The sequence below is a fragment of the Pinus tabuliformis genome, chromosome Q (assembly GCF_031772625.1).
Source record: "Pinus tabuliformis cultivar Carrire ecotype Pingquan chromosome Q, CPIR1, whole genome shotgun sequence".
NCBI classification, from domain to species: Eukaryota; Viridiplantae; Streptophyta; class Pinopsida; order Pinales; family Pinaceae; genus Pinus; species Pinus tabuliformis.
The window spans coordinates 904,862,736-905,006,914 of NC_142296.1; the positions used below are offsets into that span (position 1 = coordinate 904,862,736).

Genomic DNA, 144,179 nt, shown 5'->3' on the forward strand with positions numbered 1-144,179 from the left:
GGTAAAATTTTGACATGATCAAGTTTTATCTCCATGAAGTCTTGGACCAGTGCTTGAAGATTCTTGACTTTGGATTATCTTGAATCCTCTAAATTGTTCTAGAATTTGACTTTAATGGCTTATAATAACAGTCATTTGAGCCTTTATTGATTTTGTTTGGATTAAACAAATCACTAAAAGGGGTTGAATCTCCACAGGTGAAGACTATTGGTGAAGAAAATTGGACTAGAAATGGCCTCATTCAATTTGGGGTTGCTATTATCACAAATTTAGAAGTTTCATCACTATGGCTAGAGTTGATGGAAGAATTGTTAATTAGACTTTTATTGTTGTACTTCTAATTTTGAAGAATTTGAGCAAAATTTGGCATGTTTGTTGCTACATTTTTTTTGAAAAGGCTGCAATCCACTGTTAATTCCATTAAACCATATAGTCTTCATCAAAACCAGAATCCATGGTACAATTCTTACCATGCGAATGAGTTTTCCAAAGTCAAGCATGAAAATAAATCATTATATTACCAATCACTAATGACAATCGTTAACCAATGTGAGACAACTCATCGATAATGTAAATGAGTGTCAAGGTACATGAGTGCATTTTGCCAATAGGTACGAATGAATGAGTTTAAATCAAGTCACTTGCAGGATATGATAATCAAGAGACATTTAGTTATTCCCTTGTTTTCAGTAAGGAAATCTGCCATTGATGTATGCAGACTCCAAGGCACTCAAAAGAAACTTTGATCTTGGTCCCAGATAAGGTGTTGAAGTCAATGGGACAATATCTGTTGGAAGGTGGGCCTTAAGGAATCCCACATTAACCAACTCAATCATAGAACCAAAAGTGATTTGAAGAACCATAATAAAATACTAAAACCAACATGAATTTACAAGACTTATTTTGAACTTTGCTTGCTAGTTGCCTGATTTTCAAGCAAATCTCAAGTCCAAATGCACTAGTAAACTGGTTTTCACAGCAAGACCTTTTTTCCGTGTACTATTCTTTCTACTTATTCATTACAATATCCTACCCTACTTGAAGAAAGAAAACCTTTTCTCAAGTGTAGGAATATTTCCAGTGAAGCCATGTGTGTAACAAGATAACAAATATGGTCATGTTCAAGTTGAGAATATATGCCTTGATATATACCAAAACATGAGAAACCAACTACTTTGATTGAGATGATGTCAAGAATTGTTGAAGAAGAGAGTGGCGCTCCAGCGTAATGATTGTCTTGAACCAAATTTCCATATAGTTGTGATGCCCTTGGTTTTCTTATTCATTTGGATCACTCTGTATGTCCTCTTTTTCAATGTCATTTAGATATTTTATTATTGGATGGTTGATCTCTTATATGCATAAAATATTTGATGATAGGCATGCCAAGGACTCCTTGATCTCAGGTTCTAATGTCTGCTCTCCATCAGATGTGATCCATGATTCTTCGGTCTCCTCTAGATCTTCTTTTGAATGTTGTTCATGAAATTTTTTTCCTTGTATTGCTTCCTGGAGTGTTATGCTCCTGATGGTGTTCAGGTTTTGCTCCTCCTAGGATGCATAGATGTTTCCAATGCTACTAGGATTTGAGAGATTTCTTGGAGTAGAAATCTTCTTTAGTCAACAAATTCTCGAACATGCTTGAATTTTTGGTTGATAATCATTGTCTAGCACTTGGATTAGTAGATGGAGGGTTCTTATAACACCTTAAAAATAATTGAATTTTAATCCATTGAAACAAATAAAATGAAATCAATTGCAAAATTACAGAAAACCACACTTTGAACTCTTCATGCTACTGAGACCTAGCTATCACCAAGTTATTTATTGGCACAAATTAGTTCATAAATAAAGAAAATACACTCACATGAAAGGAACAATCAAGGCTTTGGAGAAACCTCCATGTGGTGATGTGCAGGTTCTTACCTCTTACCTTTTCTCATCCACCAAGTTAGGTAATTCAGTTAATTCAATTGTATTAGAATTTTGTTACATTTAATTTATCATTCCAGGTTGGTAAGCTTATGAAGTGTAATGCACAATATATGCTAGGATCTAGCTCCTAATCTAATCTAGTAAAAATTAACATTGAAATTAAACTCTAGTCTATGAAAAATATTTGATGAGTTGGCTATCTCAATACAAACTTGGTTCTAAAACATCATAAATCCTCATAACCATTGATGAGCCCGAAAAATGGATAATTATTTGGGCTCATTCAACCTCCTAATTCGACTTAATCCACCATTCTCATTAGTTTATTGCATGTTTTTTATTATATTTATGCTAATAGAGTGAATTGGGTTAGTCATTATTCCAACAAGTCTAATGTGTGCTTTGTGTAGCCTTTTTGGTGAATTTGGAGACAAAGTCAATGGTTGAAATGAGCACTTGGCAGCCAAATTCGTGGAGAGTATTTTTAAGAAGGTGTTCCCTTCATTTATGGGCCCTTACCTCGAATTCTCCACCATCAGCTCGGAGTTCAAGGGCCACCAAATCAATTAGCATAAGGGCAGCCAAGCAAGTCAAGTAGGACTGCTGTTAACTACAAGTTTTGGGCAGCCGAGTCCCTAAAGTTTAGGAGGACTGTCGGGGTCCTCAATTTGTATAAATAAGAGGGCTTAGGGCCTCATTTCAGTTAGTCATTTTGGGTAGCTAGTGGTTAGTCAATTTGTAGCTAGTAGTTAGTCATTTTATAGTCATTTTGCAGTTCGATTTTTAGGCAATATATTAGCTTTGCTTTCAGCACATTTTCAAGTTTCCCTTGTGGACAATTTTGATGTAACTCTTCTTTTCTTGCTCAATAAAGATGAATCCAGCTTTGCACCAGCTCTAAATCACTCTTAGGAGGCTATAGCTCTTCGGGTTGGGCCCATCTCAAGCGCCCAATACCTCCTTTGATTATCTTTATGTGTTTTTGCTGCATTCTTAGAATAAAATCTGCTATTTAGATCTAAACCTTGTTTTGTTATTTAGTTTGTTTTTTGATGAGTAAAATAGCTTTTCATGCTCAGATTGAGTTGATAGGTTGTTAACAGAAAAAGCTTCAAGAAAAGGGCCAACAAACATCTATGGTTTCACCTCTCCCTTAGTGGGATTGGGAGCTGTGACTAGGATGACTTTGCTGCCCACAAAAACACTGACTTTGCTTTGCCATGCAATCATTAGTGTTTGGTTTTCATTTGCAGAAGTTGGTTACATGTTCAGATCTTTGAATACTTCATTGCATAGTTAATATACATGGTTTCCTTGTAGATAAAGCTGTTGTCCAATCTCGTTGTTGTTAGCCAAATCATATTAAGGGTAGCATAACTAGATCTTTGTTTTCTTGCATGTCCTTGTTGGTTCAGTTGGAAACACAAATTGCAGAGCACCTATACCACTTCTCTATCTGCCCAGACTCCCTCAAACCCATCTTCTCCATCTCCTAACTTGGTTTCTTGCCTCACATTGCCACATTGCCCTCATAACCCTACCTTTTGTGCAGCATTATTCCAGCCTTCTTGGAACAAGTCCAGCCATCTACACCTTCTCCTCAACTCCATCCTCCAAGTCTTGAACTCCCCTACACCCATATTTCACCTCCATACTCATTCCTCCACATTTTTTCCTCCATCCATGCTTCAAAACCCCATTTCTGAACATCCTGTAGAAAAATTACAGAACATCCTGTAGAAATCCTAGAACATCCTGTAGAACCCCTGCAGACTTCCTGTAGAAGCTCACGAATGAGGTTTCTTGATATCCAAACTCTGTGAAACTCTTTGGAAGGGTGTTGGGGACTCCTTAGACCCTCTCTGTACCATCCCAACCTTTTCCAAGCATTTCTCCTCCTTGATCCACCCCTGCACAGTGAAAAGCCAGTTAAAAGCACATGCATGATAATTCTAATAACTTAGTCAAAAATACAAAAAGATGTTTTCTTCAGCTAGAGGCAGTGTAGACACATGTATTTTACCTTCATAGAAGTAATGGCATCTCTTTTCGTAGTTTGCATTCTCTCCTTTGCGTCAGTAAGACTAGCTGGTAGAATTAGGGTTGGCTAGGGTTTGCGTTTCTTTTTGGCTTTTAGTTTCTTTCCGCAAGTAGGTTAGCTTCTTTTGAGTTAGCTTTCATCCTTTAGTAAAAAAGCTTCTTCTAAGAGCTCATAGAAGTTGGCTTAAGCCCCTAGCGGACTTGTGCCAGCTGACCAAGTGACAGCTGCGGCAAGAGCTAGTACTTGTGCATACAGCACCGTCGCTTCCAAGTTTGTTACGAACTACCGGGTTGATAAAATTAAAGAAGGGATTTCCAGGAGTTGTAGCATTATTGCTGCAATACTGGGGCCCACCATCTTTTTGGCACCGTTGCCGGGGAAGCGTCAGAGTATTGGTGATTGCCGCTTTTCTTCTATTTTCTACTACAACCTTCTGCTAAGTATTTTATTTCATTTCCATTATGCAATTTCGTTTCTGCAAAAGTAGATTAGTATTTCCCGCTTTCATAGATTAGCATTTCTCGCTTTCATAGATTAGCATTTCAATTCCGCAATTTCATTTCTGCAAGCGTAGCCTAGCATTTCATTCCTGCAATTTCATTTGAGCAAAATAGATTAGTCTGATTTCATTTCAATTCCACATTTTCATTTCAGCAAGATAGTTAGTTGCAGTTCAATCTATTTTAGTTTTTGCAGGTACAAGTAGAAAAAAGAAAAAACAACCAAAAAGATTTCCTTTCATGCCTTGTAGGAGTAGAGATAATTTAGAAAAATATTTGCACAACACCCCCCACTGCTTCACACAGCCAACCTTCTCTCTTCTTCGATGGTTGTGATTAAGAAGAAGCCCTAGGTGGACATCAAGGCATCTTTAAAGAACCTCTAGGGGAGAAGAAGAAGAAAACATTCCTCTGGAGCGAATGGCTACAAGCAGAAATGTTGGGAGTAGCACCTTGTCCAAAGATGAATTTGAAAATCAGATCAAAGATTTCAAGAGTGATATGAGGCAGTTTCTTGCCATGCAACTGGATACCTTGCGGATCCAAAAGAAGCAAGAAGAAGCCAAGAGGGCTTTGGCCATTTTTTGTCCTAGGTGCACTAGAAAGCATCCTAGGAACGAATGTCCATTGTATTCCATAGAAGTGTGTTTTGTATGTGAAGAATGTCATCCTACAGATCAGTGCCCTTCCTTACCCAGAATCAAAGCTGCATATCAAAGAGCCAAAGGAGCCACTGAATCACTCTATTATATGAACCAAAGGAGGCCACATGAACCTAGATCTTATCAGCAAGAACTGCAAGGGACATCCGAGACCTATTATGACCCCTATCAAGCCACTTTCATGCCTTCTTGGGGTCCCCCTGCCCATCCTTCCTAGTTCACATCTCCTCCTTGTTCCTTCATAGATCCATATTATGCCCAACCAGCTGCTCATTCGTTTCACTCTTATGCTCAGCCACAGCCTCAGTGGAATGCACCTCATCAGGGGTGGAGGCCCCAATACAACTCTCCTCCCACTTCTTTTCCTCCACCACCTGCTCATCCACAACCATCGCCTCCTGCTCCACCAAGGCAACCCCAAATGCCTACCCAACCCCAACCCCATCCACATCCATCTCAAATATACACCCCCACTCAGCTACCCATACCACCATTTCCAAATCCACACATTGGAGTAGCTCAACTCCATTACAATGCTGAGGCACAACATGTCCAAATGACTCCTCTTGAGCTCAACGATCTTCACCATAGCTCAGGAAGAGTGTTGCAAAGCGGAGACTATATTGAAAGCATTGAAGGACCACATCCGGCAAAAGAAGATTCAAAAGAGGAGATCAAAGAACCATGGGCTGCACTTGATGAAGAGAAGAGATCAGAATTAGAGATCGAGAGAGTTCCCTCATGGTTACCATCAAATCCTCCATGTACTCAAGAGAAAGATCAGCAAAAAGAGGAAGATGAGAAGGTCATGATAGAAGGTGACATGAATAATGATCCAGATCAGCAAAAGGACCAAGGATATCAAAGCTATATTGAGACATGGTTCCAGACAGTCACTAAGTTGCAGCAGTACTCTTTTCCTCAGCTATGTTTGATCCCTTCAAAGTCAGATCATTTGGTCTCTGAAATTCGGATACCTGTCAAAGCATGCATTTCGAGCCTTCACATCATTTTGTCTCTAATCTCGATGTGCACATGGCTCCATTGGAAGTATTCTTATACTTGAGAATGATTTTGTTTTTCAAGTAGGGTAGGGTAGAAAAAAAAGAAAAAAGAAAAAAAGAGAAAAAAAAATGAAAATAAGAAGAGAATAAAAATCTAAGGTGAAAACCTCCTCGGAGGCGCCTTAGATTGGCTCATTGATTGAAAACCTCCATGAGGCGGTCAATGGGTTGGGAAAAAAGAGAAAAGAGAATAAGATCTCTGGGTGAAAACCTCCCTTGGAGGTGCCCAGGGCAGGCAATTAGGGTGAAAACCTCCATGAGGCACCCTAGTTGTTTTTCAAAAAAAAAAAGAGAAAAAGAAAAAGAAAAATAAATCTAATTTCCATTGAATAATTTCATGTTGCAGCAATGACATTGCAGGTCAGGAGGATCACTCAAAACAAAGACAAAGGAGTTTTTGTGCCTTCTAGAGGAAGTTCTATATTTCTATAGGAAACATCCTGTAGAACCTTCAAGCGAGCTAGATTCGATTTTGGAAGGGGATCTAAAGCTTGGAATCCATTGGTTATGCCTGCAAGCATCCATGTTCCCATTCCTCACCCTTTTCCATCATCTTTTCCACCTCGTTGTGCTTCTTCATTGTGCTTCTACAAGAAGTTCCTGTAGAAATTGTAGGAAGCTAGAAATTGATTTCAAAAAGGTGGTTTGGCGAAGATGGTAGCTTCCTCAAGGGTTCAGAAGTCCTCCTGCATTCTTCAAACTCCTCCTCCATCATCTCCATACCTGCATCACAGCGCAAGTTCATTTTTCATACCATGCAACAAAATTGCAAAATGCCTTGAAGCAAAAATACCTAGAACAGAATTTGTTTTTGCCTTAACTTGAAAACCATGCATCCATTTGAAAAACCGTTTTACAGAGAATCATACAGGGGTGATGGAAACATGCTTGAGCAGTTTCAGCCAATTCCGGTGCACGGTTTCCAAGAAATTAGCCTCCATCACCATCAGCCATTTTTGAATTTTCTCCATATTCGTGCATCCGTTTCGAAAACTATTTCATGGGGAGATGCATATGGGTGATAGTAACCTACCCAAGCAGTTTCAGCCAATTCCGATGCACGGTTTCCGAGAAATTGATCTCTGAAATCTTCAGCCATTTTCCATTTTTCTCGAAATCTGTGCATCCATTGATCACGATTTTGCTATGGGAGGTGCATCATGATGATAGGAACATGCTCGGAAATTTTCAGATCAATCCGGTTTACCGTTTGGGAGCAATGGTGAAAACAAGTTCTGGTCCGGTGAAAATTCAGCAGCAACAACTTGAAGGTGCAGATTTGAACGTGGAAACAAATGCCTGCAGCTTAGATCTGGTCAGAGGACACCTGCACAAGGAAAAACAACCAAAAATCATCAGCCAAGCCCTCATGCAACCAAAGGATCCAGGCATGCAGCAGCAGAATATGAGCATGCAGCAGCAAAAAGCACTTCACAGCAGCCATTTGACTTCAGGTACGTGACTAAAACCTGTTCCTCTATTGCATGAATCTAATTAAAGAAATGCATGAACGAATGGAATGGTGAAATTAAGCCACGAATATAGCAAGGTTAACTTGACATCCAGTTCTCTAGCGCTCAAGGAAAAATCACGCAGCATACGTGTATGGTCATTCATGAGAAATTTGAAAAACACAGTTAGTGGTAGATCTGTTGAACTCCAGTGCACAGGACGTCAAATAATTAACAGATAGAGGAGAACATACAGTTTATAACATCACTGTAGTTCAAATGAAGACAGCACACGTTTTTGCCACCTCACCACAAATCACGCAGTAATTAAAGGAATGCTCGGCTGAAGACTCACGTTAACTGTTGTTCATTTACACTTGCAAACCTCTTTGGCTGAATCCTCTGCCTCTGAATTCTGTTAAACTGACGTCCTTCGCCAAGTTTTTCGGCTTGTTCAAAATTCTCCCGCATACCAAGATCGTTCAGAGGCGCAGGGGCACTCTACAGGCGTTTCTACAGGAAGCTGCGCTACAGGAGACCCAACATACAATGAAGCTTGGACTGTTCACATCGAGGGTGGAAATTCTCAGTGAGGTAGGCCTGAACAGAACTTTCCCATGCAAATAATTCAAAAGGTGGTGAATTCGATGTGTTGAGGGGGTAGGAAAAATGTGAATGCAAGTCTGTCTATGAATTCAAAAGCCGTTTTCTTATTGCTGCCTAGAATTGTCTTCAGTGCAACATAGCCCATGCTTTGGAGAAGACCAAATATTTAGATTCAGACATATACTGAAAAATATGAAGAAAAATACCATTTCTCTTGCCAGTTTACTGCAGATCTAATTGCAATGAATCATACAGATTTTATTATCACTAGCACATATCAAGAGATTGTTGGGAGCAAGGATACTATTGGCCAGTATGACAGGAACTGCTTTCACCCTTGTTGGTCTTTATCGTGTGGTTCATGGAATTGATGTTTTTGATCCCAAGTTCAACATTGTTTCTCCTGGAGCAGACATGAAGAGTTGTTTCCCTTATACAGGGAAGCAACATCATCTTACTGCTTTACATGGTTCAATTGAAAAACTCTTGTTCAATCCCGAACAGACAGCTGAACACATGTGTATTTTGAATGACCATAAAAAGCCCATTATCTTTTCTATGGCAAGACTCAATAGAGTGAAAAACATGACAGGACTGGTTGAATGGTTTGCAAAGAAAAAAACACTTGAGGGATACTGTCCTCCACATTCTGGGGAGGAAACCATATACACGATTCCCATTCTGATCAGTGCAAGCCAAAACAGAGCGTGAGGAAGCAAGATATTGAGGCAGAGAAGAAAACTAAGGGTAAGGAAGCTAAGGGAAAGAAAACCTAGGGTAAAGCATCACAGTGAAACCATCACAAGGAAAGCAAGAGGAAGAGCAAGAAAGAAAAAGAAGGAAGAAACAGAGTGGAAAAGGAGAAATGGGCCAAATTGCTAAGCCTAAAACTGTGGGAGGAACAATGGCACAAACACCTCGGAAAAAAGATTGCAGACCCAGGCAGAAAAGACTGAAAAAGGCCAAACAAGTAAAGGCACACCCAAGGCAACCACAGCAAAATCAAAAGAGAAGGCACCCTCAGCCAAGCAGGCCAAAACAGTGAAGACTGTTTCTACAGGAAGACAGAAAACAGCCACTACAGGACTTTCTACAGGAAGTTTGGGGAAAGGGCAGCAGAAGGAGAAATTGGCCGAGATTTTAGCTAGGGAGGCAGCACCTATGCTGGCCACCCTAAGCACATCCATCCCCTCCATGAACACTCATTTTTTTCAGGGTTCGGACACAATTTAGTCATGGTTCAACCTTCTACAGGAAGCTACAGGACTTTCTACAGGAAGTTTTGTATTTTTACCAGAAACATCCTGTAGAAGCCTTTGGGCAGGCCAGAATCAATTATGGAGAGGGATTTGAAGCTTGAAGTCTATTGAGGAGGCATGCAACCACTCTTTTCTTCCATCCTCCATTGGTTTCATCTCCTTTCACCACCATTTCCGCCATCAGATTGAATATACTTGCACAATCATACCAAAGTTGAGAATTCTCTAGGAAAAGAAGCACAAGCAGTGAAAAGAAGCAAAGAGAAAAGCATGGTTTCATGACAGAGAAGAGGACATCACTTCAGAAGCTTGGCATAACAAGGAGGCCACCAGGGCCATCAAAGATGAGGAGATAGATTGGTTGCTCAGAGGATGAGCAACACTTTCAGTAGGGGGTGATGATGAGCCCCAAAAATGGATAATTATTTGGGCTCATTCAACCTCCTAATTCGACTTAATCCACCATTCTCATTAGTTTATTGCATGTTTTTTATTATATTTATGCTAATAGAGTGAATTGGGTTAGTCATTATGCCAACAAGTCTAATGTGTGCTTTGTGTAGCCTTTTTGGTGAATTTGGAGACAAAGTCAATGGTTGAAATGAGCACTTGGCAGCCAAATTCGTGGAGAGTATTTTTAGGAAGGTGTTCCCTTCATTTATGGGCCCTTACCTCGAATTCTCCACCATCAGTTCGGAGTTCAAGGGCCACCAAATCAATTAGCACAAGGGCAGCCAAGCAAGTCAAGTAGGACTGCTGTTAACTACAAGTTTTGGGCAGCCGAGTCCCTAAAGTTTAGGAGGACTGTTGGGGTCCTCAATTTGTATAAATAAGAGGGCTTAGGGCCTCATTTCAGTTAGTCATTTTTGGTAGCTAGTGGTTAGTCAATTTGTAGCTAGTAGTTAGTCATTTTATAGTCATTTTGTAGTTCGATTTTTAGGCAATAGATTAGCTTTGCTTTCAACACATTTTCAAGTTTCCCTTGTGGACAGTTTTGATGTAACTCTTCTTTTCTTGCTCAATAAAGATGAATCCAACTTTGCACCAGCTCTAAATCACTCTTAGGAGGCTATAGCTCTTGGGGTTGGGCCCATCTCAAGCGCCCAATACCTCCTTTGATTATCTTTATGTGTTTTTGCTGCATTCTTAGAATAAAATCTGTTATTTAGATCTAAACCTTGTTTTGTTATTTAGTTTGTTTTTTGATGAGTAAAATAGCTTTTCATGATCAGATTTAGTTGATAAGTTGTTAACAGAAAAAGCTTCAAGAAAAGGGCCAACAAACATCTATGGTTTCACCTCTCCCTTAGTGGGATTGGGAGCTGTGACTAGGATGACTTTGCTGCCCACAAAAACACTGACTTTGCTTTGCCATGCAATCATCAGTGTTTGGTTTTCATTTGCAGAAGTTGGTTACATGTTCAGATCTTTGAATGCTTCATTGCATAGTTAATATACATGGTTTCCTTGCAAATAAAGCTGTTGTTCAATCTCGTTGCTGTTAGCCAAATCATATTAAGGGTAGCATAATTAGATCTTTGTTTTCTTGCATGTCCTTGTTGGTTCAGTTGGAAACACAAATTGCAGAGCACCTATACCACTTCTCTATCTGCCCAGACTCCCTCAAACCCATCTTCTCCATCTCCTAACTTGGTTTCTTGCCTCACATTGCCACATTGCCCTCATAACCCTACCTTTTGTGCAGCATTATTCCAGCCTTCTTGGAACAAGTCCAGCCATCTACACCTTCTCCTCAACTCCATCCTCCAAGTCTTGAACTCCCCTACACCCCTATTTCACCTCCATACTCATTCCTCCACCTTTTTTCCTCCATCCATGCTTCAAAACCCCATTTCTGAACATCCTGTAGAAAAATTACAGAACATCCTGTAGAAATCCTAGAACATCCTGTAGAACCCCTGCAGACTTCCTGTAGAAGCTCACGAATGAGGTTTCTTGATAGCCAAACTCTGTGAAACTCTTTGGAAGGGTGTTGGGGACTCCTTAGACCCTCTCTGTACCATCCCAACCTTTTCCAAGCATTTCTCCTCCTTGATCCACCCCTGCACAGTGAAAAGCCAGTTAAAAGCACATGCATGATAATTCTAATAACTTAGTCAAAAATACAAAAAGATGTTTTCTTCAACTAGAGGCATTGTAGACACATGTATTTTACCTTCATAGAAGTAATGGCATCTCTTTTCGTAGTTTTCATTCTCTCCTTTGCGTCAGTAAGACTAGCTGGTAGAATTAGGGTTTGCTAGGGTTTGCGTTTCTTTTTGGCTTTTAGTTTCTTTCCGCAAGTAGGTTAGCTTCTTTTGAGTTAGCTTTCATCCATCAGTTAAAAAGCTTCTTCTAAGAGCTCATAGAAGTTGGCTTAAGCCCCTAGCGGACTTGTGCCAGCTGACCAAGTGACAGCTGCGGCAAGAGCTAGTACTTGTGCATACAGCACCATCGCTTCCAAGTTTGTTACGAACTACCGGGTTGATAAAATTAAAGAAGGGAGTTCCAGGAGTTGTAGCATTATTGCTGCAATACTGGGGCCCACCAACCATGTAGATAATCGTGATAAAAACTCCAACAAGCTATTTTTCAAATATAAATTAGAAATGTATAGTTGAGTTTGTGATTATAAACTTCGATTTCTATTCACTCAGAAGATATATTTGATTAGCCTTGATTGCATTGTTTCACACATGAAAATTGAATTCAAAGCATTTAAGAGGAAATTAAACAATTCAAGTAAAGGTACCATGTGTCCTGGCACAGGGAGCCCTTTCGGGTTAGGTTGCACACACTGGAGGAAACTTAAAACTTTGTGGTTATTAAATCAAATCAAACCATACATAATGCATTCATACACATGAGAAAAAATCGATTCATCAAGACTATATTAAGAGTATAAGGTTCTTCTACATCCAAGCTTACTCCTATCAAAAGAATCATTGTATTTATGAGGATTTTAAAACAATAACAAATTCAAAGTTTTAATGCACCAATTCAAGACAAAGTGACAAACCACAAATAATGTCAATATTTATGATATCAACTACATTTTAATAGATCTTAGATCAAAATATATCCCAATATCTAATGAATTCACCAAAACATAGCTCGTTCCAACATCTTTTCTGACTAGGCATTGTGCGACATATTGGCAAACTATCCATTCACGGAATCTGGGAAAATAGGGTTCAAAGAATCAAGGAAATATTTCATGTCCTTCACATTTTGAGGAAACCATCCACAGGGAGCATAAATGAGCTCATTTTGAAAAAAAAACCATGTTTAATTTTTCAAAATTCATCTTCATTTGCTCAGAAATTGCACCATAAGTTGATTGCCCAAAAAATATTATTAATTTGGATCATTTGTTTTGATCAAATGTTGGAGGCTCACACATGCAACCTGGGTGAGCTTTGAACAACACAAATCCATATTGGGGGTCTTAGAAATAAAACCTATGTGCTCAATTTCCTTCTAGAATTGTGTTAATACCTCGATCATAGAGATGACCACTAAAACCAGCTTCAAGAACAAAGTTGATAAATTGTTATTAGTAAAATAAAAGTATAATCCTAATTAATTTATAAAAAATAAAGGAAATATGTGATAATTAACCTCTTTCGGCATAAGAAATGTATCGTGGTGTTTTTACGGGAAATTATGGTAAATGAAGTGATCAATGAGTGAATGAATTACACGGGTAGTTAAATTATTGATTGTAAAATTGGTAAAACGGTGACAAATCAGTGACCAAACAATAAAACACCTCTCTCTCTCTCTCTCTCTCTCTCTCTCTATATATATATATATATATATAGTATTTTCTCAAAATTTTAAACTAATAAAATAAAAGTTTAATTATATTTTAGTTGGGTGTTAAATTATTTGGAGAGAATATCTTATATCTAAATATATTTAGCAAATTTTTAAAACAAAAAATTATTAATGAGTACTTGTTTTAGTTTAGATATTGGAAATATTCATCCCCATCTACTCTATTACAACAACCATTTCTCTAAAAATTGAGGGAACTTATAACCACAAAGTCAATATATGGTCCAACTTGGTGTTAGCATCTTGTAGATGTAGACATATTCAACTTATCAAAGTCCATATAAAGGAACAATCATCTGCTTTAATACATAAGTGGCTAGTTGTATGTACATGGTTCATTCAACTTCTCGATGAATTCCCCCTATATGTGCAAATTTAAAACAACCTTGTAGTGATTCTAAGAGTTAATTAGTGTAACAAAAGTAGTCGCTCTCTACTAACACCTCTCCCTCAAGATTCACGTCATTTTGATGCATAGATAAAATTTGTGTGCAAGTTTTTGGGCTTAGAACATCACAAGTCCAAAATCAACATATGGCCCACTTGGCACACAAATGTTAATGACTTATTGTATAAGAAACAAACTTCCCCTTCACGGGAAATTAACATGAACGTAACCATTGGCAATTATACCTCTAAAACAATTGGGCATACCTAAGAGTCTTGATGTGACACATACATAGAATCTAAGTCACTTGGTTTGAAATCAAATTCAACCACCTTGATGTTTGACAAAAATTTAATAATGATTTTTTTAAAGTAAAAGTTGGCATTAAATTCGACATATGAAAAAATTTAAAAATTTAAAAATATATGTAGGTTGTAGCTTGTAATAGAGTCCCAAAGTCATAGTTTGCAAAGGCATAGGCATACTCAACATTGTTGGTTAATCTAGCATAGTCAACATGTAGAGGAGGGACATGAGGTGGGTGCTCTGTCGAGAAGAGAATCTAAGTCAACTCGAGGAGGGGCCAAATGGACTATAGTCATTGCTAGCATGTTAGGATTACAATTGTGTGGAGGGAAATGGTGAAACAATTTGAGGCTCAACACATCAAAAGAGATGAAACAACTCGGAAGGAGCCAAAACCATGCGGAATTAACTTAGGGTTATTTTTAATCCCAATAATTTTTTAAGGTCAAATTTCAAAATTGGGCCCAATTTATTCATTTAAAATATGATTCCAAGCCAAATTTGTTTGATTCTATTTGAGATTCAGCAAATTACAAATTTCAAGATTGAAATTCATCGAATGCAGTGATAACATAGAATTAGTGCTTTCACATTGACTTGTAACTTGAAACTAACTAGCCATAGACTTGAACTCCATTGCACATAATCATTTTTCAATTCCTGATCATGAATCTGATACAACACAATCAAATCAAGGGTATGCATACTTAAATAGGTCCAATAACCATATGCCTTTACATGCAACTTCCACTACACCAAACCAACAAGTTAAAAAATGAATGCTCACTTTTATGGATCAACTCAATTATGTCAAATGGAAGTGAATTAATGAACCTCATCTCAAGAAAATTAATGGCTAATTCGATTTATGTGCCCAAACAAGAGGATGCACATTCACATGTCCAATTTAAGTCGAATTCTCATTTTTTATCATAAGGCCAAAATCTTGTAGCATGGACACATTGTAACAAGGTGATCCAAATTGGGTCATTATATTGTTTGTTGTCCATCTCGATGCATTTGGAGTGGGAAAAGTGGAGGAATCAACTCACGAGACCATTTTACTGGTGGGACCTAGTTTGGCAAAACGGGGTCTAAAACCTTTCAGGAGTGTTTTGAGGCATCAAATAACATTTTTGGGGGTAAAACTTTATCGTTTTGGCATGAAACCTTTTAATGTTATTCTACACACAAATATCTTTCCAATGATCAAGAAGCACGTCAATGAGAGTCTATATGCAAAAGACTGAGAAGTTGACCTTCCTGTTTTCACCACCATGGTTCAAGAGGATGCCACATCAGCCTCCATTATTCATGGAAAAAGGGGTTAGCCACATGAATTCGATGTAAAATACTCTATAAGAGTTTATATTGTAACTCTAGTTAAGAGTTGATGTAGTCAAACTTAACCACTAGTAGGTTATCGGGCTATGTTATAATCGAGCCACTAGGAGGAGGAGGCATTCTATTCTTTCAAGTGCATTTGTTCCATAGCTGAGAAAATAGACAAGAGGGATAGGAGGTAGAGCACATAGAGAGGATTTGTGCATTGTAGCAGCCCACGTGCCACAGACCATATTTATTTGCACTTTAAGTGGATCGAAGCAGAAGGAGAAACATGATGCTTCTAAGGAGGGAAAGAAGAAGCAAAAGGGGGGGAAATATAAAAATACGGTAGCCACAACACACCAGTGCAAATATCCTAGCAACCACTGCAATATTGATGGCCATACAATGGAGAAGTGTTGGAAGTTTCATCCAGAGTTGAACCTGAAGAACAAGAAGAAAGATAATAAGAAGAAGAACCTCATGGCCATTGATTCGAGCAACCAAGTTATAAGAAACTCAGACGTGAATGAGAAGATCGTTTGTCCATTAGTGCAAAAGGAGGTGAATCTGAGTAGCCTTCAACAAGAAGAGAAAGAAATGGCCAAACTCTTCCATATAAAGACACATCTCAAGAAGAGAAAGATTGATTCTTTGTTGGACTCATAATCACAAAAAAATCTCAATGCAATAGAGTTGGTCAAGAAGTTGGGGATGGAAGTTTGTGATCATTCAAACCCATATTCATTGGGATGGGTAAATAAGGATGGAGAGTTGAAGGTAAAAAAACAGTGAAACATAGATTTGCTATCAATGTTTATTTTATTGATGAAGTAGATCTAGATGTGGTTCCCCTTGATGTATGTGGAGTCATGTTTGGGAGTCCATACATGTACATGAGAGATGCAATATTCATGAGGAGAGTCAACCAGTATCAGCTCATTAAGGATGGAAAATTGTCCATCATCAACGCGCACAAAGGCAAGTAAAAAATTTCACTGGTAAGTGCCAACCAAGCCAAGAAATTAATAAGTTCCATCAAGAAATATGTTTTATTGTTTTTATGAGAAAGAAAATTTGAAGAAGAGTCAATAAGAGGCAAGGCATCCCTAGAGAGGTGTACTAAGAAACAAAAACAATAATTGGAGGATTTGTTACAGGCATACATGGATGTGTTCCAAGAACCTAAAGGGTTACCACCTAAGAGAGAAGTGGAGCATGGGATCCAGCTATTATGAGACTCCACATTACCAAATGTTGGGTTGTACAAGAAGTTTCTTATAGAAGCAAGTGAGGCGAATAAAAAATTGCAGTAGCTACTAGAACAGGGTGTCATTCGACTAAGTACATCACCATGTGGGCCACCCATCATCATTGTGCCAAAGAAGGATGGGACTTGGCATATGTGTATAGATTACAGGGTGTTGAACAAAATCACACTCAAGAATAGATACCCCCTGCCTAGGATAGATGATCTGCTAGATCAGTTGTAGCAAGAAAAATACTTCACCAAGTTGGACTTGAAGTCTGGCTATCACCAGGTTCACGTCAAAGAAGAAGATACCTGGAAGACTTCCTTCAAAACCAGGAAAGGTTTGTATGAGTGGTTAGTCATGCCATTTGGCATATGTAATGCACCAGCTACGTTTATTAGATTAATGAATGATGTATTGAACCCTTTTATAGATTCATTTGTTATTGTCTATTTGGATGATATATTGTTATATAGTGCTACCTGGGAAGAGAAAATTTCACATTTGACGCAAGTGATGGAAACATTCAAGAAGCACCAGTTGCTGGCAAATCTCAAGAAGTGTGAGTTTGTGTAACAGTATTTGGTGTATCTGGAGTATGTGATCAGTGGAGGAGAGTTGAAGATAGATCTTTCCAAGATGGAGGCCATCATGAAATGGTTGATGCCTATTAATATTTTTGAGGTCAAAAGTTTCATTGGGGTAACACATTACCTGAGGACATTCATAGCCTCCTTTCCAGCTGTAGCAACACCGCTCCATGCCATAACAACAAGTGGCAAGAGTTTCTAGTGGGAAAAAGGTCAGTAGAAGGCTTTCTAGGAGCTAAAGAAGAAGATCAATCAAGCACTAGTTTTAGCATTACCAAACTTGCAACAACCCTTTGAAGTGGAGATAGATGTGAATGGGTATGTTATGGCAGGTGTCTTGATGCAGGGAGGAAGGCTTGTATGCTACCATTCTGAAGTATTTCATGAGGTTGTTCTTAACTACCCTACCTATGACAAGGAGCTCTATGCCATGGTGCAAGTTGTGAAGAAGTGGAAGCAATATCTGATGGGAAAGGAGACAGTAATCCACACAAATCACCAATCGTCACAGTGCTTGCAGGCCCAGAGTAATCTATAGCACACCAGGCATTACAAGTGGATGGGGTTTTTACATCAGTTTCATTTGGTGATCAAATATAAGAAGGGAAACACAAACAAGTTGGCCGACTTGCTTTCGAGGCCACTGACATCAACGATCACAACTTTGAGGACTCTTATGCACATGGATACATTCACACATGATGCATACATAGAGGCATATTCAGAGGACGAGGACTTCAAGGAGGTGTATCAATAGTTGCAAATTCAGATTTATGTGCATGACGACAAAAATACCGTTGACTACCATCTCCAGGATGGGTTACTCTACAGGCTGGATAAGCTATGTATTCCTAAAGGTGAGTGATTCCAATTGATTAGAGAGGTTCACACCTCCAAGGTTGCAGGGCACTTTGGTGTAGGGAAGAACGTGGCTAACTTGCATAGGTATGTGTATTGGTCCAAAATGCAAGAGTAGGTAGATAGGTTCATAAGGGGAAGCATGCTTTGTTGTACCAACAAGCCTAAGAACATGAAACATGGTCTATATCATCCCTTACCTATACCTACTTGTCATTGGGAAAGCATTTCCATGGACTTTGTGGGAGGTTTACCAACAACAAGGAAGGGACATGACTACTTGTTTGTGGTGATTGACTAGTTTAGCAAGATGTGTGTTATGATGCCCTATACAAAGACTATCAACGGGCAAGAAGAAGCAAACTTATTCTTTGGACAGGTTTGGGTTTTTTTGGGATACCAAGGAGCATCATTTCAGAAAAGGATACAAGATTTCTCAATGCATTCCAGACTACATTGTGGGAGAAGATGGACACAAAGTTGAAGAGATCTACAACATTCCATACACAAAAAGATGGGCAAACAAAAGTAGTCAACAAGACTTTGGTGCAGCTTTTAAGAGGATACAACTAGAAGCATCTGAAGACCTGAGATGAAAATATGGTATATATACAACATTCTTACAATAGAGCAGCCCACACTTCTATAGGAAAGTCCCCATTTGAAACTTGTTTTGGATATTTGCCACCTTCACCTTTGGATATTGCATATGGGTAGCAAGGAGGAGTGAGGGGAAATCTTACAAGAGATGCTTTGAGGGATGAAAATTTTATAGAGAAGATCAAATAGATCCATATACAAGTACAAGAAACACTACAAAAGTTGCAAAATAAGTATAAGGCCAGGCATGATCAACACAAAATAGAGAAATCATTCAAGGTGGGAGACAAAATATAGCTATAGTTGAACAAGGAGAGGTTGCAGGGGCCTGGTAAGAAAATAAAGGCTTTGAGGTATGGTTCCTTTGAGATACTAGAAAAGGTGGGTGATAATGCTTATCGACTCAGTTTACCACCATATATGTGCATATACTCAGTTGTGAATGTGGAGAATTTGAAACTCTATGAGCCTTTCATGCTAGACTAGGAACAGGAACAAGTCCTACCTTATGTGGAGGATATGGCGCTAGATGCTCATGTAGAGTTGACAGAAGAAACAGTTTTTTAGGAGAGGTCCAGAACTACAAGATAAGAGAAACATGGCCTTCGAGAGATTAGGTTGAAGGGACAACTTCCAGGCAAAGCTAAATGGTACACTATAGAGAAGGTGGAGGAAAAATTTCCTCACCTCATTCAGTAGAAGATTTTGGGGACCAAAATCCTCCCAAAATGGGGAGGTGTGATCCGAATTGGATAATTAAATTATTTGTCATCCATCTTGATGCATTAAAAGTGGAAAAAGTGGAGTAATCATCTCATGGGACAGTTTTACTGATCGCACCTAGGTTGGCGAAATGGGGTCTAAAACCTTTTGGGAGAATTTTGAGGCATCAAATGACATTTTTTGGGGGTAAAAAATTTCTTCTTTTGTGTTGCATTTATTCAAGTTATTCTACACACAAAGATCTTTCCAATCGCGCAAGAAGTGTGTCAATCAAAGTCCGTATGCAAAAGTTATGTCACTCAAAAGTTGACTTTCATGTTTTCAACACCATGGTTCAAGAGGATGTCGCATTAGTCCCAATTATTCATGGAAAAAGGGGCTAGCCACGTGATCATGATGTAAAAGACTCTAGAAGAGTCTATATTGTAACTTTAGTTAAGAGTTGATGTAGTCAAACTTAACAATTAGTAGACTATCAGGTTGTGTTATAATTGAGCCAGTAGGAGGAAGAGACATTCCATTATTTTGAGTGCATTTGTTCCAAAGACGAGCAAAATAGCCAAGAGGGATAGGAGGTAGAGCACATAAAGAGGATTTGTGCAATATAGCAGCCCACGGGTCGCATGCCATATTTCTTTGTACATACGGCCATATTTCCAGACAGAGAAAAAGAGTAGAGCGACCTCATCTTCCAGCTGGGTTTTCTCCCAAAAGGGTTTTCCAGAGCATATCTTGTGTCTTATGTGTGTGTGAGCTTTTATTTTGCCGTTCTCTATTTTCTACGTAATTTCTATTCGCATGCATGCACTAATTACAGTAAAATATACAGATCTAAAAATTCATTAAAACTGTAATAGTGTAAAATTTCAGAGTTTTAATATAATATTATCATATCTATTGTGACGAACTATCTAGTAAAATACAAATTTACAAATCACAAGAAGTATTTAATTTTCATCTTGGAAACATCATGAAAATTGTATCCATCATTCAACTCAAACACAGTAAGTCATACTTCACTCATATTCAATAAATAAACAATCCTTCTATATCTATCACCAACAACAATCCTAAAACTCAATAAAACCATGGTGATCAACATCAATCCAATCCAAATACTTTTTAAAAAAAAAATCTTATAAACTATCCCATATCTCATGTATTTTAAATCATCGTCATAATGACTTATTAAGTAAATTAACTCAATATTTTAATGAGCTTTTAAAATTTAAATAATCAATATTTTAAGTCCAAATCCAAAATCAAATTTTTATAATAAAAATTCAATTAAAATTATCCACCATCTTACTACATTTAAATATATATACATCATTTCAAATTCTTTTAATTATAAAACAATAATATAAATTAAATAAATAAACCTACATCAATATCTCCCATCAACACTAAAACAATCATATGACCTTAAGCATCAGAATTTCATTATTTAACAAATAACTATCCCAAATTCTTAGAGGCCACATTCCAACATAATCATAATCGCCCATGAAGTGATAGCATCACCAAAGGTAATTTCAATACTTAACTATCCAGAATTGTTACGCAACTCATTGAGTTACCATTGTAATACATGGAGTCATCCCTTAATCGCTATCAGTGATAATCGGTGCGGTACATCACATCATATCAGCAATCCAAGGCTTATAGCAAACACTAATGGATAGGCCATTTGCTCAAGTCCATGGCTTTATAAAGTTTGGTGCACATGCATATTCAAAAAATTAAAATGAATCCAAAACGCGGAGAGGTGACTCATGCTCGTTATTTCCTCCGTTTTAGATGGGCCACGACTAAGTCTCAGTGGGAACCACACTTCACAAAAAGGATCACGTTTGGGTGGAATAATTAATTCTAATGTCTGTGCTGTAATTTAAATTTCGGAATAAATGAAATATTATTATTTAATTTTAGGTTATGGTCAAGTCATACACTGAATTAATGTATGAAATTTTTTGTTTGTGGGACCAAATTGGTGTATGAGACCCTTTTGTTTAGGAGTCCTCTATCGAGGTGAAGGAATTGCCTAGACGGTTAAAAATGGCCGGGAAAAAAATTTCAAAAAATCTTGTAGAAGCAGTGTCGTGTTTTTGATGGTGGAAATGGATTCAGCACCATCAAAAACCTCTAGGACACCTAAAATTTTGAAATTTAACAACGGAGTTGTCTTTAGTGCGACTTTTTGAAGATTCCGGTGGAAAAAATTGATGTTAAATCTTGATTTGTATTATTTAAAATGGTTTTTTAACTGTATATTTGGATTCAACACCCTGGAAAACCCCTGGGACACTTTGATTGTGCAGAAATTAGCTATCAAACTTGCTATTTCAATAAATTGCTGCCGAATTTTAGAAAAATTTGACCGGAAAAACCCACCGGAAAAGCTTCCAAAAAGTCTCTTTAAAGACAACTCCTTTAACAACTATAACTTGGATTTACAAAAATCCTTGTCGGATTTTCCAATTCCTAAGGCTATTGTTTGTGGGACAAGGGACCCACTTCTGCCCAAGGATTTGACTGTGAAGTTTAGGAAGGCATACATATTCTACCCCCCTCTCTGGTTTTGAACTTGCGACCTTTTAGTAGGAAACACATGCTCTTAACCATTACGCCCACTCAAACTGTAACCAATTTAGATTTATCTTAATTTTATATTTATTAAGAGTTGAGATAGATCAAATCTCTTGAGATGCAAATCTCTTTTAAAATAAAAAGATTTTTGATCTCTTTTAGAACCAAGTAAATTCAAAATTAAGATAAATCTAAGGTGGTTATTAAAATAATTATGATTTGTCATAAATATTAAATCTAACTATATAAACATTTATATAAACACTTATTTCATAGTTTTTATTGTGTTGGATGTTCAATTGTAAAATTACTTTTTATTCTAGTCAAAATAACTAATTACAATGTAAGATTAGTCAAACTTATGTTTTGAATTAATTATTTAGTAAATGGTTAGTAGATTTATTCAATTTTTCGTTTTTCCTAATTATTTAAAATTAGTGAAAATTTAGTAACTCTCTTACTTCATTTTATATAGAGTAATATATATATATATATATATATATATATATATATATATATATATATATATATACTTCATTTTATATATAGAGTAAAAATAAATAAAATATATATATATATACACTTCATTGAAAATAAAAAATAATAAATCTAATAATAACAATTAAAAAAAATAATTAAAAATTTCATAATATCAATTAAAAATATTAAATAAATATTTAAAAATTCAGAAAATTTACCAACTTCAACATGCAAAAATTAAACTAACCTTAACATGAAAATATAACTTTAAGTTTACTCCACGCACCCAAAATAAAGGGGTTGAGCCTATGTCACTTACGACCACAGTGCAGACTTTGGTTGAATCTTTGTTAATTACAATTGTACTCCAAACTTCTTTCAAGGTGCCCCTTACAATTTTTTCCTGGAAAAAGGGTTAAATCGTAAGAGTAGATTTATAGGTCATAACAATAAAATTAATAAAAAAAACTGAATTCACTGGACAACATTTAACGGAAAATTTTAATTCAGAGTGTACAACGATTTATATGGAAAATCCTATTCTGGGTAAAATTACGAGGAAAATGATTTAGTATATTCTCATTACAACGATAATGAAAAACATTGCATTTTACTAGTTTTTTTATTATATTGCATTTTACTAGTTTTTCGTTTTTTTTTCACCCTCTACATTTTTACTTACACTCCCTAAAAAATGGATTTCATTACACTACCATGGGCCCAACAGTATTTGACAATATCTAGGTTACGAATACATAGGTGTAGACAACTTTGATTTGGTCTTACACCTAAGACAACATTCCCCTACTCCAAAAGCCCTTAGCCAAGTTGATCTAGCAAAAACATTAGGCTTTCATGAGACCCCAGGGAGAAAAGGAAAACTCATTGGAATTTTATGCCTTTAAATAGGCTACAAAGAATACCATGGGAAAAACCATGGGTTATCAAAACCCAGAGCCCAAAAACCCTTAATCTTTTAATTTTTTTATTTTATTAACTTATTTTTATTTATGTTTTTATTACTATATAATTTGACCGAGTCAAAATGTTGATACGACAAGACATTATAACATAAGTGCTATATATATTAAAAACTATATAGTTGAATAATATCTATTTTATTATATATTGTCAAATCAATAGATATTTTGGTTTTTTTGAAATCTTTATAAAGAGATTTTTTTAGGATAGTAAGTTTGAGTTTTGTAATATGCTAAATCTATTTTTTTCAAAAGTTTTTGAAAAGGCTAAATTTATTTATGCATTTTAAAAATACATTTTAAATAATAAAAAATCATAATCTCACACACTATTATTTTCTCAAATTCTTAAAAAATAAAAAATTTATATATATTGAAATATATAAATATTATGTATATTAAAATTTATATACCTCAATTATGTATATTTTCTCTTTTTATTTTTAGTTTAATGATTTTCTTGGCATTTTTGTGGGCAATTTTAATCTGGTAGAGAATTTTAAAAATTTGAGTCTAAGTTTTTTGATCTGTAAAATTCCAGTGAACTATTTTTTTTTTAAGATGCTAAATCCATTTATATATTTAGAAATATATTTTAAACCCAAAATAATAATAATAATAAATCACAATCTTACTTGAAATTATAAGATATAATTCCATAAAAAAAACCATTCATATATTTGTTTTATACAAATTTTTAACGGGAACCTCGCTCTATGACCTGACACACCATTAAAGATGGTGATTGAAATACTGTAAGATTCAGGATTAAAGATGTCAGCTATCTTCAGATCAACGTAACCGTGCCATTGGTGAAGGGAGATATTATAAGCTCCAGCACTATTGTGATAGTTGTCAGCGTTCACTGAAAAGTTAAAAAATAATGTGCTTTCCAGTTAGGTTTCATCAGGTGCAAAAATCAACAAACAAGTCTCCTTCAAGCGTATGCAACCAAAGTCATGAGACGAGTACAGATTAGGTCCACTTTATTAAGGAGTAGGTTACAAGGAAATTGAGGAAATGGATAAGGAATTTAACTCATATATAAAGAGGGTGCTTCATGGTGTAAATTCATTGAACAATGAAAGAAGAATCAGTCATTCATATAAGAGTATTTAAGGGTTATTTAATCATGTTAAGTTTTGAGGTTGGCATAATAGAAATTTGGGTTGGATTGAAGTGAACTAAGGTTTTGAGGTTGGCATAATAGAAATTTGGGTTGGATTGAAGTGAACTAAGGAGTAGAAATGATTTACAAGAAGTAGGTATGTGGATCTTTCAAGAGTTAGATTATGTAAGCGTCTCGGGTAGTAGGTAGTACATAGTATTATCTAGATTTCTATAATAAAGTTGTAAGCAAAAGGCCATACTCTCTTGTTGTATATATCTAACATTATCCATACTAATAAAGTTAAGGACTCATCTTGGGTGCTACATGTACATTTGTGTTGTAGACTCTTTATGGTGTTGGTTGTTAAACCCTTATAATGCATGTTGCTTAAGTATAATGATTGGTTAAGTATAAAAATATTGTTGTGATGCTTTAAGGCCATGGTTAGATGCGTGCCTTGTGTTGGTTGAACTTGATTGTACATAGTATAACATATTGTTTCATAGGACATAGTTATGTGTAGACCATAAGTGAAGAGGTGTAGTCTAGTTATAGTAAGTGAAGGTTGGCCAAGCCCTTGTAGTAAAGGCAAGGTAGTGCCACACAACCTTAGGTGTTGAAACAAAGTTTTGCAATCCCATGTTTGCAAAGAATATTAGGGTAGAGTGTAGATCCATGATAGATGGCATCAACACATTCTCTTCACCACTTTTTGAAAAAAAGGATAGGTCATAGTGGACAAAAAGACTTCCATAACCCTTCACTATGACTCAAAAGGAAGTAGCAATATTCAATGACAAGTTGGGAAAGTGGACAAGTATAGACTTGAAGACTAACATCATAGAATGAGTGCCTTGGCACAACAAGTAACCAAGGAAATTCATCCACACAAAATGGTGAGTTCTCTTATCTTTTGGGGAACAATGGGCAGCATTGTAAGATTTTTTTTTTTCTTTCTATTTTGTTTGTGACTTGCAAGACTAGTCTTTGGCTAAGAAACCACAACCTAGTGACATCTAAGTTGTTAACATCACTCAGCCCAAGCCACAACAACCCTTAACATGGTTGCATTTTTTATATCCACAAGGTTTGGAACAAAAAACCTTCACAAAAAGAGTGCCTTAATAAATTGACACTATGTTGTCGATTGTTCTACATCTTATGGGTGGAAACATTTTAGGATTGAGGCAACAAATGGAACCAAATTTTGACATGGGGGTAAATTTTTAGATTTTCCAAGAGGGTTGACCCATTTCTCAAATATGATGGGTAACATAGAGAAAAATTAATGGAAGACCAAGATGGAAGCTATGGCCATGATCTTGAACACTAGGTTCAACATATTTATGAGTTATACCAAGAACATGTGACAAATTTAGAGAAAACTAGCACACAAGTTGAAACTTGGGTTCAAATGTTGGAAACTTTAATAGACTAAATAGAGACTTCGTTGGAACTAGAGTTTGCATCATTAGAATGAATGATGCCAACATTGCAATATGGAAGCAACTAGAATTTCCTATGTGCAAAGGTAAGATCATTGTTTGTTTTCTTTGTTACTATAATAATTTTGTTATTAAATATCCTTTGAGGAAGAAGTTGGAATATTTGGGAGAAGCCCAAGTACAACAAATTTTGAAGGTGAAGCCAACACCCTTGCGAGTACTAATGAGCCTCATTATTGAGTAATTATATGGAACTTAATTGCCCTTAATTCACCTCCTAGCTTAGTCAAACCAACTATTCTCACAACTTATTGCATACTTTTGATTATATTTTGCTTATGAGATGAGTTAGAGTTGGATATTTTGCTTTGTGGTCTAATGTGCATGTAATGCAGGAACAAAGGATAAAATCAAGGAAAATGCAGGGATAAAAGATAAAATCAAGGAGCTATGGTAAAAGACCTTGGTAAAAACTTGGAGGGGACAAGGGAGAGGAATTACAGGAGGTAAATCCTCCTCATTTACTGCCCCTCCATTCAAATATCCCTCCATTAGCTGAAAGTACAAACAACCCCCTTCCTAGAAGGGAGCCAAGCAAGTGGAAGTACAAGCAGCCTCCATACTAGAAGGCAGTCGAGCTAGTGAAAGGGAAAGCACGAGTTTATCATTGAGTTGGGAGTTGTGCCTCCCTAATTTTGAAGGAAGTCGTTGGAGACTTCAGATGTATAAATAGAAGGGCTTAGGACCTCAATTTTTTTAGTCAGTTAGCAAGCATTAGAAGTATTCAGACTTTTTACTCTACTTTGTGTCCAAGTGCAAACTTGTAACAGTTTTGATGTAATACAGTGTTATTTTATAATGAAGATGAGTTTTGTTTTGTGCCAGCACTTAGTTAACTCAGAGGGCTGAAGCTCTTGGGTTAGGACCCGACCCTAGCAACCAAAGCTCCTCTTTATTGTATTGTTAAGTAGCATTTCTTGTTTGTTGTTCATCTACTTAAGTAGTTCATTTCCATTACAGAGGTTTATTGTTTAACTGTTCATTTGTTTAAGTAGTTGCAGAGTAGATCATTTATGATTTCATTCAGTCAGTAAGTTGGCAAAGAAAAGATCCACAAGGTTGCTCACAGGTGTCTCGGCCTCACCTCCTCCCTCTGAGACCATGATGTGAGGAAGAAGCCCTGCAGCAACTCCAAAAACATAGGGTTTTGGTTTTCACAGGGAGTTTGTTGTTTAATGCAGTCACTGGGTTCATTACATTGTTACTTTGTTCCTTTTATGATCATCTACTCCTTCGCTCTCTTCCCGTTATTTGATCTCCCTCACATCCCTTTCATTCTCCTTCAGCATGAAAAGCTGAGTGGAAGCTGTTAATCCACATTCAAATAGTTTTTACCGGTAGATCGCCTCACACGGCAAAGCTGACCAATCATCGCCCAAATTCACTTTTAGCAGTTGACTTCGTGCACTTTAAATCCCAACTGTCGATCTACCTCGTCAGATTTGATGGCTATCGCGCACCCGCTCACCAACCAGCTCAGTCAAACTCCACCATTGATCTGTCTCGCTAGATCCAATGGCTATTGCGCCATATCGCGTGGATTTATGTCTGATCGTTATCTGCCCGAGGGCACGCGAAATGGGTGGTTTCCCCATGCTATGTGTCGTTCGGGGAGGCTAATCGCGTGAAAATTGAGAAAACTACTTAAAACTTTGAGGGCATGTGAAATACTGCTTACCGCCCTCTAAACCTATTCCCTCATTTCTGCACATTCCTTTAAGCGCTCCAATCTCCACCGTCAATCTGTCTCCTGATCTGACAGCCATCGCATCACCCGATACCATTTCTGCATGTTTCTTTTGCCCGCGATCTAATCTCCACCGTCCATCTACCGATTAATCCTTTCTATCCATCCCCTGACTCCACCCGCACGATATAACCTCAACTGTCCATCTTCCATTTTCCCCGTTCATTCATCTATTCATTCAACCGCCCACAATAAAATATCCACCGTTCATCCTGTAGTTAACCCTGTTCGCCCATCTACCTACGTACCCTCTTGCGATCTGATCTCAGCCGTTTGTTTTCCTTTCACCTGCCTAATCCAACGGTTCTTAGGCGTTGTTGCTCCCTCACGTCCTCTTTTCACCAATTTGACCTCCGACTGCTTCTTTCGCTTAGACACAGACTTAGCCTAGTTTCCATTGTTTACCCCTTAGTTTAGTTTTGATGCTTTTACTTCTGCAACTTAGATAATTAGCATTAGATTAGTGATTGATCTAGTAATTCTTCTTAGCATAGTTGTTTAATTGGTTAGCTAGGGTCTGGTGCGAGTTTAGCATTACATTATTGATGTCTTCATTTCTACAGTAGAATAGCTCTCCCCTAGAATATGTTTTCTCTCCTTCCATCAAAATCAAGCTTCTTTTGACCCTATAGAAGTCTGGCTTGGAACCCCTGGGGTATCTTACCAGATGAGTAGTGACAACAGGCAGTACCTTCACTTCTACTTGTGTATATAATACAGTCACCTCCAAGTTAGCACGAACCCCGGGTTGATAAGTAAAGCTGGTAGCCCTGGGAGTTGCAACATTCTTGCTGCAATACCTAGGCTCATCACTTTTTGGCATCATTGCCAGGGAGGTGTCAAAGTAGGAGTGATTACTGCTCCTTCTTCTATTTCTAGTCTCTAACTTTCTTTTCTTCTACTTCTAGTCTTCAATTTTCTTCCATTAGTTTATTTTTGCAAAAGTAATCTAGTTTCTTTCTTTCATTTGTCATTTATCTGCTTTCCTTTCCATTCTGCAAGTAGAATTTCAATTCAGCAAGTAGTTTCCTTCTTATTAGTAGTTTTTCATTCAATCAAGCAATTTCATTTTGCAAGTAGTTTCCTTTTTGTCAGTAATCTTTCATTTAGTAATTTCAATTCAACAGGTAGTTTCCTTTTTGTTAGTTGTTTTCATTCAATCAGCAATTTCCTTTCTGCAGAGTACTTTCCATCTTTAAAGAAAAATCTTACAAAAAACCAAAAACATTTCCTTTCATGCCTCATAGGAATAGGGATAATTCAGGAAAATTCTTGTCAAATACCCCCACTGCATCCAACAGTCAACCTTCTTTCTTCTTCACTGGCGGTGAATTGGAAGACCCTTTAGGTGAGCAACCTTCCTATTTAAGGAACCTATAGGGGAAGAAGAAGAGGAAGAACCCATTCCTACTAAACTAATGGCTGAAAACCAAGATGACAGAGGAAATAGAGAGAGAATTGAGAGTTCCTTCCCCATTAGGGAAACCAATGGGGACACTAAAATGAAGAATATAAGCCCCTCTGCTCTACCTCATTTCCATGCCCTGACCACAGAGGACCCTGACACTTTCCTGTTTGATTTTGTTGTTATATGCCGAACCTATGACTATACAGAGGATGAGCAAAAGTTAAAATTATTTCCATCTACCCTCAAGGATGCAACATTGCGCTAGTTCATGGGTTGATCCGGATTTAAACATGAACGCAATAGAATATAGAGATAACCATAAACACAAAGATGCAGTGGAAATAATACTTCATTTCATTACTGTAAAATACTGAAATATGCTTACAACCAGAAATGGAAATAAACCAGCTAGGGCGATGGTAGCTTATCTCTGAGAAGAGATGTGCGGCTACATGCCTCTGAACTGTTCTAAAAACTGTGTTACAATGAGGCTCGAAGGCCTATTTATTGTTGAGAAACAATGGAAAACCCTTCACATCCCAAAACCTAACCCTAGAAGATGAAACGCCAAATTGTGGGCCCCGTTTGGGTAAATTGGTACATCAATTTCCCGGGGTCGTAACTTTGGCATACGATCTCCGTTTGACGCGTACGATAGCTCGTTAGAAAGATCTATCCGAGTACTACCACTTTGGGAGGTAACATCGGTCCATGGACCCATGTTGCCCCAGATTCCCAAAAAAAACGTTGTTTAGGGCCTCAAAACGGCTCCGGAAGTTCAGGACCCGAAAAACTGCTAAAAATAGTAAACTGTGTTGCAATTTAGGAAACTAAAAAGACTGAAAGAGACAGTTGTGGGGGTCCAAATGGGATAGGTGGGTGGCCACCAACATCCACTTGGATCATTCCTCCCCCCTTAGGAAGCAATGGTCCCCATTGCGTTGAGTTCCTCCTTGAGATGAGGAAGCTTTTGCTGTGCTGGGTCTCTGGTGAGTTGTTCTGCAATCTCTGATGTGTCTAGAAATGGAGGAAAGCATGGTCGACAATGGTCCACATTGAACACTCGGTGCAAGCGAGGGAATGGAGGAATGCTATGCTTCAAAGCATTGTTGCCCGTAGCCTTGGTACTCGTGTAAGGACCATGTCGGAGTGGTCTGAGTTTCTGATGGGTTCTGATAAGGCGCTCCCTCTGCAGATGTAACCAAACTTTGTCGCCCACCTGAAACTTGTGTGGTACCCCTGTGGGTGAGGAGAATTTGTTCCTGTGTCTTGTCATGACTGTATCCCTTTGCTGTTGCTGCTGCATGGAGGAACCCTTCGCGGGTGTCATGGATGTAGCAATGATCTTCCCCTTACTTTGGGAGAGAACCAGACAGATGAATTTCCTAGTCTGGGAGATGAGCTTGCTGCCTTTCTTAGCGGTGATCAAAGATGTGGCGGTAGGTGGGGCTACCTCCGGTATCCTGTATAATGAATTGTTCAAAGAAATAATGATAGCACGAGGCCTGGACTCATACACAGCATGTCGCCTCCACAAGTATGGCTGGCCTAATAATACATCACAAACATCCAGAGGTGTAACATCACACAATACCTCGTCTGTGAAGGGCTTGATGCTGTAGGGAAGGCGGCACTGCTGGTGAACTTTGAGATCTCGTCCTTCATGAAGCCACCCGACACTGTACGCCTGTGGGTGTGGTGTAGTCAGTAGGCCCAACCGCTTCACGACCTCTGCTGAAATGAGGTTCTTTTGGCTGCCACTGTCGACAATGAATTGTAGCGGCGAACCCTTCACCCACATCTGTGAGTGGAAAAGACACTCCCCTTCCTCTGGATTTTCGGGCTCATCCTTCTGGATCTTGGCGGTGGAAACAGTGGCACTGGGATCCGCATCAATGATCTGCTTCCCTTTGCCATTTCCCTTGTCAGGTTCTGGCTCAGGGTCAGAACATGCATCTGATTCGGAAGCCTTCAACTCAGCCACCAGCGATTGCTTGGTTCGACACTCACTTGTGTTATGAGTGGGACTCTTGTGGAACTCACACCACTTTCCTGTGTCCTTCTTCGGCTTCGTGGTATTTCTCTTTTCTTGTGGCTTTGAAGGGTTGTCTTGGGTCACCCCGCCTTGGCTTTGTCCTTTGGGCTTCGGATTTGCAGATCCAAAGTCTCGCTTCTTCTGTTTGAACTTTTGCTCGATTTTGACAGCGTATCGGTATGCTGTGCCGAGTGAGGAAATGTTCAAGAACACCATCTCTTCCTAGATGTACTTGTGCAGGCAGCCACGGTATTTGAGTACCAGATGCAGCTCATAATCTTTGATACCCAACTGTGTGCGAAGGGTATGAAAAATGTTTGTGAACTCCGGCACATCTTGGTCTCGTCCCTGCTGCAATGTGGTCCATTTGATGTATTTGTCCTCATAGCTTCCGACAGGGTAGTACTGCTCCTTGATGGCATCCCGGAAGTCATTCCAAGTGGGTGTGGCTGAAAATAGTGAGCCTGTAATTTCATCCTTCTGCTCGCAGTAGGTTTCCCACCAGTCCTTGACGTGGGGGGCTGCTTTGAGAAGAGCGAAAACAATCTTTTCCCGACTTGAAAATTCATGAACAGAAAAATACCCATCTAGTAGATTTAACCATTTATCTATGGCATCTGCGTCTATTTTACCCTCGAGCATGGGGATTTCAAAATTCACTTGTACCTTAAACGGTGTGGCGTTTCCAGAGTCGCTGTTGGAAGCCGATGCGTCGCCTCTGGGTAGCCGCTGAAGGATCTGCGCAAAGCTATCCATCATCGCGTTCCTTTGCCGCTCGAGTGCTTCTTCGAGCAAGATTTTGATAGGATCTCCTGCCCCCTCGTCTTTCTTCTCATCCGCCATGGGAGGCTGTCGAGATTTGCGAGGCTGGTCTTGCAAAGGTTCGACGAGTTCAAGCCCTAACTCCTTATATCCCGACCTCGTTGGGGACATGCAAAGAAAAACAGAGAAAAAGCAAACCGCTCTAATACCACTGATCCGGATTTAAACAGGAACGCAATAAAATACAAAGATAACCATAATCCACTTGGATCATTCCTCCCCCCTTAGGAAGCAATGGTCCCCATTGCGTTGAGTTCCTCCCTGAGATGAGGAAGCTTCTGTTGTGCTGGGTCTCTGGTGAGTTGTTCTGCAATCTCTGATGTGTCCAGAAATGGAGGAAAGCATGGTCGACAATGGTCCACATTGAACACTCGGTGCAAGCGAAGGAATGGAGGAATGCTGTGCTTCAAAGCATTGTTGCCCGTAGCCTTGGTACTGGTGTAAGGACCATGTCGGAGTGGTCTGAGTTTCTGATGGGTTCTGGTAAGGCGCTCCCTCTGCAGATGTAACCAAACTTTGTCGCCCACCTGAAACTTGTGTGGTACCCCTGTGGGTGAGGAGAATTTGTTCCTGTGTCTTGTCATGACTGTATCCCTTTGCTGCTGCTGCTGCATGGAGGAACCCTTCGCGGGTGTCATGGATGTAGCAATGATCTTCCCCTTACTTTGGGAGAGAACCAGACAGATGAATTTCCTAGTCCGGGAGATGAGCTTGCTGCCTTTTTTAGCGGTGATCAAAGATGTGGCGGTAGGTGGGGCTACCTCCGGTATCATGTATAATGAATTATTCAAAGAAATAATGACAGCACGAGGCTTGGACTCATACACAGCATGTCGCCTCCACAAGTATGGCTGGCCTAATAATACATCACAAACATCTAGAGGTGTAACATCACACAATACCTCGTCTGTGAAGGGCTTGATGTTGTAGGGAAGGCATCACTGATGGCGAACTTTGTTATCTCGTCCTTCATGAAGCCACCCGACATTGTACGACTGTGGGTGTGGTGTAGTTAGTAGGCCCAACCGCTTCACGACCTCTGCTGAAATGAGGTTCTTTTGGCTGCCACTGTCGACAATGAATTGTAGTGGTGAACCCTTCACCCACATCTGTGAGTGGAAAAGACGCTCCCCTTCCTCTGGATTTTCGGGCTCATCCTTCTGGATCTTGGCGGTGGCAACAGTGGCGCTGGGTTCCGCATCAATGATCTGCTTCCCTTTGCCATTTCCCTTGTCGGGTTCTGGCTCAGGGTCAGAACATGCATCTGATTCGGAAGCCTTCAACTCAGCCACCAGCGACTGCTTGGTCCGAAACTCACTTGTGTTATGAGTGGGACTCTTGTGGAACTCACACCACTTTCCTGTGTCCTTCTTCGGCTTCGTGGTATTGTTCTTTTCTTGTGGCTTTGACGGGTTGTCTTGGGTCACCCCGCCTTGGCTTTGTCCTTTGGGCTTCGGATTTGCAGATCCAAAGTCTCGCTTCTTCTGTTTGAACTTTTGCTTGATTTTGATAGCGTATCGGTATGCCGTGTCGAGTGAGGAAATGTTCAAGAACACCATCTCTTCCTAGATGTACTTGTGCAGGCAGCCACGGTATTTGAGTACTAGATGCAGCTCAGAATATTTGATACCCAACTGTGTGCGAAGGGTATGAAAAATGTTTGTGAACTCCGGCACATCTTGGTCTCGTCCCTGCCGCAGTGTGGTCCATTTGATGTATTTGTCCTCATAGCTTCCGACAGGGTAGTACTGCTCCTTGATGGCATCCCGGAAGTCATTCCAAGTGGGTGCGGCTGAAAATAGTGAGCCTGTACTTTCATCCTTCTGCTCGCAGTAGGTTTCCCACCAGTCCTTGACGTGGGGGGCTGCTTTGAGAAGAGTGAAAACAATCTTTTCCCGACTTGAAAATTCATGAACAGAAAAATACCCATCTAGCAGATTTAACCATTTATCTATGGCATCTGCGTCTATTTTACCCTCGAAGATGGGGATTTCAAAATTCACTTGTACCTTAAACGGTGTGGCATTTCCAGAGTCGCTGTTGGAAGCCGATGCGTCGCCTCTGGGTAGCCGCTGAAGGATCTGCGCAAAGCTATCCATCATCGCGTTCCTTTGCCACTCGAGCGCTTCTTCGAGCAAGATTTTGATAGGATCTCCTGCCCCTTCGTCTTTCTTCTCAACCGCCATGGGAGGCCGTCGGGATTTGCGAGGCTGGTCTTGCAAAGGTTCGACCAGTTCAAGCCCTAACTCCTTATATCCTGACCTCGTTGTGGACATGCAAAGAAAAACAGAGAAAAAGCAAACCACTATGATACCATTGATCTGGATTTAAACAGGAACGCAATAAAATACAAAGATAACCATAAACACAAAGATGCAGTGGAAATAATAATTCATTTCATTACTGTAAAATACTGAAATATGCTTACAACCAGAAATGGAAATAAACCAGCTAGGGCGATGGTAGTTTATCTCTGAGAAGAGATGTGCGGCTACATGCCTCTGAACTGTTCTCCCAAAAACTGTGTTACAATGAGGTTCGAAGGCCTATTTATTGTTGAGAAACAATGGAAAACCCTTCACATCCCAAAACCTAACCCTAGAAGATGAAACGCCAAATTGTGGGCCTCGTTTGGGTAAATTGGTACATCAATTTCCTGGGGTCGTAACTTTGGCATACGATCTCTGTTTGATGCATACGATAGCTCGTTAGAAAGATCTATCTGAGTACTACCACTTTGGGAGGCAACATCGGTCCATCGGTCCATGGACCTATGTTGTCCCAGATTCCCAAAAAAACGTCGTTTAGGGCCTCAAAACGGCTCTGGAAGTTCAGGACCCGAAAAACTGCTAAAAATAGTAAACTGTGCTGCAATTTAGGAAACTAAAAAGACTGAAAGAGACAGTTGTGGGGGTCCAAATGGGATAGGTGGGTGGCCACCAACATCCACTTGGATCATGGGTTTACCTGGAGATAGCATCATAACTTGGGCTCAGATGAAGCAGGCCTTTAACATCAAATATAGGGACTACTGTAGGTCAAAAGACACTAAAGAAGATATTTTTAGGATGACCATAGGCCAGGAAGAATCCTTAGAAGACTATGAAGAAAGATTTCAGCTCAGTTACAAAAGGGCTAGGTGCACACTTGACCCTGAGTCACTAAAGCTGGTCCTACTTAGAGGAGTAAGGGAGGATATCCTAGATACCTTGCATTTGTTAGCAGGAGGAGATATCTACCAACTACCCTATGAGGATATCAAGCCTGTCTTTAGAAACCATTCTAGGGCAACCAGGAAAAAGGGTAGGAGTAGTCAACCTATGGCCATTACATCATCTTCCAACTCATCCATCAAGGATGAAATTGGAAATATGCTGGAGGACTTCAAAAGTGAGATGTTGCAAACCCTTGCCTTGCAATTGGATTCCATGAATATCAAAAGGAAGAAAGAGGAAGCAGAGAGAGCCTTGGCCATATTTTGTCCTAGATGCACCAGGAGGCATCCTAGGAATGAATGCCCATTGAACTGTATTGAGATTTGCTTAGTCTGTGAAGAAAACCACTCCACAGACAAGTGCCCTTCTTTACCTGGACTCAAATTTGTATATCAAGGAGCTGAAGGGGTCACTAAGCAGCTTTTCTATGTCAACCAAAGGAGACTTCCTGGGCATAGACCATACTAGTAGGGTATGCAAGGATCATCCCATGCATATTACAGACCCAACCAAACCACAAATATACCTTCTTGGGGACCCCCTGCTCAACCTTCCTGATCTACACCCCGTCCTTGGTCCTATGCACCTCAGTATCATTCCCAGCTATCCATCTAGTCATTTCAACCTTACATTCAACCACAACACCAGTGGAATACCCCACCCCAGGGGTGGAGGCCCTAAGTCAACAATGTTCCAACCCTATTGCCTCCACCACCTACCCAACCACAACTCTTGCACTCTGCTCCACCTAGGCAACCCAAAATTCCTGCCCATCCAAATCCAAACCCAAACAATAGGCAGGTTCAACAAGGATACGGTGGAGAGACATCATACCCAGCTTATGCTATAGAAATCTAGGAAACCAACCTAAGATCTGGGAGAATTCTCCTAGATAACCAACCTCCCTCTCCACATAGGGAGGTTGAGGAAGAAAGAGAGGAAATCAACCTTAAAGCAAATCCCTCCTTTCCTGAAAGATTAGCCCAACCACTCCAGCCTACCCCAGAAGAAACTGAACTTATGGGAGAATTGAAAAACCTATGTGTAAAGATCCCCCTTCTCCAGGCAATCAAAGATGTTCCTATTTACAATAAATTGATTAAAGAGAAGTGATTTAAGCATCCAGGAAGAAGAAAAATGGATGCCCCTATCATTAATGTCATTGGGTAGTTATCTTACTTAATGTTGGGGTAGGTAATATGTCCAAAATACTTAGACCCTAGAAGACCTGTAGTTGATGTGCACATCAATGGAACCATTGTCCCACACACGTTGATTGATCTTTGGGTTGCCATTAATGTGATGACCAAAGACACCATGCTCAATCTTAACCTCCAAGGGTCATTAAGGCAGACCACAACAATGCTGCAGCTTGTAGACCGTTCCATAGTCACCCCTGAGGGAATTGTGGAGGATGTGATGGTCTCCATTAATTCCTGGGAGTACCCTGCAGATTTCCTAGTTCTCTAGCCTAAGGAGCAATGGAAGCACATTAGACTAGATGAAGAAACCTAGGAGATGGCATATCAAATAAGAATGCTCTACCCATATTTTTAATGTATAAATGAATGTAAGAGTTGGAAATATCAAGCTCAAAATTTATTTTGTTTTTTATTAATAGAACATCGAGGACGACATTCATTTAAGGGGGTGGGGTTTGCAACTGCTCTTATTTCTGCCCCATGTTTTGTTTACACAATCATGTACTACTAGTGTAAGAGTCACAATTGGCTTGATAATTTGAACTATAAACTCAGAAATAAATGTAAACATTAATTAACTAGCTAAGGAGAAGCCGACATTGAACCATAACTTTGAGGGAAGCAAGAGCTTGCTTGTTTTAAGAACCCAAGAAACTATCTTGGAAGTTACGAATGGATTAAGTTATGAACCAATTAGGATTCCACCACCTAATAGAAGTTATGATACTAGAATGGAGCGATCAGGATGCAGGATAGTGCCCATCTCTCCTTGAATGTAGAGTAGTGGAGTGACTCTTGAGAAAAATAAAAGAAATGCCAAGCGTAAATAGATTGAGAAGGTAGATGGTGAAAGGAGAAAAGTTCAAATTATACTGAGAAACTAAGAGAGATCACATCTTTCCTAAAAAACAAAGGAACACAAAGGAACATATATTACGCACATCAAAGAAGTGTGTAGATTCTTCTTCTAGATTCATATCCCTTGCTACTTCTTAATTGGTCAACTAATTCTCTGTGAAGTATCCAAGAATGGAGCTAATGGCATGGGATCTATGGAGCACGAGAAGAAAGCCAAGGTAGTTGTGGAACAAACTAATGATCCTTGTGCTTTGTAAATATTGGGTGTTAATCCCTATGTTTTATGTTTAAGGCCACTAGACTATGTGTGTTTATGCATGTGTCATAAGTGGGAGGCTTAGTGGATGAATGAATCACTGTGGTGCTTGTTGTATAGTTGATAAACCACTTAGGTAAGGAAATCTAAGTCATTGTGGTGCTTGTTAGAGAGTTGTTAACCACTTAAAGAGTGGACTGCAAACCCATATGGTGCTTTCTATGAAAATATGACTGATAAACCACCTAGACAGTGGATTCAATCTCATGGACTAAGCAATACCCCATTTGGACATTAGATGAAGTCATGTGAATGGACTCAACAGAGTAAGTGAGTTATTGTGGTGCTTACTATCTGAGGATTTTTGATAAACCATATGGACAATGAACTCCATCTCGGAGTGCTTATTTAAACTATTGGTGTGAAGTATATTAAGTAAGCATTCCCCCAAACTATGGATTTGGCTTGTGGTGGTCAACTGTAAGAAAGGTTTTAGTGTATCTAGCCTATGGTTGGGTGGAGAGGTGAAGTCCCTCCTTCAGTTGCATGTTATCTTTAAACACACAGATAAGTGTAAATTACTTTTGCATGTTGTCCTATGGACTATGCAGATTCTTGTTATATTGTAAATGGAGCAAGATCTTGTGTATGTATAAATGTAAAGGAATTCTTGAGTTGTGAGGCTCATTGTTATGATCATGACTAGAATGTTATTTTTTATGTTCATGATCTAATGAATGTTAATAATATGTTGTTTATTATTATTATTAATATGGATGTGAGGAATTGTGTGTTTATGTGCTTTCATTCAATTTCTAAGGATCATGAATGAATCTACGGCTAGACATGTACCTAAGCTAGTTAACATGCTTTAGTCAAGGATTAGGGATTTAGGCTTGGGATCATGACACCCAAAAATTGGTGGTTTAGGCCCACCCCTTTGTTATATTGTGACCCTATAGTTGAGGCTATATTTGGATCCATATTGTGACCCTATAGTTGGATCCATATATGCTCTTAAAAATTTCCAAATTTTCTTAAAATCATCCCAAGGGATGATTTGAATGCTCTTGAAATCTTCAGCATCTGCTCAAAATCACCCTAAGATCAAAAACAACGCAAGAGGAGAGCCCTTGGAAGGGCAGAAATACACTAGTGGGAAGCAAAAAATGCTTGAAAATCGTGAAAAACCAAAAGCGCAGGCTTAAAACAGTCAAAGCACAGTAGCCGTCAGATCTGGCCGATCAACGGTCCAGATCTGATCGGCGGGTCACATCGGCACAGGCAATCGGTGGAAATCGGCGCAGGCCCAAGGGAAACGGTGATTGCGATCGGAAATCACTATCGGAGATAGTATGGAGTGCTTACAAACGGCCCGGGGCAGGAGCGATATGCGATTGCGATCAGATTGCATCGCAATATCGCATTGGCACTGACCAAGGGGCGGGGCCTTTACATATATGTGACAGCGACCCAATAACCAGACCCGACGGGTTATAAATGATATTATATAATATTTCAGGTCCGGGGAATGCCATATTTTAGTGTTTTCGTGTATTTTAGTTGTTATAGAAAAATAAAAAAAGGGAACTTGGCAGCGCTGATAGCGGTACAGCCCAGACCCGAAAGGGTTTCAGAGTTAAAATATATACTGTTTCAGGTCCACCAAAGCCGATTACACGTGTTTTTCAGTCTTTTTCGCAGATTTCCAAATACAAGGAAACACACAGGAGCAGGCTTTTGCGAATTGCGATGGCGACAAGGGCGGACCCAAGAGAAGAATAAACCAGTGTTGAAGACCTTTGAAGTCCGAAAGGACAAAGAAGAAGAGATTTAGCAGTGATGGTTGTGTTTCTGTTTAAAATAGAAATATACATTGTTTTCAACAGAGGTCCACCACAGGGGTAGCGTTGTTCTGTTATAACATAAGCATGCATTGTTAAAGCATTGGAAGGGCCATAGCACACTGCAACCCGAATCAAATAAGATCATGGAGCATCAACAGCACAGACAGCGCAACAGCCACACCAACAAACATGATGGAGCATCTCTGGCACAGGAAAACTCCCGGACAGCGCAACAACCTATCCAAAATATCTAAAGGCGGTTATTCCTCTATCATAAGTGGAAAAACCTCCAAGCCATGCTTGCCTTCAAGGAATCAAATAGTTAAACAAGACAGAGTGATCGATTAAGACCTCTCAAGCCTTAGAAGGCTGAGTATCATTGTATAGGCTATAAATAGTTGAAAGTAAGATGTAATAGGGGTTCAAATTTTGGAGATTATTCCTCTTCTGTTCTTTCAAGATTCTCATCTGTATTCTTTAGTAACACAAGCTTCTTTTGCTGTTATATGTTCAATGTCCATTTCTCTTCTGTTCTATGCTTGCACTCGAACAATTTGTTTAGGTTTTCTTTGTGTTTAAGGCTAGATAACTGTCATCTTATCTCTACTTTGATATATTAGATTTGAAAGCTTCTTTGCTGCCTGTAGCTAGCCATTTATATATGTTATTATATATGCATATGCCAGTACAGTCAGTAAGCTCATTTGCTGCCTGTAGCTAGCCATTCACATATGTTCATGTACGCAATCTGCTGGTATAGTTAGTATTCTCCATCTACCCATTAAATCTACAAACTATTGAGCATTAATGGTCTAAAGACTTGTGTTGTTGGGGGTGTTCATGCATGTCTTGAGTGAGAATAGAGCTAAAATGGTTATTTGACTTGATCCAAATCATCATCCATTCTAGTAGTTCAGAGAACAATAGTGAAGATTATATGTTACTAGGCATCTTTGAACTGCAACCTACGAGAGTTTCCTGGAGTGATAACATAATTGGTGCCGTTGCCAGGGAGAGGAAACTGAAGCTCAAATTCCTTGGGAAACGACATAGATCCAGCTTTGAAGATAGACAAAGTCTGGGCACTCTTTTGGTTGTAATCATCTATCTGGCGACTCTACTAGAGGCCGAACCTTTTGGCGACTCCACTTCATGGTTCTGGCTCAGTTTGTGAGGCATACTTAGAGAAATCCTCAAAAGTCACAAGCTGACCCAGTACCTGACCCTAAAAATATTATCAAAGAAAGAATTTTATTACAAAAAGGAGCATCAGGTTTAGGTAAACCTAAACAATCTCCTATATCTCTTCAGGAAAGGCCTGTAATAGAACAAATACATGTTGAGAGTATAGCTTCTAATACTAGCAGTGAAGAAAAACTCTTAGAGATTCATAAAGCTCCTTATTCTTTAGGTTTTCCTTTTGTTGTATGCTCAAAGGAAACCTCACCTCCTATCCATCATACTCCTTTAGTCCTATCAGTCACTCCTCAACCCTCCATCATTCAGACTGCCAATACTCTTTTAGCCACTACTGCTATGGCAGGTCCACAAGCACCTTACCAAAATGTGGAGAATCATAGTTGCTAGGTATGGACCTCTAATATTGCCCACTCCTTTGAATGTTATGCCTATTAGAGAGTATCAGAAGTATATGCCTAATTTCACTGGGACAGAAGGTGTTTCAGCTGAAGAACATCTTGAGTCATTCTATAGCTATGCTGATAACCCGGACATTAGTGAAGATGATGTCTGGATGAGAGTATTTGTCCAAAGCCTAGACAGAGAGGCTAGAAAATGGTTCAGGGAACTGACCCCAGCATCTATAACACATATTGAGGCCTTAGATGATGCATTCCTAAAGCATTGGGGGGATAAGAAGGATCTCCTTTACTACCACACTGAGTTTGGAAACTTACAGACGGAAAATGGTGAGCTGCTATCTGATTTTAATAAGAGATTTAACCGCATGTACAACAAGATACCAACTGAAGTAAAACCCACCACTACTTCTGCTAGACTCATCTATGCCAGTGCCTTTGATTTTGACTTCTATTTATTGTTGAGGGAGAGGCGATGTGCTTCCTTGGCTGATATGCAAGATGCATCCCTGGACGTAGAATCAAACATTATGGCTGCAAAAAAGCTCAAAGGTAATGCTGATAGAAGGAGATAGAGGGGCGAGCCTTCATCATCTTCAAATCCCAAGATTGATAAAATGGCCAAGATGATAGAGTCATTAGCCTCTGAAGTTTCCAAATTAAAGGTTGAGTAGCATTCTGGGAAGGGAAGAGTTCCTAACACCTTTGCTCCTCCAAATCCAAATCCATATAGAAGACCTAATGAGCAGTTGCAAATTTTGCAAAGAAGCAAAGAGGCCAAGGAAGACCAAAGGGTGAAGGTCCCTTTTCAGAATGCAGTCATGGAAGAAGAGTAGTTGGAAGAAGATGATGAGATCCATTGTATGGAAGACAAAGGCGGTGCCACTTTTTTAACCAAAGTTGCCTATGAGAAGTCGTTATTCAATGACCAGATCAGCCAAGAATGGGATGGTGCAGTTGTTCTACAAACTGTAGATCAACACCAATATAATCTGAGGTCTATGATGAATAATGTCAAAGAAACTCCTGTTCATAAAGCTGTTGTCCCTGCAAAACAACAATCCAATAAGCAGAAGCAACCAGGAGTTGATCCTATCATCCTCAAAGCTCCAGCCATAGAGGTAAGAGGCCTTAACAAGTCCCCTTCTTCTTTCAGTTTTCAATCAGAAATTTAGAAGCCAAGAATACCTATGCCTCTGATTGAACTAGTGAAGAATGAGTCCTTCAAAGCATCCATCCTTGAGGATCTTGAGCCTAAAGCAATCCAAGCCTCCACTGACTATGTAAATCTGCAAGATGACCAACCAACTGTTATTCTCAGCCCAATCATTGAAAATTGTGAAGACAACTCCCCATCATTCTATGTTTCTCTGTCTATTCATGATGAAATCCTTCATAATTGTCTTCTGGACACTGGAGCCAGCCATAATCCAATGCCCAAGGCTGTCATGGATAAGCTCGGTCTTGACATTACCAAGCCTTATCAGTTGGCCTCTATGTAGCTTAAAAAACCAGTTTGCCAGATCACAGAGGAAGAAGGCTCATAGATTTGGGACATGTTCTTTGATGGGGCTTGCTCTAAGGAAGTTGCAGGAATAGGTGAAGTCCTTGTGTCCCCCACACAAGAATGCATTGATTCATCCTTCATATTAACTTTTCAGGTCACAAATGACACAACAGAGTATGAAGTAAACCTTATCATTCAGCAGGTGTACAAAACCTTCCAAGCAAAACATCCAAGGCTGAAAGCATACAGAGATGAGGTGAAATATAGACCATCTTTGCCTGATAATATTGAATGCTGGAAAGTTTTTGAAGTAAAGGATCAAATCAATAGGCTTTTGCAAGTCTTTGATGAATTTGCCAATATGCACATTGACCAAGACAAAGAAACCTTTCATAGAAAGGTAAAAAGGGTCAATTTTCAGTTTAATGGTTGTTTTCTCAAAAGGAATGCATCAAAGGAAGGAGGAGATGTTTTTGATGGCCCATTCAATGGGCTGTTCTTCGAACTTTATTTTAGTTAAGACTTTCAAGCCTTGGTATTGTAAATATGTTGTTTTCGAGTTTTTATTTCATGCTAAATAGACTCCATGCCCAATGCAACACTAGGAGGAAGATTTGATCTTGTTTTACAATAAAGGCATTGATCTGTAGTTCTTGAAACCTCATAGGGAGGATTTCATCCCTAGAAGGAGCCAGTGTTAGCCTCGCTAGCAAAAGGCCCAAAATTGGATCCATATATGCTCTTAAAAATTTCCAAATTTTCTTAAAATCATCCCAAGGGATGATTTAAATGCTCTTGAAATCTTCAGCATCTGCTCAAAATCACCCCAAGGTCAAAAACAGCGCAAGAGGAGAGCCCTTGGAAGGGCGGAAATACACTAGCGAGAAGAAAAAAACGCTTGAAAATCGTGAAAAACCAAAAGCGCAGGCTTAAAACAGTCAAAGCACAGTAGTCGTAAGATCTTGGCGATCAACAGTCCAGATCTGATAGGCAGGTCGCATCGGCATATGCAATCGACGGAAATTGGCGTGGGCCTAAGGGAAACGACGATTGCGATCGGAAATCGCTATCGAAGATAGTATAGAGTGCTTACAAACGGCCCGAGGCAGGAGCGATATGAAATTGCGATCAGATCGCATCGCAATATCGCATCGGCGTTGACCAAGGGGCGGGGCCTTTACATATATGTGACAACGACCTGATAACCGGACCCGACGGGGTTATAAATGATATTATATAATATTTCAGGTCTGGGGAATGCCATATTTTAGTGTTTTGTGTATTTTTGTTGTTATAACGAAATAACAAAAGGGAACTTGGCAGCGCCGATAGCGATACAGCCCGGACCCAAAAGGGTTTCAGAGTTAAAATATATACTGTTTCAGGTCTGCCAAAGTCGATTTCACGTGTTTTTCAGTGTTTTTCGTGGATTTCCAAATACAAGGAAAACACACAGGAGCAGGCTTTTGCGAATTTTGATGGCGACAAGGGCGGACCCAAGAGAAGAATAAACCAGTGTTGAAGACCTTTGAAGTCCGAAAGGACAGCGAAGGCGGGATTTAGCAGTGATGGCAGTGTTTCTGTTTAAAACAAAAGTATACATTGTTTTCAATAGAGGTCCACCTCAGGGGCAGCGTTGTTCTGTTATAACAGAAGCATGCATTGTTAAAGCATTGGAAGGGCCATAGCACACTGCAACCCGAATCAAACAAGATTAGGGAGCATCAACAACACAGACAACGCAATAGCCACACCAACAAACATGATGGAGCATCTCTAGCACAGGAAAACTCTCAGAAAACGCATCAGCCTATCCAAAATATCTGAAGGTGATTATTCCTCTGTCATGAGGGGAAAAACCTCCAAGCCATGCTTTCCTTCAAGGAATCAAACAGTTAAACAAGACAGAGTGATCGATTAAGACCTCTCAAGCCTTAGAAGGTTGAGTATCATTGTAAAGGCTATAAATAGCTGAAAGTAAGATGTAATAGGGGTTCAACTTTTGGAGATTATTCCTCTTCTGTTCCTTCAAGCTTCTCATCTGCATTCTTTTGTAACACAAGCTTATTTTGCTGTTATATGTTCAATGTCCATTTCTCTTCTGTTCTATGCTTGCACTTGAACAATTTGTTCATGTTTTCTTTGTGTTTAAGGCCAGATAACTATCATCTTATCTCTGCTTTGATATATTAGATTTGCAAGCTTCTTTGCTGCCTGTAGCTAGCCATTTATATGTGTTATTATATATGCATCTGCCAGTACAGTCAGTAAGCTCATTTGCTGCCTGTAGCTAGCCATTCACATATGTTCATGTATGCAATCTGCTGGTATAGTCAGTATTCTCCATCTATCCATTAAATCTACAAACTATTGAGCATTAGTGGTCTAAAGCCTTGTGTTGTTGGGGGTGTTCGTGCATGTATTGAGTGAGAATAGAGCTGAAATGGTTATTTGACTTGATCCAAATCATCATCCATTTCAGTAGTTCAGAGAACAATACTGAAGATTATATGTTATCAGGCATCTTCGAGCGAAGTGGAATTTTATAACCCCATCCTCATAACAAGAACTTGGGGGTCGGGTTAAAGCAAATAGGTAACACCTTCCACTGTCCAAAGTAAGATCAAGGGATGGGAGTGTGCAATTACAAACACCAAGCTAACCAAATTGACTTTCGTTCATCCTTAAACAAATTGACAAATAGAAGTGGTCAATATGATAATTGCGCATATGTTTTGCATGTACAACTCCAATCATCCACGTACATGGGTTGAAAACATTCCATATGTTCAACATAGCTATAATAGATCCCTCATAAGCTCTATTATCCATAGTTATTTTAAGGTGTTCTTGAGGTACCATCCATTTTCCCTAATTAACATAGCGCTTCCCATTTAATTTTCACTGGTAGTCCTCTCATGCTCAATCTGAGATCAAATAAAGTGGAAAATTTTGTGGAATGCAACCAACAACTCCAACAATAGGTTCATGATATTTTATAGAAATCAAATGGCAAGTATAAGAAACAACATTAGAAACATCAATTTTAGCGCAAGTTGCAAGTTGGTGATAAGGTGTGGTTGCATTTATAGAAATAATGCCTCACAATCCACCATAGGAAGCTCATATCACTCTAAAATGGGTCTTACACAATCACAAAGGTTTTGGGTGAAAATGATTTTGAATTGAGAATTTTCCTTGTTCTTGGCTTGCACCAATATTTAATTTGGAGCTACTTTGACCATATTTTCCACCTCTAATGGACAATTGGTAGGTAGCCAAGGAATTACAAAATTGAATATTTACTACATTGAACAGGCCAAAATGGATTGGATCATGGGCACCAAGATGAGGGATAACCACCAATAGAATATACATATCTATCGAGTTGTTAAATAAGGATAACGTCTTCACCAAGGAAAGTGGCTCACCAGGAGCTAAACTTAGTAGAATTTTCCCCATTTGATTAGGGAATTTGATGCAATGGAGACCATTTCTTCCTAGTGGGGGAGCACTAATTGGCTAGGTGGATATCCATGGCCACCCACCTCTTCCACTAACCCAATTATCTTCTAGGTGTTTTTCTATGGATTTTTAGGTCCAAAACTTTTGAGACCATTTTGAGGCCCTAAATGATGTTTTTTGGCCATTCAAGGGGTTATCAATTTCCATGGAATACCCTAGCCCCAACCAAAAGTTGTAATACTTGGATAGTTATTTCTAGTAGACTATTGTGCACCTCAAATAATCATTTTATGCAAACGTTTCACCCCTAAGAAGTTGATACCAAATAACCACCTCGGGGCCCACAAAAATTTTGGTGCTTCATTTTCCAGGGTTATGATTTTGGACCTCTAGGTTTCTTTCTTTATGTTGAAAGTTCATTATGTTAGCCTCTTATAATAAATTTTTGTGAATGCATATAGTTTCCATCTCTCTCCCTTTAAAGATAAACAATCGCAAGCTATTTCATTGTGAATGTTATGCTTTATCCCATCATATGCACTATTTAGTTTGGAGTAATGAATACTTATTTCTAGGATGGATGGATTATCGAAATAATATGCTAAGGAGATATGCTAAGGAATAAGCCATATGCTTAGCATCATGGCTTGTAATCCATTTAGAATAGTCATCATGGCTTATTCCTTATGCTAATAATTTTTTTTCTTATAACAAGAAATCCATATGATCTGAACAAGTAGCTAAACATACTCAAGAATTTTTGCTTGAGTATGGGTATAAAAGTTAACACTAACAAAACAAAGGTTATGGTAATCAAATTCAAAAGGATCACTTATGCTAATTTCATGTATGATAGTAACAACTTGGAGTAAGTGGCGTCCTACAAATATCTCAAAATCAATCTTCATCACAAGCTTAACTAGAACTACAACAGTGAGAAAGGATAAATGGAGGGTGGAAATGTTATTATGGACTTAAAAAAAAACATAAATCAATGAATCTTTGACTTTGAGATAAAAATATAATCATTTTTTAGTCACTCATCTCATATTATCTTATATGGTTACGGAGTTTGGGATATGACATCTCTACATAATCGTAAAAAAAATATTTAGAAAATCTAAGTGTTTTATAATTGATAATCTTAAAATTAAAAGAAATATGCTTATCATACCCCCCATTTGAAACATGGCAAAGACCATGTACTTATTGTACAATAACAAGATAAATGACATATAAAACAAAAGGTTTCTTAAGTTTTCTTCAATATTTCATTCAAAACCACAAGTGGGTGGCATAAAGATATCAAGCCCGGGCTAAATCATTGGGATATCAAAGAAAGTTTCACTTTGTAGAATGATGACAATTTGAAAAAATATAATGGAATTTAAGTTCAAAGAGAAGTTGTAGTGCCATAAGGAAATATAAGATAAGAGAACATTAAGATAATACAAGGAAATAATAACCCTAATATAGAAGATTAAACATATTTTCTTTTTTAATTAGAATAAAGAAGAAAATAAATATGCTAAGATAAGCATAAAGTCCCATGAATTTCGTATTGACAACGGGTAAGATAATCCATAATATGTTTTTTTTTGCTTCTAGTTAAGGCTAACCTACGTACCCACGAAGGATTTGAACCAGTGACCTATCACAAGGAGTGCGTTAACAACACACCCATTCACCATCAATCCAAAGCCCTGTGAGCTATAATCCATAATATGTTATTGGTAAAAAGAAAATCACTTTCTCTTAAAATGGTCTATTTACTTTCACATTGGATCTCAATTCAAAATATTTGTTACAAAATCAAATTTCCTAACATTTTAACTTATCAAAACTCATGTGATTTATGAATGTTTTTTATTTTATTTTATTGAGCATAAAAATAAAATTCACCAAATAATTTTTCACCTTTTCCAAAGGTCCATATTGATATAGTTTGGATTTTAATATATGTGTGTGTGTGTGCATGCACAATTTAACTTAGTCATAATATTTTCAAGCAATATATATATTATATATATATATATATATATATATATATATATATATATATAAGCATATATTGAATTTTCTTTTTCATTACATGAATAGATGTGTCTAGTTTGGAATAGGTTTTGAGAAAAAACTTTATTAAATGATAACATTATTTATAAATTATAGATGATTTTTTAATAAAATTATATTAAATTTAAATATATATAAAATACTTTGACTATACAATGAGTTATGATTTTTTGAGCAACTGGTATTGATAAACCATGATATGGTAACAAATCTTATTTACAAGTTAAGAATCTCAATGGTAAAATGTGGGCCAGTCTCTATATTTACAAATCTTATTACAGGATTCTTTAAATGTATATATGTTTGACTTATATATTAATTCTTTTTAAATTAATAGGGTTGGGCTAGTTATAAAAAGAATTAATATATAATTAAACATATATACATTGAAAAAAACATGGAACAACATTCTTAACTATGGATATTTACCCCAACTTTACCATGGAGAATCTTAATATTTAAATTGGCTTTATTACAATACCATGTGTACTAGGTGTGGAGCCTCATAATATTTGGATCACAGTTCTTAAAAGTGCGACAACGCTACCCGTAGAAGAAAAAAAAGAGATGAAAAAATGCCTTATAAAATGTTGTAATTTTGTAGTCAATCTAGACCTTTCATTAGCAAAATATCTGAGGATAGAAATCATGTTAATTTAAGGTTTTTTTCCCTAAAAGGCAACCCTTAGTTTATATGAAGGAAATCATGTTAATTCAAGGTTTTTGCCAAAGGCAACCCTTAGTTTATATGAAGGTATTGTATAATGGTTTTGAATTATTATTTGTGAAAGAAAGAGAGAGGAGATTGTGCTAGAGCTAAGAGGAAATTACAACAGATTTATTGTAGGTTGTATCTCTTCATTTTGCTCAATAATATAAAGGAAGAGCGAGAGGAAATTACAATAGATTTGTTGTGGGTTGTATCTCTTCATTTTGCTAGGACTAGCTGTTTCTCCGTGGATGTAGCCCAAATTGGGTGAGTGTCTCTCTTGTTTTTTATGTGTTTCCACGACATTTTATGTGTTTCATTGCTTTTTTAATTAATTTCTAACAAAGTGGTTAATATTATGGTTTATTAATACCACATGCCAAAAAAACATAACCACTTCAAATTATATTTGTTAATATGACATTTTTTTAATTAATCAATTTAATTAAAAGAGTAAAAGGGACATAACTATTTGGAAATAAATATCAAACTTTTATGTGTATACTATTATGAATATTCCATAATATTCTTTAGAGATAAAATCCCTACCATCCATTAATAATTATTGATAATTAAATTAAAATTCTAAAAGAGTTATAGCTCAATTGGTTGAAGTAGCCATCTTGATCTCTTGAATACCACTCAACTAGTTGACTTGACTACAATGTTGATCTCTTGAATACACTCAATTGGTTGACTCAATAATAACGATAATTCAAAATAAAATGATAATTTACTTAATTAGGGAGATAGGAGTTCCTATTTTGGAATAAGACTTCCACAATTTTAATTTAATTATCACTAATTATTAGGTGGATGGTAGGGATTTAATCCCCAAGAAATATTCTAGAATATTAGTAGTAGCATGCACAAATTAAAGGTTTAGATTTATCTTCACAATAGTTATGTCATTTTTACTCTTTTAATCAAATTCATTAATTCAAAAAAATGTCATATGGACAATTGTTGTGTAAAATGAGTTATGGTTTTTTGGGCATGTGGTATTAATAAGAAATAGTATTGTAGCAAATTTGATATACAAATTAAGAATCTAATAATAAAGTGGAGGCAAATCTTTATAGATAATCTTGTTACATGATTTTTAAAATATATATATGTATAATTTATATATTGATTATTTTTATCATTAATAATAATAATAATAATAATAATAATTATTTATGATTTATTTATTTATTTTAACAATTTGAGATATATGATAAAGTAAGTGTTTTGATAATTATTATGAATTTGTTTATCAACATTTATTTAATTTATATAATTATATTAGTTTTTTTAATATGAAATATATCATAAAATAAGATATAAATTTTCCTAATTGTTTACTCTTTAAAATAATATATATACATATATATGAAATTGTTTATATTAAATGTTAAAGAGGCTATATATCTTCATCGCTAAAATAAATTTTCCATTATTAATATTTCTCAAAGATCATGTGCAAATACTTCATCAACTTTGTAGTTTTTTTTGGTGACCTTGGTAGGACTACATTTTCATCACGTCCAACTTCATTGAGCTACAACAAGCAGACAACTTTATAGTATTTATGGATAGAATGAGAAGAGCCAAAAAAATATACTTTTGGTTATCAAGATTTTTCAAATATCATGAGTAAATTCTATATAAAAAATATTATCATCTTTATATTTTCTATAAAAGACATTTTACATTTTTATTGTATTAAATTATAAAAATAGGTGTTGTTTAAACATGTTATATTTGAAGTTTTTTATTGGAGTCGGACAATTTTTTTAATCAAATTTGATTTTTTGTTGCTTATAATGAGTTTTTGACTATAATATGGATTCAACACGTTGAACAACATGGGGATTCTCAAACTGTGGAGAATTTACAACTCAAACATGTCATTCCAAAAAGTCCTTGTTAAATTTTAAACAAATTAAAAAGGAAAATATGCCAAAAAAACCCTCCAACATAAAACAAATATACTATAACTTAAAAATATATATACACAATAAAATCTTTATTGAATAAACTCTGTTAAATGAAAAAAGTATCAATATAATATAATATTTGAGTTGATCATAACTTTAAAAATAAATTATTATTATTATTATTTGATAAAAAATTATTGATGCACCATTCTATTATAATAGTACAATGAAATATTATTATTTTTTTAATTAATAATAATCATTAAAAAAAATCAATTTTAAGGTTTTTTAAAATTTTAGCAACTTTAAATATATTATAAAATAACTATTTTTATTTTTGATCATGAATGGAAGTCTTAACAGGTTTACCAACATCAATTTAACTTATATTACTACACCTCATTTGATATTAAATTTAAAAATATATTATTATTATTATTATTATTATTATTATTTATTAAATTAAATTTATTATTAGTTGTAAAAGGTTCAAGTGTAACTTATTGGATGCATCGCCTTGGAGTATGCCGTAAAACTGCTTCTGCTTTGCTAAGAGCTCGTCTTCCAATGTCAAGAAACGGATGCTAACATATTCCTAGTTTAGGGGATCATTAGTTCCCTACATTTTGCCTTTGAATGCATCACATTCCAAAATGAAATGTTTTTTCGTGCAAAATGTACACACCTATTCTTCCCAAGCTTCTTTAGGCCTTTTCCATTGTCATGTTTCACACTGAAGTTGATGCGAGTTGGTTTTTAATTGAGCAATAAGAACCTTTGCCCTCCACAAAATACTAGCTCCAATGAACTCTTTTTGTTGTAGATCACATGTAGGGTGAATTCCTCAATGTAGTACTTCTTCTTTCTACCCAACTCTTTTCCCCATAACAGTTTACGAAATTTCTCCATAACAAAATTCTTTAGCTCCTTACTATTTGTGGAACATGCATTGAGGTAAATATTACATTTTTGCATTCATGTGTAGTTTTGTTTCATCCATGTTTTCTCTCTTTCACTCATGCCTTCATCCGAAGTTTTTCTCCATAACAAAATGCTAACTCCTTACCATTTGTGGGACAGGCATTGAGGTAGATATTCCATTTTTGCATCCATGTGTAGTTTTGTTTCATCTATGTTTTCTTTCTTTCACTCATGCCTTCATCCGAAGTTTTTCTCCATAACAAAATTTTTAGCTCCTTACTATTTGTGGGACAGGCATTGAGGTAGATATTCCATTTTTGCATCCATGTGTAGTTTTGTTTCATCTATGTTTTCTTTCTTTCACTCATGCCTTCATCAGAATGATTCCTTTTATAGTGGGTACACTTGATTTCAACAACACTAATGATCAAAATCATGATTCCTTTTACAGGGGATAAACTGGATTTCAACAACAATCAAAATCATCGCTATAGGGTAGTCCATGTTGCACTGCTACCTGATCCAGATAAACCTCAGTTACAAGATATGTAGTGTTTATAATCATCATGTGGTCAATAGGTTGCGCAAGAAGATATTTAGTTTAGGGTAGATTTGGTTCCTCAAAATTGTTTTTAACTCTAGCCAAAACTCCACCTCAGGCTTGACAAGCTAGAATGGTATAAGGATATCTAATTTCGGTTAGACTATTGAGGGGTAAAGGAGGATATATTCTTGAAGAATAAGGATAATATTAAAAATATTATTATTCTAAATTTAAGGATAAGTTGTGAGAGGATAAGGAGTTAGAGGGAAAAATGAACCTAAGGTATTATAAGGAGATGATCGACCCCAAACTTGATAACTAGAATTAATTTTCTATTCTCACCAGTGCTAAGAAGAAAAATGAACATTGCCAAATAAGAACTAATTCTCATGAGATTCAAAACTAAACTAGTTCAATTCCTAAAACACATTGGGACAAAAGAGTATCCCCTTTTCAATACCAAGAGGGTTGAAGATTAAAAGCACCTTCTTTTGTATTGCAAGCTTCTAATTTCAAAATCTTTGCCACACTATCAACCTTCTTAACTTATTAAGTCAACAAAATTATGGTGACCTATGAATGCTTCTCTCCTTTCTTTTTTATCATAAAAATATTAAAAAATTTGAATAATCTCTTGCTTTCTTAAGGTTGGATAAACCATATTGGTCTTAGTGGACTTCAATCATCTTCATCATCATCAATATAGTATGTGACTTGATTGTGGCCTTAAAAATAAATTAATTTTTAACCATCTAAAGGTCTATTGGGAACTAGCAACCTCCCCATATATATGCAACAACCTGCAAGCCACAAATATAAAAAACTCATAGTTCAACCTAGGGTCCAAAGACCATTGGAAATTGGAGTCGGGATCCAAGACTCTAACGAGACGTCTATCCTTCCAAACTTATTGTGACGGGCCATGGTGTACCCCCATGGGATTTGAAACCTGGTGGAGTGGAGTCGTGATCCCAGACTCTAACAAGACATATATCCTTCCAAACTTACTGTGATGGGCCATGGTGTACCCCCATGGGATTTGAAACTTGGTGGAGGGGATAATATCCCAGTGGTCAAATCCAATGACTAAGCAAGAGCCCAAACATTGTGTATTGACCACATGGTCAAATCCAATGACTAAGCAAGAGCCCAAACATTGTGTATTGACCACAAACAAGTGAAAACTCATTGGGATTGCCTACTCCTTTAGCCTAATCAGTGCAGGTTAAGCATGTCATTTGGGGGAATCAAACACGGGTGTTGAGAGAGTTAACCGCTCACCTCAACCACTTGGTTTACCCTTACTTACAACCTTAAAAATAAATTATTATTAATAAAATATTTAGGCTAATGGGACCCTCGGTAGTGGGACGATCATGTGGTTGGTACATTGGGAGGTTATCCCTCTACCTGGTTTCAAATTGCCTATTATGATTAGGCTCAAGGAGTAGGCTCCTCACTCTTATGAAGTTTCAAGTCATAATAAAGTTCAAAGAGTAAGCTCTCCACCTTCCTAAGGTCTTAAGTCATGAATTCCAAATATATATGGAAAATTATAAATGTGTTTTTTTAAGAATAAAATCACTAGAATTTTAAAAATAAGTCATTATTATTATTAAATAAAATTTAATTTTATTATTAGTACTCCTTTGCTTGTGATGTTTGATATGGATGGATTTCAACGATATCAATCAAGCGTAATTATCAAATCGCTGGAGATTTACAAACTCGATGGAGAAATTTTGGGCCTCTCGTAGTTTGGTTGAAAAGTCTTGGAAGAGAGCGTCCACATGCGAGACAAAACTGTGAGAGAAAACTATTCCAGGATTTGATTCACAATCCGTTCATTCTTGTAATACACATTTTTAAGGCTGCTTCACCCCAACATATCAGATGCCAAAGATGAGCACTTCTCTGTTATTCGTTGCTGTGAACGTTGTTTGGTTAGCTGCACTGCTAAGATTGGAAGCCCAATGTGGTCCAAACTCGACAATGGATTTCAGAAGAAATGATTTTCCTCCTGGATTTGTATTTGGCACCGCCTCTGCAGCGTTCCAGGTAAAAGGCATTTTTTTCATCTCTGCGTTGCAATACAATTGTGATTCTGAAGCATTGCTAAATGCTATTTTGTTTTGCAGTACGAGGGAGCAGTAAAAGAAGATGGGCGAGGAGCCAGTGTGTGGGATACATACTCCCATAAATTTGGTACTGATTTTACTTTCAAGGGCAACACATGGTTTTCAATGTAGTCTTGAAGGTCTGAACACCGTTCCTTTTACAGGGCGTATACTGGATTTCAGCGACGCAGACGTTGCAGACGACCAATATCATCGCTACAGGGTAAGGCTCCCTGCGACCTGACCCTGATAAACCTGGGTTACAAGGTATGTATTGTGTATAATCCTGCGGTCAATACTTTGTGCAGGAAGATATGGAGCTTATGGTGGATTTGGGGATGGATGCCTACAGATTTTCCATCTCTTGGTCCCGAATATTCCCCAGTAAGATTATCAATACCCCTCAATCTTTCTCTTTCAGGTCCGTTGGCTGATCATTGTGTTTTTATGTTATAAGCACCCTTAATTGAGAGATGAATGCGTATATATAGATGGAAGTGGAGATATGAACCAAGCAGGGGTCGATCATTACAATAAGTTCATAGACGCGCTCTTGGAAAACGGTATGAGAATCAATTGAAAGTCCTGATATATTAATTAAGATCATTTGTAGATCCAAGTTAACCCCTTGCAAGAAAGTTATAGGAATCGAGCCATATGTGACTCTGTATCACTGGGATCTTCCACAAGCGCTAGAGGATGCCTATAAGGGCTGGCTAAGCTCTAAAATTATGTAAAGATCTTTGCTCATAACTATTACAACTGAAATCAGTTTCCACAATAGATTCATAGCTTTTACCTTGAAATCAGTTTGCACAATAGATTCATAGCTTTTACCTTAGCGGGCGAGGTAATGGATTGAATTAAATATGTTATGTTGGTTGAACTTGGGAGCAGAGAGGACTATGCAAAATTTGCAGAAACCTGCTTCGAGAAATTTGGGGACAGAGTAAAGAACTGGATGACATTTAACGAGCCTCACACGTTCGCTATTCAAGGCTATGACATAGGCCTCTCCGCACCGGCCGGCCGATGCTCTATCCTGCTCCACCTTTTTTGTCCCGCCGGGAATTCCGCCACCGAACCCTATATCGTTGCTCACAATGTGCTTCTTTCTCATGCCAAAACTGTGGACATATACAGGACAAACTATAAGGTATATTGCATATTCATCTACACATTTCTTGTCAATTCCATTTATTTTCTTCAAGGGCATTAGTCAAGGACTGGTTGCCCCTGGTTTTAACACTCCTGTTCGGTGATGAAATCCATTCAATTTTCTATATACATACATGTTTCAAATTCGGAATTAATGACTGTTGCAGGCAAAGCAAGGCGGAAGAATTGGTGTGGCTTTGGATGTGATCTGGTACGAGCCAATGTCAGATTCCCCTGAAGATATTGCAGCTACACAGAGAGCCCAAGATTTCCAGTTGGGATGGTACATGTCATGACATTTAACCTTTATCATCCATCATACAGATCATACATTATATCAATATCTACACTCAACGAACATACAAGACGAGTGATATTCCTCTGTCTGCAGGTTCATGGATCCGCTGGCTTTCGGAGACTATCCGGCGTCGATGAGAGAAAGAGTGGGCAACCGACTGCCGTTATTCTCATCAGAAGAGTCGAATCGCGTGAAAGGGTCGCTGGATTTCGTGGGCATTAACCATTATACCACATATTACGCGAGGAACAACAAGACCGACCTCACCTCAGTTCTTCTGAACGATACGCTCTCGGACTCCGGCGTTGTTACCCTCCGTGAGTTTCGATCATTGAACCTTCCGCTTTCCGTTCTTTTCTGACTTTCTTTCCAAGTTTCGCGTTTTCAAAACTTTACAGTTGTTCGTCATCGTCAAATAAGTCATAACAATATTATTAACAAGTAATAGGTTTTCATGATCAGATTCGTACGACCATTTTTTTTCAAGAAGAAAAAACAACCGCATTTATATTAAATAAGAGTAAGTTGATTAAGTCATAACAATATCATTAACCAGTAATATGATGACTTCAAAATGCTTCTAGCCTGTCCAAGAATTTAATTCATAATCGGCTTATAGCAACAAAAAAAAAATGCCTAAGAGCCATTTTGCTGGGTGACCATATCAGCGTCACATATCAGTATAAGCAAGCTTATCCAGTAGCAATGTCCACCACTCCAATATCTATATATATATATATATTATTTTTCACCCATATCAGTATAAACTTATCAAGTAGCAATGTCCACCATTCCAAAATATATATACATATATTATATTTTAGTCCACTTTAGAAAGAGTGTTTACTAGACCATTCTGCTCACTATATATGTGTGAAAATGAAACTTTTTCAAATTTGTTTTATACATTTGTGAGAATGAAACTTTTTAAATTTTGTTTAACTTTTCAAATTTGTTTTATACCATTTGTGAGATATATGTGTGAGAATGAAACTTTTTCAAATTTGTTTTATACTATTTGTGAGATATCACACGAAACTTTTTCAAATTTGTTTAATTTTTCAAAATTGTGAGATATATGTGTGAGAATGAAACTTTTTCAAATTTGTTTTTATACCTTTTGTGAGTAAAGAGGTTTAAATATAATTGAAAATAATTAATAGAATATAAATGCACAAATGTTCATTATTAAATTTTGACAAATTAATTATCCAACGATAAATATAACAAATATATACGACCCTATAAATTTATGATCATAAACAATTTATTTAATTATTTGATGCATTGTTTAGAGTCATTACTTGCCATTACCTAATTGATGACCGCATTCGAACCCCAAAAGACAATCAATGTCTTTAGACATAACTAGTATGCACAGAATAATACCTCCCAAAAAGCAATAATTTTCAGCTGTGCGTTGGAGCCCCGCCCCTTTTCTAACAAGTGTGATAATAATGTCCAGAGCTTACTACAATGTATGGCTCATTATGACACAAATTCATACTAGATGTCCCATCGAATATAACGGGGTTTAACTTCCATTACTTAAAACATTAAAGAGAACGGGAGGAACACCTTGTCCAAGATTCAATCCCATATCCAAAGCTAGTTCATTTAAGTTAGGAACAATCTTTTCATCTTTTGGTTGCTTAATCATAGTGCAATCCTCAAGTAGAATTTCCTTAGACGAAGTAAGACTAGATACCATTTGAGTTCAATTGAAGAGAAAAAATGTCTTTGTGCAGTTTGTGCATTTGGTCTTGCTAAGGTTCAGTTTGAAACCCACAACCCTCTTCCTTCTTCATTGAAAAGCTACCACAACCAGTGGAAGTTTGCTCAACCACTTGAAAAGCTTGACTTTTACTCTTATTGCTTCCTATGACAAAAGGTCTCCTATTTGTAGTATATCAATGTTTGGATAAAACAATTGAAATACATAATAATACAACAACCAACACACCACTAGTGAGACTGTGATGTAGATTCCTAAAAGGGAGGCCTCGATCCCCGAATAAAGAATCTTTATGAGGATAAGATGTCATGCAAACCAAGAAATTCATACAACTACTAAAGTGTATAGCTATGAAAATACACAAATTATCAGAAAGGAGAATAAAATTAAGATATATGGGGAAAGAAACAACACCTAATGCAATTGAAATGCCAGTGTTCATAATGACTTCCTTTGAGACACTAAATTGTTGAGCATCAGAATCCCTAGTGAAACAAACTTTTTAATTTTAAGTGCTTACTCCCAAGAGCTTGAAATTATGAATGCCTATCTTTGTATGCCTTTTTGACCTAGAGAATGTTTCCCAAAAGCTAAACACAATAAAGGAGAAAGAAACATGTTGCCAAATGTTCTTTCAAAATTTGTATTTAATCTGGGAGATAGGAAATACAAACTATGACATATTGTTAATAGATTTGACAAGGTACTACACCTCCTCGTTGCGTGGAAGATACAAACTAATCGACATATAATTCCCAATTCGTGAGAACCAATCATAAGCCAAAGTCACCTTCCCCCACTCTGCCTACTAATACATGAATGAGATGGGACAAAGGGCCATCACACAATGCCCAAATTTCTTATCCACTGACCTGTGCTTCATTTTCATTTGATGTAAAAAGTCATGAATCCACTAGTTAATCCATACCATATCATCAGTGTACCAAACGAGCATGAAATTGCCTAAAGGGACTAAAGAGTGCAAGTAAGAAATAATGATTGTCGTCATTCCTCCCACCAACATTATATTTCCTTAAGCCACCTTGAACACATGTAATGAATCGATCCCATAAGTAGATAAGATATGGTATGATCATCACTCAGACATCACACTACCATCAATATGGCCTGAACTACACCATTTCCTAGACCCATTGAATGTAAATAAGATTGATAGACCAGGTAATCCAATATAAACAACCTTGTATTTTCCCTTGTGCACGACACCTAACCTAGACTTTATCACTTATCTCTTTCATAATATGAAACTTGGGCCCTTAAGGGAAAATACCTAAATGAATTCGTGATCATTGTTAAGGAACAAGGCACAACAAGAATTGCTAAGTGACCCTTAGTTCACCCATTGTCATATGAAACCCTTTGTTTTCCATTTCATTTGCTACTTGATTGTTTTCCTTGAGCACATGATATACCTTTACCAAGGGAAATATGGATAGAATAACCTTGACTTTTTTGAAATGTTTTTCGGTCTATTGTCGTGAGGGAGGGAATTAGCAATGATATGTTGACTAAGAATCTTAGAGTCATGAACAATATCAATGAGCTAAAATTACATTATTTTTCTATTTGTAATCCTTGAACAAGTGCATATGCTTCTGCTTGATTGTTTGAAAGTGATCCCATAGCCCGAGCATAAGAAAATTCTACATTTCCACCGAGACAAATGATAACCCCTAACTGCACTTATTGCCCCTATTATTTAGTATTTTCTTTAATTAACAATTTTCACATAAAATAATTGTGAGGTCCTTTAAAATCAACGCTCTTCTTCCTTCTTCTATCAACAGGTATCCAAAAAGAAGATAAAAATATTTGTAAAATCGAGTTCAAGAAGTGTATATATGGTGAAGATTTGAGTATGTTGTATTATAAATATTTTATGAATTTTTTAAATAAGATTAAGGGAACTATAATTTTTAACTTGAAGTTTAAAAAATAATTTTGAATTGGTAAAATTTAAAGATATTTAAATGTGCTAAATCTATTTTTCATTAAAAATAACAAGTTTATTTGAATCTAAAATTATAATTTTAGCAAAAACAACATAAAAGAGTTAAAATTCCTCACGATGGGTGTTTGCATGGGGAGCTTGCCTCCATTTTCTAAAATGTGTGCTAGGAATTTAGGAAAGGGTGGCAGAACAACCCCCAAATGGCATTCTACAAGTAATATCGTACAATCAAGTTTGATGGCGAAATTGATTAATCTATGGAAGGTTGTCAATGTGATTGTTTTTGTTGCATGGAAGTCTTGGGAAGGAAGATCCATCCTAAATTCAATTTTTAGGGTTACCTTGAAGATAATCATAGAAGTTGTTGGGCAGTTAATCCACTATTATGACACAGTTTGGTGGGAGACGTTTATAGCTCAATCCATAGATGGAGAGTAGCATGATAATGTTGGGTTGATAGATATTTTTCTTGTAGTTTACAGTATATCATCTATTGTTCCCATTTACCTCTCTACTTTCATGATGATTTGAAATTGATGAGCAGAAGATGAGTACTGCGTGGTTGGATGCTTGGGCCAAAAAAGAGTATGTTGATGACTTTCTAAAGAGATCTATGAATTTACATCTAGAACCATAGAAGGATACTAATAACGCAATTCTTTGTCTCCCCCACAATGAGGATAATGCATGATACTGGAAAATCAATTCTAATTGCTTTCTTTTGCTGATACTTGACATATTGCTGAATATTTAGAGTGTTTCTTCAAGTTGTTGCTTTTATCAATAGAGTACCCATCATTTACAAAGTGGCATTTCTTCATCAACAAGGCACAATATCCTTCACTACCTCTAGCTTGTTGTCCAACTTTGAATCTTACATCATGCTTGAGTAGAAGGATTGTAGATTTGTCTTGTACTATTGTGCTATTACTTTGGAGAAAATTTTGACATGATCAAGTTTTACCTCCATGAAGTCTTGGACCAGTCCTTGAAGATTCTTGACTTTGGAGTATCTTGAATCCTCTCAACTGTTGTAGAATTTGAATTTATTGGCTTATAACAGCAGTCATTTAAGCCTTTCCTGATTTTGTTTGGATTAAACAAATCACTAAAAGGGGTTGAATCTCCACAGGTGAAGACTATTAGTGAAGAAAATTGGACTAGAACTGGCCTCATTCAATTTGGGGTTGTTGTTATCACAAATTTAGAAGTTGCATCACTATGGCTAGAGTTGATGGAAGAATTGTTAATTAGACTTTTATTGTTGTACTTCTAATTTTGAAGAATTTGAGCAAACTTTGGCATGTTGCTACAAAATACTAAATTGTTGCTACAATTTTTTTGAAAAGGTTGCAATCCACTGTTAATTCCATTAAACCATATAGTCTTCATCAAAACTAGAATCTGTGGTACAATTCTTACCATGCTGTTATAGACATTTTTGTGCCTTACAGCTCTAAGCATGAAATGTCCATAAACCAAGGGATCCTAAGTCCCTAAAAGTGTTGTTACGGCCCCTAAAGGAACAAGGTCAACAAATTACAGCTTCTCCCAGAAGTTCTCCACCAGAAACTGCTCATAACTAGTCAAATCAGGATCATTTCAGCTGCTCCACTAGCTAGCTGCTCCACTAGCTAGCTGCGTTGCAAAGCACCCAAATACACTGGCTAGGTGCGTTGCAATGCACCTAAATGCACTACCAGGGTGCGTTGAGCAGGAAATGACAAGTGGCAGAGTCATTCCACGAGGTGGAGAGACAATGGAAGCTTCCAGAATCTTCCCCAATGACACTTGCCTCACTTAATTCGACCAGTGATGAGTAAGAGGCTCTCAGTCTCTAAGTGGAAGCAAGAACTGATAGAGAGAAGCCACTAATCAATTCATGAGCTGACTCATCCTCTTTGCATACATCTATATATGGATCCCTCATCCAAGAGATCCGGAGGCTGGAATTTTGTACATTGCAGAGAATTGTTGTTGGTTTTGAGATAGATATCAGAGTATTGGGTGATTTATGCTTTGTTGGAGGTGAAGAGGGGATTCTATGCTGGGAGGTTGATGCTGGATCAAGAATCATCGGTTGTAACTCCTCTTGGATCTTCTTGTTTTATCAATAAAACTATTTGAGTTTCTCCTACATGCTTGTATATCATTGATGTTGTTTACATTTGTATGTTTAGCTTAAATCTGATCCTAAGCTATTTATGAATATAAATCCATGTCTTTGTGTAGTTTCCTTCTTCTGTGATCTTACAGGAACTTGGTGAAGCTGGGCAAGTAAGGGAGCAGGTAGCTGGAAGCTGTCAAAGAGTAGAGAGATTGGATCAAAGGACTAGCGCAAGACACAGGTTGGTTCATCCTATTCCTCTTCGTTTATAGTTCATAAAGGAGAATACGAAAGTAGTTTTCCCTGTTTGTTTCTGAGGTCACTGTCACACCTCAGTGGGATAGGGTCGTTCTGAATAGACACTTTTCCCGTTAACAAAATGGCGACCATACTGGGGATCGTGTCTAGTTAGTTTGTTTGTGTTTCTCTTGTTGTTTGTTTCATAAACTTAGAAGTAGCGAATCGAACTGCATTTGCCATTAACAAATGCAAAGTAGACATCTGCTACTTCAATCCATTCACTAGATCTGTTTATGATTTGAACAGCTGATTCACAAATGATCTGATTACCCTTTGTGATAGCTCTTAAACCTCTTTTAAATCTACCCTCTGATTGTGCATTACTGATTGCTTTTACTCGGCCAAAAACCATAGATTAAACTGCAAACCGTGACCCAGAACCCGGATAGAATTCTCGTTTCTGCCCCAGCGCAGGTGCTGTGAAGAGTTCCTGCATTTCAGCGCAGTTCCCGAGAGGGCAACCTGTGTTGCAATCCAGTTTCTCTGTGTAGCAGGTGCGTTGATCAGCCTAGCCTTGTGCAGCTGAGGTTCTTTGCTCAATTTTTTTCAGTTTTGTCTCTGATTTTTGCAACCTGTGATCAGTGTGTGTGTCTTTTTAAAAACCCCTTTTCTTTGCCTTAATTTCGCCTCAGTTGTATAAAAGAAATTGTATATGTTTTTGTGTATTTGTTACGTCATTTACAGTTTCCCATTGCAAAAGTAGAATAGTCATATTGTCGTCCTTTGATTTAGATCTGTCGTAAGTGTCGATTTTGATCTTAGGAGAAAGTTTATTTGCTGTTGACAGTTGATTATGCTTTTACTTTTGACTTTGGCTTGAATTTGTGAATTTCTAGTGTCGAAACAAGTGTTTATTTCGAAATCATAAAGTGTCGTAATCGTCTCTACCTTTTGATTTCGAAAAGAAGCTTGTTTGTGTTTTTCACTTGAAAACGAATTCAAATTTGTACAACAACTTTCTTTTTAGGCATCAATATTAAGAAAGTGAAAAACAAATACATGCACATGTGCATTTGCATATTGACAGTCTGTTTGGCTTGATTTAGGAAAAATGCATTTACAGTGTGCTCTTTGCTCTTTGAGAAAAGATTGTGTCTTTCTTTTCCCCTTGTAGCTAGGATTTTCATTGCTGAAAAGAGATAAAAGCTTGCTTATCATCTTTAGATTACATTTTAGGAATTACATCTACATCTCGTGGTGAACCCAAAAGACAAACTTCATAAGAAAGATCAACTTAAAATAAATTCAATGAACTTAACAACGCTTTGTAACTTAACGCACAACATTTAGAGGTCTAGGCTAGAGACGTATTCCGGCATCGTAAAGCCTGGTAACTGTTGTCCTCACTGATGGTTGGGTGATTCCTCCACTTTGAGACGATAAGTGCCAGTACGGACTTGTGCTCCCACGTACCGTCGAGTATATATTGGGAGACCCCTATAGGCATAAAACCTTTATCCATAGGAAGCCGTGTCGGCCGCCCTACTGATCGCAATGCACCGAACACAGCATTTGGGAAGATTGACTGCCGTACCGTAAAAAGTATTCTGCAGTTTTGCGATTGGTTTGGTACTCCCTCTACCTAGACCTCCAGAGCAGTCCCTTTCGTTCCTTTTCAGACTCCTTAACGGAAAAGGTCCATCTGAGCACTTGTCACTTCAGGCTCATTAAAAATCGAAGGAGACTAGAGTCATCTTTTGTTTTTTCTCGACTCTTTAAAACTGAAAAAACAAGTTGTGTCAAAGCGTGTTAAAATTTATTTTAAACGGAATATTCATACCCTTTTCCTACGTTGATCTTTAGGTTGAGAAAATGGAGCCTACCAACCAAGGAATTCCCCTTGGTGGAAATCCTAGTCCCTTCTCCTCTTGGGGAGATGTTGGTGCGCCCCATATGGCCACATTGTCGCTTCCAGGACTGACAATTGGCTTGCCAGTATGGCTCTTCTCAACCAATGTCGTTCAGAACACCACTATTCCTGAACAATCGAATCAGTAATTAGACGAGTCCAGAGTTGCCCACCAGCCTTCTACTTCCTCTAATTCTTCCTCTCCTCCTTCCTCTTCGCTTGATGGAACTGGTAAAGCTAAAAGCCAAATTCCTAAGGAGAAGAAGGGAAAGAAGAAGAAAGAGAAAAAGAAGAAGGAGCCAAAGGCGAATGGGGGAAAACGAGTGTCGTCTAACGAAAATCCACACACAGCACCGACCAGGCCTAAATCGCCATGTGTCATTTGCAAAGGAGACCACTTTCACAGAGATTGTCCTTGCATCCCCCGGATACTAAGGGACTGGTCTCCTCGTTTGCACAATCCGGTGTCATCAACCTCTAGAGATCATGTTGAAAGCACACCGTCAACTAGTGAAAGTGAAGCCCCAGGACGAAAAGGGAAAGTTAGATTTCCTTGTAAACTATGCGAAGGCGACCATGCCCTCCACCGTTGTCCCTTCTTAGACGAGGCTAAAAGAGTTTTGGATGATCATCCGGTTTCACCATTACGACTTCCTCCTGGATATAAAAAACTCTTGCCGAGTCCGTCACTAGTTGAGAACCTAGCTGGCCCGCTCAAGTGGTCGGCTGAAGCGCCTATCATTGAAGATAAACCAACTGAATCCATACCAGACGAAAGTCAAAAGGTCGAGGCGGCAGTTGACCCGGTCTTGCCTTCAGAAGTTTTATCTTCGGATGATACAGTCACTGAAGAGAACAAGGATGACACCGTCCAAATTCTCTTCATCAACACAGACTCCGACGAACATGGGGGTAATCCACCCATTCCTTTACCGCAGGAAGGAAGTTCGTCAGAGCCATACCCGACCGTCTACTCGGTCCCACCTCTAAGCAACCTAGTTGTCTCCTTCGATTGGAATCAACTAGGTAGACCCCGCCTACCAGCAAGTGTACCATTCTGAATTATCGTTCAAATATATAGAATGGTCATGGCTGGTACCATCATAGATGAGGGGGCTTCTGTGAGTATCCTTTCCTCTATTGCTTGGAAAGCGCTTGGTTCGCCATCGCTGTTGCCTGAAATGAGAAATCTGACAGGCTTTGATAAAGGAACCAGTCGACCTTTAGGGATCCTTCCCGATGTGCCCATAACATTGAGAGGGAAGACAGTTCGCATGAACGTCATGGTAGTTCGAGGACCCTTGGATTATAACCTACTCCTTGGACGAGACTATATTTATTGCATGGGAGCCATCATCTCCTCACTCTTTAGAGTAATGTGTTTTCCGCACCAAGGAAGAGTGGTCAAGCTCGTGGACCAGCTTTCATTTCCCGGATCACGCATAGCAAATAGTCATATACCATCCCTAAATGGTCTCTTCACGCAAGAAATGTCTCAATCCCCAGTTCGTCCTCCCGATGAGCGCGAGTAATTCGGAGGGATATGACTGAAACCCAGGGGGCATGCATCTTGGTCTGCTTCGGCAGGAAAACTTCGGGTATAGGGTAGGTTTCCGCGGGAGAATATGACTAGTCTGTACCCCGTCCGTGATTGGAAGAGGGGTTATTCTAGAACAAGATTCTCTTGTCAAAGTTATGTGAGTTGGCGAGCGTCGTCACTCACCCTTGTTTATCTCGGTAGACATCGCCGAAGAAGTGTTTTGTTTGCTGTGTGAACAGAGCAATCTTTGGGTAACCTGTAAGAGGTAGGCCTCTCCTGATAGAACAAATGTTTTGTCTGCAAATTGAGGGGTAACCTTGAAACCATATTTTATACCTGGGGGCATGCAAACCTTTTGGAGTGCAAGCAAAGAGCGATTATTTATCTGTTTTTTAGATTGGTCGTTTCCTAACTTGCATAAAGAAAGGATGTGGGGCAAAAATCTAAAAGTTGCCGTTTTTATATGAGACATTCTTATCATATGACTGGATTAATCGAGCAGTTTTAGCACATAGTTCAAGCTCGTTAAAAAATAAACATAAGATCGAGCAAATGTTTCCACCCGCGTTTAAGCTCGTTAAAAAATGAACTATCCCCCGGTAAATGACCACCGTGAATGAAGCATTTTCAGCCATTAAAGCCTTGGTCGTGTTTTCACCGTCACCTCCACTTTTCCATTGGCCGATCATCCACCTCCATTTGATTGTTTACCCATTTTGAGGAACAACCGCGAAGAGTGATTTCACTAGCCATCCTTGTGACACTGCCGTGATTGGAAAATTCCAAAACTTACCTGGAATCAGCTGCTACCCATTTTATCACTCGTTCCTCAAAAGACGAGTCTTCTTTAAGCTCTTTTCAACTGACTCGTAAAATATGAAACGATTGCCGAGTTTTGGCCTTCCAGCTCGTTAAAGCAACAGGAAGTGCTATCCCTCCTCTAGATTTTAATCTTTTTGGACCTGAGGGATTATTGCACAAAAAGATCGAGCGCTTGTTTTGTTCGGCTCGTTAAAACTATCGAAAATTCATCCCTTTTGTATTATTTTATACTTTTTCGGACTTAAGGGATTAGATAACGAAAAAGGAACTTCGGAGTTACCTTTACGTACCTTTTCAGACTCTCTAAAAATGAAAAGGACCGAGTTATCTTTGTCATTAGACTCGTTAAAAAGATTAATAGCGACAAACTTGTCTTTAGGCGAGAACGAGTTTCACTATCGCTAGGCTCGTTAAAACATAGCGATGGGTTTGCCTGAAGGGAAAATTATAGAATAAGCATATGTTATCCTCCTCAAGCTTGACAAAAATAAAGAGGTACTGGTCAGCAATGACTGGGGAAAAATTGGGAAGAAAACTCAAAGAAACTTTGTTGGTAGCAAGTTGCTCTTGAACATGACACTTCCACTCCGTGCCTGAGTCGGGTTGGGTTGTTTCATTCACCGGTCACATCACCATGGTCACGCCATACCATCCACATTTGGGGTAAATGCTACCAATCCATCACATAAGTGTCGCCGACATGTTCAAGAGAAGTCATCCAGAGAAGTCATCTGTGTCTCATCCACTACCATACATTATACTTCATTCTTTCATGACCGCCACCCTGAACCATATATCATCAGATCGTTTTCACCTCCATCAAAATCATTTGCTCCGTTCTGTGTCATTGATGTGGGATTCATTAAGGCCCTCCTTTGACGGATCGCTTCTTGTCGACATTAGCTCATTATCCAAGAAGTTGATCTAGGAACAACCCCTTCAGTACTTTGAAGCTTGCATGCCTCAATGGCAAGTTTCTCACTTCCGGCGACAGGTATACATCAATGACCTTCAACCGAAAGATTTTGCGTGGTGTTCGACGCCAAGTCCTTTATTCACACCACGTGAATTGTACTGCAGTACCTTGAGGGTCATTATCATTATCGGTGATTCCTCTCGCGCTTGTTAACAATTTACATTATTGACTGGTAATCAAGCGATGTCTTTCCATGTTCGACTTCAAAACATTTCTCACATGGATCGACTTGTACTTCGAGTGAAGATCGGACGAGATTGAAGACCCCGGATCTAGTTTCATCCATCCGGGCTGCGATATATATTCAGGAAAAATAAAGACATTGAAATGTACAACATTGCAGCACAGATAATCATCCTACCAAAAGGATGATGACTCCATCAGAATCATTAGTCTACCATCAGACGATTGTCTGTCCTATGTACATGAAAATGAATTTATAAAGCTGAGCATGGGAATGCCCGCCTCAGTTAGATCATGAAAACAGTATGAAGATAATGTATTGTATTGTATCTTATTACAGGTCTCCTCCCAGCATTGAAAGAACTTCGGATCCTCCTAATAAAGCATTTCACCCGATAAATGGCCTCATACTTTAGGGGGCAACTGTTATAGACATTTTTGTGCCTTACAGCTCTAAGCATGAAATGTCCATAAACCAAGGGATCCTAAGTCCCTAAAAGTGTTGTTCCGGCCCCTAAAGGAACAAGGTCAACAAATTACAGCTTCTCCCAGAAGTTCTCCACCAAAAACTGCTCATAACTAGTCAAATCAGGATCATTTCAGCTGCTCCACTAGCTAGCTGCGTTGCAAAGCACCCAAATACACTGTCTAGGTGCATTGCAACGCACCTAAATGCACTACCAGGGTGCGTTGAGCGGGAAATGACAAGTGGCAGAGTCATTCCACGAGGTGGAGAGACAATGGAAGCTTCCAGAATCTTCCCCAATGACACCTGCCTCACTGAATTCGACTAGTGATGAGTAAGAGGCTCTCAGTCTCTAAGTGGAAGCAAGAACTGATAGAGAGAAGCCACTAATCAATTCATGAGCTGACTCATCCTCTTTGCATACATCTATATATGGATCCCTCATCCAAGAGATCCGGAGGCTGGAATTTTGTACATTGCAGAGAATTGCTGTTGGTTTTGAGATAGATATCAGAGTATTGGGTGATTTATGCTTTGTTGGAGGTGAAGAGGGGATTCTATGCTGGGAGGTTGATGCTGGATCAGGAATCATCGGTTGTAACTCCTCTTGGATCTTCTTGTTTTATCAATAAACCTATTTGAGTTTCTCTTACATGCTTGTATATCATTGATGTTGTTTACATTTGTATGTTTAGCTTAAATCTGATCCTAAGCTATTTATGAATATAAATCCATGTCTTTGTGTAGTTTCCTTCTTCTGTGATCTTACAGGAACTTGGTGAAGCTGGGCAAGTAAGGGAGCAGGTAGCTGGAAGCTGTCAAAGAGTAGAGAGATTGGATCAAAGGACTAGCGCAAGACACAGGTTGGTTCATCCTATTCCTCTTCGTTTATAGTTCATAAAGGAGAATACGAAAGTAGTTTTCCCTGTTTGTTTCTGAGGTCACTGTCACACCTCAGTGGGATAGGGTCGTTCTGAATAGACACTTTTCCCGTTAACACATGTGAATGAGTTTTCCAAAGTCAACCATAAGAAAAAATCATTATATTACCAATCACTAATGACAATCGTTAACCAATGCGAGACAACTCACCGATAATGTAAATGAGTGTCAAGGTACATGAGTGCATCTTGCCAATAGGTACGAATGAATGAGTTTAAATTAAGTCACTTGCAGGATATAATAATCAAGAGACATTTAGTTATTCCCTTGTTTTCAGTAAGGAAATCTGCCATTGATGTATGCAGACTCCAAGGCAGTCAAAAGAACCTTTCATCTTGGTCCTAGATAAGGTGTTAAAGTCAACGGGACAGGATTTGTTGGAAGGTGGGCCTTAAGGAATCCCATATTAATCAAATCGTTCATAGAACCAAAAGTGATTTGAAGAACCATAATAAAATACTAAAACCAACATGAATTTACAAGACTTATTGTGAACTTTGCTTGCTAGTTGCCTGATTTTCAAGCAAAGCTAAAGTCCAATTGCACCAGTAAACTGGTTTTCACAACAAGACTTATTTTTCTGTGTACTATTGTATTTACTTATTCATTACAATATTCTACCCTACTTGAAGAAAGAAAACCTTTTCTCAAGTGTAGAAATATTTCCAGTGAAGCTTCCCTGTGTAACAAGATAACAAATATGGTCATGTTCAAGTTGAGAATATATGCCTTGATATATACCAAAGCATGAGAAATGAACTACTTTTATTGAGATGATGTTAAGAAGAAGGGTAATGATTGTATTGAACCAAAGTTCCATATAATTGTGATGCCCTTGATTTTCTTATTCATTTGGATCACTCTGTATGTCCTCTTTTTCCATGTCATTTAGATCTTCTATTATTGGATGGTTTATCTCTTATATGCATAAAATATTTGATGATAGGCATGTCAAGGACTCCTTGATCTCAGGTTCTAATGTCTGCTCTCCATCAGATGTGATCCATGATTCTTCGGTCTCCTCTAGATCTTCTTTTGAATGTTGTTCATGGAATTTTTGTCCTTCTATTGCTTCCTGGGGTGTTATGCTCCTGATGGTGGTTAGGATTTTCTCCTCCTAGGATGCATAGATATTTCCAATTGCTGCTAGGATTTGAGAGATTTCTTGGAGTAGAAATCTTCTTTAGTCAACGAATTCTTGAACATGCTTGAATTTTTGGTGATAATCCTTGTTTAGCACATGGATTAGTAGATGGAGGGTTCTTATAACACCTTAAAAATAATTGAAATTTAGCCCATTGAAACAAATAATTTGAAATCAATTTCAAAATTACAGAAAACCACACTTTGAACTCCTCATGCTAATGAGACATAGTTATCACCAAGTTATTTGTTGGCACAATTTAGTTCATAAATAAAGAAAACACAGTCGCATGAAAGGAACAATCAAGGATTTGGAGTAACATCCATGTGGTGATATGCAGGATCTTACCTCTCACCATTTCTCATCCACCAAGTTGTGTAATTTAAAGGAAACCTAAATTAGAAACTAAATACTATGTACACTTCTTCGACAACGATGTTAAAAATGTCAGTCAATTTAATTGTACTAGAATTTTGTTACATTTAATTTATCAATCTGGGTTAGTAAGCTTGTGAAGTGTAATGCACAATATATGTTAGGATCTAGCTCCTAATCTAATCTAATAAAAATTGACATTGAAAGTAAATTCTAATCTATGAAAATCATTTGATGAATTAGTTATCTCAATACAATCATGGTTCTAAAACATCATATATCTTCATAACCATGTATACAATCGTGATAAAAACTCCAACAAGCTATTTTTCAAATATAATTAAAAATGTGTAGTTGAGTTTGTGATTATCAACATCGATTTCTATTCACTCAAATGATATATTTGATTAGCCCCCACTGCATTGTTTCACCCATGCAAATTGAATTCAAAGAAATTAAGAGGAATTTAAACCATTCAAGCAAAGGTATCATGTGTCCTTGCACATGGTGCCCTTCCTGGTTAGGTTGCACAAATTGGAGGAAACTCAAAACTTTGTGGTTATTAACTCAAATCAAGCCATACACAATGCACTCATACACATGAGAAAAATTTGATTGATCAAGGCTATATTAAGAGCATAGGGTTCTTCTACATCCAAGCTTATTCCTATCAAACGAATCATAGTATTTATGAGGATTTTAAAACAATAACAAAATCAAAGTTTCAATGCACCAATTCAAGACAAAGTAACAAACTACAAATAATGTCAATCTTTATGAGATCAACTACATTTTAATAGATCTTAGATCAAAATATATCCCAATATCTAATATGAATTTACCAAAACATAGCTTGTTTAAACCTCTTTGCTGACTAGGCATTATACAATACATTAACCAATTGTCCATTTATGAAATTTGAGAAAATAGGGTTCAAAGAATCAACAAAATACTTCATGTCCTTCACATTTTGAGGAAACCATCCACAGGGAGTGTAAATGAGCTCGTTTTGCAAAACAAAACCCATGTTTAATTTTTCAAAATTCGTCTTCATTTACTCAAAAATTGTGCCAGAAGTTGATTTCCCAAAAAATATTGTTAATTTGGATCATTTGTTTTGATCAAATGTTGGAGGCACACACGTGCAACCTGGGTGAGCTTTGAACAACACAAATCCATATTGGGGGTCTTAGAAATAAAACCTATGTGCTCAATTTCCTTCTAGAATTGTGCTAATACCTAGATCACAGAGATGACTACTAAAACCAGCTTCAAGAACAAAGTTGATAAATTGTCATTAGTAAAATCAAAGTATAATCCTAATTAATTTATCAAAAATAAAGGAAATATGTGATAATCAACCACTTTTGTCATTAGAAATGTATCGTGGTGTTTTTACGGGAAATTGTGGTAAATGAAGTGATCAATGAGTGAATGAATGACACAGGGAGTTAAATGGTTGATTGTAAAATGATGGTGAAATGGTGACAAATTAGTGACCCAACAATAAAAACACCTCTCTCTCTCTCTCTCTCTCTCTCTCTCTATATATATATATATATATATATATATATGACTTTCTCAAAATTTTAAACTAATAAAATAAAAGTTTAATTATATTTTAGTTGGGTGTTAAATTATTTGGAGAGAATCTCTTATATCCAAATATCTTTAGAAAATTCTTAAGACGCACAAAATTCTTAATGTGTACTTTTTTTAGTGTTAGGCCAGGCAGTAACTCCATAGGGCAGAAATAATTGACCGTATTATTCCATCAGGTAGGTCCTCATTATATACATGAGGGAGAGACTGTTCAGTTCGTCTTCCGATCACTGTTCATATTTCCTATCTATCTATTTACAATAATTCACCCAATCACAAGGATTAGGTGTCAACATTCCCCCCCTTAATCTGAAGGGATGTTGGTGAGTCCAAGCATCATTCTGAATCGTTCAAGCTTTTCTCTTCCAAGCGCTTTGATGAAGATGTCTGCAATTTGCTCATTTGTGGAACAATGACGGAGATGGATTGTTTTGGCCTCAACATGATGTCGAATTAGATGATATTTAGTATTGATGTGCTTCGTTCGATCATGGAATTTTTGGTTCTTGGCCAACTTTATTGCAGAGGTATTGTCAATCATGAGTGGAGTTGATTGTACTTGTTTTACCTGCAAATCTTCAAGAATTTTCCTGAGCCACTCAATTTCTTTTGTTGCTTCAACTGCTGCCACGTATTCTGCTTCTGCTGTAACTGATTGTTTGCGTGATCTCCAGGAAACAGCTCCTGATCCAAGACTCAACATATCCTGAAGTAGATACCCCAGTTTCTTTGTCTTCATCGAAGTCTGAATTAGAGTATCCAATCAAGCTGAAGTCGCCCACCTGTGTATACTTGATTCCAAAGTTTCGAGTTCCCTTCAAGTACCTTAGAACTTTTTTTGCAGCAGACCAATGTCCCTCACAAGGCTTTTGCATAAACCTGGAGAGGATTCCAACAGCAAACGAAATGTCTGGTTTGGTAGTAGTTAGGTAGTTGAGACTTCCTACAAGCTGTCTATACTTTGTTGCATCCTCAAATTTTTTTCCTTCAATAGATGTGAGCTTTAAGTTTTGTTCCATTGGAGTAGTAATGGGATTGCACTCTGTCATACCAAACCTGTTCAACAGATCTCCAATGTATTTCTTTTGAGAAAGAAATATGGACTTTGGATGTTGGGTTACTTCAATGCCAAGATAGTAATGAACATAGCCCAAATCATGTTAGAAAATTATATATTACGGAGCAATGGAACACATAAAATATTGCAGAAATATAAACACAGAAAATGCACAAAACAAGAGAGACACAGATATACGTGGTTCACCCAGTTTGGGCTACGTCCACCCCGAACAGCCAGTCCTTCCTTTTTATTATCCAGCAAAATGAAGAGATACAACCTACAGCAAATCCGCTGTAATATCCTCTGTTTTCTCTCACAGTCTCAGCTCTCTGTTTCTCGCTCACAGAATACACATCTATCACACAGCCTCAAATACAATGCCCTCATACAAAGAGAGGGGTTGCCTTCTAGGGCAAAAAACTCTAAACTAAACATAAGTTCTACCGTCAGATCATCCGCCTAATGAACGGCCCAGATTGACTAGAAATTACTATACTTTTACAAGGCAATTTTACATTTATTTTTGGCTTCGGGGGGCCCCCGAGCCCCCGCCGGGGGACCGCTAGCCTCCGGACCCCCGCAGGGGGGACAAGTCCCCCCCGCACCCCCCGCGTGGAGGGGTGTACAAAACTTCTTGGGGTATACATCCGACTGAAACAAAGACCTCTGAACAATCATGCTCCACACACAACAAATCAGTCATTTCAAAACTCTTCCCCAATTCCTTCTTTATGGATGCAATGTAGGTTTCATTGTTCCTTGTCATCAAAAGATCATCTACATACACCACAAGATATACAACTATTTTTCCAACTTTCTTGACAAATAAAGTTGCATCATCAAGATCAAAATGTTTGAAATTGAGTTTCAGAAGATGCTCAGTTAGTTTTTCATACCAGGCTCGCGATGCTTGTTTTAGGCCATATAAGGACTTCACAAGTTTGCATACTTTATGTTCATGTCCTTTCACAACAGATCCTTTAGGTTGGGACATAAAAACATGTTGGGTATACGACCAAAGTCCCACATTGACTAGAAGTGGGGAGGATCATGGGTATATAAGGATGGAGAAATATCTCCATTGGTATGAGGCCTTTTGGGGTAAAGCCCAAAAACAAATCCATGAGGGCTTAGGCCCAAAATGGACAATATCATACCATTGTGGAGATATGTGGTGTCCAGAGTCCTAACAAGTGGTATCAGAGCCATGCCCCAAAGTTAGCCAAGTGGATGAATTCTCGGAATGTCGAACGAAGGTGGTGGGCCCCGGTAATATCACGATGGGATTCGTGGATGAGCTCGGTTAGACAGGCATTGTGCTCCGGATTCTTCATGGACGTGTCCTGGTCCCAACACGGTGAAGAGGAGTTGACCTGGGAAGAGAAAGCTCTCTAGGCAGGTGGTGCTTCCATGTAAGGCGTGTGCTTCCAACGCATTGGAGCGGAGAATCCTGGTTGGTAGAGAGTGGACGGATGGATAATCGTTTGAGGGGAGGCTTGATGGTCCTTTGTTCGAGGGGAGGATTGTTGGGTATACGACCAAAGTCCCACATTGACTAGAAGTGGGGAGGATCATGGGTATATAAGGATGGACAAATATCTCCATTGGTATGAGGCCTTTTGGGGTAAAGCCCAAAAACAAATCCATGAGGGCTTAGGCCCAAAGTGGACAATATCATACCATTGTGGAGATCTGTGGTGTCCAGAGTCCTAACAAAACATTCTCTTTTAGATCTCCACTCAAGAAAGCAGTTTTTACATCCATTTTATGGACTTTCCAACCGTTCTGAGCTGCTAGTGCAAAGAGTGTCTAGATGGTAGCCCATTTTGCTGTGGGGGAAAAAGCCTCCTCATAATCGACCCTTCCTTCTGTGTAAAACCTTTTGCCACAAGCCTAGCTTTGTGCTTGTCAAGTGAGCCATCAGCTTTATACTTGTTCTTGTAGACCCACTTGTAGCCAATTGGTTTGGTTCCTAATGGAGGATAAACCAGCTTCCAAGTGCCGTTCTTTATGAGGGCATCATATTCCTTTTGCATCGCTTCTTTCCATTCATCATGAGAAGTAGCTTCTTTGAAGGAAGTTGGTTCAAAATCTGTAGACAAGTTCAATTCAAAATCATAAGAAACATCCATATCAACAGGTGAATTAGAGTCATCTACATCACCTCCATTTTGCCGGTTTGAATTTCTGGTTCCTGTCTTTCCAACTTCATCAGGATGAACACTTTCAAGTGTCTTTGTCACCCACTTTGGGGGACCTTTTTTTAGATGTGCCATGCTGCTCCGTTGATTGAGTTGGGACTGAATCAAGATTGAGTCTCCCAATTCTATCAATCACATCACTTAAAGCATCATCCGTTGTTGGAGTTTTATGCGGGGGAGAGTGTTCTTCAGAAGAAGATTCCACATGTTGATCTAGTATAGGAATCCCCCCTTCAAGATGTGGAATCTGATTATCAAATTCTTGAAATGATTTTGCTTTTGCGAATCTATCCAAGTGATCAAGTTGCCGCTCAACAACATTGTCAGTTTTGGATGATTCAAGGAAAATTACATCTCTAGATACAACAAACTTCTTATTTACTTCATCATAGAGGCGGTATGCTTTGGAGCTGTTTGAATACCCCACAAAGATACACTTACGACTTCTAGCACCAAGTTTGTTTTTATGTACCTTTGGTATTAAGGCATAATAGGTGGAACCAAAGACCCTGAGATGCTTTACCGAAGGAACATGTCCATACCACATTTCTTATGGAGTCTTGTTTCTTGTAGCATTAGATGGACATATATTCTTTATATATGCAGCACATAGAGCAGCATCAGCCCAAAACATTATCTTTAGATTCTTGAAAAAGAGCTGGATCGTACCATATTTAAGATTGTCCTATTCATTCTTTCAGCTACACCATTCTATTGGGGATTATAAGGCACAGTTGTTTGATGTTTGATCCCATGTTGGTGAAGATAGTTTTCAAATTCATTTGATGTGTATTCTTTTCCATTATCAGTGCGAATAGACCCACTATGAGAGTGTGCATCATTTTCAATCCATTTATGAAAATTCTTGAATGTTTGAAAAGCTTCAGATTTGTTCTTCAAAAAATAAACCCAACACATTCTGGTGTAGTCATCAATAAATGTCATGATATATTTATTTTCATTTGCATAAGGAACAGGCATTGGACCACATAAATCTGAATGAATGAGTTCAAGTTTCCTATGTGCTCTTGAATGTGAATCATGAAAACACTGTTTGCTATGCTTTCCTAGAATGCAAGCATCACATTGCTTAAGTTTCCTAGGAATTGTAGGCAAACCAGCAACACCATTTTTCTTCAACAAGCGGAGACTGTCATAGTTCAAATGTCCAAATCTAGCATGCCATAATAAACTTGATGGAAGTGTAACTTCTTCATGATGAGAATTGTATGAGAAATGTTGTTCATGAGCAAAGGTTCCTTGCAGTTTGAGAAGCCTTTCTTCTTCTATTCCCCTCATGACAAGTGAGTGGTCAGATGCTTTTCTTACCTCAAGCTTGCCATCAAACATATGAATGGAATGACCTTGTTGGCAGATGTGGACCAAGGACAACAAGTTTCTCTTGAGCTGTGGGAGATATAGAACATGATCCAGAAGAAAGTTTGGAAGACTAGGCAGTTTAAGCCTGATTGTGCCAAGCCCTGTTGGCTTGATTTTTGATTGATCTGCAAAGTATACTTCCCATCAACATTGTTAGTGAAATCTTCAAAAAAATCTTTTCTATGAGTCATGTGGTAGGTTGCTCCTGAATCAAGCAACCAATAATTTTTCCAGGAAGCAAGTGAAGCATTAAATAAATCTTCATTTACTCCAATGTTACATTGTGCCACAACATAGTGAGCGGATTCAGGTGCTTTACCTTTGTTTGTATCATCAGCTTTACCTTTCTGTTGGTTTCTTTTCTGCTCAATTTTGTCCCATGGTAGCTTGCATGTAGAGGCATCATGTGATCCATTTCTTTTGCAGTGAATGCAATGCAAATCTGCCTTTTCTCCTTGAGAATGTCTGCCCCCCCTACCTATGAAATATCTTCCTCTTCCTCTTCGACCACCTCTTCCTCTTGTAGAATCTTGAGCAGGATGCTTTTCTTTATGAGCAAGGCACACAGCCTCTTCAGAAGATTCAGGGGCTGTCTTCTTTCCAAAAGATTTCTCTCTTTCAACAAACTTTTTCACAAGAGAGTCAAAGGTTATATCTTTGAGATTTCCATTTTCTTGCAATGACTCAAGATAATTGAAGTAGGATAAAGTGCCTTGAGAAAAGCGATAAGAGGAATATCCAATTCAACCTTAGTGGATTTGATATCATGCATTATAGATTTTACTTCAGATGCAAGAGCAAGAGGATCATTATTTTTCAGTTCAAGAGTGAAGAGTTTAATCATGAGTTGGACAACTTCAAGTGCAGAATGTGAGTCATAGAGTTCTTTAAGCTTTTGTAGGGCTTCAAAGGCAGTTGAATATGATGAAATATGGTGACTCACCTCTTCATTTACAGATGCTGCAATTAATGCATAAGCTTTGCTGTTCTTGTTTTCCCAAATGACGAGCTCTTTGTCTGAGGTAGGCTGTACTGGGTCATTGTCTCCTTCTCTGACACACACTCCTTTCCACAACTCATTGAAAATGAGGGTGTGCTTTATCATTCCAGACCATTTAGGATAGTTCTCCTTGCCAGTGAGAACTATTCCCACCATGGATATGATTGAATGCATTATGTAAAAAAAAATATTTCTGCTGATAGAAAAATACTTCTGCTAGCAAGGAAAAATATGTGTACTGTGAAAAAAAAATACTTCTGCTAGCAAACAGCAAAACTATATTTTATCCATATAGAATATCACCATTTGTATTTTCAACCTTATTTCATACAATATATCAAGCATCCATGCCCTTGACAAAAAGGAACTGCTCACTGCACCATTATCAATATATTGTATTCCTTAAATCCAGAATGACTAATAAAATAAGGAAAATCTTGAGCAAAATTGTTTCTGCTCAACGCTCCCTTTTTTTTTTCTTTAGTGATACCAAGGCTAGTCAAACACCTTCACAGTCTCAACACTAGCACACAAAGATAAACTATTACTCCTTTAACCTTAATGCCTCTGCGCTGATACAATCATAAAAACTGTGGTGAAAATTACGGAAATATGGCCAAAACAAAGCGTGTATCCCGTCCATACCCACGCATAGCCATGCTGTCTCCCCACCTGTTGCCAACCAACAAATCACACAACGTATTCCGCAGAATTAATATTATTCAACCAAAAGGGCGCAGAGGAGTTCAACCGATTTTTTGAACCGATTTTTTTTTTGTTTAGGAGTTCAACGCGCAGGAGCGGCAGAACATATGGAAGCTTTCGGGCAAATCTCTTATTGAGAACACTATATGCATATTAATCAAAACTGTAACTGTATTAATACCAAAACCGCAGGTAATAACAGCAAATACCAAGATCCGTAGGTAGAGTGGGCGGTGTAACCATGAACCATCACACAGTATTCAACGCATATGCCAAAAAACAACGTATAGCCAAAACACATTCAACATATATATATACCAGTGTTTTTCAAAACGGAGCAGCGTTCTCCACTGGAGCAGTATTCAAATCAGGAGCAGCGTATTCAATACAGGGTTACCATCTCGACTTCTGAAACCCTCGGTCCAAGAACATTTCCTTTGTCATCGCTTCGTATGACACAAGCTCAAGCGTGATTCCTCAGCGAAACAACGGTCATACATTCCTTCGGCATGGAGATAGACTGCAGAGCGCTCAGTGATTCAGGGCACGCTCGCAGAGATGTTTAACGTTATGTGAGAAAACGTTGACAGTCCAGATGGAATATGGCAGAGGCAGCAACGTTTATGGACAGTCGCCTTTTGGCAGAACAACAAACGTTTATGGACAGTCGCCTTCTGGCAGACAGAGAGCGCAGGAAAGGAATATGGCAGACAGAGGAGTTACAGGAGCATAAGAGCTAAAAAAAGGAGCTGGCTCTGATACCATGTCAGGCCAGGCAGTAACTCCATAGGGCAGAAATAATTGACTGTATTATTCCATAAGGTAGGTCCTCATTATATACATGAGGGAGAGACTGTTTAGTTCATCTCCTGATGACTGTTCATATTTCCTATCTATCTATTTACAATAATTCATCCAATCACAAGGATTAGGTGCAACATTTAGTTTAGATATTGGAAATCTTCATCCCCATCTGCTCTATTACAACAATCATTTCTCTAAAAATTGAGGAAACTTGTAACCACAAAGTCAATATATGGTGCAACTTGGTGTTAGCATATGTAGATGTAGACATGTTCAACTTATCAAAGTCCATATAAAGGAACAATCATATGCTTTAATACATAAGTGGCTAGTTGTATGTACATGGTTCATTCAACTTCTCAAAGAATTCCCCCTATATGTGCAAAGTTCAAACAACCTTGTAGTGATTCTAAGAGTTAATTAGTGTAACAAAAGTAACCACTATCTACTAACACCTCTCCCTCAAGATTCACCTCATTTTCATGCATAGATAAAATTTGGGTGCAAGTTTTTGGGTTTAGAACATCACAAGTCCAAAATCAACATATGGCCCACTTGGCACACAAATGTTAATGACTTCTTGTATAAGAAACAAAATTCCCCTTCACGGGAGCTTAATATGAACATAACCATTGGAAATTAGACCTCTAAAATAATTGGTCATACCTAACAGTATTTATGTGACACATACATAGAATCTAAGTCACTTGGTTTGAATTCAAATTCAACCACCTTGATGTTTGACAAAAAGTTAACAATGATTTTTTTTAAAATAAAAGTTCGCATTAAATTTGACATATGAGAAAATTTAAAAATATATGTAGGTTGTAGCTTGTAATAGAGTCCCAAGTTCATAGTTTGTAAAGACATAGGCATACTCAGCATTGTTGGCTAATCTAGCATAGTCAACATGTAGAGGAGGGACATGAGATGGGTGCTCTGTCAGGAAGAGACTCTAAGTCAACTTGAGGAGGATACGAATGGAATATAGTCATTACTAGCATATTAGGCTTACAATTGTGTGGAGGGAAATGGTTAAACAAGTTGGGGCTCAATACATCAAAAGAGATGAAAACCACACGGAAGGAGCCAAACCCATGCAGAATTAACTTAGGGTTATTTTTAATCCAAATAATTTTAAGCTCAAAATTGAAAATTGGGCTTAATTTATACATTTAAAATATGAGTCCAAACCAAATTTGTTTGATTCTATTTGAGATTCAAAAAATTACAAATTTCAAGGTTGAAAGTCGTCGAATGCAGTGATAACATAGAATTAGTGTTTCCACATAGACTTGTAACTTGTGTTAGAGTCGGTCTGGTCATCCCTCCGTCAAAGATCAAAACTCTTTTTGCATTTCATTTTTAGGTGTCTCGCTCATTTCACTCAGTTGCATTCCGCTAGGGGCATGCCATAAACTCTATCAGAAGGGCTTTTGTCATTCATCCCCCTCATGCTTTGCACTGCTGGCTCAGGTCTGTTCATCAAAATCTAGTTTTCATGTCTTTTGACCAGCAAGAGTTATTTTCAGTCACTAGGTCTATGGTTTCACAAAATGCGTCTTCATAATGTCCAATAAAGTCAGCAGACTGTAGGTTTTAACCCTGTACAGAAATTACCTGCATACGAATTCTTAAACAAAGAAAATAAAAATGCGAGAGCATAACCCATAAAACACATATGCACAGAGATTTTTCCCTGGATCCCAAAACCGGGACTACCAGCTTGATTTTTCATTATGTTCCTTTCAATGTTACAATACATATTTATACATGCCGTAGCATCCAATACCATGGACCGAAAAACCATCGCGTTCAATACCATGTGCGAAAATCATGCACAAAACCATAGGTAGGTTCGCCCAACCTAATATAGGGTCCAAAAAAAATTTTCCCGGGGCGCTGCCCCGGACCCCGTAGAGGGGGGCTACCCGCCCCCCTCAAACCCCCCGGACAGGGGGGCTGCCACCCCCCCTGTGACCCCCCCGCTGCGCAATCGGCACAACAAAGGGGGGCTACCGCCCCCCTCTAACCCCCCGTTTAACTACGTTGGTTAGTCGTGGAAAGAATATAACACAACCCAACAATCTCCCACTTGTTGTTTTCTTTCCACAAGGGGCCACAGGAGAACTTAGTCATTTTTCCAGCCCTGAAACACCCATTGTTTCTCTACACCAAGAGAACTTCTCAGAGCTCACAAATTTTGTCAATGCATCTGCAGTATTCTTCAAAGTGTCCACCTTTACCAGCAACACCTTTTTGTCTTCTATCATATCCCTCACAAAGTGATACTGAACATCAATGTGCTTTGTCTTTGAATGATAAGCAGGGTTCTTTGCCAAGAAAATTGCACTTTGGCTGTCACAGTCTATTCTTATAGCTCCCTGTACTAACCCCATACTTGAACACAATCTTTGCAACCAAACTACTTCCTTGCTTGCATGAGTGGCTGCCATGTATTCTGCCTCTGTAGTTGATAGTGCCACTACAGATTGTTTCTTACTCATCCAACTGACTGCACCTCCAAATAGGTTAAACACATACCCACTTGTAGATCTTCTCTGATCCAGATCTCCAGCCCAGTCTGCATCAACAAAACCATGAATATCCAACACTCTGTCCAATCCTGGTCTTCCTTGGTAGCACAAACCATAATCACTAGTGCCACGCAAATACCTGAAAACCCGCTTCACTGCTGTCCAGTGCTCCTTCCCAGGTTTTGACATAAACCTGCTCAATACTCCCACTGCATGTGTAATGTCTGGTCTAGTACAGACCATTGCATACATCAGGCTACCGACTGCACTTGCATATGGAACACGGGACATGTCCTCTTCCTCTTCTTGTGTCTTGGGACACTGTTCAGCAGATAACCTCACGCCTACAGGAATAGGAACCTTCACCGGTTTACTATCCTGCATATTAAACCTCTGCAGTATTGTCTCGACATACTTCCTCTGGTTTAACCAGAGCTTCCTCTTTGCCCGATCTCTTTTAATTTCCATGCCCAAAATATAGTTTGCAGCACCAAGATCTTTCATGTCAAATTTGGAGGACAATTGGGTCTTCAAATCTTGGATAATTTCTTTGTCATTTCCAACCAGCAACATATCATCCACATACAAGACCAGATAAATAACACGGTCACCAATTAATTTAAAATACACACAATGCTCTGCTTTGCTTCTGGTGAAGCCAAGTCCCCGTATAAATGTATCAAATTTCTGATACCACATCCTTGGTGACTGTTTTAACCCATACAGAGACTTCTTTAACTTGCATACCAGTTCTTTCTTACCCTTCACTGCAAAGCCTTCAGGTTGCCTCATGTAGATTTCCTCTTCCAAATCCCCGTGAAGAAATGCTGTCTTCACATCCATCTGTTCTACCTCAAAATCAAAAGCAGCAGCAACAGATAAAAGTAATCTAATAGAAGCTACCTTGGCAACAGGAGAAAAAATATCACCAAAATCAATTCCCGGCACCTGGGAATAACCTTTTGCTACCAACTGAACTTTGTATTTCTCCACCTTTCCTTCTGCATTAGTCTTCTTCTTGAACACCCATTTGCTGCCAATGGGTTTCCTTCCAGCCGGCAACTCTACCAAATCCCAAGCCTCATTTTTGTGCAAAGATGCCATTTCATCAACCATGGCCTCTTTCCAGAGTTTTCCATCCTCTGAATCCACTGCTTCCTTCACAGTTCTGGGATCATCATCAGTAACAGACAAAGAAAAATTTGAATTGAAAGCAGATGGATTATACCTTTCTGGCTGCCTTCTTTCTCGACCTGATCTTCTCACAGCCGGAGTTTGTGGCTCTTCATCTTCTGATTCCTCCTCTGTTGCAGAGTCTGATTCTTCCTCCTTTGGCTCAAACTCTATCTTCTCAGGTTCCTTTGGTTGGACTTCAGATTGAATAACATCTTTTACCTCTTTGAACACCACATCTCGGCTGTACACAACCTTCCGTGTGACTGAGTTCCAAAGCTTATAACCCTTTAAACCATCCTTATACCCAATAAAGATGCACTTTTCAGATTTACTATCCAACTTGGTTCGTTTCTCCTTTGGAACATGTACATATGCATCACATCCAAATATCCTCAGATGTGAAAGAGAGGGTTTCTTACCAGTCCATACTTCTTGTGGAGTCTTATCCTCCAACGCCGATGAGGGTGATCTGTTGATCAGGTAATGTGCAGTATCCACCGCCTCTGCCCAGAATTCCTGTCCTAACCCGACACCACTGAGCATGCTTCTTGCCCTTTCCATCAACGTCTTGTTCATTCTTTCTGCGACTCCATTTTGCTGAGGTGTATATGGAGTAGTCTTCTGCCATGCTATACCACACTTCTTACAAAATTCTTCAAATTCCTTGCTGCAAAATTCTCCACCATTATCTGTCCTCAGCACCTTTATCTTCTTCTCTGTCTGATTTTCCACCAGAGCCTTAAATTCTTTAAACCTGTCAAAGACTTCAGATTTCTTCTTAAGGAAATATATCCATGTATTCCTTGAGAAGTCATCTATGAATGATACATAGTACACAGACTTACCCAATGATGGAACCTTCACAGGTCCAAACACATCACTGTGCACAAGCTCTAATATCTGTTTCGTCCTCTTACCACCAGAGGGGAAACTCACTCGATTCTGCTTCCCATACACACAATTTTCACAGAAATCAAAATCCAGAGAGCTATCATTCATACCTTCTACCATACCTTTACCATGAAGTATTCGAAGGCCCTTCTCTCCAATATGTCCAAGCCTTTGATGCCACAACATGGTCTTCTCTCCAGAGACCACTAGATTTTCTACTCCATTTTCAGGAACCATAGAACTATTGCACCCATCAACAATAGTGCTACCTTGCAGCTTGTACAGAGTTCCAATCCGAACTCCCCGCATCAATATCAGTGCTCCTCGAACCATCTTGCAGGTATCTTTCTCGAACACCGTCTTTGCACCTGCATCATCCAACTTGCTTACAGAAATCAGATTTCTGGCCAATGCAGGAATATGTAGAACACCCGGAAGTGTTCTAACCCTTCCACCTTGCAACTTCAACTTTACTTTTCCCCGACCAATGATTCTAGCCTTCCTATCATCTCCTAAGAAGACATCACCACCATCGTATTTCTCATACTCGCAGAACCACTCTCTATGGGGAGTGAAGTGAAAGGATGCACCTGAGTCAATCAACCATGCCTCATGATCTACATGTGTACTTGAAGAAGCCAAGTACACATCCCCACCTTCATCTGAGGTGGTTTTCGCCTCTACAGAAGGAGCATCATCAGATCCCTTTCCTTTATCTGGAGCTTTAGATTTACAATCCCTTCTGAAGTTCCCTTCCTTTCCGCATTTCCAGCACACCACCTTTGTAGGTTTTCCTGGAGATTTAGATCTCCCTCTAGATTTAGATCTCCCACTCGATGACTTATTTTTGTTTCTGTTCTGGGACCGTCCTCGTACAGACAAGGCATCACCATTCTGGTTGTCCATATTCTTCCGTCTCATCTCCTCCGTCAGCAAGGCTGAGACTATTTCATCAAACTGCAAAGCAGTTGCATTGCTACCTATTGCAATAACTAGACTATCCCACGAATCTGGTAGAGAACACAATAGACTGATGCACTTATCTTCATCTGAAATTTTAATATCAACAGATAATAATTGACTTACCACAGTATTAAACGCATTCAGATGCTCTGTCACCGAGTCTCCATCTTTCATCCTCAGGTTATACAGCTTTTTCCGCAGGAACAGTTTATTCACCAGAGACTTAGATTGGTACAAAGTCCCTAACTTGACCCACAAAGCCTTTGTCGTAGCTTCCCCTGATACATTCAGCAATACTGAATCTGAGACACACAATCGTATTGTGCTCTTTGCCTTCCGATCCAATTTCTTCCATTCTTCATCGGTCACTCCCAATGGTTTAGTACTCGGATCTACCGCGATCCACTGATCTTTATCGACCAACAGATCCTCCATCTTGAGTTTCCACAACTCAAAACTCTGACCATTGAACTTCTCAATCTCGATCTTTCCACTGCTCGCCATCTTCTTTCACCACCAGAATCGATCTCGCAGATCTCCCACTGAACAGGGTCTACCACAGGCTCGAGCGAAACCCCTCAGCAACACCCCTTGAAGCCAAAACAGCTCTGATACCAAATGTAGGTTTTAACCCTGTACAGAAATTACCTGCATACGAATTCTTAAACAAAGAAAATAAACAATGCGAGAGCATAACCCATAAAACACATATGCATAGAGATTTTTCCCTGGATCCCAAAACCGGGACTACCAGCTTGATTTTTCATTATGTTCCTTTCAATGTTACAATACATATTTATACATGCCGAAGCATCCAATACCATGGACCGAAAAACCATCACGTCCAATACCATGTGCGAAAATCATGCACAAAACCATAGGTAGGTTCGCCCAACCTAATATAGGGTCCAAAAAAATTTTTCTCGGGGCGCTGCCCCGGACCCCGTAGAGGGGGGCTACTTGCCCCCCTCAAACCCCCCGGACAGGGGGGGCTACCGCCCCCCCTGTGACCCCCTCGCTGCGCAATTGGCGCAACGAAGGGGGGCTACCGCCCTCCTCTAACCCCCCATTTAACTACGTCGGTTAGTCGTGGAAAGAATATAACACAGACCAGAGGGAGGTTCTTTCAAAGTTGTCATTTAAAGATTTTCATCATCATATGGATGAATTATGACTCTTCTTCAAAACTCGGTTTTGAAGAAAATTCAAACATTTTGTCCTTTTGTAATAATTTTCAAAGTTTTCGGTTTTTCAAATCTTCAGGCGCAGCCCTGGTCTCCTTTGCAAAATTCCATGTCAGCTATTCCTGCAAAAAATTGCCAAGAATTTCATCATTTCAACCAAAAAAATCGAGGAAACAAAAAGACAGAGTTGTATTAATTGTGAAAAAGTGCCAATTTCAAAACATTACAAAAATGGGTTTTGAAGAACCAAAAATCAAATCCATGTCTCCATGTCTTTATAAAGGTTTTTCCATGAAGATCAATGTCATTTTGCATGCCAAGGTGAAAGAAAAGCATTTCAAAGTGAATTGGGTGAGCAAGTGCGAGTTTTGGGGTGAAATTGCTTGCAACTAGCCCGCGCGGCGCACATAACAGGTGGCGCGGTGCACTGGGAGAAATTGCCCAGTGTTATGCTGAACGGGTGCGGCGCACTGGGTATATGGCGGTGCATACACCTGAAAGCCTGAAATTGTTTCAAATTTCACCAATTTGCTCATAACTTGCGTGGATTTGACAGGTTTTTAGAACTCACTGTTTTGCCACCAAAATCATTTCTCCTTCCCATTGTTCCCTTGTCTTCACCAATCCCTAATTCCCTATCACCTAAGTTCATTATTCCCTTCTCCTACATGCTCTATCCCAAATCCTCCAACCTTACACCTCAAACCCTATACAGCAATTCCAAACCCTAAACCCTATTCCCATACATAAATCCCTCATACCCTCTCCCATATTTCCCTATTAAATTTCTCCCAATAATTATGATTCCTCACTATTATTTCCCCTTCCTAATAGTCCCTGTTTCATTTGTTTTTTCCCTTTGCTGGCAGACTTTGCACTCTAAAGAGCAGTTAAACAGTTTTCATACATTAGCATCTTCATCTTCAAGGCAATTTGAAAAAATAGCAGTAATGGCATCTGAGCATTCATCGGACTATGAAGTGGAAACCCAAAGTGACTCACCCTTGGAAGAACAGGCACCCCGGAGGCCTCATAAAGGTGGCAGACATGTTAGAGAAGAACCGACCACCCTTACAGAATTGCAGGCCTACCCTCTTGCCATGTTTTGTTTTCAGCATCAGTCATGCTATGAGTTTTGTCAAAAGGTGGCTAGTGTTCAATTTCATCATGAACTGGCTCGTTTATTCGTGCTGCACTTACATGGAGATCAAGCTACCTTAGCCGGTGTCACCTTCACACTTACACCAGAATCTGTCTCATTAGCAACCGGCATGCCGAACATTGGAGAACCATGGAACAAGAAGCAGAAGATTGACCGGCAACATTATGAGCCATACATTAAAACCAGTTTCTTGAGGCAGCTCAAGAGAGTGTTCCCATTCAAATATCTAAAAGATGAATATGCTCCACTAATGAATTTGATCATGAAATATTTCAGCTGTGAGGGACGATTCTCTCGTCTCTATGCTTATCACATCAGGTTACTCATGCATTTCACCAGGGTACGGATGATGAACATTCCATATTTCTTTTGCAGGAACATAGAGAGGATGACCACACTTGTGTAGCATAAAATCCCTCAGCAGCAACTTAACAGTGTCTATAATTTTGATCTTATTAAGATTTTGGTGGTTCATCAGCTTGGAGTACAGGGCATCACTTGGGATGATTTCATCTCTCGTGACTTCTTCAGAGCTTCACGGGGATTATCAGAGGTTAAGCATGAAGGTGGGCCTTTTTATTAGTATGAGCGCCATGATACCACTAGTGTGCCGGTATTCATCACATATCAGAGAGGCATCAGACATTTGTTTGCAGCGGCAAAGTGAGTGTTATCTCCACCCGGGGTGGAAGGGGCCTCGCTTCCTCCATCAGCATCACAGGTATAGGACAAAGGCAAGAGGCCAATTCAGGATGAGGGGCCTTCAGGTGAAAGAGAGACTGACTTCATTCTCATTCATGATGATGATACAGATACTGTCCCACAAAGTGCCAAGCTTAGGAAGATCATCCAGGAGCAGCAAACAGAGATCCAAGCCTTATCCCTTGACTTGGAGAGAGCTAAGTGGACCATGAAGTGCTTGGAGCAAAGGAACAAACAGCTTGAGGATCAGCAAGCAATCATGGAGCTACAAAACATTTGCGAGAATCGCCAGGCTACACAAAGGAGAAGAATTGAGCTCACGTCATTGGAGCAAGAGATTAATAAGGATGGGGAGGCCAATCTCGAGAGGATCAACATCCACTTAGAGAAGCTATTGGCGAAAGCAAACAAGGACAAGTACATGCTCAGGCACATGAAAAACCATTATTGGGCATGAAATCATGTTTGCAAGGCACGAATAAGGAATTTAAAGGCAAACCTAAGGAAGGCATCAAAAAGGCAAAAGAGGCAAAAAGAGCATGATCGACTCCGGATATTGGCCGAGGCAATCCTTGGCCCACCATAGCTCTTGATGAAGAAGCTCCAGCCCAAATTTCTAAAAATTTGGGGCATTTTTGGTATTTTTGTACAAAAAACAGGGTTTTTCTCCCTGTGCGCCGCGCCACGTGGCACGCGCTTATGATAGGAGGCTCCAAATGCAAAATTTTTTATATTTCTGTATTTTTCATGAAAAGTAATGACTGCTGGTGCATGGACAAGAATTTTGGGCAAGTTTTGAGTCCTCAGGAGGTCTAAAACACCCTAAAAATGACCTCTCTGCCCCTAATTTCACACACAGGAAGCAGTCTTGGGAGCTTGAGGTTTTGGAGGGGAAAATGGGCACCAAATTCAAAAATTCCACTTGGGTTGGAAAGTAGACAGGCAGGGCTTTCCAACAAGCACACTTGGGCTCAATTTGACTTCAGGAAGTGCCTCAAACTCAGTTTCAAATTGGTGCGACGCACAGAGAAATTAGCACGGCGCACAGAGGTTTTTTGCCAAATTTTTCACCTTTCAGCTCAGAAATTTGGCCAGTTTGACTAGTTTTGCTTTGTGATGTAATTTTTGATCTATCTTGATGTAATTGGATAAACATGATGTAATTTTGGCACTTATTTACTTGTTCTAGAGGATTCATTCACTAAAAAGTGAACATTTAATGAATGAATCAGTTTCCTACCTTATAGAGGCAAGTTGTTTTGATTGCCTAGATTTTAGTGCTTTGTTTAGAATTGGTTGAAACAACTCCTAGAATGATGAGCTCGACCCCTAGAGGCAAGGGAATGGGTTGGGCTAGTTATATCATGTAATTTCTAAGTCATTTTCAGGGTTGGACACTTGGGATTGCTTTGGCATATCATTGTACATTTTATCTCTGCATGTTTGGCTAAGGAAAGACCAGGGTTTTGCAGCACTGTTTGGGATCCATGTGGCTTTATGTTTTTATGGTGTGCTTCTCTAAGTAATTGTAAGTTTATTAGTGTTATGTGTATCATTTTCCTATCTCTTCTTCTGAATTTGAACAAATGAGTGATTAAGGTGGAATCCATTAACTGTTATGCTCTACCTTTGAATTTGTTTAAATTTCCATGTTTTCATCTGTTTAAGGAGAAATCTTGAGACTCTCTTGCTCTCCTTAGCTCCTCACCAGTCTGATCTATCCATTCAATCAATTTAAAGCATCAAAATGGTTGCCTTTCTTGCCCCAATCAGAACTCTGTAGAAACTATACCTCATCCCCGAGCCCAATTTGCCTTTCCCTGTTTCCAACAAAAACCCCCAAAAAACTCAAATCAAACCCTTGTACTTCATACCTAGCCTAAAATTAGCGTTTATTTTAGTCATCTCGAGCCCTATCGCTTGTCTTTTTCCGAGATCGACCCGGAGAGAGCCCTCTCCTGTCCTCGTAGGGCTAGCTACGAGGCTGAGCGTGGTTTGATGTGGACCTAGAACCTTGTCTTTTAGCCTGAGGCAAATCTAGGTTCTAACAACTTGAAACTAACAAGCCATAGACTTGACCTCCATTGCACATAACAATTTTTAAATTCTAGATCATGACCCTAATACAACACAATTAAATCAAGGGTATGCATACTTAAATAGGTCCAATAACCATATGCCTTTACATGCAACTTCCACCACACCAAGATCCATAACAAAAACCAACAAGTTAAAAAATGAATGCTCACTTTTATGGATCAACTCAACTATATCAATTGGATGTGAATTAATGATTCTCATCTCAAGCAAATTTTAATGGCTAATTCGATTTATGTGCCCAAACAAGAGGATGCACATTTTCATGTCCAATTTAAGTCGAATTCTCATTTTTTATCATAACACCCAAATCTTGTAGCATGGGCACATTGTAACAAGGTGATCCGAATTGGATCATTATATTGTTTGTCATCCATCTCAATGCATTTGGGAGGAATCAACTCACGAGACCATTTTTACTGATGGGATCCAGTTTGGCGAAACGAGGTCTGAAACCTTTGGGAGCATTTTGATGCATCAAACAACGTTTTGGGGGTAAAAAATTGCCTCTTTGGCACAAAACCTTTTAATCTTATTCTACACACAGAGATATTTTCAATGGTGCAAGAAGCACGTCAATCAGAGTCTGTATGCAAAAGTTGTGCCACTCAGATGTTGATCTTCCTGTTTTCACCACCATTTTTCAAGAGGATGTTGCATCAGCCCCCATTATTCATGGAAAAATGGGCCAGCTACATGATTGTGATGTAAAATACTCTAGAATTATTGTAACTTTAGATAAGAGTTGATGTAACCACTAGTAGGCTATCAGGTTGTGTTATAACCAAGACACTAGGAGGAAGAGACATTCCATTCTTTCGGGTGCATTTGTTCCATAGATGAGAAAAATAACCAAGCGTGATAGGAGGTAGAGCACACATATAGGATTTGTGCATTGTAGCATCCCACGAGCCACAGTCCATACTTCTTTGCACTTTGAGTGGATCGAAGCAGAAGTAGAAACATGATGCTTCTAAGGAGGGAAATAAGAAGGAAAAAGGGGGAAACTATAAAAAAACGATAGCAACAACACACGAGTACAAATATCCTAGTAACCATTGCATTGTTGATGGTCATATAGAGAAGAAGTGTCAGAAGTTGCATCCAGAATTGAACATGAGGAACAAGAAGAAAGATAATAAAAAGAAGAACCTCATGGCCACTTATTTTAGCAACCAAGTTATAAGCAGCTCAGACGTGGATGAGAAGATCATTTGTACGTCAGTGTGGAAGAAGGTGAATCTGAGTAGCCTTCAACAACAATAAGATAAAGAAATGACCAAACTCTTCCCTATAAATATATAGGTCAAGAAGACAAAGATTGATGCTTTGTTGGACTCGGAATCACGGGAAAATCTCATTGCAGCAAAGTTGGTCAAGAAGTTGGGGATGGAAGTTCGTGATCATCCAAGCCCATATCCACCGGGATGGGTAAATAACGATGCATAGTTGAAGGTAACAAAACAATGCAAAATTAGATTTTCTAGCAATGTTGATTTTATTGATGAAGTAGATTTAGATGTGGTTCCCCTTGATGTATATGGAGTCATGTTTGCGAGTCCATACATGTACATGAGAGATGCAATATTCATGAGGAGAACCAATCAATACCGACTCATCAAGGATGGAGAATTGTTCATCATCAACGCACACAAAGGCAAGTAAAAAATTTCACTAGTAAGTGCCAACCAAGCCAAAAAATGAATCAATTCCATCAAGAAGTATGTTTTATTGTTTTTAATAGAAAGAAAAATTGAAGAGGATTAAATAAGAGGCAATGCATGCCTGAAGAGGTGTACTAAGAAACAAAAACAATAATTGGAGGAGTTTTTATAGGGATAGAAGGATGTGTTTTCAGAACCTAAAGGGTTACCACCTAATAGAGAAGTGGAGCATGAGATCCAACTATTGTCGGAATCCCCATTTCCAAATATTGGGTTGTACAGATAGTCTGTTATAGAAGCCAGTGAGGTGAAGAAATAGTTACAACAACTGCTATAACAGGGTGTCATTCAACCGAGTAGATCACCATGTGTGTCACACATCATTATTGTGCCAAAGAAGGATGGGACTTGGCATATGTGTATAGATTATAGGGTGTTGAAAAAATTCACACTTAAGAATAGATACCCCTTGCCCAAGATAGATGATCTGCTAGATCAATTGTAGCAATAAAAATACTTCACCAAGTTGGACTTGAAGTCTGGATATCACCAAGTTCAAGTCAAAGAAGAAGATACCTAAAAGATTTCCTTCAAAACTAGGAAAGGTTTGTATGAGTGGTTAGTCATGCCATGTTGGGTCCCTATAATACTAGTGATTACCCCATTACTATTGTAGTTATACCCCTTATTTATATTTTTGTGCCCCTATTACCCCCATGTTGTTATTTTTGTGCCCCTTAGAATCCCTCTATTGTTATTTTTATTATTATTGTTAGGTCGACTGGATTATATTGTGACTCCTTAGACTCCTATATATAGAAAGGAGGTTTTGTCAATTGTATCATCCAAGAATTGTTCATTTATGTAATGTAAAGGAGGTTGCCCCCTCGAAGAGGCTGAATTCTAAGGCGTTGATATATCTTTTCTCTCTTTTCTTGAGCTGGTTTCATAACATTTGGTATCAGAGCTTTGGATTCTAGGGTTTCGCTGCTCCAAACAGGTCATCGTGGCATTTTCGCTATACATTTTTTTCTGTGATGTTTCAGAGGTTGCAAAAAAAACCCGTTTGAGAAGAAATCGCGTTGAACCTTGGGTCCGAATTTCAGAACTTTTCGCGTGATATTTGCGGAAATATGATCTGAGGAAGTTGGTCTTTTTGCAGACTCCTGAATTACATTCAAAACAGGTGACCTGGGGAAAATCATCATAACTTTCTCTCTGGGGATTGGATTGAAATTTTGTAAGAAGGTACAGAAAGATGACGGACTGTAGTTTCTTGTATGTGTGTTTCAGATCCAAAGGTTGAACCAGTGACTCGTGGCACGTCGTACAAGTTTGCTCTACTGAATTAGTCTAAAAGCAAGTCACTGTGGGAGATTTCACATAACTCTTCCTTGGAGAATTCAATTTGGGTAAGACTTGTGGCATTGGAAAGAGGACGCAGAAGGCTACTACAGATCACAACTTCAGAACTGGATGATCCAAAATTATAGAGATACATCAGATTCAATATCAGGCTTCTATAAAGTGAAAAAAAGGTGTGTAGTTTTTTTTTTTTAAATTTTTGTGTAAGCTTGGTTTAACGGAATTCAAAGGGCATAGTAAAGCATTATTATTGGTAACTGATGCCCCGATGAAAGAAAATGCAAACACCTAGTAAGGAACCTGAAATCTCTAGCATGACTCATGAAGAAGAGGAAGAAATGCTACATGATATATCAAAATTACAAGAACAAGTGCAACAAATGTCACGCTCACAAAAGCTAATAGAAGCTAAGATAAATGGCGTGGAATCTATAAGATAAATGGCGTGGAATCTAAGATAAAGGGCATGGAAGCTAAGATGGATGATTTGAAGACAGACATGAAGACAGACATGGCAGATTTGAAGATAGATTTGAAGACAGATTTGAAAACAGACATGGCAGATTTGAAGACAGATTTGAAAACAGACATGGCAGATTTGAAGACAGATTTGACAAATTTTCTACAAGAAATACTTACTAATGGTGAAAAGGTTGTAAAGGAAACTCATGATGTGAACAAAATTAATGTTAATCATGATTCCATAGACTCTAATGTTGGATCGAAGACCCACCATATTCCAAAAATCGATATGAGGAAGTTTGATGGCAAGGATCCCGCCACATGGATATTACAGATGGAGCAGTTCTTCGATCTCAATAATGTGCAAAACACACAAAAGGTACGTATGACAACTGTATATTTGGAACCAAATCAGTTTGTATGGTATCAATGGCTTTGATCTCGTAAAAAAATTATCACTTGGGCAATTTTTACGAAAGAATTGATAGCACATTATGAAGATACAAAAAGCAACACTTTTTTTAGCCAATTGATAAGTCTCAAACAAAAGGGTTCAGTAATGGAGCACATTGAGGAGTTCCAAAAATTGAACATAAGGGTAAAAGATATTCCGAGGAGCATAGGATTGATGTGTTCATAGGGTCTTTAAAGGTAATATCCAACATGATGTTCACCTTTGGGAACCTGATTCATTAGAGAAGGCATTCAGGTTAGCAAGAAAAATGGAAAGCAAAATTATGGCAACTAGGAAGCATACCACTCACAACTATAAAGATGGAAGTGTTGTTGCCCCTAGTCTTCCACAACCTATAAGGTTGACACCACAACAATTGGAAGAAAAAAGAGCAAAAGGGCTTTGTTACAGTTGTGATAGCAAATACACTAAAGGTCATAAGTGTGCTGAGAAGAAATTATTCTACATAGATTGTGAAGAGGAAGAAGAAAAGGAGCAAGAAAGGTCAAAATAAGAAGATATACTCCAGGAACAAAGCCTAGATGAAGAACAAATAAATCCGACCATATCTTGTAATGCATTGGCGGGAATTACCACTCCTCAAACCATCAAGATAGAAGGACAAATCAAGAAGAAAAAGGTAATAGTGTTGATTGATTCAGGAAGCACCCACAATTTTATTCATTGTAAGGTAGCAAAAGAATTGAATTGCTTCCTATATCCAGCACCAGAGTGTCAAGTGATGATTGCAAATGGAGGGACAATAAATTTCTCTGGAAGGTGCCATAATATCAAGCTATCCATGGGAGAATATGTATTGACTAGCCCAATGCTTTCCATTCCAATGGGAGGTGCTGATGTTGTACTAGGAGTCCAATGGCTACAATCCTTGGGTACAATAGCTTTTAATTTTCAAGAACTTTTCATCAAATTTTCTACAGAAGGAAAGGAAGTTGAATTAAGGGGTATTGCAGGGAAACCAGGAAAGATAATCAGCTCTAATGATATGACAAAGCTTCTAAAAAAGGAGCAAAGAGGTGTAATTGCACAATTATGTTCGCTAGATGTTTCCACATTGGAATCATCTATTTCTCCAGATCTCCAAAAGGTCCTGGACAATCATTCCAAGGTATTTGAGACTCCCAAAGGTCTCCCACCTATGTCATGATCATGCTATTCATCTGATTCCAGGAAGTGTTCCTCCAAACATCAGGCCGTACAGATATCCCTATGTCCAAAAAAGTGAAATTGAACGTATGGTTGCAGAAATGCTAGAGGCTGGTATAATTCAACCAAGTCAAAGTTCTTTCTCTGCTCCAGTAGTATTGGTGCACAAGAAGGATGGATCATGGCGCATGTGTCCGGATTATAGGGAGCTCAACAAGCTCACTATTAAAGATAAGTTCCCCATTCCTGTCATTGATGAATTACTGGATGAATTGCATGGATCAATTTACTTCACCAAGTTGGATCTTCGTTCGGGATATCATCAAATCAGAATGAAGATTGAAGACATTCCGAAAACGGCATTTAGAACTCATGAGGGTCATTATGAATTTTTGGTCATGCCTTTTGGCCTTACCAATGCACCTTCAACATTTCAAGGTTTGATGAATTCAATTTTCAAACCATTCCTTAGAAAATTTGTGTTAGTATTTTTTGATGATATACTAATCTACAACAAGTCTTGGAAGGATCATGTTGAACATGTTGACAGGGTGCTACAACTATTGGAGGAGAAACAATTATATGCAAAAAGATCCAAATGTTTCTTTGGAGTCCAGGAGGTGGAATATTTGGGTCATATTGTATCTCATGAAGGAGTTAAGGTAGACCCTAGCAAAATTAAAGCCATTAAGGAATGGAAAATCCCCACATCCATAAAGCATCTGCGAGGATTTCTTGGGTTGACAGGGTATTATCGCAAGTTTGTTAAGAATTATGGGAGAATAGCAGCACCTCTAACAACATTATTGAAGAAAGATGCATTTTCATGGACTCCGGAAGCAACAAAGGCCTTTGAACATCTTAAAGAGGCAATGTGCCAAGCACCGGTCTTAGCTACACCAGACTTCACAAAAACCTTTATTGTGGAATGTGATGCTTCAGGAAATGGAATTGGTGCTGTTCTAATGCAAGATGAAAGACCCATTGCTTTTGAAAGTCGTCCAATCAAGGGAAAGTTTTTAAGCAAAGCTATTTATGAGAAGGAAATGTTGGCAATACTCCATGCACTTAAGAAATGGCGACCCTACCTAATGGGAAGACACTTCAAGGTAAAAACGAATCATGATAGCCTTAAATACTTTTTAGAACAAAGATTATCCTCTGAAGAGCAACAAAAGTGGGTCACAAAGATGTTGGGTTATGACTTTGAAATCATCTACAAAAAAGGGAAGCAAAATGTGGTGGCAGATGCACTCTCAAGAAAGGATGAGGATGTGGAAGCATTGTTGTGCGCCATTTCTATTATCCAACCAGATTGGATAAACGAAGCAAGGGAGGAATGGAAGAATGATGAAGAAGTGTGGGCACTTATTCGAAAGCTACAACAAGATTCCAGTACGTCTGATACATTTAGCTGGCAAAATGATTCGTATGGTACAAAGATCGCTTATACCTCTGTAAGAATTCCCAGCTAAAACAAAAGATTCTTATGGAATTGCACACTTCTCCCTTAGGAGGGCACTCAAGATTTTTAAAAACTTACCACAGGGTTAAGAAGGAATTTTTTTGGGATGGCCTTAAATCAGATATTCAAAAGTTTGTGGCGGAATGTTTGGTTTGCCAAAAAATAAAGTTGAAACAATTAAGACACCGGGTCTATTACAACCTTTATCCATTCCAAGCCAACGTTGGGAGGAGGTTTCAATGGATTTTATCACAGGTTTACCCAAGTCTGAGGGAAAGAGTGTCATCATGGTGGTAGTTGACAGACTTACCAAGTATGCACACTTTTGTGCATTATCACATCCATTTAAAGCCAGTACAGTTTCTACTGCATTTATGGAAACAATTCAAAAGCTACATGGAAACCCAAAGATTATTGTAAGTGACAGAGATCCCATTTTCACTGGAAATTTTTGGACAGAATTATTTTCTTGTCTTGGTACTCAGTTAGCTCATAGCTCATCTTATCATCCTCAATCTGATGGGCAAACTGAGATAGTAAACAAATGTTTGGAAGGATATCTTCGTTGCTTTGTATCTGATAAACAGACACAATGGGTCAAATGGTTGCCTCTGGCTGAATGGTGGTATAACACTTCCTTCCATACAACAACAAAAATGACCCCATTTATGGCACTTTATGGGTATCAACCACCATCCATCACATCATATTTAAGAACATCACATCGAACATCAACAACAAGTCCTCCAACTCTTAAAGGATAACCTCGTGTTGGCACAAAATAGAATGAAACAACAGGCAGATCAACATCGCAGTGAAAGAAGTTTTGATGTAGGTGATTGGGTATTCCTATGGCTACAATCATATAAGCAAATGTCCCTAAAGCAAGTTAAGAAGGATAATAAATTATCACCAAAGTATTATGGTCCGTACAAGGTGTTGCAAAAGATTGGTACTATGGCATACAAATTGGAGCTTCCTGCAGCTTCTCGATTGCACCCAGTTTTCCATGTTTCATGTTTAAAGAAGGTTATAGCGACAAGCTCCCAGTTCAAACAATATTGCCAGAACTTGACGAGGAAGGAAAAATTATATTGGAACCGGAAGCAGTCACAGAAACAAGAACTCGACAGCTACGAAATCGATCAATTTCAGAGTATCTTATCAAGTGGAAGAACTTATCCGCTGAAGATTCCACATGGGAGGATGAGAATTTTATGCAGAAGTATCCATAACTACTCAAGCGTTGAGAACAACACTTTTTTGAAGGAGAGGGGCATGTTGGGTCCTTATAATACTAGTGATTACCCCATTACTATTGTAGTTATACCCCTTATTTATATTGTTGTGCCCCTATTACCCCCATGTTGTTATTTCTGTGCCCCTTAGAATCCCTCTATTGTTATTTTTATTATTATTGTTAGGTCGGATGGATTATATTGTGACTCCTTAGACTCCTATATATAGAAAGGAGGTTTTGTCAATTGTATCATCCAAGAATTGTTCATTTATGTAATGTAAAGGAGGTTGCCCCCTCGAAGACGCTGAATTCTAAGGCGTTGATATATCTTTTCTATCTTTTCTTGAGCTGGTTTCATAACATGCCATTTGGCCTATGTAATGCACCAACTACGTTTATGATATTAATGAATGATGTATTGCACCATTTTACAGATTCATTTGGTATTTGTCTATTTAGATGATATACTAATATATAATGCTACCTGGGAAGAGCACACTTCACATTTGATGCAATTTTTGGAAACATTGAAGAAGCACTAGTTGTTGTCAAATATCAAGAAGTGTGAGTTTGCGCAACAGTCTTTGGTGTATCTAGGGTATGTGATCGGTGGAGGAAAGTTGGATATAGATCCTTCCAATATAGAGGACATCATGAAATTGTGGATGCCTACTAATGTTTTTGAGGTCAAGAGTTTCATTGGGGCAACATGGTACTTGAGGAAATTCATAGCCTCATTTTCAGTGGTAGTAGCACCGCTCCTTTATAACAGCAAGTGGCAAGAGTTTCCAACCAGGAAAAGCTCAGAAAAAGGCTTTCGAGGAGCTAAAGAAGAAGATCAGTCAAGCGCTAGTTTTAGCATTACCAGACTTGCAACAACCCTTTGAAGTGGAGACATATGTGAATAGGTATGTTATGGGAGTTTTCTTGATGCAAGGAGGAAGGACTGTATGTTACCATTATGAAGTATTTCATGGGGTAGTCCTTAACTACCCTGCTTATGAAAAGAAGATTTATGCCATGGTGAAATTTGTGAAGAAGTGGAAGCACTATCTGATGGGAAAGGAGACAATAATCCACACGGATCACCATTCGTCACAGTACTTGAAAGTCCAGAGTAAGCTACAACACACCAGGCATTACAAGTGGATGGGGTTTTTAAATCAGTTTCATTTAGTGATCAAGTATAAGAAGGGGAGCACAAACAAGTTGGTCAACTTGCTTTCAAGGCTACCCACATCAAAGATCACAACTTTGGGGACTTATGCACATGGAGCCATTCACCCATGATGCATACAAAGAGGCATATTCAAAGGGTAAGTACTTCAAGGAGGTGTATAAGCAATTGAAAAGTCAGATTCATGTGCACAATGGTGACAACACCATTGATTACCGTCTTCAGGATGGGTTACTGTTGGAGAGGTAAATCCCCTCTACGGATAGAGGCGATCCCTATTAGCCCAGAATGGGACTAGCAACAATCAATCAATGCTACTGTGCAAGTTCCTAATTGCAATTAAAAGAGAGTCAATGAACACCTACTTGGATTCCAACGCTATTGTTTGATGAAGAGATGCCGCTCTCGCCCCTTCGCTCCAGCCGGTCACAATCTTCCACGATCTCCGTGAATAGATACCTGCACACACGAAGAGAAAGACAAACACAAGCGTGAAATCTAATAAAAGCAATTATAAATCAGTCAGAAAGGATGTAATTCACATTAACCATTGCAAAGACAAACGAGAATGGAACCATAACAGTAGTCATCTATTATTAAATCAATAACAGAGAAAGGTACAACCAAAGTTATGACGCTGAGTCCTTCTCTTGAGGGTCCAGCCAGCAAGTCTCTTAAGCATTCACCCTTGGAAGTAAGTTCTCCCAATACAAAAGCTCTCTCTCACACAAGCAATACTCACAACCTTCCTTAAGCTTCCTCTAGCAAAACCACACTTGTCACACCAACTACCTACTAGCAGCAGCAATCCAAGCACTATGAATTCCACACTATCCAAACTAAAAACTAGCTGCTCATGGCCATGGAGAAGGAGTCTCCACAAATGGTGGGAGGATAAGCTTACTTCCAAGGAAGGTGGCTCAAATGACGAACAGACATGCCATAGAAGGGAGGGCGACACTCACAAGGCCAACAACCAGGTCTAGAGTCATCTGGAAGGCCGGCTGTTAGAACAAACTCGCCCAAACTGGATCAGCGCGGGTCTATAACTGCACTGGAGCGCTGACATCGCAGCTGAATAACAGGGAAGGTCATGTCAGCGCGACCAGATATGAATAACAAACGCGCTGGCTCATGAAATTCGATCAGCGCGGGAAACACGTGTTCTTCCGCGCTGACAGCGCATTTGGTCTGTTATGGAGCGCCCATCAGCGCGGTTATTTTGCCAAAAGTCACGCTGATAGAAACAACTTTGGCAAAGTGGGTCATTTGGCCAGTTTAGAGAGCATGAACATGGTGCATTTGATTTCATGACACAGTAGGGAGACTGACAAGGAGACAGTGACAATTTACTACGTAACAGATGCCCCCTAAAGCATGAAGCCCGAGAGAGTGGGAGGGGTGAAATGCTTTACAAAACTGCTGAACTGGAACACCACCAGGAAGGACCTGCACGTATGTACAACTGATATCTCAATTACATGTAGTCTAGGCATGGGCGCAGCCATCCAAAAGACATATAAAGAAGGTCTGTGGTATGGACGCAGCCACCCAACTGAAGAGACCATGATGATAAGAAGGTATGGTCGCAGCCATCCAAAAGACTCAGGTATGGGCGCAGCCATCCATCAATGAGTCATGTAATAACAATCCACAAAATCACAGCTCGGTTCACAACAGACAAAAACCAGGGTCTTGCGCTCCATCCCAACCCGAACAAAGTACAAGTTCAAGCATGCGAATACATGAGTTGAAGTCGAACATGCATGAACATCGTCTGATTACCAGTCAATGATGAAAACTGTTAACAGACGCGAGAGGTACCACCAATGATGACAATGGTCCTCAAGGTACTTATAGGTACAATCCGCGGCGTGTGAATCAATGAGCTGGTGTCGAAAACCTGCAGAATCATCCGATCGGAGGCCAATGATGAAAACCTCACGTCGAACACGAAGAACCTGCCATTGAGGCATGCAGGCTCTAAGGCACCTGAAGGGAGTCTCTAGGTCACTTTCCTAGATAATGAGCTGAAGTCGACAGGAAGTAACCTTGATCGAAGGTGGGCCATAATGTTTCCCACATCATCGACATGAGACGGAGAAGGATAAAATATTTTGTGTGAGACATCAGAGGGAGGTGGTAATCTTGCAGAGGCCAACTTCTCTTGAACATATCGGCGGCACAACAGTGGATTTGGCAGTATCTGACATCAAAGGAGCAGAGGTCATAGTGACAATGGCGATGAGCAGATGAGAGGTCAAATAGGATAACACAAACCCATGGAGGCTAGTGTAAAACAAGATGAGAAATCCCCACCCAGACACGAATGCAGACGAGTGCCATGTTCAAGAGCGACATACTGCCGACACGACCATTATTACAGTTTCATTTTCCCCACCATTTCTGGCAGGTACCCCGATTATTTTTGGAGGACAAGCTTGACGGGGATAGCATATGCTTGGAAAGTGTCATTTCGACGATATCCGATGTCATTGAGTTTTAACGAGCCTGACAAAGGAAGAACTCGGCGTCTTTTCCTGTTTAGAGAGTCTGAAAAGACAACAGAAAAGGAAACTCCAGGGGGGTCCTTTTTCGTAAAGTTGTGTCTCTCGAGCCCGAAAAAGTATAAAACAATGCTCGAAAGAACCGCCCGACCAGTATGATCGAGGAGTACTTTTCGTGAATAGTGACTTCGACCCGAAAAAGTAGAAAAGCGGTCAGAAGTACGTCGTTTTGGAGCCAATAACGAGTTCGAAACGACAAAAACCCGGCAATCTTTTTTAGTTTAAACAGTCGAGAAAAGAGCTTTAAAGGCGACCGCCTCTCATTTCTTTAACGAGTCGAGAGGGGGACTCGGCAATCTTTTCGTCTTTAAACGGTCAGAAAAGAGCTGAAAGCAGACCTCCATTTTTATTCTCTTTAACGAGTCAAAAAGGGAAAAATACTCGGCAATCTTTTCACATTTTACGAGTCAGAAAAGAGCTTAAAGGTGACTCGTCCTAGAGGAACGAGTGGTAAAAGGTAGCAACTGGTTCCGGCAATGGTGGAACTGCTCAAAACATGTAATGGTCAAGAGGCTGGCTAATAAAACCACTCATCGCTGCGGTTCCTCAGGAAAGGATAAACAACCAAGTGAGAGCATATGATCGGCCAAAGAGATGGTGGCGATGGAATGAAAACAACCAAGGCTCATTTAGCAGAATTCAGTGGATAAAAATGGAAATCACGAGATGTGAATCGGGTATGGGTTCATTTGTACACAAGCTTGAACCATGGAGAACTTTGCTTGGATTCGGTTTCATGTTTACACAAGCTTGAAACGAAAAAATATGCTTGTTATAAGTTCGCATGCCCCCAGCATAATAACGCAAATCGAGGTACATGCCCCCCTAAGCTTCATTGCATGCAACAAAGTGGATGGAATGAAGGTTCACTCTCGAGATCGATGAAAGACTCGACTTGTATTTTACGAGATCTTAATCAAAAGACTCGATTTGGAAAGGGAGGTGTTTCATTTTTTAATGAGGTTGACACAATAAAAGAACTATCCTCATAACCCTTGTTTCATTTTTTAACGAGCTTGACACAAGATCAGGAACTATGCTCCGACCAAGCATAGTTTCATTTTTTAAGGAGCTTGACATAGGAAAGGAACTATGCTCCGCCAAACCTAGTTTCATTTTTTAAGGAGCTTGACACCGGAAAGGAACTATGCTCCAATACCTAGTTTCATTTTTTAAGGAGCTTGACACCGGAAAGGAACTATGCTCCAATACCTAGTTTCATTTTTTAAGGAGCTTGACACCGGAAAGGAACTATGCTCCACTCGAACTTCATCATAATGAATAGGAAGTCGGTGCTTCCAAGAGTGTTACTCCAGGTGAATGGACCACATCTTGGAAGTCAGGACCTAATGCCCCCAGGACACTATGCACGACGGTGTCATCACTGGATACAGGCACGGGGTAGGTGGCCACGTAGTTGATCTGTGGTGGGGCAGATACAACTGGTGGATAAAAACTAGGAGGGGACGACAACTGCGCATGAGGCATTGGGGGACTAACGAACGACAATTGATCGATAGTCACAATTCTTCCATCGTGTGGAAAGCAAACCACACGGAAAAGCGAAGAAACAAGTGCCCCCATGGCGTAAACATAGTCGCGACCAAGGAGAAGACTAAAATCTAAAACACCTTGGGTAACCAAGACGTCTATATAGACGGTTTTTCCTCCCAAAGTAATAGGGAACTTTGGGAGAACTCCTAGAGATGGACAGGCTCCTCCGTCGAAAGCCAACAGATTCTGAGTGACTGGCCCAAGCTGCGGGGAACCTAAGGCTTGCCAAGTAGTGTACGGCATAAGACTGACCGACGCACCTTCATCCAGAAGAGTGCCAGGTACTGCCTTATCACAGGCAAGTACTGTAACCTGGAAGGGCACATGGGATGGAAGGCGACCAGCGATCAGGCGATTCCAATCAAAAGAAGCGACTAGACTACTTGGTGGGGGAATCGCATGATTGCCCCCAGGCGCTAAAGGGAACGAGGGAGAACCTTCGGGGGCAGCTGGGTTAGGAGAGTCATTTCGGGACTTCGGAGAATCTGAAGAGACGAGAAGAACGTGAGCATGATTTTCTTCCGAAACAGAGTGAGCGAGTGACGGACTCGAGTCATCACTCTTTCCGACCAATGGTTGGTCTGGAACAGGCTGGACACGGCCGGGTTCGGGAAGAGGGGCCTGGACAAGAGAAGAATGTGAACCAATCTTTTTGTCGGGAGGCGGATAATCTGCAACTGCAGAAAGACGTTGATATCCAACGGGAAGCTGGGGTGAGGGAGCTGAGAGACTTTCCAAGACACTGGAGGCTTTATCCATGAGTGGACAAAGGTGAAGGGGATGATTGCCTTCACAAAGTTTACAAGGGATTCGAATCTTCCCTTTTCCCTTGCCATTCCCAACTAATAAGGGAGCATCGCCGTGAGCTCCAGAGGACGATGAGGGGTGGGCCGGATCGTGAGACCATATTTCTAATACCCTGGAAATGCCAGGACAATCGCGAAGAAGATGGTCCTCCTTGCATAATCGACAAGGAAACTTAACCTTCCGCGGGGGGGCAGAAGATGGCCCGACTTCAGGTGTACTCGGTGGAGCAAGAGTTATACTTGTAGCCTCTCCTTTAGGAGACTTCTTCTTCTTGGTCTTCTTCTTCTTCTTCTTAGCCACCTGGTTACTCGAAACGAGGCCTTCACCAGGCGAAGTAGAAGATGAGGACGTAGAAGTAGGCGTCGAAGGGGAGAGGTCCACCTTCGGATCAACATGATGTTGTTCAGGTGGAGGGACTGATGGACTAACAGCCGACACGACAGGGACCAGAGAGGTTGAAAACAACCATACAGGCAACCCGACAGTTAACCCTGGAAGGGATAACGTTGCCATATAAGGGGCACCAACATTCCCAAGAGGAGGGAAATGACCAGGGTTCCCGTCAGGAGGGGAACTCGGGTTGGTGAACCCTGGAAAAGTTGCCATGGCAAACAAAAAGAAACCTATTCAAGCTAACACAAGATTTAACCAGGTGATGTTATCGTGGCCGAATAAATTTTTAAGACACAGGAACTGAACTTGACCTTTTCATGTTTCAAGAGTCGAGAAAAGGACGAAAAGATGACTCTAGTCTCCTTCGAATGTTTAATGAGCACGAAGTGACAAGAAGCTCACTGGCACCTTTTCATTTAGGGAGTCCGAAAAGGATCAAAAGTGACTGCTCTGGAGATTCTAGGCAAAGGGTTTACCAAGCAATCTGTAAAACTGGTTATACACCTTGGCAATCGTATGAGAACCAAGGACTTTCCGTACTGCAGTCAATCTTCCCGAATGCTGTGTTCGGTGCGTTACGGTTCGCAGGGCGGCAGACTCGGTTTCCTATGGATCAAGGATAAAAGCCTAGTGGGGTCTCCCTATATACGTGACGGTACGTGGGAGCACAGTCCGTGTTAGACCACTATCGAGTCACAGAAGGAGGAATCACCCAACCGTAATGTGAAACAATAGTGACTATGTTTAAAGACACCGGAACACGTCTCTAACCTAGACCTCTAGATGTTTGCGTTAAGTTCCAATGCGTTTTTAGGTTTATTCAGTTTATTTTATGGTTGATCTTGAATTAAGTTTCGGTTTCAGGTCCTACCGTATGAAAACTCTCGCAATTCCCCAGATGCAAACTACATGCCAAAGAATACCATTTCGTTCGATGAATCCTAACTATGAGAGGGTTAAGAGTTTTCGACCAAACAAAATGAACTCAATCAATCAAACAATCTAATGCAGCTAATGGCAAAGAAATGAAACTTCTTTTGAGAACACAAATCAACGAAATGCTCTTTTTCCCATTAACTATTGAATGCAAAAGATATTAGTTTGATTTCTTTTCCAATGGCACAATGCACCAATACACTAATCTCACGATGCATCGATACTACTAATGAAAGATTTAAATTTTGCTTTTCAATTTCTCAAACATGAAAATTCGTAATGCAAATGCACTTTCACTTTCGTATGCTAAATGAATGCAATTTTTTTTTGTGAATTCAAGAAGACAAACAAGCAAGTGTGAACTGATCGATCCAAACAATTGTGATCTATGCTTGGTAGTGAAGAAATCGAATCAACATAAAAAATTGGTTCAATAATCGACACTAAAAATCAACCAGCAACAAGTAGTGAAAAAGCCTCAAGCAAATCAATAAGAGGGTTGTGGATGAACCTTGAATAGACAAGTAACCCAAGCAAATGGTTTCTCGATGAAACTTCTAAAGGGCTAGGTCACATGGTCTAAAAAACACAAGACTCACTCGAATGAAATCAAAGAGAGAGCGTCCCTTAACCAAAAGCAATCAAAACAACCTAATGAGGGACAAGAAACAACAGGGGATAAGAAAGATTGATGAATTCAGGAGATAAAGTTATAAAAACAACTTTTCAGGAATCAGCGCAACTTTTACACAGACCACCCGCGCTGATCACAATGTGATCACAATGTCAGCGCAATTTTTACACAGACCACCCGAGATGTCAGCGCAAATTTTACACAGACCACCCGCGCTGATCCCAGAAAAACACAGTCGTCGCGGGAATTAAGCTAGCAACCCAAGGTCAGCGTGGGTAAAAAGCTACCAAGTGGCGCTGACATCGCGACTATACACGTCTTTTCCGCGCTGATCCGATTTCCAGGATCGTCGCGACTGTTAGGTGTAATTACGCGATGACCACGAAGTCAAAGAAACAGCTATGCGCTGTCAGCGCGACTGTTTTGATATAAACCGCGCTGAGGCTAAAAAACAGGCAGAATCAAGCCAAAAACTCCCAAACCAAGGCAAGAACTCTTTAAACAATTAAGACACCTCCCAGACTGAACCAGGAAGTCTAAAAGCAGAGAACTAATCCCCAATTTTTTGAAAAGAGAGTAACAATCAAACTCAAAACAACAATGAACAAAAAAGAGACAAAGGCCAGCTCCCCAGTATGGTTGCCAAATTGTTGGAGAGGTAAATCCCCTCTACGGATAGAGGCGATCCCTACTAGCCTAGAATGGGACTAGCAACAATCAATCAATGCTACTGTGCAAGTTCCTAATTGCAATTAAAAGAGAGGCAATGAACACCTACTTGGATTCCAACGCTATTTTTTGATGAAGAGATGCCGCTCTCGCCCCTTCGCTCCAGCCGATCACAATCTTCCACGATCTCCGTGAATAGATACCTGCACACACGAAGAGAAAGACAAACACAAGCGTGAAATCTAATAAAAACAATTATACATCAGTCAGAAAGGATGTAATTCACATTAACCATTGCAAAGACAAACGAGAATGGAACCATAACAGTAGTCATCTATTATTAAATCAATAACAGAGAAAGGTACAACCAATGTTCTGACGCTGAGTCCTTCTCTTGAGGGTCCAGCCAGCAAGTCTCTTAAGCATTCACCCTTGGAAGTAAGTTCTCCCAATACAAAAGCTCTCTCTCACACAAGCAATACTCACAACCTTCCTTAAGCTTCCTCTAGCAAAACCACACTTGTCACACCAACTACCTACTAGTAGCAGCAATCCAAGCACTATGAATTCCACACTATCCAAACTAAAAACTAGCTGCTCATGGCCATGGAGAAGGAGTCTCCACAAATGGTGGGAGGATAAGCTTACTTCCAAGGAAGGTGGCTCAAATGACGAACAAACATGCCATAGAAGGGAGGGCGACACTCACAAGGCCAATAACCAGGTCTAGAGTCATCTGGAAGGCCGGCTGTTAGAACAAACTCGCCCAAACTGGATCAGCGCGGGTCTATAACTGCACTGGAGCGCTGACATTGCAGCTGAATAACAGGGAAGGTCATGTCAGTGCGACCAGATATGAATAACAAGCGCGCTGGCTCATGAAATTTGATCAGCGCGGGAAACACGTGTTCTTCCGCGCTGATAGCACATTTGGTCTGTTATGGAGTGCCCATCAGCGCGGTTATTTTGCCAAAAGTCGCGCTGATAGAAAAAACTTTGGCAAAGTGGGTCACTTGGCCAGTTTAGAGAGCATGAACATGGTGCATTTGATTTCATGACACAGTAGGGAGACTGACAAGGAGACAGTGACAAAATTGTTGGAGAGGTACCCCTCTACGGATAGAGGCGATCCCTACTAGCCCAGAATGGGTCTAGCAACAATCGATCAATGCTATTGTGCAAGTTCCTAATTGCAGTTAAAAGAGAGGTAAAGAACACCTACTTGGATTCCAACGCTGTTGTTTGGTGAAGAGATGCCGCTCTCGCTCCTTCGCTCTGGCCGGTCACGATCTTCCACGATCTCCGTGAATAGATACCTGCACACACGAAGAGACAGACAAACACAAGCGTGAAATCTAATAAAAGCAATTATACATCAGTCAGAAAGGATGTAATTCACATTAACCATTGCAAAGACAAACGAGAATGGAACCATAACAGTAGTCATCTATTATTAAATCAATAACAGAGAAAGGTACAACCAAAGTTATGACGCTGAGTCCTTCTCTTGAGGGTCCAGCCAGCAAGTCTCTTAAGCATTCACCCTTGGAGGTAAATTCTCCCAACACAAAAGCTCTCTCTCACATAAGCAATACTCACAACCTTCCTTAAGCTTCCTCTAAAAAAACCACACTTGTCACACCAACTACCTACTAGCAGCAGCAATCCAAGCACTATGAATTCCACACTATCCAAACTAAAAACTAGCTGCTCATGGCCATGGAGAAGGAGTCTCCACAAATGGTGGGAGGATAAGCTTACTTCCAAGGAAGGTGGCTCAAATGACGAACAGACATACCATAGAAGGGAGGGCGACACTCACAAGGCCAACAACCAGGCCTAGAGTCATCTGGAAGGCCGGCTGTTAGAACAAACTCGCCCAAACTGGATCAGGGCGGGTCTATAACTGCACTGGAGTGCTGACATCGCAGCTGAATAACAGGGAAGGTCATGTCAGCGCGACCAGATATGAATAACAAACGCGCTGGCTCATGAAATTTGATCAGCGCGGGAAACACGTGTTCTTCCGCACTGACAACACATTTGGTCTGTTATGGAGCGCCCATCAGCGCGGTTATTTTGCCAAAAGTCGCGCTGATAGAAAAAACTGTGGCAAAGTGGGTCATTTGGCCAGTTTAGAGAGCATGAACATGGTGCATTTGATTTCATGACACAGTAGGGAGACTGACAAGGAGATAGTGACAATTTACTGCGTAACAGTTACTCTACATGTTGGATATGTTATGTGTTCCTAAAGGTGAGTGATTGCAGTTGATTACAGAGGCTCACACCTCCAAGGTTGCATGGCACTTTGGTGTAGGGAAGATTGTGGCTAACTTGCAGAGGTATGTGTATTGGCCCAAGATGCAAGAGTAGGTAGCTAGGTTCATAAGAGGATGCATGATTTGTTGTATCGACAAGCTTAGCAACATGAAACAGGGTCTATATCATCCCTTACTTGTACCTACTCGTCCTTGGCAAATCATTTCCATGGACTTTGTGGGAGGTTTACCAACATCCAAGAAGGGACATGACTACTTGTTTGTGGTGATTGAAAATTTTAGCAAGATGTCTGTTCTGATGTCCTATACAAAGAATATCAACGGGCAAGAAGTAGCAAAATTATTCTTTGGATAGATCTGGGTGCACTTTAGGATACCAAGGAGCATCGTTTTAGACAAGGATACAAGATTTCTCAGTGCATTATGAACTACATTGTGGGAGAAGATGGACACAAAGTTTAAGAGATCTATATCATTCCATCCATAGATAGATGGGCTAACTAAAGTAGTTAATAGGACTTTGGTGCAACTTTTGAGAGGATACAATCAAAAGCATCCAAAGACCTGGGATGAAAATCTAGTATATATACAACATTCTTACAATAGAGAAATCCACACTTCTACAGGAAAGTCCCCATTTGAAAGTTGTTTTGGATATTTTCCACCTTCACCTTTGGATATTGCATATGGGTAGCAAGGAGGAGTGAGGGGAGATCTTATGGGAGATGCTTTGAGGGCTGGAAAATTTATAGAGAATATCAAGTAGATCCATCTATAGGTACAAGAAACACTACATAAGTTGCAAGATAAGTATAAGGCCAGACATGATCAACACAAAACAGAGAAAGCGTTCAAGGTGGGAAACAAAATATAACTACAATTGAACAAGGAGAGGTTGCAGGGGTCCGGTAAGAAAATAAAGGCTCTGAGGTATGCCTATCGACTTGGTTTACCACCATATATGCACATTTACTCAGTTGTGAATGTCGAGAATTTGAAACTCTATGAGCCTACCATGCTAGATCGGGAAGAGGAACAAGTCCTACCTTCTGTGGAGGATTTGGCATTAGATGCTTAGGAAGAGTTAACAAAAGATACAATTTTTCATAAGAGGTCTAGAACTACAAGATAGGATTGGCATGACATTCGAGAGATTAGGTTGAAGGGACAACTTTCAGACAAAGCTAAATAGTACACCAGAGAGAAGGTGGTGGAAAAATTTCCTTAGCTCATTCAATAGAAGCTTTTGGGGACCAAAATCCTCCCACAATGGGGAGGTGTGATCTGAATTGAATCATTATATTGTTTTTCATCCATCTCAATGCATTCATAGTGGAAAAAGTGGAGGAATCAACCCACGGGACTGTTTTAATTGTGGGACCCAATTTGGTGAAATGGGGTCTAAAAATTTATGAGAGTGTTTTGAGGCATCAAACGAAATTTTTTGGGGTAAAACTTTGTCACTTTTGTGTTGCATCTCTTCATGTTATTCTACACGCAAAGATTTTTCCAACTACGTAAGAAGTGTGTCAATTGTAGTCTGTATGCAAAAATTATGCAACTCAGAAGTTGACCTTCATGATTTCACCACCATGGTTCAAGAGGATGTTGCATCAACCCCCATTATTCATGGAAAAAGGGGATAGCCACATTATTGTGATGTAAAATACTTTAGAAGAGTCTTTATTGTAACTCTAGTTAAGAGTTGATATAGTCAAACTTAACCACCAGTAGGCTATTGGGTTGTGTTATAACCAGGCCACTAGGAGGAAGAGGCATTTCATTATTTTGAGTGCATTTGTTCCAAATATGAGAAAAATAACCAAGAGGGATAGGAGGTAGAGCACACAGAGAGGATTTGTGCATTGTAACAGCCCATGAGGCACATGCCATACCTCTTTGTACCTGAAACCATATTTTTAGACAGAGGAAGAGAGTAAAGTGACCTCACCTTCCAACTGGGTTTTCTCCCAAAAGGATTTTCCAGAGCATAGCATGTGTCTTATGTGTGTGTGTGCAATTTTATTTTGTCGTTCTATATTTTTTCCAAAATTTCTATTCACATGCATGCACTAATTACAATAAATTATACAGATCTAGAAATTTAATAAAACTGTAGTAGTGTAGAATTTCAAATTTTTTAATATAATATTATCAAATCTGTTGTGACGAACTATCCAGTGGAATATCCACAACAATGTACGGATCACAATACCTATTTTATTTTTATCTTAGAAACATCATGAAAATTAGATCCATCATTCAACTCAAACACTCTAAGTCATATTTCACTCCTATTCACCAAATAACCCATCCTTCTATATCTATCACCAACAATAATCCTAAAACTCAATGAAACCATGATGATGAACACCAATCCAAGTGCTTCTTAAAAGCTTTTTCTTATTGACTACACCATATCTCATGCATTTTAAATCCTAACCATAATAACTTATTAAGTGAATTAACTCAATATTTTAATGAGTCTTTTAAATTTAAATAATATATATCATCTTAATCACTTATTACCACATCGCAAACTTTGGTGGAATCTTTGTTACTTACAATTGTACTTGAAACTTCTTTAAGTTTCAACAATTTTCTTCAAATTTCGAGTTAGAAATAAGATTTTGTGAACTTGTTTATCGTCCTGACCAAGTAGATTTATAGGTCATAGCAATGAAATTAATTAAAAAATTGAATTTATTAGACATAAAATTTAACATACAAGGCACAAAAATTTACACGGAAAATCCAATTTGGGGGTAAAACCAGGGAAAAAAATTAGTATATTTTTATTACAACAATAATGAAAAACACTACATTTCACTAGTTTCTTATTTCTTTTTCACTCACTATGGGACAATACCTAGGTTAAGAAAATATGGGTGCAAACAACTTTGATTTGGTGTCACACCTAAGACATAATTCCCCTAGTGGAACATTATGTTTTCACAGAATTCCTCTATTGAAACAATAGGTTTTCATGAGATAGCAAGAATAAAAGGAAAATCCGTTGGAATTTTATGTCTTTAAATAGGTTAGATTAGAAAAGAATATCATGGGAAAAACCGAGAGTCCAAAAAACCCCTAATGTTTTATTTATTTTATTTTATTCTATGTAATTTGACATTACAACATCTCTTCCATATATATATTTAAAAATATATAATTGAATAATATCTATTTTATTATATATTGTCAAATTAATAGATATTTTGGAGGTATATTTTTAGTTGAAATTTTTTTAAAGAGATTTTTTAGGATAGTAAGTTTGAGTTGTGTAATATACCAAATTTAATTTTTTCAAAACTTTTTGAAAAGACTTAATTTATTTATACATGCAAAAATACATTTTAAATAATAAGAAATCCAAATTCTTTAAAAAACACATCTATATATATTGAAATATATAAATATTATGTATACTAAAATCTATGTAGTTCAATTATATATATTTTCTCTCTTTATTTCTAGTTTAATTATTCTTTTTGGGCATTGGTTAATTTTAATCTTGTAAAAAAATTTAAAAACTTGAATTTAAGTGTTTTGATCTCTAAATTTTTAGCTACCCATTTTTTTTATAAGATATTAGATGCATTTATGTATTTAGAAATATATTTTAAACCCATAATAATAATAATAATAATAATATTACTTAATATTGTATCTTATATACCGTACAAAAATAAAATGGAAAAAAATCATATTTCATATATATAATTTTGCATATATACAAATTTATTGTATCTTATATACCATTAAAAAAAAATAAAAAAAAAAATCATATTTTATATATATAATTTTTGCATATATACAAATTTTTAACGTGGAAACTCGCTCTATGACCTGACACACCATTAAAGACGGTTATTGAAATACTGTAAGATTCAGGATTAAAGATGCCAGCTATCTTCAGATCAGCGCAACAGTGGCAGTGGGCCAGGGAGATATTATAAGCTCCAGCACGATTGTGATAGTCGTCAGTGTTGAGTGAAAAGTTCAAAAATAATGAGCTTTCCGGTTAAGTGGTTTTACATGGCAGCTTAATTTTTTTTTTTAGGTTTTATGAGCTGCTAATTTTTTATATAATCCTGAATTTAAGTTTATTAAAATTAACCTAATTTTTTTTTTCCGAAGAAAAAAAGCAAAATTTTTTATTAACAAAATAAAAAGTTTACATTCTGTAGGAGCTTTGAGCAGAGCTGATGGCTCACCTTGTGCTGATTTGGTCTATTTGAAAGTATAAAACAAAAAACTCAGTCCTGTGTTGACTGAGTGTGGGTGCTTGAGTGTGTCCTGATGCTACGAAAACAGTAGCTGTCTAGCCTTCCTCTCTTCCAGAGGCTTAAGTACATTCTATATCTGGTGCATACCTTGGGGTCTCCTTCAGTGAAGGAAAACAACCCCTTACATGACTGTCCATAAAAACTTTTTTAAATACATCTGAAAGTATATAAAAGGTTTTTGAAGTTCTGTTTGTAGAGCTCATGCAAAATTTACAAAAATATAAAGGAAAACTGTAAAAGATATACATTATGCCCATGAGAACTATATGCAAAAAAGAAAGAAGACGATCCTCGCTCACTGAGGAGGAGCAAAAGGGGGCTGATGAGAAGTGGTTTGCTGCCCCTGACTGTGTTCCTCTATTGTCCAGCTTCCCATATCCTGTTGTAAACCAGCTTTAGAAAGCTGATCTGCTTCTTCATTTTTATCCCTGTAAATATGACAGATGTGAAAGTTGTTAAAAGAGGACTTTAAAAGCAAAATTTCTTCTAAAAGAGTCTTCAGAATCTGGTTTTGACAAGATGCATTTCCATTGACCCATTTTATGACATTCAGAGAATCGCCGAAGATTTGAATTGTGGATATGTTTCTTTGTAGTAACCAGCAAAGGAGAAGGCGCAAAGCAGACAACTCAGCATAATTGTTTGACCCAGGTCCTAGTCCTACAGAAGCTTTTAGGGAGTGATCAGAGTTCATATGAATGCATATCCCAGCTCCAGCCTTGTTATTCTGGGATGCTCCATCAAAAAAGGCCCAAGGAATGCCCTCCTTGATAATAACAGGCTTGTCACGGTTTGGTGGATTTTTTGCTTCAGGGGCCGGGATAGCAGAGTATATGGCTGCGCAATTTATGGCTATGACGGATGAAGGGATGATTTTGTCTTGAAACAAACTTTTGTTTCTCGCTAGCCATACACCCCAAAAGAATACAAGAGGTAGATTTCTCATGTTTCCTTCCGGGTAGTTCTGCCACCATTTCCTCCAGGCTTCTTCCAAAGGATCTGACCCCCACTGAGCCTTTACATTGAGCAAGCATGTTAGCTCTTCCCATATCTTTAAAGAAACTGTGCATGATGTAAAAAGATGTCTTATTGATTCCTCATCAGATTTGCATAAAGGACATCTTCCTGGACCAACTAGGTATCTGGCTTGTAAAATGTCCCAGGTTGGGATTTTTCTTTTTAGCATACACCATAGGAAAATCCTGGCCTTTGCTGGGCTTTTTAGCTTCCAAATGTTTTTCGACCACCACTCGGGAAGTCCCCACCCTTTCTGTTTCATTAAGTAAGAGTAACCATCTTTTGGGGAGTATTCTCCAGTTTTCCCCTGCGCCCAGATCAGCAGGTCAGGTTCGTTTTTAAGCCTGACATGAGAACGATGGAGCTCTTGAGTGAAAGAAGCCCATTCGTTCTTCCATCTGATATTTATACCTAAATCTTCATCATTTTTCCAAGCCTGTCCCCAAATGGTAGAGTGGCCTACTTTCTCCACCTGGTTTAGAGTGAAGATTCCTTTGCTGTCAAGATGTCTGAGAAGACCAGGTGACAAAGCAAAAGCTTCATTACAACCTACCCAGGGGTCCCTGCCGATTCTAATATGACTTCCATCTCCCACTTTCCAAGCCAGACCTTGTTCTATCACAGAGAATGCCTCCAACGTGGCCTTCCAAATGACTGATATATTCTTCTTTTTCTTTTCCTGGCTCCGGATCCAGTCTTCCAAAGGAACTGGGTCTATATACTTTCTTTTAACCACCTTTGTCCAAAGATTCTCCATCGAGATTAGTCTCCAGCCGGACTTTGCTGCCAGGGATAGACTAAACTCAGGGAGTCTTTTAATTCCCCATCCTCCCCATTCTTTTGGCCTGGCCAGCTTATCCCATGCCACCCAGGGAAGAACAGAATTTTCTTTTGAACCTGCCCATAAAAATCTGCAACAAATCCTTCTGATTTTCTCCAACACTCCTTTGGGGACCCAAGTTAAAGCTGCCCAGTATACTGGGATGGCTAACAAGACTGATTTGATGAGGGTCAATCTGCCTGCTCTGGAAAGCCACCTGAAACTCCAATGATTGATTCTGGCTTCTATCTTTGCTATGAGCCAGTTCCAATCCTCTTTCTTGTATGCTACTGGCTTTAGCCAGAAACCCAAATATTTAAAAGGGGTGTCCAGAGGCTGAAGAGGGAAAGAAAAAATATTGGTCATTCTGGCTCTTTCTCTTCTGTCAAGATCTGCCACACAGACTTGAGATTTCCTAGAGTTTATCTGCATTCCAGTGGCTTTCAAAAAGAGATCAAAAATGCTTTTAAACTCCTTAATTTCGTTAGATGTTCCATTTGAAAAAATCAAAATGTCATCGACAAAAAGCAGATGAGTGATGAAAAGGTTTATTGCTACCTCGATACCTTTTACCTTCTCCTCTCTTCTGGCTTTGTGAATCAATCTGCTCAGACCTTCTGCCACTAGCAGGAACAGGAGCGGTGATAAAGGGCAGCCCTGCCTAAGGCCTCTTTGGCTATTGAAAAAAGGGGAGGCTGCTCCATTGATCAAAACAGCAAAACTGACATTTGTAATACATCCCATAATCCAGCTGGTGAAAGAATAGTTAAAACCCAAATGAGTCAGCAGCATCCGGAGATAAAGCCAGTTGATTCGGTCATATGCTTTGGATAGGTCTATTTTTAAAACCGCACCTTTCTTTTTCTTTTGTCTGACACTGTGAATTACCTCCTGAGCTACTCCAATGGCTTCATGAATTTGTCTTCCATCTAGAAAACCAAATTGTTCCATTGATATGTTTCTTGACAAGATAGGAACAATTCTGATAGCTATCACCTTGGCGATGATTTTGTAAATACAATTACACAGGGAGATCGGCCTAAAATCTTCAAAGTTCTCCAGATCATCCTTCTTTGGAATGAGAGCTATAAAGGTTGAATTAAAAGGCCTGTAGACTTCTCCTTTCTGTCTTGATTCTTCTACTACATCAGTGATTTCAGAGCCTATAAGGTCAAAGAAATAGAGGAAGAGTTCGATAGTCCAACCATCAGGACCAGGACTTTTGTCTTTGGCCATTATTTTCATCGCTGCTTCAACCTCCTCCTTGGAAACAGGTATTGATAGCTCTTCTGCTTCTTCCTCCTCTACAAATCTCGGAAAACATTGAGCTGTCCTAATGACTTCTGCTATGGTGGCCTCTCCCGGATCAGAGAAAATTCTCTCAAAATGTCTCTTTCCTAAACCCGAGAGGTCTAAAAGAGAACTGGCCTCCCTTCCTTCTTCATCTTTAAGGCTCCAAATGGTATTTACAGATTTTCTTCCTTTTGCATAGTTGTGAAAAAAACTAGTATTTTCATCTCCTGATTTTAACCATATTGCCCTACTCTTGAGCCTCCATTCTTCTTCCTTGTCTAAGAGAATTTTGTTTTGAAGCTTCTCCAGGTGAAGGATTCTATCCTTTGAGGCCTGCGAGTAATAACCATCCTCCTCAATGCTCTCCAGTTTCTTCAACTCCTCCCTGATTTTAGACAGTTCTTCATTCTGTTTCAACTTCCTGTCCTTTGCCCAGGATATAGTCGCTTTTTTTAATCTTTTAAGATTCTCCATGAACAGGAAGCTTTTGTCCTCTCTTGCATTCCTGTCCGGGTGGATCCACGTTTCCTTAAAAAGAATGCTGAAGGATGGATCTTGAAGCCAGGAAGAGTTGAATTTGAAAGGGGCAGGAGGCTTTGGGGGGGGGGAAGGATAGATCCAAAAAAATAGGAAAGTGATCTGAATTGCCTACCTCCTCCACCCACTGCCTAAAGATAGGAGCTTTTGATATTAGGTCCTCGGATAGAAGAAATCGGTCTAATCTTTTAGCAATCCGATCCTCCCCTACTCTTCTGTTCCTCCAGGTAGGCTTGAGTTTGACCGGGGAGGGATCTGAGAGATTGTTATCCAGGAGGAGGTTGTGAAAGAAATCCGACAAGGGGTCTTCCCTGGCTGAAGGACCCCATGCCTCAGCTCTTCCTATTGAAAAGTTTAGGTCACCTCCCACAATCAGCATAGAAGACTTCATTAGAGATTTTGCCATCAAATCGACCCAGAAAATCTCTCTTCCTTGACAAGGGCCATAGATGTTTACAATTGAAAAGGGGAGGGAGAAAACAGGAGAGAGAACCTCCATACCCAAAACTTGCTTCGTCCCCCATTGATTGATGACTTTTATTCTTCCTTCTTTAAACCCGATTGCAAGACCCCCGGAATGGCCTGATGAGTCTATAGCGGTAAAGGTCCATCCTGGCAGGAGGGCCTTTAGCATAGATTCCACCTCTGCACCTTTCCCCAAAGTTTCTTGAAGAAAAACAATGTCAGCTTTTGAGTTTAGGATCCAGTCTCTCAGGGCCAATTTTTTAGGTTTACTGGCCAAACCTCTACAGTTCCAGGAGGACAAAATCATTTGATAACATATTCGGGGGTCTGCACAGCTCTAAGAACCCCAGGGATAGAGTGTTGTTTTCCATCAGCTACATCCAGCTTGGCTTTTAGCTTTGCCTTAGAAAGGTCCGATTTTCTACCTCTCTTGTTCTTGGCAGAGCTTTGGGAAAGAGACTGTCCTAAGCCCCCAACAATATCGTGCAACCCGGATTTTCCCCCCATGGATCTTAAGTTATAGGGGCACGGGGTATGGGGGATCGGGGGAGCAAGAGGGGGCCACTTTTCTTCACAATTCAAATCCAGAGTCGGCATGGCAGCCGAAATTGAATCAATATCAGGATAGTTTTTTGCAGGTTCAGCGTTCTCATTTTGGCCCATGTTTTGAGAGGGGGAAATTGATGGCGAAATATGCATAGAATTTGAATTATGCTCAGGAATTTGTAGAGAGAAAGAAGGGGAGCCTGAGCACATACCCTTATCCGGATCGCTGATAGGATTTTGTTCTGCCGATGCGACCTTGGCATGCTCCTCCGCTGCTTCCGCCGAAGGGGGTTCATTGTTCTGTGCCGCCTCTTGGATCTGGGGATCTTCCGACGCTGGCTCTTTCTGGTTCCCCTCGATCTCCATTTCTTCAACTGTCTGGTTCGCCGTTCCTTCTTTCTCCTGAGGAGGATGTGCCCGATTGAAAACTGGTTCTCTAAAAACAGAGGTCCTCTGAAATCGTCTCCTTCTGAACAGCGGGCAATCCTTGGCTAGGTGCCCATACTCATGACAGCGATGGCACCTAAAGGGCAAGTGCTCGTAATCTAAGAGCTGCTCGAACACATATTCTTTGTACTGCAAATTAATCTTTTGAGCGAGGCCACTGCTCGGATTAAGGCTCACCAGAATGCGGGCCATTGCTCTGTTCTTCGTCTCCAAAAAAGACATATCAGCCTCCAGGAAGGATCCCAGTCTGTTACCAATTGCTTTAAACACAGCTTCTGTCCATAAAAACGAGGGGAGGCCCGGAGCCCTCACCCATACCGGAAATTCATCAGTTCTCTCCTTGAGAGCATCAAAGAGGGGACTCCATTTCTTCATCAAAACCGGTATATTCCCTATGATCCAATTTCGTTCCAACACCCATTCTGCCGCCTCCTTATCCTCGAAACGGAACATGAACCAGCCTTTGGCTAAGCATTGAGCCTCAAACCAAAGAGGTCTGTCAGAAACGAAACGCTGTTCTCCCCAAGCTTGAATGAATTCTGACGAAAATTTCTTTCCTCTGGCCCTTCCAACAAGGGTGCATTCTGCAACTTCTAAAGTTTCTTCAATAGAAACTTCCATGCCTAGGACTAAATTTCCTTCAATCTCCTGAGATCCAATCGGCCTTTGGGGTTTTCGTTTCTCACCTTTCTTCCTTAAATCTTCAGCAGAAACCCTGGTTTCCCCAAAACCACCAATCCATTCTGGTTCCTCCTGGTTCGAATCCGCGGGGGGATCTACCTCTGGCTGTGTCTGAACAGGGGCGGAGAAGACGTGGGCGGGGCTCCCAGTAGAATGAAGACCATTAGTTGTGCCATCGAAACCTCCCGACTCTCCCGCTGTGTTGACGAAATGACCTTCGATGCCTTCAGCTGGGATTTCTTTAGAGAAAGGGGGGACCTTCGGCAACGAAACCCTGGAGAGCGGAAAAACCCCGCCAGAAACCCTAGCTTTACCAAGGCCAGAGGAAAGCCCCAAATTTGCAGTATCCTCAAAACCCTTTAAGGAAAAGTTCCGGTTAGACCCTAAATTACCCTTGTTCTCAGAGAAGAGTGCGCCTATTGACGACCCATCCGCCACAGCCTCCCTATCCGCCGACTTGAAAGAGACCTGGTTTCGAAATCTGTTGGTTTCTCTGCCCGAATCACTGCTCTGAAGTAAAAACGAGGGTTTTACCTCCTGAGAAAAAGCCTCCTGCCTCGACAGCTCGAATGCTCCAAAATACTGCTCCACATTTTGAACTGTGGGATCCTTTCCCCACATTGAAAGGATATCCTCCAGTTCCGGGTCCAAGTCCACCAACTCATTTGGGTTAACCATGGTTTAGAGGGTCGTTCCGAGGAAAGCGACAGCAAACAGACAAGATGACGAGCGCCCTTACCCTAGAATCTTGAAAACGGAAAAACGGGAAACTGCAGCTTCAACGTTGATATTATCTCCTAACAAAAAGCGCTAAGGCAGAGCGACACCAACCTCCAGCTGCCAGTCAACCGGGAGGTGCCTTCCTGCGCCTGCACCTGTACGCGGAAACCTGCCTGCAGTTCCTTAGCCGTGGCCTGAACGAGGTTCCGCCCGAAACCCTCGCCTCCAAACCCTAGCCATCCTCCCCTAAGAATAAAAATGTTGAAGACAAGTATTTGAAATTTAATACCATAGATAAAAATGATTTTTTCTATTTTCTCAAAATTAACCTAAATTACTATATAAAAAATGAAAATATGTAACATATATCCTATCGGTGGTTGAAAATGAATATAAATTAATAAAATAAAATAAATATAAATTAATATAAAAAAATGAAAAATATGTAACATTGTCTTATTGGTGGTTAAAATTTATAAGGTTATAATGGATAATGAACGTCGGTTAATCTAATAAAAATACGATTATCTATGTGTGTATTCGTTTCGATTCATGTATTTCATTCAAATAAAATTCCTGAGAGTACTCTTTTTGGTTTCTTGCAGCCTTCAAGAATGGAAAAGCCATTGGTGACAAGGTATGTGACCAAAACACAAAATTCTTATACGATGGTCGCGATTATTCATTAAATGAAATTAACATATTTGATTTATTTGTAGCGCAGGCAGCCTCAGCATGGCTTTACATAGTGCCTCACGGAATCCGGAGTCTAATGAATTACATAAAACAACGTTACAACAACCCTCCCGTCATTATCACGGAGAACGGTATGTTATTTTATGAGGGCACGGATGTCTTTAATTTGTTGCTTATGCAATCTACCATTCATATTCATATTCATATTAATAGCAATTCCATTGCATATGGGCATTTCTGTGGCAGGGATGGATGACAGCAACAATATTTTGATTCCCCTGAAAAAGGCATTGAACGATCAGAAACGGATAAAATATCACGCAGATTATCTCTCCAATCTTTCTGCTGCAATCAAGTAAGCTGCTCTTCTTCCGAATTAAGGTAACTATGATTAATTGTTAATGGCGACGTAACTAATAATAAATAAATAAAAAATGGTGGTGCAGGGATGATGGGTGTAACGTTGGTGGGTATTTCGCGTGGTCTCTGTTGGACAATTGGGAATGGGCAGCGGGGTACACATCCGGATTTGGGCTCTATTTCGTTGACTACAGAAACAACCTCACCAGACTTCCCAAAGCTTCTGTCAAATGGTTCAAATGTTTTCTCACTCCATAGATACATCATGTGTCTGTTATTAAACGTTTTCCCTCCTTCATTGCCAGATTGGCGTGAACATTCAAAAATAGCCAATACATATGTTTGGCTATCACATTTGTTTAAGCGATAAATGCAACCTCACGGGCATATTTGAGTTTTAACTTCTCACAAAGTCCCGTTGGTGAAGCAATGAACAATAAACTGTTTATTCATCGTGAATGTCATTCCGTTTCCTTATTTTTGCTACTTTAGGGTAATTGATTGGACTGGATGAAATAACACTCTTACTGGATACTTAGAATAAAGCATTAACTGCTCTGTGAAATTGTGTATACTTAGCATTGACTGATATGTGAAGTTGTATGCATTTTTAATTGTTTTTCACTTTCATTAAATGGTTATGGATAACCATTTTTATTTTTTTCTCATTTTGAATGATGGAGAGGTAAGATAACATTTATTTTTTCTTTTCAATGGCACAACCTATCCTCCATTAAAGTCCTAATAATTTGATTTACTAATTTCTATTTTTTACTTGTTATATCATAATTTGATTTACTAATTTTATTTATTTATTTATTTTTAATATGATATTGTGTATTACTTTTGTTTTATTATGTCTATGAAGATTTATATTTGAGGAACTTCTTTCATCTTCTTTGTATAATTATGGTCATTGACTAGAATAGATGGACACAACAATGGTTTAATGATCAGTTGAGTTAGTTTAGGTTTAAACAAAGCAAAGCACAACACAAATATTAGCAAACTTTGATTGGTTTCAACAACATATTCAAGATTCGATGAATATGACTTCAACAATGCTGTATAATGGCAAGGCATGGTTAAGTGCCATGTCGATTAGTAAAGTGATTTGGCTCACTTTATAGACTTCGAAGACTTGGCTAGTATATGGACCCAAGGAGCTAGATAATCCATTATCTAGGGGTTATAATGTATACAAAGAGTGCCTTTGGGCACAACTATTGGATGCATGGCATGTTGACAAAAGTCACCAAAGGGTGTAGAGGCATTGTTCAACACAAGTCGATAAAGTGTGTGGAGGTTCCATCAGGTGCAAAAAATCAACAAAGAAGTCTCCTTCAAGCATATGCAACCAAAGTCATTAGATGAGTTACACATTAGGTCCACTTTGTTAAGGAGTAGATTACAAGGAAACTTAGAAGAAGGAAATGGATAAGGAATTTAACTCATATATAAAGAGGGTGCTTCATTGTGCAAATTCATTAAGGAATGAAAGAAGAATTAGTCATTCATATAAAGGCATGCAAGGGCTATCTAATTATATTAAGTTTTGAGGTTGGTAGATTGGAAACTTGGGCCTGATTGAAATGAATTAAGGAAAAGATAGGACTTACAAGAGGTAGGCATGTGGATCCTTCAAGGGTTATATTATGCAAGCATCTTGGGTAGTAAGTAGTATATAGTATCACCTAGATTGATTGTACATTTATAATAAAGTTGTAAGCAAAAGGCCACACTCTCTTGTTGTATATATCTAACATTCTTCATACTAATAAAGTTAAGGACTCGTCTTGGGTGCCACATGTACATTTGTGTTGCATACTCTTTATGTTGTTGGTTGTTAAACCCTTATAATGCATATTGGTTAAGTATAATTATTGGTTGAGTATAAAAATATTGCTGTTAAGCTTTAAGGCCATGGTTAGATGTGTGCCTTATGTTGGTTGAACTTGATTGTACATAGTATAACATATTGTTTCTTAAGACATAGTTATGGGTAGACCATAAGTGAAGAGGTGTAGTCTAGTTATAGTAAGTGTAGGTTGGCCAAGCCCTTGTAATAAAGGCAAGGTAGTGCCACACAACCTCAGGGGTTGAAACAAAGTTTTGCAATCCCATGTTTGCAAAGAAATATTCGGGTAGGGTGTAGATCCATGATAGATGGTATCAACACATGCTATTCACCACTTTTGAAAAAAGGTTAGGTCATGTTGAAGCCCCGAAAATCGGGTCGACAACAAGGGGGATACCTGCCCGGTCCGGACCTTGGTTGGAAGCTCCTTATCTGTTTGGTATAGCGGGTCCGATTGGAGATAATGGGACCAGTTTCCCAATCTATGAGTGTGTGCGTAGAATTCGATGTTGTTGATCTAACAATAACTATCTAAGCTATTCTAATTCAAACTTTAATCTAATTCTATGCTATTGTAATCTAATAAAAACAGCACATCTAATCTATGCTAACCCGGGATGTAACTCTTTTATTATGCGATCTAAAGAGATTTCATATAACAACTGGTAATAAAGATCATTCAGCGATTATAAGAAAGGAAATCAATTAAGATGAACTATTTCGCATAAAAACTTAGGCAAAATAGTGGTGAACAGAATATTGCATAATAAGCTATTCATACATTAAACATAAATAAATAGCTACCACCGTACAAAAGTGCCAAATGGTAACTCAAGCATTCATGCAATAACATATGAACAACTAAAACTGTATATCACTTTAACATATAAGTAGAAATGGTCAAGAGATAAAAGTACCATTTATGATTGGTCCTACTCATAAGCTTCAAGCAACAATGATTTATCTCTCCTTGCTCTAACATCTACTAAGAGTACAGAAGTGCAACATCAGTAGCAGATATCAAATGCAAACATCAACAAATCTTGATCCATTCATTCACCAAAACCTCCTCTGAGGGTGCAAAAGTGTATGTTCTGAGGACAAGTTTTTGATAAATTTCTGGACCCTTCTCTAAATGCATGAGAAGGGTTTAAATACTACTAACTAAATAACTTAATTACACAGATTCAGGATACGGTTTAAATGACCGCCCTTTTTCTAAGCAAAATTATTTCTAAAAATTAAATCTAACATCTAACTATTTCTGCATTTGCTCCTTAATGTTGCGAGCATTCAATATTTGCTTGGGTAGAGTCGGCTGACTGTCTTCCGCTTTTGGTTGAGCTAAGCAAACATAAATGGCAAGAGCTAGCACCATCTTTTCAGCAAAATAGAAGATATACTTTGAAAATGATTCTCTGGCTATGTGGATTTACTGTGTATGTTCAGTAATAACCCAAATTCCACTTGGTTAACCCTCAAATTGCCTTTGCCTTTGCCTTCTTGCGTTTTCTGGGCTTCTGAGTGACTAAGCAGTTAGGGACTTTGCTTTTTGAGCAATTTTCTCAACGATGCGTGATTAGTGCTAGGCGCTAATCGCGCATCGTAAACTGCCTCCGTTCTTTGATCCGGGCCTTTCTGATGTGTTTTTCGCCTTTAGCGCCTTTTCCTTCATCGGGTATAAGCTTCAAAATTTTGTAAACATACTGTTTTCGTGAGCTTCTAACCTTCAGCGTTAAATCGCCTGTTGATATCAACATTGTTCAACTACTCATTCAACCATGGCTTTGACTGACAGATCTGTAATGGATAGCTCAGCAGCGCTCTGGAATTTGCGGCTCTGTTGCATCCGATATCCGTTCATGAGGGCATCTCTTCTCTGCTTCCGAGCTTTTGTAGCTTTACCCTTTTCCTTAATCGCTCCCTGCACATTGCTTCATGTTGTTTCTGTTTTTTGTTCCTGCAGTTCACACATAAGGAGAGAGTAATGATAATAAAAATTGACAAGAAAGCTCTAAGCTCTACGAATGTACAAAATCATGCCACCTGACGTGAACTAACTCTTCGAAAAACACAAAACTGTCTTTCATTAACACTTGGCGTACATTCATTAATTTTCATTAAAGCGCGTATCCAATTTTTGGTTTATGGACAGCTTTTCTTGAATGTTGAGCCGGGGAAAATTTGCGATGGACGATTTTTGCGATTTGTATCGCAGCATCGCATCATCACGTTATCGCATTATCGCATTTTCATCAAGATGTGTTATCGTAGGGTTGCCTGATCACGTTTATCGTAGAATCGCAGATTGTTGTATCGCGCGATCGCAAGATCGCCGATCACAGTATCGCGTTATCGCAAGATCACAGATTGTTACAATTCGTTAAATGGTTATGTGTTTTTTATGTGATATTGCGATATGCGATGTCGCATATCGGCCATCGGCGATTTTTTTAAGGTTTTCGAATATGAGCGTTTCTTAATGCATGCGATGCGATGGATTTCGCATCGCACTTTCGCAGTTTATATTGTACTCACAAGGAAATGTCCTATTTTCTTCGCGCGATGCGATGTTTTCTTAAGGAGTATAATACATAAGCCTTAATTGAATTTTTTGAATTTTTTACTAAGGGTCCCCACTTACTTAGTGTTATTGCTAATACTAAATAAGGAGGGGGGTTGTTGGTGGCCACAACAATTGGCGATTCACTTGGAAGAACCAGTTATCTCTGTTTTTCTATTGAATTTTTCTTACTTCCAAAAAAAGGAATTTTTTTAGAAAATTAAACTTTGTTATGGAAAGATAGAGTACATTATGCTTTAAACTGTCAATGATATTTTGTTTCAACCTCTTTCTATTCTAATTATTTGCTTCCTCAGGCTAGTCCTTGTATTTACATCAGCCATTACTTGGTCTTGTAAAGATAAAATAAAGTCTCCTCTGTATACCAGTTTTAAATATGCTCATTTGTCGTAGGTAGAGCCCCTGCTGCCAGTAGGTGTTTATAGCCTCGACAGGGTTACCTGTTACCCAGAAATGATCCTGTATCCATACTCAAGGTGACCTACAACTTTCAAAGAAAAATCCAATTTCACACTTATTGCTTTGATTTTCTTTTTATTCTTAAAGAACAATGTCTTGGTTTGGTAGCCAAATTATGACACAGTCATTCACTTGATTTATAACTTTGCTGAACAAGCTGGCTCGTGATGAGACCCCTAGTCTTTTGATTGCAACAATCTTGAGTCATTGCCCTGTTGTGGTAGACAGTATTGGCAAAGTCAGCAAGTTATAATATATGCGATCATGATAAGCCAGCTCGTGATGACACCTCTTATTCTTCAAGATATAATGTATCCTTGGATTATCCCTCTGAAAGCTGCGATTTTCCTTAGCAGGGAGGAAGTCATTGTTTCCTTAAGATAGCTCTGGACGACAATAATAGGGTTTTTGGAAACAACTGTTCTACAGAGAATCTTCATTTTGTTATTGGTACCTTTCATTGTGCTGATATAAAACAATTTCTTCACTAAAGGTTGCTTTCATCAAATTTTTTGAAGTTGAAACTAGTATCATATTTAGGCTAAAGTTTTTAACTGTATCTGTCAATAATAAAGATCAATTTTCCAAAAGATTTGCTATTTATACAAGCGAAAAGCTCAAAATCTGAAAGAGAATTGGTGTCTTTTCCGTAAATACCTAATGTAACCACTCACAACTGGTTTTATTATGAAAAGAAAAATTATTCTACAAAAATAGAAGAATAATCCTCTATGGAAAATATTTCTTGAGAATTTTTCCATTAACAGGCAAAGGATCCCTCTTACTTGCTAAATCCTGTAACACAAATGTTGATGGACCTATGACTTCAACAATCTGAAAAGGACGAAGCCACATCCTTTGAAATTTTGTATGTTTGCCCTTTTCTTCATGAGCCTTATCCCACTTTAAAACTAAATCTTGCATATGAAAATCTTTTCTGGTCATTATGTTTGAATCAAAAGAGGATTTCACTAGCGCTTGATGATGAGCATGTGTTTTCTTAGCTTATTCTCGTTGTTCTTCTAATTTAATTATTTCCATTTGTCTCAGCTATAAGGAGGAAGTGGGTAATTCATCAATGTATTGTACTAAAGACAAAGAGGGAATGGCTAAGTGAGTCGGAAGAACCACTTCTTTCCCATAAACTAAATTAAAGGGAGAAGTGCCGATTGAAGCTTTTTGCGTTATTCTATCTGCCCATAAAGAATATACCAAAGCCTTGTGCCAATTCTTTTGATTCTGGTCAACTGTTCTTTTAATAATCCTGATTAGGTTTTTATTTGTTGACTCAGCTAACCCATTACCTTGCGGATAATAATTGGCCGAATATTTAAGTTTGAATCCTCTTTTAAGTGCAAATTCAGTCATTGCATTTCCAGAAAAGTATGATGCATTATCAAACATTAAAGCGGATGGCAATCTAAACCTAGTGATTATAAATTGATCTATGAACTCAATAATATTTTCAGAATTAGCTGTCTTGAGCGGAACTGCTTCTACCCATTTAGTAAAATAGTCTGTTGCCGTGAGGATGTATCTATGCTGCTTAGAAGAGTGAGGAACGATCTCACCTATTATGTCCAAGCCCCACTGACTGAAAGGTTGCTCGATGTTTGCTGGCTGTAGTGGCAGGGACGGCTTCTTCTGTCTTCCAGCAGTAGTTTGGAAGACTTGAAATCTCCTCACGTAACTATGCGAGTCTTTGAACAACGTGGGCCAGTAATATCCTACGCGTAAAATCTTATGTGCAGTAGCATCTCCAGCATAGTGTCCACCTGCTGGCCCATCGTAGAGTTCCTGCAAAACTTTTTCAGCTTCAGTTTTTTCAAAGACACCTAAGAAGAACAGAATCATAATTTTTTCTAAAAAGAATATCATTTATGAGCTGATATTATTTAGCTTTCAACCTGAGAGCTCTCTTCTTAGTATGATCAAGGTGTGAAGGAGCATACCCATTCTTAAGATAATAAATGATATCAGCATATAATGATTCTGCATCGTTTAGGCTTACCTCACACATTTGTACCTCTTCAGATGGAATTTCGGAAATTTGCAATGCTTCAGCCAGCATTTTGCAGAAGCCTTGACCTCTTACAATGTTTGTTGGTTTGATCTCAAGGTCATATTCCTATAAGGCAGTAACCCAATTGGCCCTTTTCTCACCCACATCCTTCTGTACTAGAAGATTCCTTACCGCTGGAAACGGTACTATGATCTTAGTATGGGTTTTAAGTAAGAAAGGTCTGAAGTATTTGACCGCTTTGAAAACAACATAAGCTTGCTTCTCCATGTCTGAATAATTGAGTTCAACACCATGTAATTTGAGCTAAAAAACGCAATTGGAGCTTCCGCTTTTTCTTGATTTGCTTGAGTTAGTATCGTGGCATATGACTTATCTGAGGCAAATGTGTATAAAATAAAAGATTCTGAAAAATTCGGGGTTGCTAAAGATGGAGCATTAATAATAGCTTGCTTGATCAGGTTGAATGCTTCATGTTCATCTTGACCCCATTTAAAATTTGAATTCTTTTTAATCATGGTTTGCAAAGGAGACACGATTCGCGAAAAATCTGGAACGAATCTCTTTACAAATTGATTTCACCAAGGAAAGATTACATGGCTTTTTTGTTATGAGGTAGGGATATTTCAGAAATTTCTTTGATTCTGTCGGGATCAATGTGAATACTGGATTTTGACACTATGAATCCTAGAAGTTTCCCTTCACTTAGCGCGAAAAAATATTTCTTTGGGTTAAGTGAAATTCCATACCTTAAACACCATTGAAAGATTTGTTTCAGGTCTTTGAGATGGTCGCTTCGCTTCTTCGAGTACACTGTTATATCATCCAAATAAATTACTATAGATTTATTGACTAAACCTTTGAATGCAATGTCCATGGCTCTCTAAATGTGGCACCAACATTAATCAAACCAAATGGCATCTTCCGATATGCATATGTGCCCCATTTAGTTCTGAATGTGGTTTTCAACTGATCATCAGGATGTACCAACACTTGATTGTACCCTGAAAATCCATCCAAGAAAGACATTAATTCTGAGCCCGCCACCGCCTGCAGTATTTGCTCCATAGGTGGAAGAGGAAAATTGTCTTTTTGACAGGATTTGTTAAGGTTCCGAAAGTCAATGCAAATCCTAATGTCTCCGTTTTTCTTTCTAATGGGTACCATATTGGAGACCCATTTGGAATGTCTGGCGGGAAAGATTATCCAAGCCTTCAGTAACTTATTGAGCTCAGTTTTTATCTGATTTTCTAAATTGGGGTGGATCTTTCTCAGCTTTTGTTGGACAGGTTTTTCGTTATCAATCATAGGAATAGTATGCTGGATGATAGAAGTGTCGTATGTTTTCAGCTCATCATAATTCCAGGCAAAAACATTTTTATATTGTCTCAAAAGACGAATATACGCTAGTTTCTCTTCAGGGGCTAGGCCGAGGCCTAGATTAATGTTTTGTGGTTTAGTATCAGTCCCTAGGTTTACTAATTCGTAGTTCAAGGTTGAACTGTAGAGTTTTGAATTGGCAGACCTCTTAAACCGATCTTTCAAATCGTATAAGTCTTCTAAGTTAACCACCGACTTAGGTATAGCATTATTAGTGCTATTTTGTTGCAATTGTCGATCGTGCTGGTCTTCGTCATATTTGATTGGAGTAGGATCCTTCAGACGTGAGGAAATTTATGATATCAGGATCGTCATTGACTACTCTCCAATTTGTGATGTTGTCAGGAATGGATGGTCTAAAGATTAATTCTATTGAGAATCTATCTGGACTAAAATCTTCGAAGGGAATAAGCTTAGAAGCTACGTTAGCCAGAAGTTCTGCACTAGCGTTTTGGAGTCTGGGGATTGAAGAAATATTAAACGCTATGAAATGCTCAGTCAGATCTTGTACTAAAGATTGATAGTGTTTTAAGTGACCTGATAAGCAATGAATAGTGTTGCGTACCTGCTTAACCACAATCTCAGAGTCTCCAAAGACTTGAAGATACTTGACATCTAACTTGATTGCTTTGTACACGCCTTGAACCAAAGCCTCGTATTCTGCTGTATTGTTTGTGCAATCAAATTCGAGTCTGCATGTGAGCATGATTTTTTCTCCTTCTGGACTAATCAAAACGCATCCTGCTCCTGCTCCTTCGTTAGATCTAGAGCCATCAAAAAATAATTTCCAAAACAAAGATTTATTTATAGGTTTATCTAAAAAATTAAAACATTTCGAAATATCAGTTCGAGAAAAATTGTGAACTTGGGACAAAACAAAGTTTTCTAAATAAGGTGATGCATGAGCATTGAAATTGCCGAGGAAAGAATCTACCGAGTAATTGCCAATGATACTGCTGTTATACGCTGCCGGTTCATTTTCTCCCTCTAACTCCATTACTATGTACTTCTGGTGTAACTCTCGTTCAACTTTTATTTGATTCAGTTTACCGTTGTAGGGCAGCCACATGTGCGACCAATCAGTTGCGAAGTATCCATGGAGTTTTTCTGACCAATCCCTGCTAAGAATTAAGCCATAGAATTCTGGGATATCAGCAACTAGAATGTCAATAACCTGACATACCTTCGGGTTGGATGACAATCTTATGGTTACTTGATTTAGTTCGCCAATCACTTCGACTTGAGATCGATCTAGCTGAACTATGCGCACTGCGGATTTCTGCGGTTGAACATTTAACTTGGCACATATAGATTTGGGTAAAATATTTGATGAAGCACCAAAATCTACCAAACAATTGTGCACATTTTTATTGAAGATTTCATAAGTAAGGAGAAACGGGGGAGTGTGAGATCTTGATATTCCTCCAATCAAGGCGATCTCATTCGGATCAATCTTACTGATCGCATTAGTTGGAGGTCTTCCCATGTTGTGGGAAGCTTGAGAAAGTACAGCGGCAGGCAAAGGTGCAACTGGAACGACATGTAATTCTTTCATCATTATCTTCTGTTGATGTTTCAACTTGCTCAGTTCATAAAGGGTGATATTAACCCTAGTCTTCTTCATGTCATCAATAATATTGTACTCCATTTCATCCGACACTCTCAGTGTTTTTGATGGAGTCGTTTCATCTGCTTGGACTGGGCTAGTTTGAGTCGCTTTAGATGTCGTTTTATTTGTTGCGAATTTATCCTTTGTTGCAGAGCTTGCGCTCTTCTGTTTAGGGGTAGTTTGGGGAGGATCAAGCTGATTTTTGCTTCGTGTGCTAACTGGAAATACTTCTTGATATTCTTCTTGTGGGAGGATGAAATCCCACATTCCTTGTAATTCCACAACTTCTTCGTCATCGGTCTACCCTTCAGTGGCAATTTCCTCTTCCTCTTCCTCAGATTCAGCATTTGAAATGGCATTAGGTGGCTTTGCATCCGTTGAAGGACCTCTTTTAAAAGCTCTGTAGGGATTTTTCAAAGAGGTTTCTGCTACTTGCTTTTTTATGTCGACCATCTCATTGGACATGGTCTTTAGAAATTTCTGCAATCCTTCCAAATCAAAAGGATCTTTTGCTTGTTTCTTCTTGGAGTCTTCCTTGAAGGTGACTTTTTTGGACTTACGTTCCTCTATCGCAGATCTCTTTTCCAGGGCTATTATTCGTTTTTCTACTGCTATCGCCTCTTTCATGTTATCAGCTAAGGTTATTTTATTTGCCCTGTCCACGAAGATGGCTATGTTCAATGGCAGAGTGGTAATATACCATTCACATCGTACTTCTTCGCTGGGCTGGGAAGCAGTAGGAATTTTGTTGAACCGTAAATTGAAATCTTTGATAGGCTCTTTGGCTTCGGCTTTAAGATTGGATAGGTCATTGATTAACGTTGCCGTTGATCTGTCATCACCAAACTTGGTTAGGAATTGGTCCTGGAAGATTTCCCAACTTGTGATGGATCCGGAGGGTAATGAAAAGTACCATGACCCGGCTGTCCCTTGCAGTGTATAGGGAAAAAGCCGAACAACAACATCTTCATTAGTAACTCCATTGAGATTAATGGAAAGCATGAAGTTGTTTATGTGCTCTTCTGCTAGCATGCCTGCCTCGAGATTGAATTTAGGCAGCCATTTCTCAGGATGGGCCGGTATTTGACTCAAGGGTGCAGGCATTAAGACTACCCCAGGATTGTTCCATGGAGACTGGGCCATCGTTGAACTGCTAACAGAGGAAAGTGCAGAAGATGATCCCTGTGGCTGGGAGGATGAGGATACTATAATCGTAGATGATTGAAGAGGGGTTGTGGGGGTTCCAGTGGACGGATGGACGATGATCTGGAGTGGAGGTGTGGATGGTTGACTTCGCGGTGAAGTAGTTGAGATGGATGATGCGGACGAAAGAGTCTCACTGTCAGAATCTTGTGGTGATTTCCTCACTCTTTTCCTAGTGGGAAGAGGTAATTTGGTTGGCTGAATGCCAAACTTTTCACTCTTTAGTCTGGTCAAGGGATGAGCAGGGTTGTACTGCGAAGTCACGCTACCTTGAGATTTATCAGACCTTTGAGGAGAGATGGAAAATCACTGAAGTTTGTGAATCAGGGATTCAACTTTAGGAGGTTCAATGGTAGATTGGTCTGAAATATCAGGTTGTGTAGCAGCAGTTGATACTTGAGCGACTTCTGACTCTGGATTTAAATGTAATGGGGAAGTTGGGGGAGATGATGAGGGCGATTTACTCTTAGAATGGTATTCAGATTTTGATTTACTTGCCATTCATAGTTCAGGCCCTCCTTCTAGCGCCAAATATGTTGAAGCCCTGAAAATCGGGTCGACAACAAGGGGGATACCCGCCCGGTCCGGACCTTGGTTGGCAGCTCCTTATCCGTTTGGTATAGCGAGTCCGATTGGAGATAATGGGACCAGTTTCCCAATCTATGAGTGTGTGCGTAGAATTCGATGTTGTTGATCTAACAGTAACTATCTAAGCTATTCTAATTCAAACTTTAATCTAATTCTATGCTATTGTAATCTAATAAAAACAACACATCTAATCTATGCTAACCCGGGATGTAACTCTTTTATTATGCGATCTAAAGAGATTTCATATAACAACTGGTAGTAAAGATCATTCATCGATTATAAGAAAGGAAATCAATTAAGATGAACTATTTCGCATAAAAAGTTAGGCAAAACAGTGGTGAATAGAATATTGCATAATAAGATATTCATACATTAAACATAAATAAATAGCTACCACCGTACAAAAGTGCCAAATGGTAACTCAAGCATTCATGCAATAACATATAAACAACTAAAAACTGTATATCACTTTAACATATAAGTAGAAATGGTCAAGAGATAAAAGTACCATTTATGACTGGTCCTACTCATAAGCTTCAAGCAACAATGATTTATCTCTCCTTGCTCTAACATCTACTAAGAGTACAGAAGTGCAACATCAGTAGCAGATATCAAATGCAAACATCAACAAATATTGATCCATTCATTCACGAAAACCTCCTCTGAGGGTGCAAAAGTGCATGTTCTAAGGACAAGTTTTTGATAAATTTCTGGACCCTTCTCTAAATGCATGAGAAGGGTTTAAATACTACTAACTAAATAACTTAATTACACAGATTCAGGATACGGTTTAAATGACTGCCCTTTTTCTAAGCAAAATTATTTCTAAAAATTAAATCTAACATCTAACTATTTCTGCATTTGCTCCTTAATGTTGTGAGCATTCAATATTTGCCTGGGTAGAGTCGGCTGACTGTCTTCCGCTTTTGGTTGAGCTAAGCAAACATAAATGGCAAGAGCTGGCACCATCTTTTCAGCAAAATAGAAGATATACTTTGAAAATGATTCTCTGGCTATGTGGATTTACTGTGTATGCTCAGTAATAACCCAAATTCCACTTGGTTAACCCTCAAATTGCCTCTGCCTTTGCCTTCTTGCGTTTTCTGGGCTTACGAGTGACTAAGCAGTTAGGGACTTTGATTTTTGAGAAATTTTCTCAGCGATGCGCGATTAGCGCTAGGCGCTAATCGCGCATCGAAAACTGCCTCCGTTCTTTGATCCGGGCCTTTCTGGTGTGTTTTTTTCCTTTAGCGCCTTTTCCTTCACCGGGTATAAGCTTCAAAATTTTGTAAACATACTGCTTTCGTGAGCTTCTAACCTTGAGCGTTAAATCGCCTGTTGATATCAGCATTGTTCAACTACTCATTCAACCATGGCTTTGACTGACAGATCTGTAATGGATAGCTCAGCAGCGCTCTGGAATTTGCGGCTCTGTTGCATCCGATATCCGTTCATGAGGGCATCTCTTCTCTGCTTCCGAGCTTTTGGAGCTTTACCCTTTTCCTTAATCGCTCCCTGCACATTGCTTCATGTTGTTTCTGTTTTTTGTTCCTGCAGTTCACACATAAGGAGAGAGTAATGATAATAAAAATTGACAAGAAAGCTCTGAGCTCTACGAATGTACAAAATCATGCCACCTGACGTGAACTAACTCTTCGAAAAACACAAAACTATCTTTCATTAACACTTGGCGTACATTCATTAATTTTCATTAAAGCGCGTATCCAATTTTTGGTTTATGGACAGCTTTTCTTGAATGTTGAGCCGGGGAAAATTTGCGATGGACGATTTCTGCGATTCGTATCGCAGCATCGCATCATCGCGTTATCGCATTATCGCATTTTCATCAAGATGTGTTATCGCAGGGTTGCCCGATCACGTTTATCGCAGAATCGCAGATTGCTGTATCGCGCGATCGCCGATCGCAGTATCGCGTTATCGCAAGATCGCAGATTGTTACAATTCGTTAAATGGTTATGTGTTTTTTATGCGATATTGCGATATGCGATGTCGCATATCGGCCATCGGCGATTTTTTTAAGGTTTTCGAATATGAGCGTTTCTTAATGCATGCGATGCGATGGATTTCGCGTCGCACTTTCGCAGTTTATATTGTACTCACAAGGAAATGTCCTATTTTCTTCGCGCGATGCGATGTTTTCTTAAGGAGTATAATACATAAGCCTTAATTGAATTTTTTGAATTTTTTACTAAGGGTCCCCACTTACTTAGTGTTATTTCTAATACTAAATAAGGAGGGGGGTTGTTGGTGGCCACAACAGGTTATAGTGGACAAAAGACTTATAAAACCCTTCACTATGACTAAAAAGGAACTAGCAGTATTCAATGACAAGTTGGGAAAGTGGACAAGTATAGACTTGAAGACTAACAACATAGATTGAGTGCCTTGGCACAACAAGTAACCAAGGTAATTCATCCACATATAATGGCACGTTCTCTTATCTTTTAGGGAACATTGGGCAACATTGTAAGTTTTTTTTTTGCCAGTTTGTCCGTGTCTTGCAAGACTAGCCTTTGGCTAAGAAACCACAACATAGTGACATATAAGTTGTTAACATCACTCATCCCGGGCCACACCAACCCCTAACATGGTTTCATTTTTTATATACACAAGGTTTGGAACCAAAAAACTTCATAGAAAGAGTTCCTTAATAGAACACTATGTCGCCGATTGTTCTACATCTTATGGGTGGCAACATTGTAGGATTGAGGCAATAAATGGAACCGAATTTTTTATACTTGGGTATATTTTTCGATTTTCCAAGAGGGTTGACCCATTTCTGGAGTATGATGGGAAACATAGAAAAAAATTAATGGAAGACCAAGATGGAAGCTATGACCATGATCTTGAACACTAGGTTCAACATATCTATGAGTTATACCAAGAACATGTGACAAAGTTAGAGAAAACTAGCACACAAGTTGAAGCTTGGGCTTAGAAGTTGGAAACTTTAATAGAATAAATAGAGACTTAGATGGAACTAGAGTTTGTATCAGTTAAAAGGAATGATGCCAACATTGCAATATGGAAGCAACTAGAATTGCCTATGTGCAAAAGTAAGAGCATTGTTTGTTTTCTTTGTTACTATAATAATTTTGTTATTAAATATCCTTTGAGGAAGAATTTGGAACACTTGGGAGGAGTCGAAGTAAATTTTTTTTTGAAGGTGAAGGCAACACCCTTGGGACTACCCCATGTGCAACAAACTACAAAGATAGCGTTGGAGGTTTTGGGTAACCTGACAATGCGTTTGGGTAAGTTGATGTAGAAATATGTGATTTGCAATATGAATGTATGAATGACCTTTGTTTTATGATTTCAACCATGCATGGGTCGAAGATGGTGGCCATGGTAGACATTATTGCAACCCATAACTTTGTAAGTCAATGGAACACTACAACAATTCATCTTAATCCTAAAGTAGCATGACCACATTCAAGGTAATGAACTCAATAGTGAAGCTAATGATAATAGTAGTTTTTTTTCTACACCTTGGAAGTTTAGGGAATGGTTTGGTAGTTTAGACTTGCCAGTGGCTCCATTGGATAAACATGTAGCCATTTTGGATTGGTACTTCCTAAATCTTGCCAAAGTAGTTCCCATGCCCCATGAGAATTGTTTGATATTCTTTCATAGAACTCAAAATTGTGGTGTTCCTATGATGAGTAGAAGGAAGTTTGGGAGGATGCCAAGAATGTAAAAAATGAAGTTGATTGAGATATTAACCAGTGAATTTACAAAGAGGCATGTTATTGTTTCACAAAAATGAGAAAATATGGTTTTGGGAAAAGTAGCCTTGCCAGGGAAAATTTTAAGAACCACCCTAAATTTATATGTATAATAAATGGGCGAATCCCCATGATACATAGGAAAAATGGGAGGTGAATTTATCAATAATATAATATGTATATATAACTTTTTTGGCGAATCTCTCACCAGATTTTATTATCTTGTAAAGTCATGGAAAATCTTGTAAGATCTTGGCAAATCTTTCACTTAATAATAAAACATTGTGAAGTCTTGGCCAATGTTTTGTTAAAGTATGAAACCATATATGATAATAGGAAAACATATTCATTAAACTGTAATATACTAACATACATGTTTGGAAAAAAGAAACATAAATTTCTCTTCCTACAAACAATGTTGCAAGTTTCAGTGGTTGTGTTTGTCAAGGTTCTTACTATACACCATTTCATATTCTTCTATTAGTTTTGATAATATTCCACAACAAAGTTCTTGTAGGTGTTGATCTTGACCACCAGTTCTGTCAAGGTTGGAGAAATTAATCGTTTCTCTACCACTTTTGTCAAGCTATCAATTTTCTTTCTTATTCCATAACTCCAATTGCAAGATAAAAAAAACACATCAAGTTTGTTTACCCCAACATGCCAACGAGTAGCAAGCCCCACCTATATAATATAAGAAAGTAGTAGGTATCCCAAAGGCCTGAAGGGGATCTACTAGAAAGAAGTGACCGTTGTCAAAAGCCTTCCAATCAATATATAAATATATAAATGTAGATTTATTATTATTTTAATTGGAAATATTCAATTAAAAAATAAAATTTAATTAGTCTCTCCCAATCTAAATTGAATATTAGCATAATTCACTACCTTCATATGTCTTGCAATTTTTAATAGCGTTGTAACATGTGGATTAATTTCCTTTTTGGCGCACAATCTCCACCTTTTAGGACAATATGGTGCAGTGACCCAACATCATTACGACAAACTAAGAATAACAGAGAAGATGAAAGGTTGTACAAACCAGCATATTTTTCAAACAACTAATCCAACATCAGTACCTTAACATTTTCATGAAGATATATTTTTCAAACAACTAATCCAACATCAGTACCTTAACTTTTTCATGAAGATATTATATTGAGAACGTTTGAAAAATGGTGGGAAATATGGGCAACGACTATCTCTCTTCTGCAAGGGTGATGCAGAAAGAGTGATAAGATTTCACTATTTTGAATTTTTTTTTGTTAAATAAGAAAAATCAATATTAATGGAGATATTAGCACTTTTTAATAAATTTTGTGAAGTGACTAAATGTAGCTTTAACCATTCACCTTAATATGTTTTTTACAATATAATTTCATGATATCTTCTTTATCATAAAAACCAACCTATATCCATCTTAACTCCACATCTACCACTCTTAGAGGGATGAAATATATTTATCTCTTTCAACACTTGGTAGACCCGAGATTAATATGGATCTAAGCTGATAGAATTTCCCCTTTAAATAGTCTATGCTCACATGAATACCATGGGTTATCATAAACCTGGAGCTTAAAAACTACTATTAGTAATTTATAAAAATTAATAAAATTAATAATTGATTTTTTTTTAAACTAAGTTAAAATGTTTAAGTGACATTAAATTACAAGATCCATTTTTACTCTTGATCTACCAAGCCCCGAAAGGGATCAAATATTTTTCACTCTATGCTAGTTTGCATATCACAATATTTGATCCCTCTCGCGGCTTAGTAGATCCAGAGTAAAGATGGATCTATGCTGGTTTAATTCCCCCATTTAAATAGGCTACATTCCATGTGAATACCATGGGTCAATACCATGTGCCATATTTATTTTTATTAATACTAATATTAGGGTTAATAATGTTTTTTTGCATGGTATTAATAATAATTTGGCCCATGGTATTTGGCCCATAGTATTTGGACCATAGGCTTCACCTAAATATAACACATTTTTTGAGTGTTCGTAAATATAAGGTGACTTATGCAGTAAATATAATTTTATTTATTTATTTACCATACCTCTCGTTTATTGATATTTTTATTAATTTACCATACCTCTTTTATAAATATGGTATTTGGCCCATAGGATTCACTTAAATAAAACCTGTTTTTTGAGCCTTCTTAAATAGAAAGAGGGTTATGGACTAAATATAAAAAGAGGTTTTATTTATTTACCATACCTCTAGTTTATTTATTTATTTACCATACCTTTGGAGTAAGTATAACAGGGAAAATTTTAAGAACCCCCCAAAATTTATATGTATAATAAATGGGCGAATCTCCATGGTATATAGGAAAAATGGAAGGTGATTTTATCAATAATATAATATGTATATATATATTTTTTGGCAAATCTCTCACCAGGCATGGCGAATATTTTACTCAATTATAAAATATGTAAGATCTTGGTGAGTCTTTCACTAAATAATAAAAATTTGTAAAGTCCTAGTGAATCTTAGCATTGCAAACTCTTAAAGAATTTTTTGAAAAAGTATAAAACCATATATGAAAAGAGCCACATGGTGGCAATATCACTGTTTTTCTTTCACATTTCCACAACATGGAACTTGTTTATAAAATTAAAAAAGCCAACCAAGTCCCTTATAATATGCAGGTAAGCTTATAACAGAGTCTGATACCTCTACTATGCTTGTCTTCATTCAAGTGTCATAGTTGCTATACTTAACACTGTGAATCACAACTCTCTCAGAACTCAACTCTATAGTGTAATTAAAACATTTGGAAATTGAATCTGACAACTCTATAAAAAGGATTAGTGAAATAGAAGCTTTTGTGAATGAGCCCACTAACTATCACTACTAAACAATCAATCTAGACTATGAAGTCTTCCATCTTGATCACAATCGTGCTCACGATCAAGGGAGTGTGACCACCTGGCCTGACATAATGGCCATCATAGCTTCCAATAATAAACAACCACCTTGCAAGGACATCCTAGCTCATGTCTCATGAATTTTATTCATCAATCTTAACTGATATAAATCTTATAAAGATAATATTAGAATCCTCTCCAAATTCACTGTTAATACAAGGGTAAAGGTCCAAATGAAATTTTCTAGCTCAAGGCACTAGCCAATACCAACTTTGGTATTTGTGACCCCTTTGTGGGGATGCACCTACCCTGCCCCGTTGGGTTTCTGCCTTGTAACATAGTTCAAGGATCACAAGACTTTCCAATCTTCCTACTCGATTAGACACACTTTATATGCTATACATAGTGAATGGAAAAGAAGCATTATAGAACACACAATTTCACAGAAGGAAGAAAAAGCTTAGCCAGTTCAATATCAAAATCTTAACCATTGATTAATAAATAATAACAAGCAGTGTAATGAATTGTTCCGACTTATTTATTTGCAAGCTGTAAAGAATGTAGTGGAATGGAAAATATTACTTAGGCTGCAACCCTTCAATATTTTATACTAATATGTTTGTGCATGTACATATGAAATTAAGAGCATTGTTGAATACAAACTTTCCTTTTCTCTTGCCTCAATTTTGACAAATCAATGTGAAATCAGTGTCACTTTGAATCTCCTTTCCTATGTGGATGTTTTGACAAATCAATGTGAAATCAAAGTCACTTTGAATTTCCTTTCCTGCGAGGGATCACATCCACAGTTGATTAGTAAAAGATAATCTACTATATATTATGTTCAAGAAACTTATTGCAATCTACAGTGGAAACGAGACCTCAATTCTTATTCTAAATTTGAATATCTCTGGACAACATAAGAGATAAAAATGCATATGGCCTTAGTAGCTAGAAAACAATCACTCCATCATTATAGAACCACCTAGATTTCGGCACTTAATCTAAATAATGGCATTAGTTGCAGTGATTATTTGCATTAACACCATGGAAAAGCAACAACAATGTTTCAAAGCACACTTACTGGAAAGGTTGTAACGTTCCGAGTGTTATAGACATTTTTGTGCCTCACAGCATGGAGCATGAAATGTCGATAATTACAGGGATCCAAAGTCCCTAAACATGTTGTTCTTACCCCTAGAGGAACAAGGTCAGCAAACCACAGCACTTCCTATCAGTTCTCCACCTGAAAACACTCAAAAACAGGCTATTTTTGGATCATGTCAGCTGCTCCACTGAGCATCTGCGCTGAATGTCAACTGCTCCTCCTTGTACCTGCGCTGAAAGTCAACTCCAATGAAGGCTACCTGCGCTGGGCGAGATTGGCCAAGTGGCACAGTCATTCTGCAAGGTGTCAATTGCCCAGGAAGCTTCCAAACTGACACTTGGTTCAAGGGATTCGCCCTGTGATGAGTAAGAGGTACTTGATCTCCATGTGTAAGCAAGGATCTCCAAGTGGAATTAAGAACTGAAGATTAACTGAAGAGGGAAAGGACACAAGGCAGCTTTATGTCAGTCTCAAGCTGACTCATCCTTTCTTCTTCTATCCTATATATAGAGCTCTTCTATGAGGTCTAAGGAGGCTGGAATTTTGTGCAAAGCAAGGAAGTGCTGTTGGTTTACAGTTAGGGCTATTGGGTGATTGCTTTTATAGAGGTGAAGAGGAGATTTCTTGCTGCTGGGGAGGTGCTGCTGGATTGGAGCCATTGATGGTTGTAACCTTCCCAGAACCTTTTACTTCTATCAATAAAGCTTTGAATGTTCTCCTATATACTTGTATTGCATTGATGTATTGTATTTACTTGTATATCTGATTCACTCTAATCCATGCATCAGTTATGAGTACATGTTTCTTGTAGTTTCCCTCTCTTGTTTGTGCAGGATCTTTGTGTAGCTGGGCCGGCAAGGGAACAAGGAGCTGGGAGCAAGGGACGAAGAGAGAAGACAAGATCGACAAAAGCGAAGGATATCGGTTGGTCAATCTTTTCTTCCTTCTCTGTACTTTCATAAAGGAAAATATCAAAGCTTTACTTTCAGTTGTTGCTAAGGAACTATCACCCTTAGAGTAGGGATAGGGTCATTCTGAGTCGGATACTTTTCCCCACAACAAACTGGCGACTCCGCTGGGGAGCGTATCCGTTTGATTGTATTTGTAGTATCTTTGCTATTCATTTCCTGAAGAAAAGAGTACCAAATCGAAAAGCTTTTGACTATATCAAAAGCGAAGTAGAGGGGCTGCTACTCTTGCTCATTTTCTGAGCAGATTCATGATTTGAAGAGCTGATCTACAAAAGACTCTTGTGCTCTTTGTGATAGCTTTTCATCCTCTTGATCATCCCTTAGCTTGTACTTGATCTATAGCTTTTTATTTCAGCAAAAACAGTGAATTTTTGAGCTTTTTATGACCCGGAAATCCTTGTAAACGCAACTCTCGTGTCTCAGTGCAGGCTGTCCAAAGGCAGTCTGCATTTCAGCGCAGGTACTCCCTTCGGGAACTGCGCTGAAAGTCAATTTGACAGACCAGAGCCTGCGCTGGGCCAGTTAGCCAGTGTCTTGCTGAGGTTTCCTACTGTGTCTTAGCCCTGTTTTCACTGTTGTTTTGCTGCTGATTGCTTGTCATTGTACTTGCTGTAAACCAACTTTCCTTGACATTATTCCGCCTCAGTTGTGTGATGAAACTGTGATTGTTCTTTCAGTATTTCTTACTTCAGTTGCAGTTTCCCATTGTGAAAAGCAAACCAGTATAGCTGTGGCCTCTTAGATCCTGAACTGCAAAAGTGTCTTTGTGATCTTAAGAGCTAGTTTTGTTACTGTTCATGGCTGTTTGAGTTTGTTTGTTTTTCATTTTGTGGTTTGAATCTATACATTTCCAGTGTCTAAACAAGTCGATCTTAAGGTGTCTTTTGATTTTGGACAAGCTTGTTTACTTTCGCTTGAAATTAGATTCAAAGTTATACAACAGTTTCCTTTTTGTCTTACATCAACATTAAGGATAAAGAAAAGAAATATCTGCATTGTGCATGTGCATTATTGACAGTTTGCATGTTGATTTAGGAAAAAGTGCATTTAGTGTGTGTTCTATGATCTGTGTGAAAAGTTGATGTCTTTCTTTTCCCTCAGTAGATTAAGGTTTTCAAAGTTGAAAGATTGAAAAGTTTTGCTTCTCATCTTAGATTGCATTTAGGAAGTTGTATATATACATCTCGTGGTGATCCTTAAAGGCAAACTGCTAAGCAAGATCAACATTAAAATAAATCCAATTTACATAACAACGCTTTGTAACATAACGCAAACATCTAGAGGTCTAGGTAGAGACGTGTTCCGGCGTCGTTAAACATAGTGACTGTCGATCTCTACGAAGGTGGGTGATTCCTCCTGAGAGTCGGTGGCACTAATACGAACTTGTGCTCCCACGTACCGTCGCGTATATATTGGGAGACCCCTATAGGCAATTATCCTTTATCCATAGGAAGCCGTGTCGACCGCCCTACTGATCGCGATGCAGTGAACACAGCATTCACGAAGATCGACCACCCGTACCGTAAAACGTATTCTGTGGTTTCGCGAAAGGTTTGGCACACCCTCTGCCTAGATCTCCAGAGCAGTTTCTTTTGGCCTTTTTCAAACTCTATAACTGAAAAAGTCCAACCGAGCATTTGTCACTTCGGGCTCGTTAAAACATCGAAGGCGACTAGAGTCATCTTTAGCTTTTTCTCGACTCTTAAAACATGAAAAAGCAAGTTTGTGTCTGAAAGCGTCGTTAATAAAATTTATTTTAAGCGGAACAAAATCACCTGTTATTCCCACGTTGATCTTTCAGTTGAAAAGGATGGAGCCCACCAACCAAGGAGGCAACCTTGGCGGAAGTCCAAATCCCTTCTCCTCTTGGGGAGATGTTGGTGCGCCTCATATGGCAACATTGTCACTTCCAGGATTGACAATCGGCCTCCCTGTATGGCTCTTTTCAACTAATGTAGTCCAGATCGCCACTAATCCTGAGCAGTCGAATCAACAGTCAGAACAGTCTAGAACTACCCACCAGCCTTCCACTTCTTACAATACTTCCTCTGATCCTTCATCTTCGCAAGGTAGAGTTGGCAAAAGTCAGCCTCCCAAGGAGAGGAAAGAAAATAAGAAGAAAGAAAAGAAGAAGAAGGAGCCTAAGGCAACTGGGGGCAAGCAAAAGACATCTGACGAAAACCCACCCACTGCATAGACCGGGCCTAAATCGCCATGTGTCATATGTAGAGGAGACCATTTCCACAGAGATTGTCCCTGTATTCCCCGGATACTAAGGGACTGGTCCCCTCGTCTGCACAATTCGGGGGCATCAACCTCTGACAATCAGGTTGATGGCTTTCCGTCAACCAGCGAAAGTGAAGGATCAAGACAAAAGGGGGAGTAAGATTCCCCTGCAAGTTGTGTGAAGGCAGTCATGCCATCCACCGTTGTCCCTTCTTAGACGAAGCGAAGAGAGTTTTGGAAGATCGTCCGGTTTCACCGGTAAAACTTCCTCCTGGATACAAAAAACTCGTGCCAAGTCCTTCGTTGGTTGAAAATACAGCTGGCCCGCTCAAGTGGTCGGCTGAAGCGTCAGTCACTGAAAATGAACCTACTGAATCCAGACCGGACGAAAGTCCAAAGGTCGATACGGCAGTTGACCCGGTTCTACCTTCAGAAGTTTCATCTTCAAATGGCACCGTCGCCGAAGAGTCATCTTCATGCGATACCCTCACTGAAGAGAATAAGGATGACACCATCCAGGTTCTTTTCATCAGCACCAACTCTGATGAGCGTCAGGGCAATGCGCCCATTCCTTTATCGCAGGAAGGAACATCATCAGGGTCATATCCGGCCGTATATTCGGTCCCACCACCAAGCAACCTGGTTGTATCCTTTGATTGGAATCAACTAGGCAGACCCCGATTACCAGCCAGTGTACCATTCAGAATCATTGTCCAGATCTATAGAATGATCATGGCTGGTACTATCATTGATGAAGGGGCGTCTGTGAGTATCCTTTCCTCTGTTGCTTGGAAAGCACTGGGTTCCCCGGCGCTTTTACCTGAGTTAAGGAATCTCTCTGGTTTTGATAAAGGAACCAGTCGACCATTAGGAATCCTCCCCAATGTGCCTGTTACATTGAAAGGGAAGACCGTTAATTTGAACGTGATGGTCGTCCAAGGACCCTTGGATTATAACCTACTCCTTGGACGTGACTATATTTATTGCATGGGAGCGATAGTCTCCTCACTCTTTAGAGTAATGTGTTTTCCACACGAAGGAAGGGTGGTCAAGCTCGTAGACCAACTTTCATTTCCGGGATCTCGCATCGCAAATAGTCAAATACCATTCCTAAATGGTCTGTTCACACAAGATTCGCCTCCGCCCCCAGTCCTCCTTCCCGATGAGTGCGAGTGATTCGGAAAGAAAGACTGG

General features: G+C 38.8%; 1 protein-coding gene and 1 pseudogene across 1 annotated transcript; both read left to right on the forward strand.

The window, feature by feature from the left end:
• The first annotated feature begins 8,574 nt into the window (after positions 1–8,574).
• Positions 8,575–8,970, forward strand: LOC149222389 (sucrose synthase 2 pseudogene; annotated as a pseudogene).
• A 44,927-nt stretch (positions 8,971–53,897) lies between these two features.
• Positions 53,898–120,965, forward strand: LOC149222390 (beta-glucosidase 40-like). The gene is made up of 13 exons (XM_089385422.1): positions 53,898–54,254; positions 54,335–54,401; positions 54,478–54,536; positions 54,622–54,697; positions 54,805–54,876; positions 54,959–55,046; positions 55,211–55,469; positions 55,639–55,754; positions 55,863–56,086; positions 119,901–119,932; positions 120,020–120,122; positions 120,238–120,346; positions 120,438–120,965. Exons 1-13 carry the CDS (start codon positions 54,090–54,092, stop codon positions 120,607–120,609), a joined length of 1,542 nt encoding a protein of 513 aa, XP_089241548.1. The 5' UTR covers positions 53,898–54,089; the 3' UTR covers positions 120,610–120,965.
• Positions 120,966–144,179: the final 23,214 nt, after the last annotated feature.

Bases quoted from the DNA above. Each gene is read 5' to 3' on its own strand.
- LOC149222390 (XM_089385422.1), top strand. From the start codon at position 54,090: ATGCCAAAGATGAGCACTTCTCTGTTATTCGTTGCTGTGAACGTTGTT. The intron at 54,698-54,804 runs GTAAGATTATCA...GCGTATATATAG, and splicing joins TTGGTCCCGAATATTCCCCA to ATGGAAGTGGAGATATGAAC. The intron at 120,123-120,237 runs GTATGTTATTTT...TTTCTGTGGCAG, and splicing joins CGTCATTATCACGGAGAACG to GGATGGATGACAGCAACAAT.